The sequence below is a fragment of the Nothobranchius furzeri genome, chromosome 14, assembly GCF_043380555.1.
Source record: "Nothobranchius furzeri strain GRZ-AD chromosome 14, NfurGRZ-RIMD1, whole genome shotgun sequence".
NCBI classification, from domain to species: Eukaryota; Metazoa; Chordata; class Actinopteri; order Cyprinodontiformes; family Nothobranchiidae; genus Nothobranchius; species Nothobranchius furzeri.
The window spans coordinates 485,915-630,093 of record NC_091754.1 but is presented as its reverse complement, the minus strand read 5'-3'; the positions used below and the strand labels follow the sequence as shown (position 1 = coordinate 630,093).

Sequence of the window (144,179 nt, the reverse complement as noted above, 5' to 3'; positions counted from 1 at the left end):
AGCTTGAACACATGAATTTTCAGCAACGACCAGTGTGCAAATTATTAAAAACTCAGATTGAGTTAAAAGACCATGCTGCACCATCTTGCCTCATGTCCCAAACATCTAATTTAGCGTTTTCTGTTGTAGGAGACCTGACTCTCGGGAATGTCTCAGACATCCTTGGTTTAAGGTAAGCAAAAGCCAGCGATTACCTAATGATTTCTACTTGACTAGACAAAGCAGGTACCAGTCTTCATTGTTCCCATTTGAATGCCTTTCATTGTATAGGTGCTAAGCAAAGGAAAGTCTCTACCTACAGACGCCCTGAAGAAGTTTGTTTCTCGCAGAAAATGGCAGGTGAGGGATGTGATACTTGTTTTTTGTTTTATAACACAAAATACATTTAGAGATTTAATATTTATGTTGCTTAATTTATTTCAGCGTTCCATAATCAGCTACAAATCAAAAATGGTCATGAGATCAATACCGGAGTTGCTGGATGACTCCTCCAGTCACACTTCTATCGCTGTTCCAAGGCACATGAAAGAAGGTTCACCTTTGCCATCATCATCCTCTGATTCTGATGAAGACATTGATGAACTGCCTTTTATTCCTATGCCACTTAATATGGACTTCTCTGGATCAAGAATGTCCCTGAATGAAATACAGACCAATGAGCAGGAGGAAGGAAAGCAGAATGAAAAGCAAAAATGGTGTGGGTCACCTGTTGAAGCCCAGGAGGCAATGGAGTGTGACCCTAAAGAACTTAATAAGGAAGGAGGTGAAGGAGCAGGTAAAGGCCGGCTTCAGAAAAGGTCATCGGAAGATAACGACAAGGGTTTTTCAGAAGAATCATCTGCTGAATTGCCCCAAAAGTCAGAGATGTCAAGAAAACCACTTAAAAGGGGATCAAGCATGGATTCAGACAGAGTAGAAGGGGGACGGCGTAGGGGAGAATTAAGACGTGGCGGTTCAGCCGACAGCGCTTTGCTGCTTCGGATCACACCTGAGGAAGGAACTGCAGAGGAAAACAATGAGGATGGTCGAAGGGTTCTGAAGAAAGCGGTCTCTATGGAATTACCTAGGAGGAGTACTAGCCCAGGAACTGCCAAGATGAGTCAAGAAGATTATGGTCTTAAACTGGAGCTGATGAGACAGCGACTGCTTCGCGGTGGTTCTGTAGACAACAAGATGAGTGGACTGAGAGGACCGCTTTTAGAAACATTAGGAATGGGAGATGAAAAACGAGCAATACCCTCGGATCGCTACTCTCGCACCACTCGTCTGGGCCCACCTCCACTCACAAGAGCTGCATCCAGTGATTTCCCGAGAGACGAAGTACCTAAACCTAAAGTTTTACGTAAAAGTACTTCTTTCAGTCAGGGAGATTCAGAGCCAATCACTTTACATCGACGGTCAGGAGCACCGCTGGAGATTCCTGTGGCAAAGATTGAAGAAAGAAGACTCAAAGAGGCTATATCTATGTCAGCTCTTGCAGAGCCAAACAAATTAGATTCCCGCCCTGAAACCCCCAGGGAACCTTCTCCAAAACCCCCGACTCCAGAAAGTGCTGTACAGGAATGTGTAACCAAGACAGAGAGTCAGGATTCACTAATGGAAAAGGAGATAAAACCGGAAGAGTCTGTAAACGAAAAGATGGAAGTGTTGACTGCCGATAGTAATTTTGATGAAAGATCAAGCACAAGTGGATTCTCAGAGAAGGACATGAGTATTTCAGAGGAACCATTAACTGAATTGGATAATGTGGGTCAGAGAATTCCTACACCTTCTCATTTGACCCAAAGATCTAATCAAGAGGAGAAAATGGAAGAGGAGCAAGAAAGAGGACATTTGCAAGAAGAAAGTGATACGTTTAGAAAAGAAGAGGAACGTGTCAGTCATGAAGTTGAACCATATGTTAGAGAAGACATTGAAAAACATGCAGAAGAGAAAACAAGTTTCCCCATCAAGCCATCTGAGATGACCATAACCACAAGTTCAGTTATGGTGAAGCCATCACAAGACCATCTCTCACCCTCTGGTAATGTTGCTTCACCTCCTGCTCGAGTTGTTCTTCCAGATGGAAGAATGTCTGCATATGCCAGTATAATGCAGACCATCATGGTCCCTTCAGTCCAGCCTGGAAGTGAACAACCCATTGGTCCCTCCACACCCATAGTGGTAGCAGTTACATCTCCTTCAATGAGCACACCATCTGATTCACCAAGTTCATCAAAGCCTGATGCGCCAACCACGGAGCACCCTGCTGTTTACTCCAGAGTAGCATCACCAGAAATGGTGATTAAAGAACCCAGTCCACCAAAGACATTTACTCCGTCCTCATCCCAACAAGAGGTATCTGCAGGACCCGACTTAGAAGATATCTCTTCTGAAGAAGTATTTGAGTCCCGCTTCAAAAAGCGTGAATCTTCCCTAACAAGAGGTCTGAAATTTCTGTCATGGTCGAAGACTGATGACAGATCACAAGCTTCTTTATCAAGCTCTATGGAGAAATTGGAAGAAATATACAGGCCTGGGCCAATTGGTGCTCCATTGGAACTAGCATCAAAAAGGCTTGAGGAAAAGTCCAAGTCAGTCCAAGACCTCCGTGAAGCTCAAAAAGATCAAGGCTTCATGAGAAGGCTTTCCATGAGGTTAAAGAGAGCACCATCAACAGAGCGAAAGGATGAAATACCAAAAGAAGGGGACTCAGCTGGTAGACGTAGACTCTCTTGGACTCTTGGCAGAAGAGGTTCCCAGGAAAATAAAGATGTGGAGATGAGAGTGGCTGGAGAAGGTGACAGGATGGCGGAATCAGATGAAAAGGAGCTAAAGAAATTGAATGAATCACCTGTACTGGCAATGCGAAGGAAGATTGAATCAACTGTGGCTGGGATATCCACAAGAATCCGTAGTTACTCAGAGGAGAGGAGAACATCAGAAGAGAAGGAACAAAAAAGAACACCCATTCTCTCACTGCTTCGTCGTTCAACATCAGAGACAAGACCCACAAGGATTCCCAATATTCCCCAGAACCAGCTGGCATCTCAGGCCAGTAATGGGGCCTCATCGGAATCTCTAGACTCAATGTCAAGTCTAAAATCAGACACATCAAAGGGTATGAGGCAGTACTGTGTTTTTTATCCATATTTGATCACCTTGTTTTATGTATCAATGTAACTTAATGAACTGGTCTCTACTTCTTTTTATGGAAAGGAGTGGAGGTTGAACGTAGATCTCGTTGGGATCGATGGGGCCTTACAAGAGGGAAACGAGATAAGACGGTATCACAACCTGACTTACCAACAGCAATCTCAAGAGATAATAGTTCCTCACGCTCACGCCAGTACTGCATATTGGCTTCAGGTAACCTATGATTGATACCATCTCAAAGAGTACTTTATCATCAGTCATTGAAAGAACAATTTTGCAAGTAGCCTGTGAAACTGCTGTTTTACTTCTCGATAAACCCACATTCATTGTCCCAATCTTTACTGAATATATGCAAAGCAATGGCAGATTATTATTTAAACTGTATCGCTGTTTTTAAATTGGAATCATTTCTTTGAATTGTCAGATTTTCCTCCAGTATTTCATATCAAGTTAAGAGATCACGTTCTTCTGGAGGGTGATCCTGTCACACTTAGCTGTCTGCCTGCAGGAAGTCCCCATCCACACATCAACTGGGTGAAAGGTATGTTTTACTGTAGTTGTAGGGTGTAGATGTGGGGTTGGTAAGTTAAAAACTGACAAAATCAGAAAATAGTCATTTTAGAAAAAGTTCTTATATTGTTCGAATAGCAAATCTGCAAAACAAGCTAGCTTAAAACATGTTTAACAATGTTCAAACATAGTATGGCTTTATTATAGACTGGAAACAAAACAAAAAATAATGAATTGGTTTTCTCACATTTGTCTAAAATCCTCAGACAACAACACAGCTCAGACGGAAAGCAACTATTGAACCATCTGGTTGTCGGTCTCACTGAACTGCCACACTTCCCTAGGTCCTCCACTCATTACACACTAGTGAATTTAGCAACAGAACACCACTGGTGTGACAGGTTCTCTGCTCAATAATATCAGAAAAGGACAAACCACCAGAGTCCCGAAAAGGAAACACCATTTGAATTTACAGACAATAAAAAGCGTTTGGACCTAGAAAACGGTGACTGATATTTAGCACTTTCTCGTTTCCTCTGGCGTTCCGGGTTAGGGTTAGGGTTCCAGTTTTGTCGGATGCAGATTCAGGGATGATACCAGGCAAAAGGGGTGAGTTTTCCTTGACCGTGTTTGCGATTAAAAGCTAGCTTGTTCTTTAGATTTGCTGTTGCAACTATAATAATTAAACTGTAAGTGGTTCCTGAGCCTTTAAATGGTATCACAGTCTAAACTAAAATAAATAGAATTTTGCACCATTTTAAGATTTTTTGAGTTTTATATGCATTCACATTTTCCTTGTCAGACAAGAAGCCCCTGGAGATTGATGCCAGAATGAATATGATTTCCTGTCCTGACGGCCGGCAGCTGTTGATGATAATGCACACCACTAAGAAAGATGCTGGGGTCTACGAATGTGTAGCAACAAATCCACTGGCCTCTGTGTCCAGCTCTTGCACAATATCACTCGCCCGTATGCACAAGGACATTTTCTTTAAATAGATGAAATTGAGATAAGGAAAAAAAAAAAGACAAAGCAATAGCAAAGTGGGTTTTATTTGTTTTGCAGGCCTGCCCAATCGTCCCGGTACCCCAGAGATTCCTAAGAAATACAATACCACAGCTTTGGTGGTGTGGAGGCCCTCAGATACCTTGGCCCCTTGTACATACTCATTGGAGAGAAAAGCAGAAGGTTTCTTCAGTATTCTTAAAATTTTTTCCATGTATTCAAACATATGAATGTAATGAAAGAGTGTACCATCTATATACATACGTATAGTAAGACTTTACAACAAATGAGATCTTTGAGCTACCATACTCCTGTTTCATTTAAAATACATTAATCGGGTACGCTGTGTCCTGTTTTTTGTAGGTGAAAGTAACTGGCTAATTGTAGCCACTGGAGTTGCAGATTGCTACTACAATGTCGCTGACTTACCAGCAGGGGGAGCCTTCAGGTTCAGAGTGGCCTGTGTCAACAAAGCAGGCCAGGGTCCCTACAGCAACCTGTCAGAGGTTGTAAAACTTGATTCCACGGGTATGAGTGTTTTCAACACACTGATTTACAAAGGTTCATTTGAGAGTGACCATTTTCACAGCATTTGTTCACATTCATGTTTAACTAAATAGCGGCGCCAGTGTTCAGCAGTCTCACTTTCGTCAATGTGATCAACGTTTCTTATGTGCATCCTTCTTATCTTTGACTTCTAACAGAACCAGTTAAATCCAGTGCTGCTGTGGTGGTCAAGACTGTTTCCTCTCCTCCTCCACCTGTAGTTTTGATGTCATCCATGAAAGTGCCCCCCATCAAACCAGTTGCTAGCAAATCTATAACAATTACCCAACCTGCCCCTCCATCAATTTCAGTTCCTGCTGCCAGTGTGGCTAAATCTTCCTCTCCATTAACCATTAAGCCACTCAGTGCCAGCCATCCTGCAGTAGCTGTGTCCATTACCCCGACCTCCACTGAACAACCTCCTGTCCAGACAACTAGTGCTACCTCTGTCACTACATCAAAAGCAAAGACCACAATTAACATCAGTATGAGCAAACCTCAAACAAAGTTGGCACCCCCGCCTGTTGTGCCACCCAAACTGCAGAGTCCTGTGCATACATTCCCATCCATGACAAACAAGCCCCCATCTCCGGTATCCACATCTGCTTCAGTCATTGGAAAACCTATTTCCTCAGTGCCAATGTATGTTCCAACTCCGACGGCTCAAGCTACCCCACCTTCTCAAGTTGCTTCAGCTCCAGCTGCCACAACACCCTCAGTGACCCTTTCTCCCCCCGTCGTTGTGGTGCAGAGCTTGACCCCGGTTCTACAGGGAGGAGACAGCCGCAGTACTCCATCTGGACGAGTCACCCCATCTGGACGACTCACGCCTTCAGGACGCAGGACACCACTGGGAAAGCCTGGGGAGGGATCACTGCGGCAAGGAGTTCCACAGAAACCTTACACTTTTATGGATGAGAAAGCTAGGTAACAATTATTAGTAGAAAGTGTTTAAGACCTGCAACGTCTAAAACTTTTTTTTTATCTCTTTCCCCGCTAAGACTATTTCTCTCTCTCACACAGGGGTCGGTTTGGTGTGATCCGAGAGTGCCGTGAGAATTCCACAGGCAACCTCTTCATGGCTAAGATTGTTCCATATGAGGCAGACAACAAGCAGTTGGTGCTTCAGGAGTATGACATCCTTAAGTCTCTCCATCATGACAGGATCATGGCTCTACATGAGGCCTACGTCACACCACGCTACTTGGTGCTCATCTCTGAGTACTGCAGTGGGAAGGAGCTGCTCCATAGCCTCATAGAGAGGTGAGTTGCTGGTTAGAGTCAATAAATAATTTCTTAAACACTAAAGTGAACAAATGTTTTACAACATATTACCTGGAGTGATTTACCTAATTGTTTTCTGGCATGCCTCAGGTTCCGTTACTCCGAGGATGACGTGGTGACTTATATCGTGCAGATACTCCAGGGTCTGGACTACCTCCATGCTCGCCGCATCCTGCACCTGGACATCAAGCCAGAAAATGTCATCGTAACCCACATGAACCTCATCAAGATAATTGACTTAGGAAGCGCTCAGACATACAACCCTCTTTTCCTCAAGCAGTTCAGCCCCCCTATTGGAACACTGGAGTACATGTGTAAGGGTTATTGTTGACGTTTCATCTGCCTACACACCCTCTGAAATCCAGTCGACTAGTACAGTATACATGTGGTATTCACTACAAAAATATAGTACACAATGTAAAGCAAAGTACATTGTATGTTTTATTGATAGGAGACCTTGGTGATCTTTGGTTTTCCCTGAAAAATAAAGATGTTTCTTAATAAAGCAATCCATTTTCTTCTCATAGCTCCAGAGATGTTGAAAGGGGATGTTGTAGGTCCTCCAGCTGATATCTGGAGTGTGGGTGTTCTGACTTTCGTCACGTGAGTATTGCTTTCAGAGCCTCTTACCAGGAAGTTTTCTTTCATTTTGATTTCCAATTTCTATTTTTATATATATATATTTTTACCACTAATTAACTTGTTTATGTTGTGTTGACCTAATTCACAGTAAAAATCATAAATAAAGCAAGGTTTATGTATTTTTTTTTACCTTAAATAAGACTTGTCGTTCCTGGTTTTCTAGGCTCAGTGGCAGATCACCTTTCATGGAAAATGATCCTGAGGAGACTGAATCCAGGATACTGGCAGCAAAGTTTGACCTCTCTAAACTTTACCAGAATGTGTCCCAAAGTGCCTCGTTATTCTTGAAAAAAATCCTCTGCAGCTACCCTTGGTAAGTTGAGCTATAGAATCATTGTCTAGGTACAAAGCCTTAAGCATTCCTTTACAATTTTTCAAAACAAGACTGTTCTTACAATAGTTTTTATTCAAAAAGTCATCAAAGACATTTCATGGACGATGGCATCGGACGTGTTCATTACTGGGAGACATTTTGAATGGTCCTCTTCAAGGACTCGGCTCTCGTAGTTTACTTTAAAGATACATTCAAAAGATTTGCTTCGTCCATGAACATCACATCACTACCCAGAAGCGGCGTGATGAGCTACTTCTGGAATGCGCCTGAAATGTTCCATGCCACGGGCAGTTTTGGATCAACTCTACAGACCAGTGTAACCCAACCCCGGTCCTTGGGACCCCGTGTCCTGCATGTTTTCCATGTTGCCCTTTCAAACACCAGTGTTTTCCTCCTGCCACACACCTGACTTGAATTAATGAGTGATTACCAGCATCTGCAACACTTGATGTCTTCCTCAGGAAGCAATGCAAATGTGTACATGAGGTGCGCTGAAGCAGAGACATGGAAAACATGCAGGACAGTGGTCTCGAGGACCACGTTTGGGAAACCCTGCTATGGATTCTATTTTAAGTAGCGACTTTCCGCGACTCTGATGCCCTCAGTGTGGACCCAGCTTTACTCTTCCATAGGAGTTTATTCCTGATTCTCCAAATTGAGATCACTCTGACTGCTTTCTACCATGTACAAGATATTCCCCGCTTAGCAAAACTAAGGTATCTATTTAGGTGACCTGGAGATCAAATATGTGAGCCTTTGTTTATTTTGTTTACCAGGGCTCGTCCCTCCATCAAGGACTGTTTCAGCAATGCCTGGCTACAGGATGCATACCTGATGCGCCTTCGTAGGCAGACTCTTACCTTTACAACCACCCGTCTCAAGGAATTCTTGGCCGACCAGCAGCGCAGGCGAGAGGAGGGGGCCACCAAGCACAAAGTCATACTTCGATCCTACCAGAGTTCACCACAGACTCCTACCAGTCCCACCACACCAACTGTGCCAATGTCACCTTCCACACCTGTGAGCCAGTGAAGACATTCTTCCAGAAGTCAGTTGGCAGGACTATGGGTGAGGCAGGGGGACATGCTCGGAGAAAGAGAAGATTTTTGACACGATGATGGTCAGTTGTAGAACTTTGTCAAATGAACTCTACTCACAAAACCAGCAGTGACTGTAATCAGCAGGAGCTTCATTTATTTAGTTCCAACTAAAGTCTAAGATATTACCTTCAGACATAAAGGGACTTTTGAGAAGGGCACGGTTTCGTTTTCTAAACTACGAACTCTCTGGGAGAATTTTGTCTTCAAGTTTGTACCTCAATGTTTGCAACCCTGCCTTTATTTTGGATTATCAATTATCTCTTTTCGCACAAAAAAAGAACATTATAGTTTCCCGCTATATTAAATTGATGTATTGTGTCATGTAAATAACACGGTTAGTGGGTGAACTCACCACAATCCCAGACTGTAGCAGTCCTAGGAAGGATTTTGTTTCACTTTTGATTTTAAAAGTTATAAAATGGCTTGTTTATAAGGGCTTCTACAAGACAGCAATGCAAATTTAGACATTAAATGAAACAGTAATTATTGTTCAATTCCCAGAGCAGAAGCATTTTAAAAACAAGGTTAGCTCATTTCATCAATTCATTTGGGTCTCTAGTAGAAATGAATGCCTTGTAAGTTGTACTCGGGGTGGGGGATCTCAGACGCACCTGTTTCAGGTGCTACAAGTCAGCTGGAGGAGAAAGTGGCTTCAGAGGGCAGGACATGGTGTTTTATTTCCTGATATTTGCTCTGCAGCGTTAATGATTTATCTCCACAAGTAACTCAATTCTGGAGGAGCTCTGTCATGTGGTGGAGTTGCTAAAGCTAACAGTTCTACTGCTGTTTGCTGGACGCTAAACCAACAACAGCCTTCTCTGTCACAAGTCAAGATGGGCCAGTCCATGAACGTCGAGTGACAGTGTGACATAGCTCTGTCAGGATTTTCTAATCCTAGAGCTTCATCGTCTATTATATATTGGCGGCTAATGCAGGAGATAGGTGTTGGAGACCATTTTCATGCTGAGCCTGCATGAAAAACTCTGTTTACAATTATAATTAGAAATAATAATTGGAAAATGTTTTTTAGTGTTCCACACCTTGAAGCTATGTGATTAGATCCCCATCTTTGAGCTTCCATAAAACTTTTCCTTCCAATCGTAATCATAAGGGCTCTCAGATTCTGAATCCTCCAGTAGAAATCCGATAGCAAGCAGCAAAGCTCTTCCACTCTTATCAATGTGAGATAAAGCCGCACAGACGTTTTAACTCTTTCAGAGAAAGAGATTTATGATTTCAGGCATGCATAAATGGGGTTTTATTAAATGCAATGAGTTAAATTATTCAGGCATTTAGTAAATGGCTTTATAAATCCGCTGGTGACACCGAGGGCACCAATAAGTGCCCTTAAGGAGCCATAAAAAAGGAAAGTCTAGAATGAATGGTGTTGAGTGTATTAGTTCCTAATTTTGCTGTTATTTTCAACTGAAGTTGGTTTTTATATATTTTTTGTAAAGACTTTAAATTTGTTTAGCAAGGATGTTTTTATGTTGACTGAGTTAAAGGGTTATGGCTGCACGCTGTAACAACCGAACCACAAGTAGGAAGATTAAAGAGAGAAAACACTACTAATTAATGCTTACATCAATAAAAATAAAATAAAAAAAATGGAAAGCATGCCTTCTTCAACAACACTCAAATTTACCAGGACATTTACTCCCAACATCTAATTGATCCCAGTTACTCCTTTATATTTTCATGTGGTTTAGAAATGGCCAAGTTACTTTATTATATTCTGCCATGGTTACTCATCAGAGCAGCATGTGAGATGTCAGATATTTGATGTTGCCTTCAGATGCATTGATAACGAGCACATATTTGCACATTTTAAATAATTTATTTAAGAAAGAAAACAACCAGTTTAAAAAATCAAATGTATCATTCTGTTATGTTGTTTTATTTCATGCAAAAACTGCATCTTACCTTAAATTATGACTTGTTTTATTATGTGTATTGGTCGACAAAGATTGATGGTTTATCTGCTAAAACATCACTCTCTCTATTTATTAAAACTAATATTATTATCTTGCTTTTGCTAGAGTAATATTGCCCTTTATCTCCTGCTCTTTTTATTTTCGACCAGTCCTATGCAGACTAACTTGTTACAGTAAGAGTGAAATTCAACCTGATTGGAAACATGCAGAATAAGCATGCAAAGTTGCATTAAATCCTAAATGTATGTGCAGAACATGAGCTGTATTCTTCACTGATACAAAATGTCCTGACAGATATTGGTAAACAGGGTTCATCCACATTTTGTATTAAAATCAGACGTTTTGTGAATGTATTGCAGTGCCTCATGGTGGTAATTTGTGAGAAAAAAATGTGTTAAATGATCGACAGCTTTGTGTGCGCATGTTTTTGCTAAAATTGTTCATTTATTGAGTGACTGTGTTTGTTACAGCTTTGGCTTTTCTTTGTGAAATTGCTGAGTCTGGCATGGAAATGGCATGACAGATGCTGAAGTTATGAAAAATAAAGCAAACATGACAAAATGTGTCATGAACATGTGGTTTTGTTAGCGGGACATTAGGTCCACATTGCTGCTAGGGATTATAAAAGGACCCGAAAAATCTGAATCTTATTGAAATTCTGGTTTTATTTTTAACAAAATATGATCATTTCAGAGTTCACATTTTAAAAGGAGAGCAGGGGGACTTCTATCAGACAGTGACAGAGTTTTAGGCTGGAAATCTAGACCAACTGTAGCAACAACATTAAGATTTTGCTCTGCAGGTCGTTTGATTTTACATTTATGGGATGCTAACAGATTTGTACAGTTCAAAGTTGAATAAAACTTCCATTTATCACACTAATCAATACTGACTACAACTGAATTGCCTACTTAAGAAAATGTATTAAAGAAATGCTTCCAAAGATTCCATTTTTATATTTCTATAATAAACCAGCTGCTATAAAAGCAGAGAAGAGTCACTATTGAAGCCATACAGGAAATCATTGCACTTAAACATGTTATTTTTGTCCAAGCAAAAAACCTAAAAACTGGAACCCCCCCCCCCCCCCCCCCAATTTTTTGGGAATATTAAATGTCACCCCATAAAATCAACTAAAATGTTTTTTTTAAAGGGTGGATTTAAGCTGTGTTAGGCAGCAAAGAAATAGGACTTATTGGTTGCATTTACTTGTGGTACCAGAGACAACTCAGAGTCAAGTTGGACCCCAAAACCAGTGGCAGGATTTGAGACTGAAGGAGAAAGAAGAAGAAGAAATGGACAGCTGTGTGAAGCTGGTAGTTTTAGTTAGCTGGGATGTAGGCCTATAGACAAACTTAAGGTTGAGGTTAACGAGCAAGTCACCCCCAAATCAATTTATTTTTGCTGATAAACTATATAAATGAGTGTCCAATCATGCTGTAGACATGTGCAGTCAGTAATTTGGCACTTTAGTGAATTTTAGTCAAAATTAAAAATTTCTGCCCAAAACTGTCAGTGCTGTGCCTTCTTCAGGTAAAAACGTTGCATTGCATTTGAATTTAATTCTGCCATTACTATTGGCTAAGTGGTACCCTATGATGTAAACTGGTACCATATGATGTCACAATGATGTTGTGAGCCTGTGAGTGTGTGTGTGTGTGTGTGTTAGTGCCTCCACCCAGTTGGTCTGCCAGGCAACAGCGTTTGTTGCATTTTTCAAACAGGAAGTGGGAGTGGAATAAGACTCTGGTAGGGGTGATTTGCTCTTTAATTATCTAGAGCAGACATATTGAATCGATTTGACTCCAAAATCTAACCAGCTGTAGAAGTCCATCCAATGATTCAATCCCGGAAGTTTAATTAAAGTCGGCCTAATGGTTGCTGCCTTACCTTTGCCAACAGCAGGTGATAATGAGCGTTTACCCAAAAAGTACATCTTCATATTACTTTTAAAGCAGAGTCTACTTTTTTTGAAAAGATGAAAAACGTGCTATATAAGGTTTCATATAAGCAGTAGACACCATTGGTTTATGTTTTATTTGGCTCAAAACAAACTTTAGTTCACAGTAGAAAAATACATTTCAGCAAGGTTTTGTATCTCCAAGAGGATCTAAACTCGCATCTAAAAAAGGCTGTTTGGATAGTCTGGGGATGAGAGAGGAGAAACTAAAGCAACACTAAGCATGAAACACCCCATTCCGGAACTGTGCTGCTCTGGGTGGCTGCATGTTGGAGTAGCTCTGTTGACTATATTTAAGTTTTGCCTTTTCTTAGACATTTTTTCTTCTAGTTTCTCAAGAAAAATAGTATTTTTGGGACATTTTACTTTTCTGTTTCTGGTGCTGTGAAGCTTGGAGGATTTTTACTGCTACTTTTTCACTTTTTGAGCTTTTGTTATGATGCATAACCATGGCAACAAGCTGGTTTACAATCGGGAGCAGCTGATTAACATTGGAAAGGCTGAAATAATACCTCAACTGTAATCACAAATCCTAAATGAACTAAAACGCAAGAAGCGTGGGTGCAGAGCGGGAGCAAAACGGAGACAGAGAAAGAGGAAATTCAAACCATCTCTTCCATCTATGATAATGGGCAATGCGAGATCACTGGCCAACAAGATGGATGAACTCCAAGCCCTATCAAGGACTCAGCCAGAGTATCAGCAGTGCAGTGTTATGTGTTTCACTGAGACGTGGCTGCAGGACCATATCCCCGATTCGAGCATCTCTCTGCCAGGATTCCTGACTGTACGAGCAGACAGAGATCTGAAGAGGAGAGGGAAAAGAAAAGGAGGTGGAGTGGCAGTGCTTATCAACAACAGATGGTGCCATCCAGGTCATGTTTCAGTGAAATGTGGTCTCTGCAGCCCAGATGTTGAACACTTGGCAGTAAATTGTCGCCCATATTATTTGACAAGAGAGTTCACCAGTGTTGTCTTGGCAACCGTTTATACTCCACCTTCAGCCATTGCTGAAAATGCATGTGATGCCATCAGTTCCGTTGTCACTAAGCTACAAACCCAGCACCCCAATGCATTTGTGGCTATGTCTGCTATCTACTCTGGATTGGTTTCCTCCAATGAAGGCAACTCCAGGACTCTGTTCTCAATAATGCGTAATATTTTTCATCACCCGGACTCTCTACCCCCCCCCCCCACCGGTATTCTGCTGACTCATGTAACTCTTTAATAACCTTCTTCACTCAGAAAATTGCTTCCATACACCAGCAATTAATTCCAAGTTCTTCCCCTCCCCCTGAGATTTTTTCACCAGTCCAGTCATTTTGTTCCTTTCTTCTTCCCACCTCATCCGAAATATCTGACCTTATCTGTAAATCCAAGCCCACCACCTGCTCTCTCGACCCCCCCCCCCCCCCCCCCTACAGTTTTGGTTAAAACATGTCCCACCTCCCTTCTCCCTCTCATAACCGCCATAATCCACTCCTCCCTCTCTACCGGTATTGTTCCCTCACTTTTCAAAACTGCATCCATTACTCCAATATTAAAGAAACCCGGCACCGATCCCAATAATTTCAATAATCTTCGTCCCATCTCAAATCTTCCCTTTCTTTCAAAAATCCTTGAAAAAATAATCTCTGCTCAACTCCATGCTCATCTCACCCTCAATAGCCTCTATGAGCCCTTCCAGTCTGGTTTTCGTCCTGGCCACAATACAGAAACTGCACTCATAAAAATCACTAACAATCTCCTCACTGCTGCTGATACTGGACTGCTCTCCATTCTCATCCTCCTCGACTTGAGTTCAGCCTTCGATACCATCTCTCACACCATCCTCCTCCATAGATTGTCTTCCCTGGGCATTTCTCATACCCCACTTGATTGGTTCCGTTCATATCTCTCTGGCCGTACTCGGTTTATTCAACTAAAATCCTTCACTTCCCGTCCCTTCCCTGTCACTACTGGCGTCCCCCAAGGCTCTGTTCTCAGTCCACTCCTTTTCATCATACCTTCTTCCCCTGGGAAATATTTTCCGTAAATTTGGCATTCATTTTCATTGTTCCGCGGATGACACTCAGCTCTATGTATCCTCCAAACCCTCCTCTTCACTTCCTCCTTCCTCCCTCACCAATTGTTTATCTGAAATCAAAGACTGGTTCACATCAAACTTTCTCAAACTCAACAGTGATAAAACAGAAATGTTACTTGTCGGCACTAAATCTTTAGTATCCAAAATCCACTGCTTTACAGTTCCTGTCGACAACTCCTTAGTTTCCCCCTCCCCTTAGGTCAAGAGTCTGGGTGTCATCCTCGACTCCTCACTATCCTTCCAGTCCCACATAAACAATATTACCCGGTCTGCCTACTTCCATCTACGTAGCGTTAACCGCCTACGCCCCTCCCTCACTACTCACTCGGTGGCCATCCTTGTCCACAGCCTCATCACTTCCCGTAATTACTACTGCAACGCTCTTCTCTTCGGTCTTCCTCACAAATCCCTCCATAAACTCCAACTTCTCCAGAACTCGGCAGCCCGCATCATTTCCAGAACTCCCTCCTTCCACCACATCACCCCTGTTCTTCAGCAGCTCCACTGGCTCCCAGTCACTTCCAGAATCCAATTCAAAATTCTGCTATATACATTCAAAGCCATCCATAACCTTGCTCCCCCGTACCTCTCAGACCTCCTTCATCCTTCAACCTCCACCCGTTCCCTCAGGTCCTCCATCCACCTCTCTGTCCCACCTTTCCGTCTGGTCACTATGGGGAGCAGGGCCTTCAGTCGCTCTGCTCCCCATCTCTGGAACTCCCTCCCTCCTGACCTCCATAACATTGATTCCCTCACTCTCTTTAAAACCAGACTCAAAACCCACCTGTTCCGTCTAGCATTCCAATAGTTACTCTCTTTGCTCCAATCTGTCTGTTTGTTTTATGCTGTTTTATCTTTTATTGTTGGGTATTTTATCTCTGTAAAGTGTCCTTGAGTGTTCAGAAAGGTGCTGTTGAAATAAAATGTATTATTATTATTATTATTATTATTATTATTATTATTATCTAGTGATTTTAATCATGCCTCGCTCTCTGCTACACTTCCAACCTTCTAACAGTTTGTTAGCTGCTCCACCAGAGAAAACAAGACATTGGCTTTGTGTTATGCAAATGTAAAGAATGCATACATGTCCTAAACAAGACCTCCTCTGGGACAATCAGAACACAATCTTGTTTTTCATTTCTCAAAATACAAACCACTTGTTCAGAGGCAACTTGTGACAAGATGAACTGTGAGAAATTGGTCACAGGATGCTGAAGAAGATGCCCCGCAGGGTTGTTTTGAGACCACAGATTGGATGACTCTCTGCCAAGGATATGAAGAGGGCATCAATGCCATGACTTGATGTGTCACTGACTATATAAACTTCTGTGTGGACAACATCATACCCACCAGAAGAGTGAGATGCTTCGCTAATAACAAACCCTGCATCACCAGTGAACTGAAGAATCTGCTAAATGAGAAAAAAAGAGCCTTCAAGGAAGGAGACAGGGTATTACTGAGGAGTATACAGAAGCAACTGAAGATCAAGATCAAAGACAGTGAGGAGGCATACAGGAAGTAGCTGGAGAACAAACTACAGAGGAACAATATCATAGATGTCTGGTCAGGGATGAAGAAGATCACAGGCTTCAAGCAGAGGAAGGATTGCACAGCCTGGACACAGCCAATGAACTGAACAAGTTCTTCAATAAGTTCAGTTCAGGAACAAACCCAGCATCCTCCTCGCCTGTCCCCAGCCAATCAGACATCCCATCCTCCTCTGATCCAACATTTTCCTGTTACACGCCAGCTCTATTGTCCTCTAATGCAGTCATGGACTCTTCTGGTTCTATGAATCTGTCTTCAACCAAGTCAGGAGATGCTGCTACCCATTTACCTCCCCCTCCCACCTATCTGTCTCTAGAAGTCAGGTGAAGAGGCAGCTGGAGAGACTGAACAGGAACAAGGCTGTAGGTCCAGATGGTGTCAGCCCCAGGGTACTGAAGGTCTGTGCAGAGCAGCTCTGTGGGATTCTGCAGCACCTCTTCGACCTCAGCCTGGCCCAGGAGAAGGTTCCAGTCCTGTGGAAGACAACCTGCCTTGTTCCAGTTCCAAAGAAAACTCGCCCATCAGTCAATGACGACTACAGACCGGTTGCCCTGACATCCCACATCATGAAGGTCCTGGAGAGACTCCTGTTGGTCCACCTGAATATGCAAACTAGGACATATCAGGACCCACTGCAGTTTGCTTATCGCCATGAAGTTGGAGTTGAAGATGCCATCATCCAGCTGCTTCAACCAACCCACTGTCATCTGGACAAAGTAGGCAGCACTGTGAGGGTCATGTTCTTTGATGTCTCCAGTGCATTTAACACAATCCAGCCTGATGTACTTTGCCAGAAACTCCAGAAGACACAGGTGGGGGCCTCAACTATCGCCTGGATTAAAGACTACCTGACAAACAGACCACAGTTTGTGAGGCTGAAGAACTGCACATCAAACCAGGCGATCAGTAACATTGGAGCACCACAGGGGACTGTACTCTCACCATTCCTTTTCACCCTGTACACCTCAGACTTCCAGTACAAATCAGAGACCTGTCATCTACAGAAATACTCAGATGACTCTGCAGTTGTCGGGTGTATCAGAGATGAACAGGAAGCTGAGTACAGAGAGCTGGTGGAGCGCTTTGTGGCATGGTGTGGAAACAATCATCTGACCTTGAACGTGAACAAAACAAAGGAGATGATTTTAGACTTCAGAAGAAACAGGGTGGAGTCAAACACTGTTTCCATCATGGGAGAAGAAGTGGAGGTGGTTGAGGAATATAAATACCTTGGAGTTCACCTGGACAACAGACTGGACTGGAGAAAGAACAGCGAAGCCGTTTACAAGAAGGGACACAGCAGACTGCACTTCTTGAGGACGCTTAGGTCCTTCAATGTCTGTAGCAAGATGCTGCAGATCTTCTACAAGTCTGTTGTTGAGAGTGTAATCTCTTCAGCCATCGTCTGTTGGGGTAGCAGCATCAGAAGCAGGGACCTGAAAAGGCTCAACAGCCTAATAACAAAGGCTGGTTCTGTTCTGGGGACAACTGTGGAACCACTGGAGGAGATCATGCAAAGAAGGATTCTCCAGAGAATCAAGAACATGATGGACAACCCTGAGCATTCTCTTCACAAGACTGTCCGACAACGGAAGAGTGTCTTCAGTCAGAGGCTTCTTCAGTTTGGCTGCAACACTGACCGCTACTGGAGATCCTTCCTGCCAACAGCCATTGTAATATACAACAACTCTTTGATGACTTGATTATTATTATTATTCTGAGCTACTACAGCAATCAGTTTCCCTCTGGGATTAATAAAGTATTTTTGAATTGAATTGAATTGAATTGAAATACTAATTCTTACTGCTAATTCAAAGTGCCGCAGAAAACATACGGCCATATTTAGAAAACAAGCAAGCTTCTGGGGAAATGCACATAAGAAGGCGTTGGTTCCAGTAGTATAGAAATAGATGGGTGTAAAACTTCCTCTAGACACATGGTGGCAGCGCCATCAAGCCCTCCGGGCAAGAATAAATCTCAGCTTACACTCTTACAGACAAGAACCCATGAGCTCAAAAGGTGGCTGCGATCCAGAAGTGAGGGGCCACAGAAAAGGAAAAGGAAAGCGGGGGCTTAGTTTTACAAGCTGCTTCAACTGTTAAGGACATCAAATGTCTGGTTTTCCAAAAAGACTTGCACATTTTTTTAGGTTTCGGCCTCAATGCCACTTTTGTTCAGGAAACTTAACTGCTACTTCAGCCGTTGTTTTCATAATTCACAATCCTTTCAACAGCAAGACAGTTGTTGAATCTTGTTCTGAACCTTGACCTAAGTGCAGCATTGCCTCTATGAGAGAACCGTACCATAATCTCTGGGGAGGTGTGAGGAGAGTTGTTAGATTCTAACAGATATCAGGTGTCAGAGTGGCAGAAAGTCGGTCATGGGGTCTTCGTTCTCTCTGAATCTGGATAGGAATAGAAGCCTCCAGGCACATGCTGGCCTTTCTTCTGGTGCTGCTCTGAAAAGGGCCCAGTTAAGAGTGGTTACAACTGTGTGTTCCAAAACATGCTGATGTGGTGAAAGGTCGTTGCTGCCTGTGGAAATGCTGTGACCTCATTATCGGTCTTGGACAGGAATGTGTGAGGATTGTTTTGTGAAAGTTTGCTTCTTACCTTTCAGCTATCTAGTTACGGTTCGCATGTGGCTGAGTAAGAGATGAGTGAATGTGGTGCAACGTGGTGAAATTTGAAAAAAAAAAAAAAAGAAAACACACAGCTGGGAGTTCAACAACTTCTTACTGGTCTTTACAATCCCATTCCAGGAGCTGGCACACATGGCAAGTGTCAGACAAGTGTGAAAAGGTTGTCTCTAGTTGGACATGCTTAGCCGATGACTCTCCTGCAGATCATGATACCATCTACACATGTGACATGAAGCTGATCTGACAAAATGTTACTCTGCGTTTTCTCCAAGACCTTAAACGACTGTGTGTTTCTTCTTTTTCTCACTGAATTCTGTAAAGTGTAGGTGCCTCTGCGTGAAACTGAGTAAGCTGAACATTTTAGACCCGAGCAGCGAAAGCGCTGTGAAGGCTTATGGTATCTGCTTATTATTTCTTTCTGTGATTAATACACACAACATGAGGGGAGAAACTGCCTAACAGGCCAAGGGGACCGTGTGTCTTGTTTAGTGAAACCATATTTCATTGCTTTTTAGTGTTGCCAACTCCAGCTCTCCAGTGTATCGAGGAAGTGAATAGACCAGGGTCATGTTACTCCACTATATTTAAACATGCTAGTGAAATTAGGAACATGCAGTGACTGTTTTGAGCTGCTACATTTAAGTCAAGCTAAATTTATTGGTTGTTATTTCTTTTACTTTTTACCAGCAATTGTTTTCAAACTGTGGTACAAGTCCTAAAATCATCAGACCAAGCAGAATCTCTGCACGAGTTATTAAAGACACGAAAGAATTTGTGAAATTAGAACAAGAATCATTGTGTTTGAGGTGTTCCTCAGGGGTCAATTCTGGGTCCCAAACTGCTTCTTTTCTATATGATTGACATCTGAAAGTATCTCGTATGAATAACCTAGGGCTGTTTGCTGATGACACGTCTCTTTTTTTAATCAGTGAAAGATTTACTGTTGCAACCAAACAAATAGAATCATATCAATTAAAAAACGGTTTAATGACAATACATCAACTCTAAATTTAAATAAAACTAATGTGGCAATACAAGAGGGGGCTAGATATGGCATGCTCCAAACACACTGTAGCCTTTTACTTTGTTCAGAGAGCAGCCAACAGTTGTCAACAACGCCACCTTGGGAATTTCACCCAAGGAAGTAAGTATCAGAAAGCACATGGGTTCATTCCACTAAATGTGCAGCAGCTGACGCCAGAGTGCAGCAGTTTCCTTAGCATGCCAACAGTAGCCTGGCCTGCCAGACTCGTCCTCTGTTTAATTCTGCACAGAGAGAGAGTCTGGTAACTCACAGGCAGAGAGGCACTTGAGGGGCGGGACTAGGCAGCTCAAAAATGACCAATCAGAAAAAGACAGAAATCCCGACTACCGCACGACGCGGTAGATTTCTAGTTGTAGTAAAAAAATTGCGTCTGGCAATGGCGCAAACATCTTTTTTTTTTTAGAAGAAGAAATGCTTTTAGCACTTCTGCTTGTGGTTTTAAAGACATTTGAGTCATTTAGAACAGCGGACAGAGTCGCAGCGAACTCCGCCGCTGTCTTCATTGTTTATGAGAAACTGAGCGTCGCTGTGTGTGACGTCCGCGATGCTGTAGTTTTTTTAGCTGTAGTAAAAATGGAGTCTGGTGACAATGCTTTTAGCGATTCTACTTGTCGTGGTTTTAAAGACATGTTCAAATCATTTAGAACAAAGGAAAGAGCCGCAGCGAACTCCGATTCAGTCACCATGTTTATGACAAACTCGGCGTTGGGGTGTGTGACGTACGATACTCAGCGCTGATTGGCTCGGTTAGAATTCTCAGGGGGTGGGGTTATTTGAATAGGAGAGTTCCCAGACCCTTTCTCTGTGCAGAATTAAACGGAGGAGGAGTCTGGCAGGCCAGGCTACTCCAACAGTGAGCAGAGCTCCCTTTTATACTCACAGCGCCCTCATGTGTGTGGAAGCTGGAATGCGCCAACCCACTTAATTTGGAGCAGGCTTATTTCATCCTGCTGCATTCCACCCCTCCAAAAGGAATCGTTGTCCCAACAGTTAGTAATCCCAAGGACTCCAATCACTCCAAGGTAAAAAATGCTGCTGCCAAATTTAACCCAGTTCTAGAGGGTGCCACCACCTGCAACTCAGAACTACCCACCGGCCTAGGAAGATGGTGCACAGTAGAGTGCTGACCTGCAGTGGATCGCTGTGTCCGCCGTATGGCCACACTACTTGGGGCGGTAGATTGCACTGTTGGTACAGCAGAGGGCGCCAAAGGTGGCATATTCACACTGGGGCCTGCACGACATCAGGGCCAGGTCTCTGCTGATCAAGTTGAGATCTAAGTTGTGATGACTCAGCGGGATGAGGGGCCACAGCCACCCCTGTAGGACTCAGCTGATGAAAGTCGGTTCTCTCAATCACCACATCACCTTCCTCCAAGGATTCTTCAGTTCTTTGCCCGTACAAAGATGAGCAAGAAGGACCCACTGCCACTGGTGCTCCAGTACACGCCACAGGTTAGTTCCTTTGGTGTACACACCATTTGTCAGATCCTCTCTTTGCATGCTTCAGCTCCCTGTCAGATCATCTTAGAACCCATTCTCCTGTGGAGTCTTTGTTTTTAATAAGTGGAAGTATTTTTCAGTTAAGGTGCCTGTCTCCGGACCCTTCTCCTGCACCCTAAGTCATACACCAACCAAAATGTGACACATTCACAGACTTTTATCCCCGGTTCCAGTTTATTATGTACTTTTTTAATGTTAAAGTGACGGTGTGTAGTTTCCCTGGCGATAGGGGGCAGTGCATACCCAAATCACTGCAAGCAAGCATTATTTTTGTGTTCAATTAAGACCATACCAACAGATGACCATTAGGGTCAAAAATCCCTGGGAGTTCAACCCCCAGCAAAATAACCAGAACATCAGATTCCCTTTCATCACTGGCAACGACTGAAGAGGTTAAATGTGTAAAGCAACAATGTTTATTAATGGTGAAAATTTTGTAACCAATTGTTACAAATCATTGGGGCAGCAGTAGCTCAGGTGGTAGAGCGGGTTGCCTCATGATCGGAGGGTCATGGGTTCGATTCCAGCTCCCGCCAGGGGTATCCTGCTGTTGTGTCCTTGGGCAAGACACTTCACCCAACTTGCCTGTGTTAGTGGTGGTCAGAGGGGCCGACGGCGCCAAATGGCAGCCTCGCCTCTGTCAGACCTCCCCAGGGCGGCTGTGGCTACAAGTAGCTTACCATCACTAGCAGTGTGTGAATGTGAGAGCGTGTGAAAGCGTCTTTGGGTGTCTAGAAAAGCGCTATATAAGTTCAATCATTATTATTATTATTATTATTATTATTATTATTATTATTATTATTATTATTATTATTATTATTATTAAATGCATTTTGTCCTCACAGACTTCCGTAGAAGGAAACATGGCGTCCAATATGGTGTCACCCAGAGACTTAGGATGTTTCTCAATGCCAAGTACCCTCGCCTTGACGTCTTGGCCCCGCCCCGGTTGCCTAGGAGATACATCATCAGGAGCCACCAAGAAGCGTTCCAATGTTATGATAATATTAACAACCGATATTTTTTTCCATCTCGTCTCCATTTGTTTACCTTTTTCAGAGGGTGAGGGGGGTGATGTGTATTTGTTTAGTCATGTCATAGTGATTGTAATCATCTCAGAAGCATTAATGTGTGTGGCATGTTTACATAATATGGTAAATTCTGCTTTAATGATTTTCATTCTATACAAAATCTGCTGATTTTAGAAGTATTAATGTCAACATATCCGTATAGGCAATTATCGGTTATCGGCCTTAACAGTGATCTTAATATCGGTATCGGCCGAAAAATTCATATCGGTGCATCACTAGTAATACATTATGAAACTGCCAATATTTGGCATCTTTTAATTGATTTACTCCGACAGTTCGATTGATATTTCCAGAGATTAATTGTAAAATCTACACATTGTTACTTTAAAATATTAGACCTCAAGCTAAAGTACACAAAAGTAAATAAGTACATATATGTATGAGAATGGAATACTTATTTGATAATTTTTACTGTTTTAGTGATATTTAATTGAAGCCAAGTGTTAAATTTAACTCTATTTTGTTTATATTCTATTGGTAATTTCTTTTGAAACATCATCCTATTAGAGTGTAGCTAGTAAATAAAACAAGTTTTGTTTCTGTATTCATGGGCTGATGACACCTTGCTACACCACATGTATATAATATAGAATCTGATCATTCACCTCTTTGAGGAGCTCCTCTTGCAGACTATTTTGAGCACTGATGTGTTATATGAGAATAAGCATTGCTCTGAGCATCGAGATGTTTTTTAATGAGCCTGCCTTGTTTCTTCACACACATTAACCACACAAACGTCTTTCATCTCACGTCCACGACAGTCATGCCCCAACTAGCATGCCCTGTCCGTAATGGCTGCTCTTTATTGTCGCACATCACTTTAGCCCTAAGGTGACTGAAATGGTCAAAAGGACAAAACTACAGGGGACATCACTGAGAAAGCAGGTCAAACTAAGAATAGGAGGGATTACAAATGTTCTCTTGTAAGATATTTTTACTGTTTTGTTTGTTTACAGACATTTATAGACCGAGACGTCTTGTTCGCACAAACATTTACATGCATTTCTTGTTTGCCCAAGAAGGCAGCCTATCATCCACCCGCACACTCCTCACATTTGCGTCTAAAACAAGATTGAGACACCCCGTGGAGGTTGTGCCCATGAAACACATTTAGAGCAGCGAGTGCCACACTAATGCTTTAGCTGACAGCTCTGACTGGCCATCAGAGGTCACCTAATTTGTCAGAGTTTTTTCTTTCTTTGTAAACACTGGCTTTCATCACTCGGACACCAGCTGATGGGATGTTTTCTGCTGCGTGCCAGTAGCTGTTCCGACTAGTGTTTGAGATGTTGGCAAACGCAGGACAAAATGTAACATAGTAGGTAATAAATTTCATCTTTGACATTGGGCATATCTTCTATCTGCAACCAGAGCAGACAACATTTTCCAATAGAACTCTGTGGCGTCTGAAAAGTCTTGCTTTGGAGTCAAATGCTGGTATTAATGTTTATCAATTAACAGGACAAACGATCTTTGTTCATAAATACAAAACCCTAACTCCAAAAAGATATTTTGGTCCTTGATCAGCCGGGACGTGCCAGTTTGCCGTTATTTTCGCAATTTTCCAGAAATTCAGTAAACATTTGAATTTGGCTTCAAAATTAAAGATGGTACAGGTCTGTGTTTTCTCAACCTGGAACGTTTCAGCCCATCAGGAGTGATGCAGCAGCAGCACACTTAAACTAGCGTAATAGGGGTGAGATGCAATTTCAATACAATTTCAGAGGTCTCTAGTATACAAGAATGACCTGTGAGTCGATCACTGTGGGAAAACGGACTCTGGTGCTCTTGTTTCCGAGCAGAAGTTAGCCAGAGGGGTAGGGAACAGAAGAAGGCAGGATTAGTCTTGTTCATCACTTCCAGATATTTGGACATCTTGCCTCTGATTGGCTAACAGTAACACATCTCTACCACTGACTCCACTTGCTTTGCAACGTTGATGTTTTATCTCCACAAATAACAAAAGCCTGAAGGAGTTCTGCTGTGTGGTGGAGCTGCTAATGCTAATGGTTAGCTTCTACTAGCCGAGACGTGCTATGATCTTTCGTAGATGCTAAATCATCAAAAGCCAAGATGGATGAGTCCATGAATACTAATTATAAAAGTGACTTGTTCTGACTTGAGCGTTTCCCCGAGCAGGAAATAGGGGTTGAAGACTATTGTGATGAGTAATGCATAACCCCTTCTTTCTACCGATGTGAAAGTGTCGCAAAATGGCCGTGAATGCACTATGCGCTAATTAGTTCTAAGGCAGGGGTGTCAAACTCATTTTAGCTCAGGGGCCATATTGAGGGAAATCGAGTCCCAAGTGGGCCGGACCGGTAAATAAAAAACAACTTCAGATTGTTTCCTTTGTTTTAATACAATCAATATGAAACAAGGCTGGAGTCTGAGGACAGTGTATCCAAAATGGTACAAGTACACCACCTGAAGTGTACTTGAAAATTTGAAATAAATAAAAAATCAATAAATAAAACATTCCTTAGTGATTCAAAGAGCTTACATGTCACATGGCTAGATCAGTTTCGTGCAGCACTTAAAGTATATTTGACTCATTTTACTTTACATCTTTTAGCTTTCACCAGCACATCGATATCAGAAGTCACATCCTGAGTGGCGGCCAACTTCAGGATGAGATTCAAGTTCTTGGGTGAGCCTTGAGCGCAGCTTTGTTTTATTTATACTCAAGAGAAACTTGTTCACAAATATACGTTTATTTTCACTCTACATTGTAAAGTATGAAAATAAAGTTTACACAACCATCTCGCGGGCCGGATCCGGCCCGCAAGTGGGTTAAATCTCCAGCGGTCAACGGGCAATTGGGCGGGGTACACCCTGGACAGAGAGCCAAAGGACAATTTATGGGCCATTCCCATCTGTACCGGGTCGGCCCGGGCCGGGTAGCGTAGGTTGTTTACATATCTGGGTGGCCTGGTATTTTTCCGGGCCAACCAAGGCTCATTCTCAGCCCTCTTCTCGAGGGGGTCTGCTTCAGGCCGACCAGGGCCAACACACCCACTGCTGACAGCAAATGCACACCTTCCATTAGAGCAAGCCTCTGATTGGTGGGTAGAATCAGCCCACATGGGCTTAAGGCAAGGATGTGTGGAATCAACCGGGCCGACTGGGGCTACCCGGCCCGGGCCGACCCGGTACAGATGGGAATGGCTCATTAGACAGACCAATCAACCTAACAGTCATGTTTTTGGACTGTGGGAGGAAGCCGGAGTACCTGGAGAGAACCCACGCATGCACAGGGAGAACATGCACACTCCATGCAGAAAGATCCCAGGCTGGGAAGCGAACCCAGGACCTTCTTGCTGAAAGGCAACAGCTCTAACCACTGCGCCACTGCGCAGCCATGGTTCCTTTCCCCCGGCATCAAAGTGAAATATTTTGGAGGCGTTCCAGAAGCAAAGGGACACTATATTTACATTTCAATTATTTTTTAACACACTATGCTTCCATAACATATCAAACTCTGCCGTTCAGATCAGGTCAGACAGGCAGTTAAAGACAAAAGCAGTGTAAAACACATCTGGAAACATTTAAAATAAAAGTCACATGCAGGTAAACGTATGTGATTTTCTGTTTAAACTCCCGTAGCCGATGTCAGTGGGACAAAAAATAAACCACAGACCTCTTTGGATACATGCTCCTTACTTCTTATTTTGTGGACTTCTGAAATCACTTGTGTTGCAATTCTCCAGTGATTTTGTGACTTTGCGAGACCAGCGGCGTGGAACGCTTTCGCTCCTGTTTCACGTCCGAAACACTCCTGGTTGGAAGGGAGGTTGCTGGTAAAACATCTATTTTGTTTCTGAGAAATTGGTCACTCATTTTTTATCATCGGGGGGGGGGCACTGGTGCCTATCTCCATCAGTCAACGGGCAATTAGGCGGGGGACACCCTGGACAGAGAGCCAGTCCATCGCAGGGCATAATATAATCCTATGACCACTCGTAACTTTTTAACCACAAAGAACCTAATGACAAGCTGGAAAACAAACCTGTTGCAAGCTCCACCTGACGCAACGCTCCTTCAGAGTAAAAGCTCAACTCACTGACCCTTCAGGGTCCCGTTGACGCTGTCAACCAACTGCCGCTTACCTGGGAGCGTTCCAAGACTAGTCTGTCGTACCGTACGCTGTTTCATCGGCTTCGGTACCAAGAGGGTTCGAGAACCTGGCATTCTGGATCTACAAGGAGGTCTCCGCAAGGGTATGTAGACGGCAAGATAGCGTCTGAATGTGGTTTTTGAAACTCCGACTAGTTTAGAGCAAAACATTCGCTCCCACACAGAACTAAGGCTTCTCCGGAAACGAGAGTTCTGATAACAACATTCCACATTTACACCATCCATCTTGCCTCTTTCACAACCTAGATCCATTCATCACACAGTGTTTAGTTAAAGTTAGAGTTAGCCTTGTGTTAAATTGTTTAGAAATAAATCTTCTTAAACTTTTAAACTTCTTTCTCTCTCTCTCTCTTTTTGACTCTGGGTTATTATGAAGTGTTACCTAATCCCTGCAATAAAAAGTTCAGATCTTCTGATTAAAGGTAGTATTCAAAGATACATCAAGTTGATTTCATATTTTCTATGGAATCTCACCTTTGATGGTTTCCTATAGGGCTGGGCGATATGATGATTTTAGACCGTTTTACGATCCACACATCTGACGGTCTGTCATTTTTGAGAGACCTTTTTATCACGATTCACAGCTCTGCTGTTGAAATTCTGTCTCTGAATGAAAAGGGAACTTACCCCAGGCGAATGACACGCCTTTGTTTGACCCTTAACCAATCAGAGTGAGTCACGGTAATATATTAGTGCCCCGCTTGTTTTCACCTGTGTGTGAACAAACATGGCTTCCGCCGCGGCTGAGAGCGACAACGGAAGTTACGGTGTAACTATGGTTCTGTGAGTTCCTGACCCTAACCCTGACTGCCAGTCACAGGGGTCACTCGGAACTTCTCGGGCAAGAAGATTCCGGGAGACCCGAACGTTGCTATCGGCGCGTAATTTATAGACTCGCGACCAGGTGCGCTACGTGTCACGTGCGTGACTTTGTTTACATTAGTACTCGACCTGCGCAGAGCGCGAGGAGATACATCCACTCTGTTTACTCCACTGGCAGTCAGGAGGGAACGAAACAGAACGAGGTTTTCGCTCCGAAGAGGAACGCCTCGTCCAACTGGTTTGGTTTTTCACCAGATGACAAAGAGCAGCGAAACGTCATTTGCAAAGTTTGCAAGCAGAGCGTCAAGGCAAGTGATGCAACACCACAAACTTGTTTAATCACTTGAAAAGAAGGCATCCCAAACAATACAATGAGAGCCAGCTGGCAGCTAAAGCTAGAAAGCCTGCGGCTGCAGCGGCAGCGGCTAGTGCTTCTTCCAGGCAGCAAACGCTAACAGACACTCACAAAACTCACTCCCTACGACAGAGACAGCGGACGATGGAACAGCGTGACCGATGCAGTGACGTACCACTTGGTTAAAGATTTGTGTCCCGTGCCAACAGTAGGAGTGGGATTTAAGAACATGATAAAAACATTGGATCCGCGCTACGAGTTTTCCAGCCTCAAGTATTTTTCGAACTCCGCCATTCCACGCATGTACGCTGAATGCAAAGTGAGAGTTGCAGAAAATATTCAGAATACGCAGTTTTTTGCTACCACAAGCGATCTCTGGTCCAGCCGCACGTCAGAGCCGTATTTGAGCTTAACTATCCACTACATGAGCAACTGGGAGCTACATAGTATTTTGAACAAGTGAATGTTTGTACAATACGTTTGCAATTGACATGTTTGCACTTTAAATATGTTTACGATTTTAATTTATGTTAAGTTACTTGAAAAACGAGAAAAACTGATTTTTGTAATTGTTTCTCTCAGGGCTTTTATCATCTCTGGTGTGGGTTTAAAATATAAGTGTGTTAGCACTGTGCTGATTATCCCTAATATGAATAAATGTTTATTTATTCAATGTTTCTCTCCTTTAATAAGCAATTGAAGTTATGCTATTTATGGATAAAAAATCGTGATAAAATCAAAATTGTGATAAAATATTGGAAAAATCGTGATATTCTATTTTTGCCACATCGCCCAGCCCTAGTTTCCTACGTAAGATGTAGCTATTGATACTCTACACCTGCGAGCTAATACGGCAGCGCCGACAATCGAAACTGGACGACGGTCGGCAAAAAGCTCCAGAGTTGTTTAAAGTGGTTGCAGTAAAAATAGTTTACCACATGACGTAATTATTACTTCATTTCCACATAATGCACCTTTAACAATAGCCAGTTTTGCTCTAGAGACTTTGCTTGCTTCGGGTGACATCACCTGCCGGTAGGTTCTTTGCAATAAATTAATAGCTCAAACCAAATTACCTCTCTTATGGCATACTGTGGCAGTAGTGATGAAGAATATTTTTTTTAATAATTTGTCTTGGAACTATTAAATACTTCCCATGTTGGCCTTTTGGTAAATGAATGAATATGGTTGTCCAAGTCAATTCTCAGGATTTAAAACAACAAATTCTGCACGTGAAACGAAACTGATCCTGTCTGACTTCATCTGTCTGACTATTTTAGGACTGAAATGTCCTGCTGTGTTTTGCAATGCAATTCTTTTGAAATGTTTATAGTGTCCAAAACATTCAAGTGAATCAGAAAATAAATCAAATCCAAAACGGTAAGTAAAAATGTATGTGACCCTCAATTTTTCTAAATTTAGTGACATTTTCTGGCCTAAAGAAGCTTTGCAGCAGAGGCATTCTCAGCGGTCTCCCGTGCTGTCTCAGTCACAGACTCAGAGACTCCTTTGGTCAAAAATAACCTCCTGGTTGAAGAAAATGGTCTTTGTCAAATGCAAGTCCATCTCTGTTTTCCGTGTCCTATCGGTTGCTTCTCCTGCCCCTCCCTACCAATCGTCATGTCTGTACAGCTCGTGGTCAGCATGATTGTCAGTCTTCTGATTCATGAAACACATGTTTCAGTGGCTCAGAGCTTTTCATGTTTCCTCAAGCATCCCCCCCCCCCCCCCCCCCCCCGGCCCTTGACGTACAGCCGTGGTGAAAAGTACTCCATGTTCAGTCATCAATCAGGGAGTTACCAGAAGGATGTAAATGGTACAAATGCTTCAGAACTGCGTATCCGATCTGGAGACGGCTGTGTTGGCCTCTAAGAACTGTAGAAAATAACTTACCTAACAGTAAGTAGTTTGTGGTGGGGAAACTGTTTCCTGAAAGAAAGAAAGTGTTTAAATAAAAGGAAAGTTAAGATATCCCTGGAATTGGCTTGTTGTGAGAATGTTCGGAACGTTGGGCAGATGTTGAGCGTAAAACCAGAGACAGCTCATTTATCCACTACTGCACTGCAGTTTTAGGACGTTGGCACACGCTTTTCTGCTTAAACACAGCGTAATCTGGGAAACGACATGCCTGTGAGCTGCTATGGTGCTCAAGAGCTTCACAGGTATCAGTTTCAGATTTTTGCCTGAGTTCAGCCTTTTATAGAGATTTGATATTCCAGAAGTTATTTGTCACGTCTTTCCAAGCCCCCAAAATAAATTACTTGGTGTCTGGCAAAGGGTGGGTCGAGTCAAGTGCTGGTCTCAGTTTTGGTTGTGACGACCTGTCATGTCAACGTGTGTGCTGCTCCTGCTGCACTTACTCTCTCCAGTGGGCTCCGTGAAGTCTTCACTCCTGATGGACCACACAGCTGCCCGCCTGCTTGGACTCTGCGTGAACCGATGCACAGAGGAAAAGTTTTAAAGATCTGTGGTCCAGATTGAGAAGTTACTTCTGAGATGCATCTGGAGAACTCAGAGCAAGGGAAAGGCTCTGGAGAGGGGGTGCTGTCAACCGAAGCTATTCTTGCTGAACAATGCGTCGTCTCTAAAGTGGCAGAAGCTGCAGATTTGAGCAGCCCTCCGAAGGGAAGTGCTGAACTGGGCATAAAGGTCCTTGTGGAATACACGGAGCAGAGGGTCGGCGCAGAAATGGATCCTCCTCTTCTTTGTGTGGAGCCTGACAAGCCGAGCACCGATGAAACTGGACTCTACACAGAATGCAATGGACTTACCGAGCACTTTAGGGAATATCCTGCTTCTGATGGGCTTACTGAGTCTGATGATGATGATGATGATGATGCTACGAGGTTAAGCCAGCTATTTGATGAATGTACTCAGCCCTGTGAGTGTTTTAAACTTTGCAAGTCCTCTGGGCACTGTGCTGATCACAGCTTAGCCTCTAGAAGTATTCTTTGCAGTGAGCACTGTCCAGAACCCCTCCTATTATTTCCTCAATGTAAGCTCTCCAATCAACACTTGGAGTCTGAGGAATTTGAGCCACATGAACCGGAGGTGAACTGCAATAGTTCAAGGGAGACTGGAATGTCTGATTTCACGCCGGCGTGCACAGATCACCTGGAGCTGCTGCAACAGTACGAGCCATCGGATCAGGAATGTGACTCGTTTGACTCCGAGCAGGACGAGTCAACAGAGGACTCGGAGCAAAGTTTCTCACGTAACATCTCTGACTCAATGGAGTCACTGGACTGTTCTGCTGAACTGTGTGGGTGTGACGAAAGTCAGATGCAGCCTGAATACACGGATGATGAGGATGAGTCCTACGAAGCTGAAGAAAACAAGATGGCACTCACTGATGATGAATCCTTAATGTTATCGAAGGATGTGACTAATTTCACTGATGTTCCCTTTGAGAACGATGAAGAAGAAGAAGAAGAAGAAGAAGAAACTTCTCAGGAAAGTTCTGAAGCAGATGTATTCACAGATGCTGGCGAGTCATGTGGAAATGACGAGGATGAAGCAACTCAAAGGTGCCACTCTGGGAACAGTATAGAGTTCTGCAATGAGGAAGACAGTTTTTCAGAAAACTCTTCCCTAGACACCAAATCCTTTAAGTCTTGCCTTGATGACAGTTTTCCTTCTGATTCATCGGAGGAATCTGATAAAGCAGCTCAGGAGGATTCAAGCGACGAGCAGATGCGATGGGACTCTCTGAACGAGGACAGCGAAAGTAAACTGAAAAGCAACGAGAGCAATGGTGAACAGCAGAAAACACAAACTGTCGGTGCTGTCATTCAGGATTTCTTTGATTTCTTTGACAGAGCAGAGAGCTGTGGACACATGTTTGCACAAAAGCGACGTTACATCTCCTGCTTCGAAGGAGGAGATATTCACGCCCATCTTCATCTTCAAGAGGAGGGGCAGACGCCTACGGTCGAAACTGGGTCTGAACCCGAAGACGTGAAGGAGGAACTTGTTCCAAATGAAAATGTTCATTGTGACGATGAAACTGAAATCAGTACGCATGACATTGACACGAGTTCTGAAGATGCAGCTGAATATACAGTTAGGAAGTCATCACAGAAAGAAGCATATTGTGATTCAGAACATCAGTCAGATGACTGGACCATGAAATCTGAGTCAAGTTCAACAAAAGAGGAAGCTGAAGAAAATAAATCTGAGATCTTATCAGACATAGAGAAGAGTGAGGAGATGGAGGACAATGATCTAGAGAACAAGGAGGACACAGAAGACAATGACCGACAGAACTTTGAGGGGATGGAGGACAACGACTCCGAGAACAGGGAGGAGACAGAGGATAACAACATCTCTCTCCATGGTGAAGCTGCAGTGTTTGATGGCCACAGTTCTGACGTCTATGATGAGAAGGTCTCTCTGTGCTCTGGTGCTGGTAGTATGTTTGCACCGTGTGCCAACGAAATCTCAGTTGAGGGTGATGCTTATGAAGACAAGGTCTCTGCTACTGAGGACCACGAGTCTGTTGTTGATGCTTCTCCGACAGATCGTTTGGAAACGAGTGTCGATCTCAGAGATGACAGGAGAGAAAAGCCGGATCCGGAACACAACGACTTTCTTTCTTGTGCGGAAATGGAGCCTTACTGGGCGCTCATAGATCACGAAAACATTGTAGAGCTTTGTGAGTCATGTGTTGAGGATTACTATGCATATGAAATTAAAAGCATTCAGTTTTCTTGGCAACAAGCTTTAAATGGATTTATAATCAAAATCAGTCCAAATAAAGATGAAAAAGACGATGAAGATGTTTTCAGAGACGAGAAAGAAGATGCTCTTTCCTCTCTGAGAGAGAGTGAGTTGCAGGACGTTAAGGTCTGCCAAGAGGAGGACAAGTTGGCTGGATCTGGAACTACTGTTGTGGAAAACATGGAACAAGCCAACAGTGGGAGCTCAACAGAAATAAGTGCCCCTCTGGATGTAATACACAGCGTTGTGTCAAAGCACACCAGCGAAGCCACACAATCCAGGGATTCAGACGAGGAGCAGAGTGACGACGAGTCCATCGATTGCTGTGAATGCGACTACTGCATCCCACCAACGCAACAGGTACCACACACCTCTGTGTCAAAACAACAATACTGTCACTTCACAGATGCAGAAGTGCGTCTAACGGAGACTTAAAAACCCGATCCAATACTTGATGAAATTATTTCAAAAGGAGTTGACCCAACAACAGCTGATTGTATTTCCAGGCTCTTTGCCAGAACAGAACTTGAATTCAGCGATGTGGATGACTCATCTAGCTCCAAGTCGCATTTTAACTCCATATCTGTAAATTCAACTGAATCAGAGCAGTTTGTGTACTGGTAGCCATCTTGAATCTTCTCTTCCATCTTTCAACAACAAGTGATAATGAGCCTGCAGGACAAATCCCGAGTTCTATTTTTACATGACAGGCAATGTTTAATGTATCCGTGTGGGAGCAGCAACACGGACACCGAGCGCAGGCCCGCTGGGTCATGCTGGCTTGTTTTTAGAAGCAGAATCACATTAACAAGCTGTGATTGCTGCACACTTGCTGAAGCACACACGTGGAGGCGGAGCTTACACGCTCCATCAGCATGGCAGCAGCTGCATCCAGGGCTTACTGTAACCACTCAGAAACAAAATCAGTCACTTAAACAGGTTATCCCATAGGGATAACTGTTAAAGTTCATGGTATACTTCATTATGATTACATTATTCAGCCCTCTTCTGTGTATCTCCAGGTTCCTGCTACACCTCTTCTCTCACAAGTGACAACAGGTCAAGAGAAGATCTGCGTGGTCATAGATTTGGATGAAACTCTCGTGCACAGTTCATTCAAGGTGAGTCAGAGTTTTACTTGATGTTGATGTAGTATTTAGAGGACATACAATGAGGGAAGTCCCATATTATCGGCCAATATTGGCATTAGAATGTAATGTCAGAAATGATCAGCATCTTTGGCGACACCGCTTCCACAGCACATCAAACTGTTCTGCTACTTCTCCCACTCAAAACATAAACTACAAGTCACGTTAGGAGGAAGCTGGACCCAATGTGCAGACACCCAAAACGACACAGGGAGCAAGCAGTTGAGAAATGAATAATCCTTTATTTACAAGCATCAAAACCAAAATCCAGAAGGCTCGAAACACCAGGGAGGTAACTTAAACACAGAAATCACAGGAGGCTACGAAACACACTGACAGGAGACCATGAACAGACAAACACAGAAGACAAGACCGGGGCTTAGGCCTAGTCCACACGTAGCCGGGTTTTTTTTTAAAACGAATATCCGCCCCTCCAAAAACTTGCATCCACACCACCTCGTTTTAAAAACAAACTCTGTCCACACGTACCCGGATAAATACGTTGTTAAGGACATGCCAGACCTGTAGGTGGCAGTACTTCCCCCGTTCTTAACCTCGTCCTACGTCTGTGGTCTTCCGCAAGGAGCAGTAATTCTGCTTGCAAAAACAAACAAGCAGAAAGCGCTTGGACGATTGATAAAGCGAGAGCAGCTCTGAGGGCATCCATGCTGTCGGCTAGTGTAAACACAGGTCGCACACGTGATGTCAGCATTTTTCTGTCGCGGAAAGTGACGTTGCGGACCTTAAAACTCCGGTTTTGTCCGTCCACACGCAGACACCCAAAACGGAGAAAACGCGGATCTTCACTTTGGCCGGAGTTTTTAAAAAGATCCGTTTTCGTGTGAAAAAACTCCGTTTTCGTGTGGATGACAGGCCAAAACGTAGAAAAATATCTACGTTTTGGCAGATCCCCGGCTACGTGTGGACAGGGCCTAAATCAAACAGGGCTGAGGGGTTAAGGGAACTGGGAACAGGTGGGACTGATGAACTGAGAGGAGAAGCAGAACCAAGCAGGGAGGAAACCAGACCTCAAACCTGTAAAACAAAAGTTACTCAACCTAAACATTAGAGGAATAAGGACACATGGGGGCACTAAAGATAAATAAACCAATGACCTAAAGTGTTATAGAACAAAATACACTGAAAGGCTGGGGGATATTAATACCTGATCAAAGTAAATGACACAACAGGGAGGGGACGTCTGAGGGGACACAGGAGACGAGGACACGGAACGCGACACTAAGACGGATCTGAGGTCTAGTTTACGAGCCACTGGTGTTTGTTTGGCACCACTTGTGCCCTGTGAAGTGAGAGACTGTTAGGAATGTCTGAGGAAAATGTGATTCAGCTGCTGTTGGAGATTAAATAACTACAGCACGTTTTTTCTGTTGCCTAACTTAAATAGAAATAATTGCCACGTTTTAAGTTTAAAGCAGCAATCAGGAGATTTTAGTAGAAATCTGTTAAAGTGATTGTCTTGGCGTGTACAGTGATACAGTATATAATGGAGGCAATACATACATTTATGTATGTTCCCTGTTCCATATATGTGGACCATATATGGTCGTGTTATTTTATGTGCAATTTAATGCAGTATTTTTCAACCTTGGTCTGCAAGGCAGCGTGCCAATAGTCACACACACCTGGATTAATCAGTTTGTCCAATGATGTAAGACAGGAAATAAAAGAGCTGTGCTTAATTCAGGAAATAGTGAAGTTGTGCACAAAGCTCAGAAAGCACAAGTTTGTTTAAAAAAAAATAGCACAGCCCCACCAAAAATATTTTTCACCAGCCGCCACTGCAACTAATATTATTCAGTTTTCCTGTTTTATTTTGGTATTGTTGCAAATCAGTATGGGAATTTTAGCCCTTCCCTCCACCGGCTGTGAATGTGGTTGCGTAACGTAAAAGCAACATTTTACCCGCAAGCTCATTCCCAACCAGAAGCAACTCTGATGTGAAATGGGAGCGAAGGCGTTCTACCGATAGCTTATTATGATGATGTCACAAAATCACGTGAGAATTGCAACACCACGTGTGATTTCAGAAGTCCACACAATAACAAGCAAGGAGAAAAACAGCTGCATGTATCAAAACAGGTATGTGGTTTATTTTGTGTGCTGTTTGCGTCGGCTACGGGGGTTTAAACAGAAAATCACGTACGTTTACCTTCATGTGACTTTTATTTTGAATGTTTCCAGATGTGTTTTAAACTGATTTTGTGTTTCACTTCCTGTCTGACCTGATCTAAACTGCGGAGTGTAATATTTTTTGGAAGCTGGCATGTCAAAAATTGTCTTGCCAGGTAATGATAGCGTCCCCTTGCTTCCTGTATACTTTGCTGCCGGTGGACAGGAACTCATCCACACAGCTAATTGGAAACGTCCAGTATGGAGCATCGTTATGTAAACTGTGTTTATTATTAATAAAAAAAACAGTACCTTCTAATATATATATATATATATATATATATATATATATATATATATATATATATAAATATAAAAGAGGCGGTTCACCGTAAAATTATGTTTTAATGAATATTTCTGATTATTTTAATTGGTCATTTTTAGTTGTTCATGCAGGCTGAACATTAAAATAGTCTCCTACACCTACATTACTCCTGCATTAGCTTCTGATAGAATAGTTGGTGAAACTCTAGGATCTGAGCGTTGCTCTTGTTAACCATGAAGGCCAGATGTTTAAATATGAGGAATTAAGACTCCAAATCCTAACGTGAAACTGGTGCACTACTGTTTTTCTCTATACCCAGGGTACGACTTACAAGACATTCAGATAGCTGTTATTTGTTTTAAAGCTTTCTAATTAGAAACCTTAAATTCATCCATCCATCCTTTCATCAGTCCATTCTCTTCCACTTACACGGGGTCGGGTCGGGGGGGCAGCTGCCTAAACAGAGAGACCCAGACTTCCCTCTCCCGTCACTTGGCCCTGCTCCTCCGGAGGATCCCAAGGTGTTCCCTGGCCAGCCGTGAGACATAGTCCCTCCAACGTGTCCTGGGTCTTCCTTTAGGTTTACTCCCGGTTGGACGTGCCCAGAAAACCTCACCAGGGAGGCGTCCTGACCAGATCCCCTAGCCACCGCAACTGGCTCCTCTCGATGTGGAGGAGCAGCGGGTCTACTCCGAGCCCCTCCCCGATGACCGAGCTTCTCACCCTATCTCTAAGGGAGAGCCCAGACACCCTTCAGAGAAAACTCATTTCGGCCGCTTGTATCCGCGATCTCGTTCTTTCGGTCTCTACCCAAAGCTCGTGACCATAGGTGAGGGTAGGAACATAGATCGACCGGTAAATCGAGAGCTTCGCCTTCTGACTCAGCTCTCTCTTCACCACGACAGACCGGTACAACGCCCGCATCACTGCAGACGCAGCACCAATCCATCTATCGATCTCACGCTCCAGCTTTCCCTCACTCGTGAACAAGACCCCGAGATCTCCTCCACTTGGGGCAGGACCTCATCCCTGACCTGGAGAAGGAATTTTATCCTTTTCTGACTAAAAATAATCCCTGAATTGAAACAGGAAAATCTGAACAACACACCTGCATCTAAAGTCATCCACATTCTGCTGAAAGGGCCAAAAGCACAAAAGCTCTTCCCACATATTCTGCCCCGTTATTTAACTAAAACCCAAATGTTTGTGTTTGATTTTTAAACATATATGATGCTCAAAACATATCTCAAATATAATATATAAATATGTAGAAGTGCATGTGGACAACTATGATAAGTTAATTTAAAAATGCTTAAGTCAAATTCCAACACTGCGGTGTTCAACCACTCTGAAGTCACAGGCTGTCCTGCAGCGTGCCACAGGATCGCGCTGTTAGCGGAGTGTAAAGAAGGCCAGCATGTATAGAGTCCACATCCGTCACCAGGGAGCTTAAAAAGTCATTATTACTTTGACACGTCAACTAAGATTAGCATTAGGCAGCACAGTCTGGAGGTCGGGAGCAGACAGTGCATCTCCAATAAGACATCATTTATTTATTGATTTAAAGATAAAGTTATTAAATATCTGTAGGAACAAATGTATTTTAGATGTTTGTATGGTTGAGTACTAAAGGTTCAATGTTTAAATGTGAAACAGAGATACGAGTTTGATGAGTCAGGAGAAAACGCACATCTGAGACACATAGGACTCTCATAAACAGTAAAGCTAAAGGGGTGATCCATAGATATTTCCATCCATGCAGATGTGTCACACAGGCAAGCTAAGGTCACTTAGAGGTCATGGCATTCAATCAGCAATGAAAAGGCTTTTTTATATGTGCATATAATGGAAACAATCACCGTTGGCCAAAGTTTCCAAGACAGAATAAGGAACAAATCACTGCAAAGCACAAAATACCAGGAGACAAGAAAAAAAGGTAAAATGTCAACCAACAAACCAAAACGTGTGTGTGTGTGTGTGTGTGTGTGTGTGTGTGTGTCCACGCTGTCTTCTCAAAGCCCAGAAGACGGCTGCTCACACTGATCCAGGTTCTGTTGGAGGTTTCTTCCTGTTTAAGACATGTTTTCCTCTCCACTGTCGCCATGCTTGCTCAGTATGAAGCCTGCTGTAAAGTTTCTGACACAAGTCAGTGACTTGATGCGATCTGCTGGATTTCCTGAAGCCCGGACCTCACTGTGTGTTATTCGGCTATCGCACAGGCCTGTTAACGTCACCCTGTGAGAGCTGTAGCGATGTGGCACGTGGTACGGTCCAAGATGTTAGTGAGCCAAACTGCACCACGTCTCGCTCTGGTAGGACGCGCTAAAGTCACAAGTCCACCCGTCGAAAAGCTCGCGTCACTAACAGCCGACAGATAACCAAAGAATAGTGCTGAAAAGAGAAAAAAGGGCTGTCGTTAACGCTTCTCTCCAACAGGTCCACATGTTCCTGAGTGCAGCTTCCCTTGTTGCTGATGTTTCTAATTTTGCTCTCATCACTAATTGTTCGCATCACTCCCCGGGTGTTTTTTCATTGGTCGGTTGCAGACGGGGTTTCGAGCAGTGCTTGAAGACTGTGGGAGGCTGACTTTGATTGTGAGCGTGCTCAATAAGCGGTCGCTGAGCTGAACTGGACGGCCACAGACTTTCAAATAATCCTCACATTCACCGTTTTCTATCTCGATTCTGTTCACGACGAGGGATTTGTCCAGGATGAGTGGAAAGTGCACAGTGTGGTCCGGCTTTCATAGTGAACTGAACTCAACTGGAATGTTTACTTGGATATTTGTTTTGAGACGACTCGTGAATCTGTAAATAAACTGAACTGAACTGAACTGAATCTGCACCCCATCAGACCTTAGCAGCCAAATTAAACTCACAGGTCCAAACTATCAGTACATTTTTACACGTTTCTCTGAACTCTGGACTCACCGGAGCTCCAGACCCAAGACTCGATAAGCGTCCTGTATGTACGCCCTGGCGGGCTGTGTCGAGGGACAATGGTTTCCCAAATTTTGGCCAAGCTTACGTGACTATTTTGACCTCCGAGCCTTGAGAGGGTTTGAAGCAGAGCTGCCTGGAAGTTCGAACACCGATCTACAGGTGGTGTTAGAGTTCGGGGAAACGCCTCATTTTTCTGTACAGTCTCACTAAATTGAGTGTATTTAATCTCTCGCGTCCTCGTCCTCCCTCAGTGCATCTTTCAGATCAAATCGTAGATGTGGTAAAAGAATTATTTCTTGCATTACCTCATGGAGTCACACTTCAGCTCACAGGCCCTACTTAGCTCCCACTTCCAGTGAAACCAATGTTCGAGAAGCTTATTTCAAATAATAAAAGTTGTCTCAGTAAATCGAGTACGTTTGGGGACTTAGCACTTCCTTCAGCGCCTGTTTCACTGTTTTTGTGATTAGTGGCCTAGTTTTTAAACACATAGAACAAATGGTTTTATCACCATTTAACTGAAAATGTGTTCTTATTTTAAAACTAATTTGCTTACCGCCCAACAGCCTCTGAACAATGCAGACTTTATCATTCCAGTGGAAATTGAAGGAACGCTGCACCAGGTGAGCAATGCATGCATTTTAAACTATAGATAGCAGGTTTACTGCTGGACTCTTCATGCTCGCTCACATATTCACAGCTAGCTTGATCAGATCTATACATCATTTACAAGCGCTATAAACCCTCTAGCTTATATATTAAAACGATTTGAGTGAATTTGTTGTTCCATCAGCCTGACAGAGTTGTGCTCCTCTCTGTTGATGGCTCCAAGCAGCAGGTGCCTATTTCAGTGTCCTGACAAAATAAGAAGAGCCTGGCAGGCTTCTCAGAAATACTGCTCATCAATCTCGACCTGTATCTCATATTAGACCCAGCTCCATCAGCGCCCGCTGGCAGGCCTGCAGGATTCAAACGCTGACCGCAGTCGGTTGTGTTTGAGTTTCCAGAAGGTGGAAGAGCGTTGTTCCTCAGAAGGGCCTGGGTCTGCTTCAAGTAATCCAGGATGGGCTTGTAAAAGTGGGGAAAGCCTTTTCTGGAGGACTTGGTTCAGAAACAAGGCTGCAGACATCTCCACATTAGCCGGAATCTCTTTTCCTCCTGACTGAGTTCACGCTGTTGATCTTGTTTTCTCTTGCAGGTGTACGTCCTAAAGAGACCCCATGTTGATGAATTCCTAAAGAGAATGGGGGAACTATTTGAGTGTGTTTTGTTCACTGCGAGCTTATCCAAGGTTAGTTTTTGGTTGCTTTTACTTTAAAGTTTTTCTGCAAACCATGTGCGATTATGTTTTTTATGCATCAAATTCAGAACCCATAAAACGATTGTGCATGGGATAGAACACCTGCATACTGATACTACCTGTGTTTTTCACACAAAGTGTTGACATGTTGGTGGTGGTCAGAGGGGCCGACGGCGCAAACGGCAGCCTGTCAGACCGCCCCAGGGCGGCTGTGGCTACAAAGTAGCTTACCATCACTGACAGTGTGTGAATGTGAGCGTGCATGAAAGCATCATTGAGTGTCCTAAAAAGCGCCATATAAGTTCAATGTATTATTATTATTATTATCCACCTTATCTTAGCACATGTTTTCTATAAGAACATCCATCCATTGTCTGAACCCGCTTGTCCATGCAGGGTCGCGGGGGGCTGGTGCCCATCTCCAGCAGTCAGTGGGCAATCAGGCGGGGTACACCCTGGACAGAGAGCCAGTCCATCGCAGGGCAACACAGAGACACACAGGACAAACAACCATGCACACACACACACACACACACCTAAGGACAATTTAGACCAGTCAACCTAACAGTCATGTTTTTGGACTGTGGGAGGAAGCCGGAGAACCCGGAGAGAGCCCACACATGCACAGGGAGAACATGCTAACTCCATGCAGAAAGATCCCAGGCCGGGAAGCGAACCCAGGACCTTCTTGCTGCAGGGCAACCACTCTAACCACTGCGCCACTGTGCAGCCTCTATAAGAACCGTTTTTCTGATTAGTATTTTTTCCAGCTTCAGAAATGAAACCTACGATTGTCCCTCACGTCCTAAACCGCAGAACGGACTTCAATGTTCCAAGTTACAGTTTCATAGAAATTTACTTTTCCATTATTTTAAGGAAATCAAAATTAGCACAGAAAATATGTCTGACGGTGCATTTTCTCTTCATATTATTCTTTTTTTTTTACATTTAAAGATCTGAAAAAAAAAGTGGGAGCTGCTTAGACTACAGTTAAACTTTCTAATTAATTTGGTTCCTGTTGCTTCTTTTTCTTGTTTGTATCTTATATCTAAGCATGAAAACAGCACATTTTGCTTTAGATAAATGTGTTTCTCACCGAGTGGGAGTAACTCGGCCATTGGATCCTGTGTGCTGGAGCAGGGGAACATCTAAAATGTTCAGAAACATCACGGTGTAGGATTAGACACCAGTGATCTGGTTGGTATTGTGTTTTTACCAGTTTTACTTCCTGTCCCTGCAGTATGCCGACCCTGTGTCGGACCTGTTGGATAAATGTGGGGCTTTCCAGAGCCGACTGTTCAGGGAAGCATGTGTCTTCCACAAAGGGAACTACGTCAAAGACCTGAGCCGTTTGGGAAGAGACCTCAACAAGGTTATAATCATCGACAACTCTCCAGCCTCCTACGTCTTCCATCCAGACAACGCGGTACGTTGTTTATGTTTTCTACTATCACTGATGTTAGTACAACGAGACATTCTGGATGTAAACAGCCCCCTGTTTTGAACCTGCAGGTTCCCGTAGTTTCCTGGTTTGATGACACATCGGACACCGAGCTCCTTGATCTTATCCCCTTCTTCGAGAGACTCAGCAAAGTGGACGACATCCGTGATGTTCTCAAAGAGCAGAAGACTTTAAATTCACAGGATGTTTGAGTTAAAAATCACCAGCGACTGTTGTCACGGGGCCATGGAGGCTGGTGAGCTGAAGGCTCCGTAGCGCTTCCCACTACAAGGACCATGCTTTAAAACAAGACGCTCATAATCTTACATCATGTTGGATAAATTCATCCGTTACTTTTGTAAGCGAGACAGAGACTGAAGAGACTCCACAGCTTCTGCAGACACGTGTAGCGGTGCAGCGAGTGTGTTGTTGTTGTTATGTGACAGCTCTGACCTTTGTAAGTGTGCTGCGCAGTTAGATTGTGCGAACAGTTGCTCTGCCATCCACACATACCCCGTCTACAAATGAACCACCATTAGTCTGGTGAGTGTTCCTAAAGCATTTGTGTTGTAGAGCTGTTAACACTTCCACGCAGAAAATCACACATCATCAGGGGCGTCTCTTTAATCCTGCTAACTCCCAAAAATCTGCAAAAGATGCATTTTAAATATACTGGAAAGAATTGTTCCGCAGAGTAGCTTGAGAGACTCCTCCCGTCGTGTAGTTAATGCACACATGCATTATTCCCTCTGTGTGTGAGGTCATCATTTGTTGATGCATATGGTAAACGCACAGAGCAAGGATAGATTTACAAAAATAAATGCTAAATCTCCACATTCAGTGTCTTACCCTGGCTTTCTACTGGAAACGTGAGCAGGGTGCGATGTTAAAGAGGCATTTTACCCACAAGCTCCCCTCCCACTGGGAGTGTTTCAAATGTGAGAGAGTCCCATGCAGCTGGTCCCGAAGGGTCATGAAATGACCAAAAAATAGCAAGACCACACGTGATTCTGGCAGTTCATGCAATAAAAAGCAAGCAGAAAGATGGCAGCATGTATCCAAAACGTTTAGTGGTTTTGTTAACCTTGGAGGTTTCACAGGTAAGGACATGTGTTTGTTACCTGTTAAGTAACTGGAAATCTGCATGCGACTTTTATTTTGAAAGTTTCCATATGGGTTACACTGCTCTCATGTTTGACTTCCTGTCTGCCCTGATCTGATCTGCTGAGCTTGATGCTTTCTGGAAGCGTAGCGCTTAAAAAAAAGACTAGAAGCATAAGCAAAGTGTCCCAACTCTGCTTCCAGAACAACGGTGGAAACACGCCGATGCGCTGTAACCGTAAAGCCTAATTTATGCTTCAGCTGCGTCGGTACGGAGACAAGCAACGCCATTAATCCGTCTTAATCCGTCATTGCGTGGGCTCTCCAGCAAGCAGGCCCGCAAGGATAGACGGAGTTGAGCCCACTTTTCTAAACATCTGTTGAATGAGACTGAGAACGCAAGCCTGTGATTGGTCAGGACACCGCTTCCTTAAAATTTGTCAACAGCACAGTCATTTCCCCCTCAAAGATAATAAAGAGATCTGAAGATACAGAGCAGCTTGAACAACGCCTGGCAGAAAAACCCATGACTGAAGGAGTAATGAGATATGCAGCAAGTGTTTTATTCGTGCCTGGAAATGACAGGAAACGCGGGTTTAAAGGTGGCGAGCGCATCAAGAAGTGAAGGAGAATGAGGGACAAGTGTGTCTGTTAAAAGTCTCTGAAATACAAAAAACACAATCTTGGATCGGATACGTGACTGTTATGGTGGCAGGATGTCCCAGGAAAGCATTGCACCCTCTGGTGTCCTGGAGGGGAATTGCTTTCCAATACCCCCCCCCCCCCCCCCCCCCCCCCCCAGGTGATGGAGAAGTCTGATGGTAAAAAGGGTCTGCCAAACCGTGCGCGTCTCTCCCTCACAAAGCTGATGAAGTACAAATCAGGCCTAAATAACTGCTGCAAACCATGTTTTACAGACATTATGCAATGTGCATCATAAGGCTGGGTAAGTTTAGCTCCTTTTTCCTACAAGAAACTCTTTCATGTGGACTTGAAGTGAGTGAAAAGGAATGCACTTGGAACGGGACGAGTCATCGATTTCTTACATGGTTGTTTGTACGGAATTCTTTGGCCATTCACAAACAAAATACAGCATGTTTGGTCCCTCCGGTGGTTTTGGCTAGCCAAGAATGTTGCCGAAAGTGATGCTGGTGTAAATGTTTAAAAAATAACTTGCAACAACTACCATGAAATGTGGGAGACATGTGAAGACTAGCCGTTAGCTCATCAATCAGCTAAATAATGATATAATAAATCTGCAGTGTGAGAAACAACGTAAACCCGTTAAAGTTCAGGAATTATTGTAATTATAAAGTTTTAAGTTTAAAGAAATCATTTTGATCTTTTCTCAGATCTACCTTTTGTTTTTGATGCTTTTTTTGTTTATAGTTGCAGCTCCGCTTCCTAGTTTGGTTTTAATGCGCACAAGGACTCCTCCTTTTGGCAAAGCTCTGTATATTAATTCTCTACGGGTACATGTGATCCTCGAGTGTGGATATTTGAGTGGATTTGGATGTGATTGTGATACTAAGAGCGTTTGTAATTTATTTTAGTTTGAAGGAAAAAAAACCTACATGTGAAAAAGCATTAAGTGTTTTGAAAACTGAATTAACTTTTTTTTCAAGACAAATTGTGATTTGAGAAAAGAAAAAAAGGTAAACTAACAACTCACAAAAGTCAAAAAAAGAACATTTCTTGAGAATAAATAAAGCATGATTTATTGAAGTGGGACATTTTGTCTCCACGGCGCTCGAGCTGATCAGAAATCTTACAACACAACTGGAAACATGAAAAAATGGAAAACATTTGCATTTCCATGCACATCAAGCCCAATAAAGGATTTAATGAAGTACTTAATTAAAATCAAGCAACCTTTGATTAATTATCAAGGTGATCAAGTATTTTTAACCTATCGCTGAACTAAACTCAGTTTTGGCCCAACGTATTTACATTACAAGCCCCATGCTGACAGATAGAAACATGTCAGAAACATCACAGATTCTTTACAAGACGATAAAAACACACATTAACTGTTGGAGTTGGATTTTCTTTGCTTCAATGACCAATAGTTTAATGATTCATTCAAACACAACAATGTAAGCCAAGGTTTACTAGACTACATTTATTTAAAAAAGGTCCAATGCAGCCCCCCCCCCCCCAAAAAAAAAACTTTTACCAGAAAAAAAATTTAAAATAGCAGAAAGCCTGAAAAACATCATATTAGTGACTCAAATGGCAAATTTAGCCATATTGTTATTCTACATGTAGATTATGTTGACTTAAATGGACATTTTTATTTATTTACTGATACTATTCATGCTAAGTCATGCTTACAGTAAAATCACACCAACGGGCTGTCGTTCACACTGAAACAGCCCCGTTTAAGCCACATCTATAGACACGGTTTAAAGTAAATGAGCATAAGAACAATACTAACAGTCGACCAGGTGGTGGCGCTACATGGATGCATCTCAGTGATCACCTGCGACAGGAAGAAAAGTTAGAGAAGGTTTAAGAAATGTAAGTGTATTTTCGTAAAAACACATTTGCAGTGAGCTCTGGTATAAATGAATGCCGTGTGAGTCGATCTGTGGGGGGGGGAGCCCTGGCGCTCCTGTTTTAGGAACTAGAAGTGAGCCAGTGGAGTGGTGAGCAGAATTTAGCAGGATTTTGGGACTTACTTCCTGATATTCACACATCCCTCCTCTAATTGGCTAACAGCAACACGACTACACCACTGACTCTGCTCACTCTGTGGAGCCTGGGGGACCACTTTGTAAAGCTGCTGATGCTAACGGTTAGCTTCTACTAGCCCAGACTGGTCCGTATGTATTGTAAACGAGGTAGGATGGAAGTTGTTTTTGTTTTTAATAAAATGAATCCAAACGAATCAAATGTTCTGTTAAATAAATGAAATTTGTGCAACCAGAGCATTTTACTTTTGTATAACTTGTGTCACGACTTCATCAGAGAAATAAAGAGCAGCTCAAAGCGTTGCTGCGTGACATCTCCAGATTACAAGCCCCTGCAATGACGAGCGGTTCACTATCTGGGTCAGATGATCGAAATAAACCCCTGTTCAGTTCAAAGCCAACATCATAAATCTAAAGATAGGTCACTATCCTGCACAGAGGGTTCTGGGGTTGTTGCCTAACCTGACTCATGGAGCAGAACTATAAACACCATATGATATTTACAGAATGTAGCTCCCCTGGTGTGTTAACCATTGAATGGATTATTGGTCTATGTGCCACATGTGCAGCGCCGAGCCAGAGGACATTCTTCAGCCTATTATCGCTGCTTGTTTCCTGATTTCTTGGACACATTTGTTTAATTTCTGCTTGTTTTTATGTCCAGTTCTAGTTAATGCACTTTTGAAATTGGTACAACTCCTAAAACTTGATTCCAGTCAAGAGGCAAACTCAGGACTTTGCTAATATCGCCACCTAGTGGTTACAATTGTCCTTACAACAGAAACCTGAATCTTTCCAACTTTAAATTCACAGCAAATTATTTAATAAAGGTTTTACTGAGTGTAAAAAATAAAAGGTGAACATAGTTATATCTTACTTAATTTTGGGGACGTCTGTTTTAAAGCTGATCGCTATTCAAGTTTAATAACAGAACATTTTTGGATAATTAAAAAAATAATGAAATAAAATGTCATCTCACTGGTTACTCGAAGCTGAGCTCTACTCGTTGCTTTCCCAGACGTGAACGCCACCTCGCCGCTCATGTTCGGGCTGGTTTGCCGCAGGGTCAGCCTGTGGACCGTACCCGTCTTCTCCAGTCGGACCCGGGGACCTGACTGCAGGGGCTCCCCGTTCAGACTCCACACCGGGGATCTCAGGACGAGGTCTGAGACCTCACATTCGAAGCAGGCGTCATCAGGGGCAACGACTTCCACATCTCTGAGCTCTCGCAACATCAAAACCGACTGGGCTGGGGAAGCACAGAGAAAAGTACAAGTCAACCTGTGCAACCTGGCCATCTTTATTGGTTTTGTGTCACACAGTGTTTCTCTTGGAATCTGTGCATCTCTTTGGTTAAAAAGATGAAGCAACAGGTTGGCAGAGGAAAGCAAACGCCATTAGAACACATTTGAACATCCTCGTTTGCTAACATGAAGTTGATGAAATAAAACTACATGCTGCTAAAATCCTAAACATTCTTACCCTCCACTGTGAGTTTTGCAGAGCATGTGTACTCTCCAACCTGCACACTGTATGTGCCCTCGTCCTCCAGCGCCACCTGCTGAATGATCAGTTTACGGTAACAGCCCTCACTGCTGATCTCAAAGCGTTCAGAGGGCAGGATGACATTGCAGCCTTTGTACCAGCGGATGCTACACCTGGGATTAGACACCGTGCAGTCCAGGATGACGCGGCTCCTCTCAAGGGCTGCCTTATCCTGCAGAGGCTTCACTATGTTCATAGGAAGTTCTGAAAGAACATTTGAGGGTGTGAGTCAGGTGGTGCTGAAATAGGAGCTTCACCAGGATGACGATGTGCAGATTTGTCCAGAATAAATAGAAACTGCTTTAAAGAAACATTCAGTCTAAAGGAGAACTAACACAGTTAAGATCATGTTTGTATAATTCTTGTCCAATCTCTATAAATGAGTTATTTTTGATACCTTCCACATCCAAATAAGCAGCAGACTCAACATTTCTGGCCACAAACTTGACCTCTCCGGAGTCCTCTGCATGCACGTTGCACATGAGAAGAAAATGTTTTTTGCCTGAAATAAGAAAAGGAAAAATTCTGAAATAGGGAACTGTATCAGTCAATAATTTTGTACACAACAATTTAATAAAAAATGTGGTTAACTTAATTGAAAAATTACAAAAAAACATAACAGAAACATAAAAATCTGACAAATGTATGTCCATCCATCCATTTTCTTCCGCTTCTCTGAAGTCGGGTCACAGAGGCAGCAACCTAATGGGCCATTCCCATCAGTACCGGGTCGGCCCGGGCCGGGTAGCCCCAGTCGGCCCCAGCCTGGCCCGGTTGATTCCACACAACCTTGCCTTAAGCCCATGTGGGCTGATTCTACCCACCAATCAGAGGCTTGCTCTAATGGAAGGTGTGAATTTGCTGTCAGCAGTGGGTGTGTTGGCCCTGGTCGGCCTGAAGCAGACCCCCTCGAGAAGAGGGCTGAGAATGAGCCTTGGTTGGCCCGGAAAAGTACCAGGCCACCCAGATATGTAAACAACCTACGCTACCCGGCCCGGGCCGACCCGGTACAGATGGGAATGGCCCATAAGTCAAGAGGATGAGACTTCCCTCTCCCCAGCCACTTGGGCCAGCTCTTCCCATCCTAAAGCGTTCCCTGGCCAGGTGAGAGTCCCTCCAACGTGTCCTGGGTCTCGCTTTAGGTCTCCTCCCGGTTGTACATGCCCGGAAAACTTCACCAGGGCATCCAGGAGGCATCCTGGCCAGATGCCCGAGCCACCTCAACTGGCTCCTCTCGATGTGGAGGAGCAGCGAATCTACTCTGAGCCCCTCCCGGATGACTAAGCTTCTCACCCTATCTCTAAGGGAGAGCCCAGCCACCCTGCAGAGAAAACTCATTTCAGCCGCTTGTATCCGTGATCTCGTTCTTTCGGTCACTACCCAAAGCTCATGACCATAGGTGAGGGTAGGAACGTAGATCCACCGGTAAATCGAGATCTTCGCCTTCTGACTCAGCTCTCTCTTCACCACGACAGACCGGTACAACGCCCGCATCACTGCAGACGCAGCACCAATCCATCTATCGATCTCACGCTCCAGTTTTCCCTCACTCGTGAACACGACCCCGAGATCTCCTCCACTTGGGGCAGGATCTCATCTCTGACCTGGAGAAGGTATTCTACCCTTTACCGAATCGGAAGTGTAAGTCTAAATGAAAAGTAACACATTTATTATTATTATTATTATTATTATTATTAAGTACCTTATTTCCAAAAATTAACAAAAAAATGCTAATAGGGTACATTTAGTTTCTCGGCGTGGACATCAGTCATCATTATTTATTTGGAAAATAATTTGACAAATATAAATACTCAGGATTTTTTAAAACTTGCCTTCCTGGCGGATCTTGACAGTGCTGGTGGGTTGTATCCGCTGCCCGTTTTTGTACCATTCCCCTGGAATGTCCTCTACAGAGACCTCACAGACAAAAACAGCGTTCTGATCTTCCTGGATGTCCAGGTCTTCGAGTCCCTGAAGGACCAGCAGTTCACGTTCTACACAGAAACATCAATAAATACGATTAACCCGTTTCTGAGATCTATCAGGATTTGGAGAACAGCGATTTCTTCACTTCTGTAAAAAAAGAAAATGTTGGTGCAGGTGCTAATTTGTTTTATTGTAGTACTTCCTGATAGACACTGGGTGGCAGTGTTGCATGCATCCACAGTTTTCCTAAAGGATATCATGTTTTATTAAAGGTTTGCAGCAACTTTAAAAAATCCCATTGCTTTTTAACTTTTGATTGGAAGTTAGAGTCATTTGTCCTTGTAAGAAAAAGCACTGGGGTGATTTTGCATGTTTTGTTTTTAGCCTCTACTGTTGTAATCTGCTGGGAATCTGTGACCACTCGGAGATTTGACCTTTGACTCTTTTCATTTCATCTCATATTTTCCACCTTTAACTGAAACTCACCATAAACCTCCACCGTGCAGGTCGTGGAGGCATCTCCTGCATCACAGGTGTACGTGCCTGAGTCGGTGACGCGGCATTTCATTATCTGAAGGAATCGTTTCCTCCCCATCGCATGAATACGCAAGTCTCTGCTTGGTTTCAGCTCAAATCCATCCTAAGAAAAAAGAAAAATGTTATTTAAAAACAGTGTATTTTGTGTTCTTCTGAAAAGTTGTAGTTTTGTATTTGAAAGACTCGCCTTCATCCATCTCACATCCACGTTGTGCCTCGACAGTTCACACTCTAGGGAGATTATTGACACATCGGGAACTTTCTGGCTTTCCAATTTTCGAAAAATAGTCACCGGAGGTTCTGTTGAAGAAAGGAAAAAGCACCTCTAACATTCCAGCAGCTCATATGCTGCAGACTAAAGCGATGACATTTTTATCCAAACGTCATCCTCTGCACGTCATTCCTGGCTCAAAGAGATGATGCATACTGAGTGACACGGCGTGGTGAGGATTATTCCATAAGATGAGGTTAAAACTAGCACCGGACTGAGTCTAGCCACTGCTTTTCACTCTAGGCTATTTCGTGTCTGTAACGTGAGCCTGGAGCTGTCACCCTATTCTATTATCATGCCAGCAGTGACAAGACTGAGAGCACCACTTTAGCTACCAGTCTGGGGTCAAGGCAAAACTATTATAGTGAGATTTTCATGATACTGGAGCTACCGTAGGGCAGGACTTTGGGTTTGTCTTTGTAATAGGATCATTCGACATCTGAATTGCCTACCTTTAACAACAAGCCTTGCAGATGTTTTCAGGTTCTCCACACTGAAAACAAAGGTCCCAGTGTCTTCCACGGATAAGTTAGAGATGGTGAGGCTGTGAACTTGTCCTTTGGCGCTCATACGGAAGTGATTCGTCGGCTTAAGCTGGATTCCATTTCTGTTCCAGGTGCCAGGAACGTTGGGATGGGAGAGCTCCACTTCAAAGGAGGCAGTTTCTCTCTCTGTGGTTTTAATGTCACTAAGCCCTTTCCTGATGGTGATTCTTCGAGCTGCAGCGGGAGCAACAAAGTGCATGGAAAAAGAGCCACATTTGCCAGAAAAGATCCACCGTAATGCCAAACAGATATGGAGCCCTTCTTTCACACAACAGGCTTGGAGTTTGTTCCGTACCCGTAGTTAAACAACACACGCTGGCAAACACCGACAAGCCATGTTTAGCCGTTTGAGCGCTGGGCTTTACTCAAAAACCAGCTTCGAAACTGCCAAGATTTTTCACTTATTCTAACGTAGACGAGCATTCCAGATGGAAAAAACAAAGGATTGTTTATTTTGGAGACTCGATGACAACAACCTTAGTTTTGAAGGCCATGGTGTAAATTTAAATGCAACGAGAGGAGACCCAAATTCATAGGAGGTGCCAACAGCAGCCTAAGGTCCCAGCTTTCCCCTTCCCACCCACACGGGTGTTGAAAGAGCAGCCTTTAATCCACCCACTCGCATGTGGATCACAGGACTACCAAACATAAACACAGAAAACAGAAAAACACGGATCTGAGATGGTCTGGCAAGCGTTCTGTCTTTTGAGATCTACAAGTTGTGTTAATTTGCACATTTTACTTTGCTTCAAAAACTAATTTGACTTCTCACTAATGCAAAAACATCCATAAGTTGGTTTAGGAACGTCGCCTGTTGGTTAAGATCATTTTCCAGACCAAGTGCCGCCTTCATCCCCTGTAACTCATAACGCCCCCACTCAGTTTATCTGGATTTGCCTTCGCAAGAAGCGGCACTGGTGGGAGGAGTTGTTGGTAACGGTGGTGAACAAACAACAACGAGGCATGGTGAGAAGACTTGAGTACTCACGTTCCACTGAGAGCTGGGCCTGCGTCCGGTCATGGAGGGTCTCGCAGCTGTAGGTACCCCGGTCAGACGTGACCAGCTTGTGGATGGTGAGACTGTGCTTTTGACCCTTGTGCTTCAGGGTGTACTTGGCACCCGGGTGGATCAGCACCCCCTGTCTCATCCACTGCACCTCCTCTGCCTCTCGACTCACCTCCACCTCAAGAGTTGCCTCGCTGTACTCTTCAGCTACAACTGGTACCATTTTCTTGGTGAACAGCACCTGTTGCTCTAGAATAGGAACGTTGAAGATTACAATTATCCTATATGCATGAGTGTTTTAGTTGTTTTTATAATCAGGCAACTCAAAGTGAATGCTAAATGACAGCGAATTTATGATGGGTCGAGATTAAACTCGAAAAGGCAAGAAAAAAGTTAAAAGCTACAAAGAAAGTAATGAGATTAAAATGTTTGCCCTAAGAGGAGTTCTGCTTGACTAGAAATCTAGACAGAACATAGCAGAAGCATAAGGATTCAGCTCTGCAGGTAGGCTTGGCCATGCTCCATAGGAGCACTCTCTGCAGCTTCACTGGCTGCCAGTCAACTTCAGGGTTCGTTTCAAGATCCTGGTTCTGGGGCCTCATTTATCAAGCTTGCTTACGCACAAAACCTTGTTGGAAAACTGCGTAAGCAACTTTCCATGAAAACTTTGGGATTTATGAAAGAAAGCTTAGCGGAAAAATGTTTGCAACTTAAAGTTCACTAGGGACCTGGCTTACACACATGCTGGACATGGAGAGCACCTGCAGTGCTGCTGCTGAGAAGGATAAAGTTATGAAATCCTGCAGCATCATCACTTGTACCGCTTCGTTTTCACACAGAACAAGACAACCCACACGCACACACGTGTGCACACTCAAACACACACGCGTGTGCGCGCGCATACACACACACACAGCCTGAAGCGCAGAATGCAGATTGCAGAATATCAGCAGGGGGACAGATTGAGACAGAACATCATGCGTCTGTGACAGTGTGTGTCCTGTCACTGTGACCCGATTGATGATGCGCCCTGGCTACTTGTACAGGGGAGATCTCTGCTTGGGTGACTGGTTAGCGTGCGTGACTTTAACCTGGGAGTCTTGGGATTGAATCCCGATTGGACCATTTTTTTATATCCGCCACAGATCTCTCTGAAGAATTCACAACATTGACGGCTTCAGCAACGCTGTGCCACTCCGTGGATTTTCTCTTATTTGTTTTGCAAAAGCACTTCCTTTCATTTTTCCACCTCACCCACAGGTACCTCAACTTGTGCTTCTGTGAAATAGCGCTTCCTTGATCTGCCTTGATCTACGGTCGCCATGTCATTGGAGGAGCGCTGCAACAGCCGTCTTATGTATATGCATGAGATCCACAAGGCACTTTGCATTGACTATTCATGGCAGTAAGTGGGCGTGGTGAGGGTGGCGTGTGACTAAAAAGCAGCTGAGAACCTTTCTAGATAGTTTCTGATAAATGAAGCAGAAATTGCGTGCAGCTGTGCGTCCTCCATGATTGATAGATCACAAACCTACTTGCCGTAAGTAATTTTTTTTTGCTCAGCTCAAGTACGGTTCTAGTAAGGATTCTACACAACGTTTGATAAATGAGACCCTAGGTCGATAGGGCCTTACATGGACAAGCACCATCTTACATTGGTGATCTTCTTAGTCCCTACACCTCCAGCAGGTCCCTGAGGTCCAGTGATCAAAGCCTACTGGTTGTGCAGCACCAGGCTAAAGGTCAAAGGTGACAGATCATCTGCTGCTGTGGCCCCCAGACTCTGGACCTCTCCCCCCCTGAGCCTGAGATCAGTGGACTCAGTGGTCTCCTTTAAAAAGCAGCTGAAGACTCACTTGTTCAAGCAGGTTTTTGCGTGACCTTCATCACCACCCTCTCCTTGTTCCACATTTCGCCGAGATCCTCGGATTTCCCTCTTTCCTATTTATTTTCTCTCCTTTTCCTTACATTTTTTCTTTTCTCCTGTTAACCCTCCCACTGTGGCAGGGGTGAGGAGTGAGCACCACTCACCCCTGCCACATGGACCTCAAGGGATAAACCATCAATCCTGCTCAATGTTCAACTTTCCTCGCGGGGTCACCCATAAAGGCAGTGGGAGGGTTAAACATATTTTTTATATTTATAAATTATTTTTATATTTTACATTTCTTTAGCTCTTCTTCTGGGTACCTACCTCAGCTTGTCTACCACTGGCACGAGCAGTTTTGTGTTAAGCCAATCACTGCGCTCTATCGCTTTGGTGTGTGGGATGATGCGATGGGGCGGAACAACAAAAATGGTGGTGGCTCATTTTAAACTGCATCAGCTTTGGACGATTTAGGCTTAGGCTTTGATTTGAGTCAAGAGCAGACAGATACTTAAGCTACAATCGCAATTTTGGTAAACAAATTAACTTAAACTTTTTCTTCCCTCCTCTTAAAGTGGCAGTGTGTAGTTTTCTGATGAGAGGGGGCAGTACATACATACATTTCAGGGATTTTTACACCACATCACCATGACTGTCGCTAGTTTAAAAAAACATTACAGCAAATGTTACCTGTGGAGCAGAAAGCATTCAACCTCGGTGCGACTCCTCAGACTTTGAGGGTTCTTTAGTTAATAACATCAAGAGAATGCAATGCCGATGCTAGTATTCTGGCGCTGCAGTTTCTGGATCTTCTTGGGGTCCTGCACCTGCCGATGACGTCATCATACTTCTGCAACACCGCTCAGCTAAAATATATTGCATCTCCTTTTCAGTTAAGTTCCTTCCCATCGGTTTTGGAATGAGTCAGCAGTTTTATCATTATATTCATGTTTCTTGCCTGAATGTTTTTGAATGCGGTAACATAACTTCTATAAGTCGTACACCCTGCCATCATCTAGTGTGACATCATTGACAGGCACAGGACCCCAAGCTGGCCAAAAGGAAACATGGCGTCTAATATGGCGTCGCCCAAAGACGCTAGACCCGCGCCCTATGTAGTTTAGACCCGATTTTAATCATTTTATCATATAACTATTACAATGCAAGCGCAAATGCGTGCTGCAGCTTTTTTTCAGGTGTGTATTGTTTATTTTGACAGCGCATGCGCACCTGCGGACCACTTATGTACACACCTGGTTATATGGTACAAAGCCACCAATATTTCAATGACTATTTCCAGAGATTAAAGGTAAAAACTACACATAGTGGAATACATTCTAACATAGTTTAGTTATAAATATATAGTGGAGATAAAAAATAACATATCGAAGTGGTTCTCTTGCATTTGTCTAAAAACCTCCACCAATAGCACGTTTTGATCCGACAGCAACTATTGGACCATTTGATTGTTGGTCTCGCCGAATCACTGGACATCCCTGTGTCCTCCACTCATCACACACTCACATATTCAGCAACAGAACACCACTGGTGTGTGAGGTTCTCAGCTCAATAACATCAGAGAAGGAGAAACAGCCGGCTGTTACCACTTCAACTTTAAGACAAACTACCAGAATCCCAAAAAGAAAAACGCCATTTGAAGTCACAAACAACAAACGACTCTTCGGCCTGAAAAACTCTAATTTCCTCCAGTTTTGCAGGTTTTCAGTTCCAGCAGAAGCGTCTCAGGGAAGATACCTGAGGGGAGGGGTGAGCGTTCCATAACCGTGTTTGTGTTCAGAACCTAGCTTGTTTGCAGATTTGCTATAGCGGCTTTAAGTCATTTATTTTAAAAATGGACGAATTTGCATCTTCTTTGTATGGTGGACAGCCCCACTGACTGACATCCATAGCAGTGAGTGAGTCATGTCACTCGTTGTCAGGGGCGTAGCACCAAATTCTGGGCCCTGGGTACAAGTCTTCTAGGTGGGCCCCCATGCTCAATTACTTAATATCACTCTTACACATTTTTGTCATGCTATAAGACAAGTCAAGATAATAAATATGATCTTAGTTTAACCTCTATATTGAGCAAATACAAATGCCAGCATAATAAAAGTGAAATGCCCAGACTTCACATATAATTATTTTTATTTACCAACAATGTGTTCAAACAAAAATCCTGGAATTTATTTTCCAGTAAATGCCCACTGACGGGTCTTCATGTTAGCAAAATCACTTATGAGATCTTTAAAGTCCAATCCTTTGGCTAATTGGCTTTCAACAGAAAGAAGAGCTAGGCTGTTCAGTCTATACTGGGACATTGTTGATCTCAAATAATTTTTCACCAGTTTCAGTTTGCTAAAAGCCCGTTCACCCCCAGCAACAGTCACAGGTAGTGTGCAAAATATCCTCAGTCCAATACAAACTTCTCCAAAAATGCTCTGTAATTGCATCCTGTAGATGGCATTAAGCAGCTCAAGAGGAGACCGGATGTGTGGAAATGTGGCACCATATATTGTTCTCAGGTGTAGCATCTCATTCTCAAATTCAGCTGTGAGATCCTTGTAACATTTTCTCATCAGTGCCTGGCATGATATCTTCATCTGCTCTTCAGTCATGTCTGTCATGGTTCATGATGTTAAGCTTTGCTACTACTGATATATATTGATATATTAAATACATATGACATGAAATAAACCAGGTTCTCTCTGTGAATGTAATGTACTCTAAATTTTATAATCCCTGCATTATCAGCCAAATTATAAGATTGTCCGTTTTCAAGATCAAATATAAAGAAATTTAAAATAGGCTTAAAATATCTAACCAAGTCAATAACAATCCTCTAACACCAGTGTCATCATGCTATACGAAAAGCAGTGGCAGCTTCTCATTCCTGAGATTACCACGAATCCATCGATACCAAGTTTGTCCTGGTCCATGACTGGGAAGGAGCTGAAATATCCACACAGAGTGAAACTGTTTTTACTGCGAGGTCCGCAAATTAATTGGCGGCGGCCGCCCGCGATAATAATTCTGATTAATATATATATATATATATATATATATATATATATATATATATATGTATATATATATATATATATATATATATAGCTCCTCCTTGAACCGTCACCTTATCGTGGTGGAGGAGTTTGAGTGCCCTAATGATCCTAGGAGCTATGTTGTCTGGGGCACTTAGTGCCCCTGGTAGGGTCTCCCATGACAAATTGGTCTTAGGTGAAGGGTGAGACAAAGAACGGTTCGAAGGATCTTTCATGGCGGTTAAAACGAAGAGTCGGAGTACCCGGCCCGGAGGGTTACCGGGGTCCCACCCTGGAGCCAGGCCTGGGGTTGGGGCCCGTGAGCGAGCGCCTGGTGGCCGGGCTTTCGCCCATGGGGCCCGGCTGGGCCCAGCCCGAACCGGATACATGGGCTCGTCCAACTGTGGACCCATCACCCGCAGGAGGAACATGAAGGCTCCGGTGCAATGCGAATCGGGTGGCAGACCAAGGTGGGAGCCTTGGCGGTCCAATCCCCGGACAAGAAAACTAGTTTTTGGGACATGGAACGTCACCTTGCTGGCGGGGAAGGAGCCGGAGCTTGTGGCAGAGGTTGAGCGGTACCGGCTAGATATAGTCGGACTCACCTCGACACATTGCATTGGCTCTGGAACCCGAGACCTGGAGAGGGGTTGGACACTCTACTTTGCTGGAGTTGCTCCAGGTGAGAGGCGGAGGGCTGGGGTTGGCTTTTTGTTAGCCCCGAGACTCTCTGCCTGTGTGTTGGGGTTTACCCCGGGGGACAAGAGGGTAGCTTCCTTGCGCCTTCGGGTCGGGGAATGGGTCCTGACTGTTGCTTGTGCTTATGTGCCAAATATCAGTTCAGAGTACCCACCCTTTTTGGAGTCCCTGGGACGAGTGCTAGATAGTGCTCCATCAGGGGACTCCATTGTCCTGCTGGGGGACTTCAATGCTCACATGGGCAATGACAGCTTGACCTGGAGGGGTGTGATTGGGAGGAACGGCCCACCTAATCTGAACTCGAGCTGTGTTTTGTTATTGGACTTCTGTGCAAGCCGCAGTTTGGCCATAACGAACACCATGTTCGAACATAAGGATGCCCACCGGTACACTTGGTACCAGGGCAGCCTAGGTCACAGGTCGATGATAGATTTTGTAGTCGTATCATCTGACCTGCGGCCGTATGTTTTGGACACCCGAGTGAAGAGAGGGGCGGAGCTGTCAACTGATCACCACCTGGTGGTGAGTTGGATCAGATGGCAAGGGAACATGCCGCGTAGACCTGGCAGACCCAAACGCATAGTGAAGGTCTGCTGGGAACGCCTGGCAGAAGAACCTGTCAAGACGGTCTTCAACTCCCACCTCCGGCAGAGCTTTGACCACGTCCCGAGAGCAGTGGGGGACATTGAGTCCGAGTGGGCCTTGTTCCACTCTGCGATTGTCGAGGCGGCTGTTGCTAGCTGTGGTCGTAAGGTGGCCGGTGCCAGTCGTGGTGGCAACCCCCGTACCCGCTGGTGGACACCAGAGGTTCGGGGAGCCGTCAAGCTGAAGAAGGAGGCCTACAGGGCGTGGCAGGTCAGTGGGTCTCCGGAGGCAGCAGACAGGTACCGGATAGCCAAGCGGGGTGCAGCAGTGGCAGTTGCCGAGGCAAAATCTCGGGCGTGGGAGGAGTTTGGTGAGGCCATGGAGAAAGACTATCGATCGGCTCCAAAGAGGTTCTGGCAAACTGTCCGGCGCCTCAGGAGAGGAAGGCAGCAACTCGCTCACACTGTTTACAGTGGGGATGGGGAGCTGCTTACGTCAACTGAGGCTATAGTTGGACGGTGGAAGGAATACTTTGAGGAGCTCCTCAATCCCACCAATGCGCATTCCGAGGAGGAACCAGAGCTGGGAGGCCTGGGGATGGACTGTCCGATCTCGGGGGCAGAAGTTGCTGAGGTAGTCAAACAACTACACAGCGGCGGAGCCCCGGGGGCGGATGAGGTTCGTCCTGGGTATCTCAAGGCTATGGATGTTGTAGGGCTGTCATGGTTGACACGTCTCTACAACATTGCGTGGTCATCGGGGCAGTTCCTAGGGAGTGGCAGACCGGGGTGGTGGTCCCCATCTTTAAGAAGGGTGACCTGAGGGTGTGTTCCAACTATAGGGGGATCACACTCCTCAGCCTCCCTGGAAAGGTCTACGCCAAGGTACTGGAGAGGAGGGTCCGATCGATAGTTGAATCTCAGATAGAGGAGGAGCAATGTGGTTTTCGTCCTGGCCGTGGAACTGTGGACCAGCTCTATACCCTTGCAAGGGTGATGGAGGGGGCATGGGAGTTTGCCCAACCAATCCACATGTGCTTTGTGGATTTGGAGAAGGCTTATGACCGTGTCCCCAGGGGCACCCTGTGGGGGACGCTCCAGGAGTATGGGGTGGGTGGCTTTCTGTTAAGGGCCATTCAGTCCCTTTACCAGAGGAGCGTGAGTTTGGTCCGCATAGCCGGTAGTAAGTCGGACCTGTTCCCAGTGAGGGTTGGACTCCGCCAGGGCTGCCCTTTGTCACCGGTTCTGTTCATCACTTTTATGGACAGAATTTCTAGACGCAGCCGTGGTGTGGAGTGTGTCGAGTTTGGTGGCAGGAGAATCTCGTCTCTGCTTTTTGCGGATGATGTGGTCCTCCTAGCTTCATCCAGCTCTGACCTTCAGCTCTTGCTGGGTAGGTTCGCGCACGAATGTGAAGCGGCTGGGATGAGGATCAGCACCTCCAAATCTGAGACCATGGTTCTCGACCGGAAAAGGGTGGCTTGCCACCTCCGGGTCGGGGGAGAGGTCCTACCTCAAGTGGAGGAGTTTAAGTATCTCGGGGTCTTGTTCACGAGTGAGGGTAGGAGGGATCGGGAGATCGACAGGCGGATTGGTTCGGCGTCTGCAGTGATGCGGACGCTGAGCCGATCTGTCGTGGGGAAGAGGGAGCTGAGCCAGAAAGCCAGGCTCTCGATTTACCGGTCGATCTACGTCCCAATCCTCACCTATGGTCATGAGCTTTGGGTAATGACCGAAAGAACGAGATCGCGGATACAAGCGGCCGAAATGAGTTTCCTCCGTAGGGTGGCCGGGCTCAGCCTTAGACATAGGGTGAGGAGCTCGGACATTCGGGAGGGACTCGGAGTAGAACCGCTGCTCCTCCGGATCGAAAGGAGCCAGTTGAGGTGGTTTGGGCATCTGGTCAGGATGCCTCCTGGACGCCTCCCCGGGGAGGTGTTTCGGGCATGTCCTGCCGGCAGGAGGCCCCCGGGTCGACCCAGGACACGTTGGAGAGGTTACATCTCCAATCTGGTCCGGGAACGCCTTGGGGTCCTGCCGGAGGAGCTGGTGGACAAGGCCGGGGAGAGGACGGCCTGGAGCTCCCTAGTTGGGATGCTGCCCCCACGACCCGGACCCGGATAAGCGGAGGAAGACGACGACGACGATATATATATATATATATATATATATATATATATATATATATATATTAATTAGTGTTTTCACTGATAACACTAATTAATTTATATTTGATCTTGATGGTGAAACTAAAGGCGTTTAACACTGAACACCTAACATGAATGCAGCTTCTGAAAGCTAGCTAATATCAGCTAAAACTGTGTTCTGCTGCTGCTGCTCATCGTCTTTCTACTTGCTTCTGTTCAATTAACTTTTCCTCCTTCTTTTCTTTTCTTTTCTTTTCTTTTCTTTTCTTTTCTTTTCTGGAAGCCAGATTTCCCTTTCTTGGGAAAAGACATGCCTGACTCTCCTGCCTCCAGCTCTGGCTGTCGGCATCTGCGATGTCTTATAGCTGTACATGCAGCAGTGCAGCCCTGGCCGCTGGTGTGGACTAAACCACTTCGCACATTTTTAAGGGGTGATAGATGCCTCAGAGATTATTCAGTTATTATTTTTAAGGCGAAATTCTGTTTCTTAACCTCTTCATCCAGGTAAAGGGAAGTTTATTAAGACATTAAGTAAGTTGGGGGGAAAAAACAACAACAATAAAACATTTTTATTCAAAGCTGTCTCAGGGCCCCTCCCTGCAGTGGGCCCTGGGTAAACGGTTCCCCCCCCCCCCCCCCCCCCCAGTCCGACGCCCCTGCTTGTTGTCCAACATCATGTGGAGACTGTTTGAAAGACAATTATTTCACCCCATGACTGAGCTCTTTCTGTGGGTTGTGTACATTTATAGTCTGGCTTGTCAGCCTAGATTTTTACAGCAATGCCTACAAATATTCAACCAGGCAAATACTGTGTCAGGATTTATGGGGCATCGATGACTCACCTTGAACCTGGAGCTCTGCCTCTGATATCAACCCCTCCGCATCAGCTGTTACCCTGCCGCCATCCGAAACCAAGCAGTTGTTGATGCAGAGCATATGGCACAGCCCGTGGTTGGAAGTGACAGAGCGCTCTTTTAGACCAACTTGCTTGTCATTCAAGCGCCAAACCAACTTAACATCTGCTGGTGATACAACGCACTTAAAAACGGCATCTTCCCCTTCACAGACGGTGATATTACGGAGCTCCGCTATGAACTCGACAACACGGGGGGCTGAAAAACAGTTCAATTAGAGTTTTTGTGATCTAAAGCTCACGATGACATCATTTAAGAGGTCACTTTTATCACCAATCTTACTCTTGAGTTAGTTGTGTAAAAGTTATAGAGAATCACTATATTATATTTTAATAACCAAAGAGTGATGCTGCTTCTCAAAACAGCTGTTTCTTCAATTTGCATCACACAGATATTTTGGACAAATAAATAATTTCCTGATTGGTTTCACTCTTGGATGGCAACCACCAATTTTGGTTTTGGGTGTCAACTTCAGTCTAAACATGATCTTCAAGATTTAAAATAATAAAAAAAGGTTGTTCAGGAACAACTAAAGGGATACTTTGCAACTTTTTCATATTTTTAAATCATTTTCTTGAGCCAGTATGTGCTAAAATGACCCTTTATAGCACAGGTGTCAAACTCTGGTCCTCTGGGATCACTACATGTTTCAGTGTTTTCCTTGTTTGAACACACCTAATTTCAACCAGCAGGTGATTAACAGGCTTCTGGAGAGCTTGATGAGATGCTGCACAGGTGATTCAACTGTTTTGGAACAGGGAAACAACAAAAAGAGTATACTGGCCCTCGAGGACTGGAGTTTGACACCCTTGCCTTACAGGGTCAATGAAAGGCCACCCAACCTATATCGCCCCCTGTGGCCAGAATATTCCACTTGTAACTTCAGACTTGCCAGAGCTGACATGCCAGCGTTTCAGTCAGTTTCCAGGCGTCTCCTGCATGTTTTATATCATGAACACAGCTGATTTGTTCAATTTAGTGATGAATCACTCCTCTAGATACTAATGAAGGCTGGGGAGACATTTCAGCTGTTGGATTAAGATGTTAAAAAGACAAAAATACAGTGAGGAGATTTTGGTTTTGGTTCTACAAACGGACACTAGGGGTACTAAAAGCAAGCCAAAACAGCTTAGATCCCCTTTAATGGTGATTATTTATAACTTCTACACATCTGAAAATGGCCCCAAATCTCTTTAAATTAGAAAAATCAGACTGACTTACTTTCCACAGTGACAGTGGCTGAGGTCCTGTCATCTGTAGATTCACAGGCATAATCTCCAGCATCTTCATCTGTTAGTTGGTGGACGGTAAAGCTTCTCTCTCTGCCTTGTGCTCGTATTGTGCACCAATGACCTGGCATTATCTCTTTGCCATCTTTTAACCACTGGACGTCTCCTTTTGGCTTGTTGACCTCACACTGTAATGTTAGGCTTTTGCCCTTCAGAGATGCCACGTTCTCCAGACGTCTAATGAATTTGATTTTCATTTCTGGTAAAGAATCATGATAAAGATGTTACTTTTATGAAGGAGCCATCATCGTGAAAGATCAAACGAGCTAAATTCTTACCTTTTACTAAAAGGCTGAAAAACATTTCATCCGTGCCTATGTCACAGACATATTCGCCAGAATCTGACAGCTGCAGAGGATTAATGGTGAGCTTATGGGTTTCAGCCTCACTGGAGATATGAATGTTGTCCCTATCCAACAGCTGGCCGTCTTTCAGCCACCGAACGTTAGCTCTTTCATGGGTTACTGTGGCACACAATGTGACACTCTCATTTTCATAGGCTGAGATGTTATTTTGGGAATGTTTATTGATGAACTTGGCTGGTGAGTCTGTGGATAAAACAAAATACAAACATGAACCAGACCATAAATAATCCAAAAGGAGTTTACTCTTGAATAAGTCTCAGTTTTGTCCCTGCCTCTTGGCTAGATTGTCGTTGTCAATGAGAATAAGTTCTCAATCGACTCACCTGCTTAATTAAAGGTCAAATAAAAATAAAGTAAAGGTTTATTCTTACCTTGCACTTTCACAATTGTAATCAACTTGTCATCAGACGCATCACACATGTATTCTCCTGAATCTGAAGGCCGAAGTCCAGAGAGAACAAACTTCCTCATTACATCATGACTTTCGATTTTTATCCGGGGATCTGATGTGAGTAACTCGCCATTCCGTAGCCACTTAACCGTTGCATTTGGTTGAGAAACTTCACATTCCAGAATGAGGTCATCTCCTGCTGCTAGTACATGATGTTCTGGATTGCCTGAATTTCCAATGATTTTCACAAGAGGCTCTGAAGATTGAACATGTTAATATGAAAAAAAGCTGTAGAGAGATTATGATCTGTTTTATTGCTTCTATAAATGCTTTTATGATTACCTTTGACGGTAATGTGAAAAACCAACTTGTCGTCAACAGCATCGCAGGTATACACCCCTGAGTCTTCAAATCCAGCATTTAGAACAACCAGTGATCGGAAAACGCCTTGTTCCTCACAACAGTACTGCTTAGTGTCATCAATAAGCTGATTGTCTTTGTACCAGTTGACTGAGGCGTTGGATCTTGAGAGTTCACACACTAAAATGATATCATCTGACACAAAAAAATGCCTTTCTGTTTTTGCCTCAGTTTTCCCAAGAATTTTTACCGGCAACTCTGTAAATGTATATAACAATAGAAAATAATAGTTATTTTGGCAAAATCATCTGTTTGTGTTCATTGTAAAAAATAAAGAAATAAATAAATAAAACTTTTGGTTAAACTCCATGGTAATGCCTCATATGATGGAGGTCCGTTTAAATACTTGGTGAGCCTACTTAAGGATTCATGTGAAGCGAATCAAAAAGCAATAGTTTAGTTAATGCAATGAACAAATCATACTGTATTGTTATGAATAAACAATAAGAAATTGGTTGAGTCAACAATTAAAGGGTACAGCAACAACTATACTCAAGATGACACCAAAAACAACAATGTAAGAACTCCCGTTATGAAACTGTCCATGCAAGATATCAGCAAACGACTGTATTTTTGTCTTGCTGGTTGTTGCTTCTGTTTTGGTTCCTTTATAGATTACATCCCACAACTATTGCAACATTCTGCAGCAGTATCAAATTTGGACTTGTTGTATTTGAAAAGCATGGGTCAAATATTAGGGAATGAGAAGTAGTCTACTCATTCCCATGGAATAAACCACAAAGCCTGGATGCAGGGGCTAAGTGCATTGAATATGAAATATATGCATTCTTTCATGTCTAACATCCAAATGGACCGAGAAGCAGCTGCTTTCCAAGAGGAATTTGCCCGTCAGAACTAGAGGTATACCAGATATGTCCATCGCCATAATGTGGGTGTAGGTGCCAAGCCTCAGTAACTAGTCGCGATTGGTTTGTTTATGAGATTTAAGATCCCACTGAGGTAGGATATCAATGGCCTGCACCCTTTGTGGGGGCCAAGTGCAAAAATACTTTCTAGACGTCTGAAACAAGATGCAAATGCAGCATCGTATGCTGGAAAATTTGCCGCAGAAACAGTGGTCCTTCCCTTCTGGTAGGAAGCCAATTGTAAGCATATTTCATGGCTTTTGGACATTATGGCACAACAAATAAAACATAAGTGATTCTTTGTAAAATGTTGACATAAAAAAACCTACCTTGTACTTTCACGTTGAAATGCATTACATCATCTTTCGCATCACAGATGTATTGCCCGCTGTCCTCCACTGTTAAAGAGTGAATGGTTAACTGACGCATGATTCCATCCTCAAGGAAAGTGGTATTTCTAGAGTCTTCCACTTCTTCTCCATTTTTCTTCCAGGTGATTTCAGCATTAGGTCTTGAAACTTCACAGTCTAGAACCAGAGTCTCACCAACCACTTTCTCTATACAACTAGCCACTTTCCGTGGACGTATAAATCGAACAGGAGGTTCTGTGCATTAAAAGAAAATGGTAGTGATATTAAAACATTAGGACATCTAAATAATGTAATCAATTTTTTTTTAGTTCTTTACCTGCTATGTTCACAAAAAAGGTGACAGAATCGTCCCCTGTGTCACATACATATTCTGCGGAATCTTTGACGGTTGTTTCAGGTATAATGAGTCGTCTGTAGACGCCATCCCCCTCAAGAATAAGGGTGTCATTCTCTTCCACCTCAAGCCCATCTCGGTACCACCGAACCACTGCATTAGGCCGTGAGATCTCACAACTCAGCACCATTCTTTCAGAGGTCTGCTGGCACAGTTCCATTTGAGACTGACTCGGGGAAATAATCTGCACCGGAGGTTCTGGAAGTACAGATTAGGCCAGAGATGAAGCATTGTTTCTTTGTTAAAAGGAATATAAAATAAATTGGTGGCCTTCGCATTTAAGACACTACTCAAGATGTTTTGTTAATCCACACAAAATTCAACAGGCTTACCTGTGATACTGAGGTGAAAGAATATAGAATCGTCAGCCGAGTCACAGACGTATTCTCCGGAGTCCTCAACTCTACTTGAAAGAATCTTAAGCCGCCGATAAGGGCCTTCAATCTTGAGCTTGATGTTTTCACACTCTTGAAGCTTCTGGCCATCTTTGAACCAGCTGACAACACCATTAGCACGAGATAATTCACAGCTCAAAATAATTTCCTCTGGAACGTGGCGGTCGAGGTGGACGTCCTCTTTGGGGTGGACTATCGTCACAGGGGGCTCTATGGAGATACACAGTGAAACATCATCCATGACGTCTAATTCAAACCATCAGAGAGTGTGTCATTATAATGCATTGGCGAGTGTAATTTGGAAGGTTTACTTTACCTCTTATGTTAACCTTGAAGATTAAAATGTTGTCTCCAGCACGGCACGTGTATGTGCCTGTATCAGACAGCTGGGATGAATGTATAGTCAGAGTTCTTTCAGTTCCTGTTGCTTGTATTGTAACCTTATTGTTCGATTGTATTTCGGCTCCGTCTTTGTACCACAGGACAACACCATCAGGCCTCGAGACTTCACATGACAAAACAAGCTGCTCTTGTTCCACAGCGCTGTGAAAAAGATCTTTTTCTGGGACTTCAGCAAATATCACCGGTGGAGCTGTGGAAAACACAACACAAAAGACCTAAGTTGTGGCCTGAAAGTGAAACTCAATATTTCATCTCATGCATGTAGCAGCTGTAAGGTCAGATGAACATGCCGATCTCAAGACTTGCTATTTACGTAACGCCTCATCACAGACACTAATAATCTTTGATTGTTAATCCACCTTTGAAGCAAATGAAAACATTGAACGAAGCAGTGCATGGATTTAATACTATGTAAGTTGTTAACGGTGAAGGAAAATATGGTCACAAAAAGCGGCTTTAATTCAACCACAACGTTTAGAAATGAATCGACTGTGACGAATAAAGGGATGATCAGGATTTGCTTTCTTTGGTATTAGAGGCCATGGAGGCGGACACGACTGGAGGGTAAGAACAGCTCAACAAGGAAAACATTTAGCGTGTCACCTTTCTCTTCCTGAAAGAAATCGCTGAAATCTGAATCACCATCAGCTTTACAGTCAAACACTCCAGAGTATGAAGTTGACTCCTCGACCCGTGTCTTCATAATTCTGTCTGATGTGACCTGCATTGATTCTGGCACAAGTTTTATCCCATCATCACACCGGCAGGATCGGGTTGTGGTGTCTGAGTTCTCACACTGCGGTTTGGTCATGCTGTTTGCTTCGACAGAGCAGTTCCTCTCAGATGCTGGAACAGCTGAGAATCAAACCCATGCTAAAGGACTTTTGTTTCATTGGGCAGTAATTAGGTAGTAATTTAGAATTAATGTTATGTAAGACTTAGTAGCTTGAGTTTGGTTGGTCTAAAGGTTAAATAAAACACACACACAAAAAAATGTATTGTCTGTGCTAGCTAAAGCCAGGTTCATTGTCTGCTATGTATGGCCATTGTGGACAACATCTTTTGCTCTGAGAGATTTGTAAGATTTGTCTTTGGTCTTGAGTAAGCAGCCTGTGGTCTTTCAGGATGTTTGGGTCAACAACAGCTGGTTTGGCAGTTTCAAAACTAATGCTGAAGCCAATACCTTTGCTAGGCCTTTTCCCTCAACGTCATCCCATTTTTTTCTGAACCAAAATCTGACGCAGGTTATTGTGAAGATTTTGATTAGCACACTTTTGTAGCTTAATGTTGTGCAAGCCTCAGAGAGAAATCATTATGAATGCCCCTTTAAAAGTGTTAAAAACATGTTAGGTTGTCATTTTCTATCGACAAACTGCTACACAGAGCAACACTTGCATTCGTTTTTGGTAGAGTTGGATGATTTTAACAGTATGTACACTGCTTGGAACCACCAAGTAAACATCACAATCTAACTTTTTACTTGATGTTTATGGCATTTTTTTTCCCAAATTAATACAATTTCAAATAAATGTACTTTTCTGCAGCCCACAGTGGGTTCAACACCCTCCAGTTAGATTCTTTACCAAAGCTAAGAAGGGCAAAAACATCATCCCCATTTCTTGGCTCCCTAAAATGGCTCTGAGAAACTTTGTATTGATTGCCTCCAATTAATTTTAGACTCACTGACTCAGTTTACATCCTGACTAAGACCAACCAAGCAGTTTAAATGAACATGGAACCCTTCATTGAAACTTAGGAACACCACATCTCTGTTCACCCACAAATCCAAGTTTGCTCTTGGATGGATATCCATACAATTATTATGAACGTGACTAAATATTATTAGAAAATTAACTACATTTGAGGATAAAATAAAACTCCAAGCATGAGCTAAAAAGGGGTACTTGTTCATCTAAAATGAACCCAAACCAGTCCAATTTTTAATTTGTTTCAACTAAACAAGCAGAATGCAATTTCATACTAAAATGAACTGTTTCATTGTAGGTTTTCTGTTAGGATGTATACCAATAATCATTAGTGGCTGTTAAAATGTACATTTGAAGCATTCATTTAGAGTTAGTGATTCAGACAGAACTCAAAATACCTCCAACATCCACCTTGAATTGTATACGGTCGTCTGCGCTCTCACAGCAGTACAACCCAGAGTGCCTGACTTCTGCTGATGTAACAACCAGCGCCCTCAGCTTTTCATTTGTGTGGATTTCATATTCGCTTGCCAGTAACAACTGTTCTCCATCTTTACGCCAACAGACTTGTGCATTTGTCTCTGAGACTTCGCACTGCAGCTTAATCGGGGAGCCTGATTCCACAAATTTGTTTCTTGCGACTTCTGGTAGAACTGAGAACCTCACAGGAGTAGCTGTGGATTGCAAGGGATTTCAGTTCTGTTAAGCTAACATAGACAAGTATGTATATGGTTCACTAAATTCTTGCTGAAAGTTTTGTTTTGAAAATTACGTTAAATAATTCACCTTCAACGTAGACTTGAAAGGCCACAACTTCCTCTGCAAGGCTACAGCAGTAAAGGCCAGAATCAGAAACCTTAGCCGACTGAATTAGTAACTTTCTGAGGTGGCCATCTCTTTTCATATCAAGGCCCGTTTTTGAAAAAAGTTCAATTTTATCTTTAACCCAGGAAACCTGGGCAGCAGGGTCTGAGACCTGACACTGCAGGATTACTGGAAAACCAGTCCTAACAATCTTGTATGTTCCTGAGCGTGGGTCTGCTGTGATCTTTGGTGATTGGCCTAAGAAGGGAGATAGATAAAATAAAAGATACATTCACTGACCATGAAATATTAGTCACCCCACTTTGCCAAACTCGTTCAAAAGAGATACAGAGAGACACTTTTAGATTACGCAAAGGATATGAATGAATCACCTTTTATGTCCACCTTAAAAGTGATGGTGTCATCTGATGTCGAACATTCGTAGATACCAGAATGTTTGCTCCCAGTCAAGGGGATGATCAAGGTCCTCATCAGGCCATCTGACTGTATCTCCAAGTTGTTCTGAGGCAGGAGTTTGGCTCCATCCTTATACCAATCAACATGAGTTGAAAGATCATGAGAGAGCTCACAGCTGAGGACAAGAGGAGTCCCTTCCTGAATGGACTTGTTCCTGTCATTCTCTTGAAGCTCCGAGAACTTCACAGGCAGTTCTAAAGGTTTTGGACATTGTAAAAAAAATAAAATAAAAAAAAGAGTGAAAAGAATAACTTAAATGAAGAAGTAAATTGTAACTTCAGAGCTTCAGAAAGTGAATGAAGATAGACGCATGAGATCAGCACATTGGACAGAATACACAATTCCAAAAGCAAAGCAACAGAAAAAATAAACAAAAACAATGTTTAGAAGAGGAATACTGGTGAGTGACATGTAACACCGTCAAGTCAAAATGTGTAATTATTTAAGATAAACAAGAAATATGCAATGAAAGATGGGTGAAAGGTCAGCTTTGGGTGCACAATGTGTTTGATAGGTTATATTTTTTTAATTTAGATTAATCAATTAGAAGACCAACAAAAGGAGCTCATCTTATGTATAATATTAAAGAAGCTAAGGGTTAATAACTGACCATTCTGAGACAAAAACACAGTCAACATAATCACTCGCCGTTAGTAACATGTAAGACAATTAGATCACATAGAAAAGCCTTTGAGCATCACCTTTGACTTCCACTGAGAATTGGATGTCATCATCCTTTGACTCACACCTGTACACACCAGTGTGAGTTTGCTTGGCTGAAGGCACGACCAAACTTCTCAGACTCCCCTGTGACTGGATGGCTACTCCATTTTCTGGCAGAAGCTTTGTTCCATCTTTGAACCAACTGACTTGTCCACTGGGGTCTGACAGCTCACACCGCAGAGCTATGGGAGAGCCAGCTATCACTGTCTTTCTCTGGTCAGCCTCAGATACTGCTGAAAATGTCAGAGGAGCTACACAATTGAATATGAATAAGAGAAAATCCATAATTAAAATGCATTTTTAGTCCATTTTTAAAAAGTGTAATCCTTTAAAGAAAATTAAACATTTGGTGTCATTTGAAGCCAGTCAAAATTCCACGGTACATCTTAGTGATGAAATGGCCAGAGGTCAGCTTTTTTCCATCATGGAACAATTATAAGAAGATGCCACCTCATAGATAGAAAAGGCAAGAATTAGATGCACAAGTTTTAATTTAATGTGGTTTAAAATATAGAAACTGGGAAAATATTCCATCAAAATAATTAGTAAGCATTACTGAATGTTCTAGAATGTCTTATTAACTTTTTGTCAGTTATATTGTTTGGCTAGAGTTGGTAATTCCTGTTTTCCAGCATTAGGGCTGTTTCCACTTTTGGAACGTTTGAGTAATTTTACCAGACCTTCATGTCTCCATCTCATGGGGCCAGTCCGGAAGGACAACTTTCCAGATCAACTGAGTGCCTGCATTGGAGTAGAAATGGCCCAGTAGAGTTACTGGGTGGGACTTGTGGGTTCCTCATGCCGAGTTTACTCAGTGGGAAATAATGTCAGCAGACATTGAATTCTCATGTAATCATCAGCTAGATTGCTAAAACTAGGACAGAGTTGGGTGTCCCAACAGGACAATGACCCCAAACACACACCAGAGCTGGTCTTTGATTGGATAAACCTAGCAAAAATATATTAAAAAAATTAATAAACACTGAGCTTCTCAAATGATCGTTCCACAGCCCCAGCCTATATCCAATAAAAAATCCATGGACTGTGCTCACAAGCACATCCTGTGTCAGAAAACCAGCCAATTTGAATGAACTCTGTTCCACTAATACTCGTCAAATATTGAGTTAGAATTATGTCGGAGCTTTGCTCAAAAATCTACAAAAGTTTCTAGTTGACAGGCTACTTCTAAAGGCCGGCGTACATATGCCGTGTGGCTTTTTGTCCATTTGAGCCGATTTCCCTATCATGCGAGAATCTTTGAGGTCAGGTTGAGTTTTGCATCTTGCATCATGTATTATAGGAGGTAATGAGAAGCGACGAACACCTTACAACTAGCTTTCAATAGGCAATAGTGTGGCCACACAAAAATAAAAAAAATTGAAATTCTGCTCATCCCTCGTTAGGTTCACACTGTTGAATCACCGCTACAACCCACATGTACCAGAAATAAAACTAACACTGCCCAGCATTTTTTTGTGTCGATACAGGTCGTCTCCTTTTATTTTTACACTTTTCCCCGCTTACAATGGAAAGGATTGTCAAGAACACTTGTTGTACTTATGTCAAATGAAACAGATCCAATGTTTTGGTTTGCTTCTTTTTGTTCGTCTTCCTCCTCCAACCCCCATAAACCCCTATGTGTCCAACAGCTATGGCAAGCCTCAAGGACAACAGACATGAATAGCAGTGTTATGGTCGACAGTTGTACCAGAAAGTGGCACAAGTAGGCATGAATTTATTTTTCAAGCTTTATTAGAACCTGCGTCACATTTTGCAGAATCAGGCATCCATCTTAACTTTCTCATACTCTTCCTCTTATCTTCTAGCCACATTCTCCTCTCCTATTAAATGAGGTTCTTTTAGCTTCGGACATGAAGGTGTTTCAAGTTACCTTTACACCAGAAGGAATGCGAGAAGGAAACAACAGAGACTCACAAGGACAACAAAGAAAAAAGCAGAGGAGCAAATCCTCAAGTCAGCCATCTCAAATCATTGCAAACAAAATAATCACATCATGGACTGGGATCAAGGGAAAATTACCAACACGGAGAACAACCGGTTTAAAAGTTGGGTCAGGGAGGCAAAAGAAATAAGGAAACAGGAACAGTGGAACATGAACAGAGACGAGGGGGCCTATCAGCTGTCTCGCACCTGGGATTCCCTTCTCCAAAGACCAGCCAGCGGAGGTGGGCGTGACTGACCCAGCGGCTATGACAAATCCGGGTTGGTCACGCCCACCTGAAGAACAGCTGATAAAGACGCGTCACACAAACATCTGTGACACTTCAGAAGAAGACCGCAGACAACGGTCGAAACATGTAAAGTTAACTCGAAACACCTTCATGTCCAAAGCTAAAAGAACCTCGATTAATATTTGAAAAGAGGACATAGTGAACATTGTAAAGGGTTCTCCTCTCCTATACTGCCCCATAGTGGTGAACACAACAAACAGCACAACGATCTGCGGGTCTCCTGTGGTTTCGGACTCCAAGGTTCGACATGCTACTACTTTTAGTATAATTTTAGGTCTGATTTTAGTTCTACTAAACTACAGTGTGACCAATCAGGTTGCATCTGAGCATTGGTTCATACAGATTTAGACTCTTGAGTTGCGCCCTGCAAGGAAGTCGTACAGTTTGAGATAGAGCAGACTAAAATGGTTGCACAGTGTATGCCTGGCTTTAGGAGACTTTCAACCAAATATTAGAAGGAGTTTATGCATGCATTAATGTGTTTAATTTTGACCTTGCAAACATCAAAGAAAATCCTCATTAATGCGAATCTTGTGCACTAAATTCTTGTTTTTGCAAATCACTGAAGGTTTTTGTACATCCATTCCGTCCTGGAGAAATGGTTAAAATTGGGCCACTCAGTTATTTGACAGTCATGGTCATGATGACTGCTGGGAATAAACTGAGTGTATTAAATAAACACATATTAAATAAAATATCAATATTTGGAGAAAAATAAAAAAGTGGATTTGGTCACCTTTGACATCAAGATGAAACTGCACTGCGTCGTCTGTTGTCCTACAGCTGTACGTCCCTGCGTGAGCCAGCATCACTGACTGGAATGCGAGCATCCTTACAGGGCCTTCTGCCAGCACATTTAGCCCAGACGCTTCAAGAAGTTTAATTCCATCCTTGAGCCAGGTTGCTTGAGCATTTGGGTCTGATAGCTCACATTGCAGAACTAAGGGTCCACCAACTTCAACTGACTTGTTCCTCTCATGAAGAGCTGTAATTCTCACAGGTGGAGTTGGGGATGCTTGAGGTAACATTAAGAGAGAGTTTCATCACTGTTACTGTCTACACCAAACGTGTTGCTTTGAGAAACAGAAAAAGAGCAAAACCTCAAAACAAGATTAGTCGTGCCGAAAATAAATAAATAAATAAAATGTCTTTGAAATTAGTAGTTTTAACACAATATCCATGGTTAGGCTTGATAAAACTATGCATTCAAATTAGGCCTAATAATAAAATATATATGAATCTAAAATGCTCCTTCCAGAATAATAAAGCTCTGTTTTGCCTCTAAAGCTCGATGTGGTTTAGTATACACAAAACCTAGTGAACAAATTAACATTACTACATAAAAGGATAGTAAACCTTTTTGTTTAGCACAATGTAATTATTGTGCCCATCTAAAGTTTTGTTTGATAATGCTAACCATTGAAATCACCTTCAACAGCCACCTTATCTGCAGCGACACAGTCACTCCAGTGACTGTCACGTGTACTTGACAGATTTATCTCATCTGCTTGCATGCTGGGTATCTTCTTGGTGTAATAAAGGTCTGCAAAGTTAGAGGATGCTCTTTGCCCACAATAATCGGTATGGTCCCCTTGGTCTTGTGCAGCCTCTGTGGTGTGATGACATGTTTCTTGCCCAGTTACTTCCTGACTCTTTTGAGCCATGAGTTCTGAATAATTCAATCTTTTTGTCCTGCATGATAAACATCACCCCATTTGACACTCATCGACAAGTTAAGAGGTCCAGTTTGGGAAGATTCTATCTCCTTAGTCTTGGACCAGGAACCACCAAAGTCCATAAACTTTTTGGACAGAATACACGATGATGGTAATGGTGCATTTAAGTTCCATGATTGGTCTCTTTCAGTCCTTGAAGAGTCGCTTGTCCTCACTGAAAGGACACTACTAGACTGTGAGCAATCTAGAAGCTTCTCTGAAACAGCTTCTGACATCGTATTTGACTCACAATGACCTTCTGATAGTACTGTGCTAGTCTGTAAGCATTCAAAGTGCTTGTCTGATGTACAACTCTTATTTCGTCCAACTGGTGTAATCTGCTCCAACACAGCATCAGACGTCTGTAGGAGGTTGTCCGGCTTAAGGTGCACAGCTGGTATCTTTACTGAGTAATGCATGTGCTCTGATTGGGCAGTTATGTTGGAGATTGATTCGTTTGATTCAGATACAGTTTGTAATGAAAGACAGCAGTCATCGGTTGGTCCAGCTGTTTTCAGGGATTCGTGACGTTCTTCAGATGGGACTTCTCCATGCTGTACAAAATAGACAAAATCCTCACCTTGTGACTTTGTGGTCTGTTTAATGTGACGCTGTGTGTCAGAAAGGATTGCAGTTGACCTAACAGGCTGGCTGGCCAGTGGAGTGTGGGCCTTTGTTATTTGTTTGTTACCACAGAGCTCTGTAGTTTGATTGTTTGCAGTACAATCAGGTGAAAAGCGATAAGCTGACTGAGAAGTTATGATATCCTCCTCAGAGTCTGTGAAAGATTCTCCTCCTTTGTCAGTAAGAATGCCAGAATTGCATTTTGAAGACTTCTGGATGACTTGCTCCAGAATAGCCTCTTCAGTGGACTCGTTCCTTTCTTGATCAGGGCAGAGCCATGGCGATGCAGCTATAAGCATTGTGATGTACACAGAGAAAGGTTTTCAGTTCTTGGTGTTCTCAATACTTCGTCCACAATATATGTTCACAGCAGTGGGAGTTAGCATGAAGTTATGGGATAATCCATTGCAAAGACAAACAAGAAGGTCGACCAGGATTGGTCTGAAAGTAAACCTCAGTGCGTCTCTTAAATTGACACCTTCTGGCATACCACCAATCTGTGCTCTAACGCCTTAAAAGCCTTGCATGTAAATTGCATCTATTTGATGAGACTTCGTTGTCATTGCAACGGGGAAACGCTCAGGGCAGCAATGTGAATGAGACGATCTGGAGATGAATAGGACATAAGATGGACTTTAAGAGTTGCACGTTTTAAGCAAAGATGATGGTTAAAGTGAAGAATGGATTGACAAACAACATGTAGGTTAGTCTGAGCAGCTGCTACACATCTAGCAAACACACGTTTGATTAAGCAGCAAAATGACCCAAACCAATGATGACAGAGTGATACAAATCAGTTTTCTAAAGGAAACAAAAACAATTACAGATGGTTCAGATGATTGAGCTAACAGTGGGTCACACCACTTGTTAGTGGCATTTATGGTCAATATGGATGGCTGATTTAGAAATATTAAATCACCTTTGACATCCACAGTGTATTGGGCAGATGCATCAGCTACCGCATCAATCTCATGACGACAGTGACACTGTCCGGCTGTTTGGACAAAGCCAAAAAAAAAAAGACAATGAGCTGGGTGATTGATCTATGCTTGTATCTGCAATCTTGAATAATAATTGTGCAGGTGCAATGAAGGGCAACACCTTTTACATCCACAGGTAATGGTGTATCGTTCAGTGCATCACAGCTAAACCTGCCATCACCAGATAAGACTTCTGGCTGGAGGGGCACGATTTGGTTCTGCTCTATGCTGTCACCTTCCAATTCGGGATATATTGGAGTTCCGTCTTTGTACCAGCAAGCTTTTGCAATAGGATCTGAAATCTCAAACTGCTGAACAATTTGGCAGTTTGCTTCAGCTGACTTGTTCTTCTCATCGGGTTCAAGCTTGTGTGTTGGTGGGGTTACTAAAACAGTAATCGTGGGATCATTTCAGTGCAAATCACATTTAAATTTTAGAGGTAAAAATAACAACAATCACAGACATGTACACAGAGCTAGAATCTAAAGCAACAGACAAAGACATAACCATAACAAAACATACATTTGCAAATAAGAAAAAATCACCTTGATTTTCTACTATTAATTTGGCAACATCATCTGCTGTTGCACAATAGTATGCGCCAGAGTTTGAAGGATGCGTTGGTTCAACGACAAGGGTCTTGTTGATGTCTTCCATTTCAAAATCAAATTCTTTGCTTGAACATGATTCAGATTCTTTCGGCTGTGACGCTTGGAAAACAGGGTCTGAGGTTTCACTGGCTGGTTCGGATAGGCCGGTTTCTCCGAGTGACCGCATCTCCACAACTTCTGCTGAGGGCGACGTTGTTGAAGCTAAAAATAATGATTCAAAACATAACTGAACAGACGCAGAAATGTCAAACCCTGAAGAATGGTTTAGAGTCGTCCCCCCCCCCCCCCCTCCCAAAAAAAGGGTTGCAATTATCTATATATTTCAAAATCATTGAAAAATAAATGACCATGTTAAATTTTACTCATGTCTTCTTTCTTAGGTAGAGGTTAATTTGCAGTACTTGGTTATGCCCTTTCACAAAAAGCCCGCTGGAACACAACAACAGTCTGAATGAAAACATCACCTTTCTTTGTCTCAGAGACGTGGATATTGTCATCAGAGCTCTCACAGCTGTATTGCTCTGGCTGCAAGAGCTCCGCAGATGGAATAATGAGTCTCGCTGATGTGCCGTCACTCTTTATATCCCAACCCTTTTGTGGGCAGAGCTGTTTACCATCGTTATACCAGCTGACAGGCACAGCAGAGTCTGCAACCTTACATTCCAGCTTCAAAGCTTTGCCAACTTCAAGTGACTTGGCTCTCTCATCATCAAAAATAGTAGAGCATGTCACTGGTAGAGCTAGCATTGGGAATTAAGGACAACTAAATAAACCCAAGGCTGTGGAAATGGATACCTTTGAAAGATATGACTGCTGAGCAGAAGATAAGTGGTTCTTTGAAGACGTGCAGTTCAGAAAGAGCCACTGCAGTCGCAAAGCAAGTGAAAGTATCGCCTAGTGCATCGTGAATTTTAAAGGTTATAAAGCAGCCCATCAAACCGCTTCAGCAGAGATTGTTAGTGGCACCTGCAAAGAGGGAGTTATAACGTAAAGGCTTAAGAAAGGAAAGGTAAAGTCACCTTTGATCGTCACTTGAAATTCCACTGTATCATCCCGTGTGGCGCATCTGTACAAACCAGAGTGGCACGGTTCTGCAGACTCAATAATTAAAGTCCTGGTGTTGCCCTCTGAGTGGAGTTCTAATTCAGTGTTAGATATGAGCCGCACGTCATCCTTGTACCAGCAAACCTGGCCTTCAGGGTCACACACCACACACTGAAGTACTACAGGGCAGCCGGCTTCAATCAACTTCATCTTCATATCTTCAGGAATAAGTGAGAACTTCATAGGTGGAGCTACGGATATGTTTAGAATGTATATCAGCCACGAGTAAACCTCATGTTTGCAGTTTAGGTTATTCACCACAAGTTATCGACTTGCATGCTGTAACATAGTGAAAGATAAAAACATAGCTGCAGATCTAAGAAGCACCAAGAAAAAAAGATGGCAGCGCATCAGAAAACAGAGAAGAGATCAAAAGAGTAGGTTAGTTGCGAGTAGGAGCTTGTTAATGATTCACATCACTTCAAGGTAAGTAAATCACCTTTGACATCCACACTGAATGTGATGGAGTCACCCTTTGTCTTGCAGCAATACAAGCCAGAGTGGGCAACTTCTGCTGAATGGACATTCAGTTTCCTCTCATAGCCGTCAGTTATGATATCTACTCCACCTTGAGGATGGAGCTTTGACCCGTCTTTGTACCAGTGCACCTGGGCAAAGGGGTCTGACAGCTCACATTGTAAAACAATTGGGCAGCCAGTTAGGATGGTTTTGTTCCTTTCTGCATCTGGAAGTGTTGAAAACCTCACTGGTGGGGCTATGGATATGTAGACATTGCAATCATTTGTAAAGGCATAAAATTATTTTTTTGCACAAGTTCATCTGTAATACACGGCAACATACACATACTGCACATAGAAATACATTCATGAAGATGAAATAAAGGAGGGAAATTTGGCATAAAGATGACCACAGACAACGATATGGTAAAGAATTCAGGCTACTCACCTTCTACCTCCACATTGAACCTGATGACATCATCAATAGCATCGCAGCAGTACACTCCTGAATGTGAGAAGTCTGCTGATTGGATGACAATTCGTCTCATTGTACCCTCTGCCTGGATATGAAGACCATCCATTGTTTGTAGTTCTACCCCATTCTTGTACCAATGCACTGGAGTTGCAGGGTCAGAGATCTCACAGTAGAGTACAATTGGGTTCCCAACTTCTACAAACTTGTTTCGATCCATTTCAGACAGTGGTAGAAACTTCACAAGTGGAGCTGAAATTTTAGATAGGGAATACTTTTGTTTAGCCTGGCGAGCCATGCTAAAGCTTCCTTATGGCAAGCAAAGGGCCTGGTAACGCTTCCAATCAAATAACCTCACCCTCTGAGAATTCTGACGAAGACAATCAGCACTGAACCGTGTACGTCACACCGCAACGCTCAGTTTCTCATGAACGATGATTTTGTCTGAAGCTGAGTCCGCTGTGGCTCTTTCCTCTGTTCTAAATGACTTTGACATGACTTTAAAACCACAACAGGAAGAAGCGCTAAAATGCTTTCTTTTAAAGAAAGATGTTTGCGCTGTCACCAGACGCCATCTTTGACTACAGCTAAAAAATGACAGTGTTGCATGGTACAATTGTCATCTCTGCCTTTTTTTCTGACTGGTTATATTTGATCTGGCTAGCCCCACCCCTCATGTTGCTGTGTGGTGAGTATCCAGACTCATCCTCTGTGTAAAATAGACAGAGGATGAGTCTGGCAGGCCAGGCCATGTTTTGATAGTTTTGTCTCACCATTATCTAAACACAGTACAAAAACATGCATTATGTATTCCTCATTCTACCCACTTTTCCCTTTTTGAATCAGAGGCGTCTAGAAACCAAATCCTTCTCACCCCTGCTGCACATTGGAAGCATCAGCAGTGCAGAACGGCACTGCTTCAAATAGAATCCATTATAGTCTACGGAGTGTTTCAAACCAGCTGCAATGTGACGATTTTCAGTTGCGCCCCAAAAGCAGCACGCCACATCGCTAAAGTTAGCATCGGGTTCTATTTTTTTCCACAATCCGTTTCTGGGATGCTTCAATTTCCAGAGTTAACATAGGGCTAGACAGGAAATCACACACTGTTTCAGTGTAAAATTCACAGTAATTTTCAAAATAAAAGTATTGCAGCAATGCAATTTCATGTATATATGAAGCTTACGGGTGACCCAACGGTTTATATACTCCCAGTATTTATTTATTTATTATTTATTTAACTTATGTTTTTCAGGAGGATAAACTGCTTGAGATGTAACATCTCGTTTTCGAGCAGGTCCTCCTACAACACAACTGATAACAAATAAGGTGGCAGAGTTAGAAAGTTATAACAGACTTAAAAAAGAGAAAAGAAAGAAAGTAAATAAATAATAATAGTAAAAATAATGATATGTGTAAAGTATATATACACACGTAAATGAGTATACACACACAAATATATACGCGAGGAGGTTGGCAGAAGTTTGGAGGGAATTTGTGATCTCGCGAGTCAAGCGAGAAGCGCGGCTGAGGAGCTGCTTCGCTGCTGAGACTCTCCCAGTGTGCACTCGAGTGCAGTGATTGTTGTGAGTAAACCGTTCTGCACCGCTGATGCTTCCAGTGTGCAGTGGGGGAAAGACATAACCCAAACTTAACTTTCCCATTCTGGATTCCCACTCAGAGGGTTATAATAAATTCATACCTGCAACACTTCCTCCTAATCCTATACCTTCATCTCACAATCAGTTCTTACCCACCGTTAACAGTCTCCTATGAATCGCTTGAACCATGACAAAATAGTCAATGTAGTGAAAAGACATTCATCCAGTTGACCCAGACGTACCTTGAATGTACAGTGCTGCAGAATCCCGAATGCCATATGCAATAAATGTAATCTCAGCTCCGTTATCCGTGTCCCGTACTCCTCTAATGCGAAGAGACTGGTGGGTTCTTGACCGACGCATGGAATAATGCTCATCCTCTTGAAGCTGAGTCCCATTCAAGAACCACGTACCAATAACTGAAGCAGAAAGTTCAATTGAGAATAGTGCATCTTGCCCTTCTGGCACCAAGGCATCTTGTAATGGAGCTTGTATTCTAGCCACAGGAACTGCAAAGAAAAAAACATGTTCAAGATGTACCAAGGGAAGCTGTCCTAATCTGTGAATCATGTGTTCATAGATTAGGATGAACTGTTTATCTGCTGGTAAATCAAAGGTTACCTAGGTGAACAGTTCTTGGAAATTCAACATTGTTGCTTTTTCCGTATTTGTTCACACTGCAAATGCGAAAGCGATAATCTGCCTCACACGGGACACTGTCACCGAGGATCTCAACCGAAGTGGCAGAGTCTGTGGTCAGGCACTGCAGCCACTCCTGAGAACCAGTGCCCACTTCTTGTCGTTCAAGCACATATCCAGATGGAGGGTTCTTTCGTGAGTCCGGTGCCGGAGTCCATGAGAGCAGAGCAGCATTAGCGTGCTCTGTGTTGATCTGCACTCCCAGCGGACAACTGGGAGGACAATGTCTGGCCGCTAAAATGGGAAAACATCAGTTAGAATACAAAGAACAGAAAAAAATGCACTGTGACGAATGATTTGCTGGTGGTGGAACCCACATTTCACTCTTAACTGGGAGGAGGTCTTGGATCTGCCCACCAGAAAAGTCACAAGGCCGGAGTCTTGGGGCATTGTATTGACGAACACCAAAATGTGAGTTCGACCAAAAGACTTCAGGATCGTCTGGTGGGTTTCGCGCAACTCTGTGCCATCCTTGTACCAATGTATGTCCATTTCTTCTTTTTCCACTTCAACACAAAATGCAGCATTTTCACCTTCCAAGACATCCACCTTCCGTGGAAGTTTTCGCAAAATTGTACCTGCAAGGAAAAACAAAGTTTTGACAAGCATCAAATCTAAAAATGATTATATTATATTATTTAAGTTATATTTTTAAAGAAACATATAAAGATTACTGATGGATTTTCATGATTTAATTATTAAATTGTCCAAAAATCTAAGTGTCACATATTGAAGCAACACTAAGTGTCAGTTGCTTAACCCAAAATTTAAGAAAATGATTAAAATCACCTTTTACAGCTACCTCTGCTATGCTTCTACCCCCATCGGGCATCTCACAGAGGTAAATTCCATCATCATCAACCCCAATGTCACGGATCGTTAGCCGCCGTTTTGTTCCCCATTCCTCCATTCCATATTTGGCCCCTGGCTGCAGTCGTCTATCCTCCAGATACCATGTAATTGGAACAGAGTCTTCAGGAACTTCACATTCAAGGACAGCTAAGTCTCGTTCCCAAACTTCTAGATCATAGAGAGGCTGCTTAAATCGTACAGGTGGCTCTGAGATCGGAAGATGAAAAAGATGTCACTCAAAAATAGAGAAATATTCATATTTGATTATCATGTAAAATTAGTATTACTTTAATCGTATGAATACTGAAAGGAAGCTGACCCTGAGGAAACTCATGCATGCCCTATTAACACAGTCAAATGAAATATGTTTTACAACTAATTCCACTTGAGCAAACAAGATGTGCAAAATCAAGAGACAAGAAACACATTTAGTCAAGGAACAAGAAGGCTGTAAACACACTGAGGTGTTAGATAGGGAATATACTGTTTGTAACGGACACCATCAGACATTACCAGACAGTTGTAAACTACAGAATGTGGGTCACATTTAGTTATCTGTGTTAAGCTCCATATCTTGTTATGGATCACTTCCCTTCAAATCTCCCCACTAGTTATGATAAACCAATAATTTCACCTCAGCGTTTTATTTCAACCTCTTACTGACACAGTGAAAGGATGTTTTTGTGATACTTAAATGGTGCAATGAGTTTGGACTTCTCTGGGCCACGTGCAACACACGATATCCCACTGAAAGGCTTCTTTCGCATGGGCAAACTCCCGTAGACCTTTCATAAGCTAAATGACTTTGCAGACATCACTGTAAGGTTGAACTCTATCTCAAACTGAAGAATTTCATCCATTTGGACATTGCCAAGCTCAAATGTCCTGCATTATTGCATTTTATTGATCTCCCAAGAGTTTATAAACCGACTATAATTTCACGTCTGATGAATTGATCTAACCCTAATCCTAATCCCAATTTAATCTAGTAATGTAAATAGTGACACAAAGCAAATTTATTGATTTAGGTTGTAAAAAGTTGGGTGTACCGACTGCTAGTGCATACACCGCTTTTCCCCTAATCATAGTTGCAACATATAAGAAAATCTTATTTCATGCCCATATACATCCGATTCATTGACCCCCTACTAGAAAAAACAAAAAGAATGGGAGTCTATGGGCCAATAAAAGTTATTATCTGATCCCATTTGATGGTTTTAACATATAATTTCTGTGAGACACATTCCGATGCCAAGTAAATGTTGGGGGTGGGGGGTTGGAGTCAAAAAACATCAAATGTGAACTTAATAAACCTCTTTTTATCACCCTGTAGACTGACTTTATATCTGTTGGCTCTGTTGGGGTTATCTTATTACTTCATTATTAGGCTATCCTGCTTCAATAGGTTAAGGCTGTTTACAAGTTAGAGCACATCTCTCATCATCAGATTAAATGTGTATCATTTAATCAAAAATTAAGTTAAAGCTGATTACGATTTAGACCTATTTTTCACCAGTTTTCATTATTCTGGAGAAGAAGCAGACCTGATGCACACAGCTTGGCAGAATAGGGCAGTTTTATTCAATTCAAGTTTATTTATAAAGCGCCAAATCACGACAAGAGTCGTCTCAAGGCACTTCACATAATAAACATTCCAATTCAGGTCAGTTCATTAAGAAAACAGTTTTATTAAATGTCATACCCAGGTAAGGCACATATGTACTCTAATGCTTCAGAGCCAAGATATATAAAGTAAGTCCAACAGTTTGATAAATGCAACAAGATTTAAATTCATATTTTACATTTTTCAGTTTTTTAATGAAACATAAAATACTGTGCAAACCAGGACAGAATGTTTATTATAGCGCTAAGTTCACATTTTCTTTACTAAACTCCCCAAACCAAGTTTCTGCTGATGGCAGAAGGACACAGTCAGTACTTAGCGAGGACAGTCAGTTTGCTGTTTAATGAAATAGCCAATCGTAGTAGAGCCTTTCTAGCCAATCAGAGACGAGAAAGGCAGGATCCTCCTTGGACATCCTAGAATTCCAAATTATGCTAACCGCGACAGTGCCAGAATGCCAGAGAGGCTAGTCCACCCCAGGGCAAATGCCCGCCAACCACTGGTGGCTTCAGTTAGCTCATTTAGCTCACAGCTACATTGGCTCAGAGTTTGGTGGGTGTCGATCATCTGCCCCCACCCTCCCAGCTACATTTTTGTATTTTGCGGGAGTGAACAGAAGTGTGACATGGCGGTGGTTGGAACCGCCCGCTCGGATTCAATGGTGGGGCTGGATGGCGTGAGTTCGGTCTCGAAAGGGCGATGTAGTGTTCACTTAAAAATCCGAGGGACTTCTCAGGAAGGAGGAAATCCTCAAGCCTGCGGGCGGCGTTTAATACGTGTGGGAAAGTCCGCGGTGTCCTCCACAATAAGGTAAACAAAGGCAGGCATGAGCTGTGCTGCTTTTGGAGACTCTGAAACACATTATTCTGTTAACTGGCGGTGTGTGTCCTCATAATCTTGTGCCACACACACTGCTTTCTCCCCTGAGCAGCTGTCTGCTCGCCGGGGTGAGAGCTCCGATGCAGAGGACAGGCACACACACACACACACACACACACACACACACACACACACACACACACACACACACACACACACACACACACACACACACACACTCACTCTCTTATCCCGTTCCCACTGAGAGGCAGCTCCGTGCTACAGACAGAAGTTTACTCAACAGCAGCCAGCATGAAAATGATTTGCGCATGCAGGAAACCCCGCTGGCTCATTCTGCTCGCAGATCGGAGACGGTAGGCATAATTTCAGCCGGCCATTCAGTCCGAAGTGTCGTCTCGGTCCCAGTCCGACCGCCGGGGAGAAGGTCTGAGAAAAAGAGTTGCCTCGGAACAGAAAATGCAAATCTGACCTGTGTGTGAAACCAAATTCCAGTTCTGGAAGAAACCAGTAGGGACCGAACTGAAGCTAATGTGTAAGTGCCATTAGACTCTTCAGAACCGTACAAGTCACATCATATATACAGGTATTGGTGAAACCCCATAGAGGACTCCCAACTACTCGTCTCACCACGTTTAGGCCATCAAACCGGAAATGAAGTACACAAAGGTGAAAATAGGCTTTCGTCCTTCTTCCTGGACAAAAGGTGGAGCATTAAGAGTAAACCACTATTTCATTTCATTTCATTAAAGCCCCTTCTGCGACCAATGCAGACGCCCAAGGTGCTGAACACAACACAATAAAAACATAAAACCATCAGAATGAAATCTAACAATCGTAAAACCAATGTACAATCAATTAAAAGAGGAGAATAAAAGCAAAAAATAAAATCCTGACAATGATTAAGAGGCCGGGGCATCGAAACCGGGTAAAATGAGCTAATCCTGGAATGCCTCGAAAACAAAATGTGTCTTAAGGCGAGTCTTAAAAACCCCCAACGAGGGTGACTGGCGCACTACCAAAGGCAACTGGTTCCAAAGTGCAGGTGCCAACACACGAACGCACGGTCCCCCCGTGACCTGCACTTGGTGCGTGGAATGATCAACAGCTCTCTGCCGGCTGAGCAAAGGGCCCGCGAGGGGGCGTGTCTATGCAAAAGGTTGCCAAGATATGCTGGAGCAGTTCCTTGTAAGGCCTTGTATGCCAGTACCAAGACCTTGAATTTTGCCCTGTATTGCACAGGCAGCCAATGAGGGGATGCCAACACAGGGGTGATATGTTCCCTGCGCTAGTGCCCGTCACGAACCTAGCGGCTGAGTTTTGTGCTAACTGCAAGCGCAGTAGTCGAGCCTTGAAAGAACAAAAACATGTGTGACAGTCTCTAAATGTACTCTGGACAGCAGGGGCTTAATTCTGGCTAGTCGGCATAAGTTTAAAAAACACAATTGCACATCCTGTTTGATTTGCGTGTCGAGTTTAAGGGCTGAGTCCATTTGCACTCCCAAATTTCGGATGATGGTCTTCATGTTAGATGCTAAAGTGCCCAGATTCACAGCATCGCATGGGTGTGTGGACATGCCAGGGCTAAGTACAATTACTCCAGTCTTAGCGTCATTCAGATGTAAAAAGTTTGTAGCCATCCAGGAGCGCACATCCTCTAAGGCATCTACAAGCTTTGATATTGACCTATCGACCCCCCGCTGAAGGGGGAGGTAGATCTGACAGTCGTCAGCATAAAAATGAGAACACATGCCGAACCGCCTAAGAAGATTCCCCAACGGTAGTAAGCAGATGGCAAAAAGAAGCGGACCCAGTACAGACCCTATAAATCTGGACATGTGATAAGCAGCAGCTACACTAGGGGAGATGTGATTCTGTTGTGGTATCATATATGTGACTTCTTATATCCCAGAAAATGACCTCAGTGTACCTTTTTTTATCTCACTGACATCATCTGAGCATCAAATGGACAGAAATTTGATACAATCATTCATAACTCCCTTCTCAGTCCTTCTACTCCATGCAAAAGGTATTACAGGCTTGGACTGTGTTCACATAACTCTTTTCTTGATTTCATTTCACTTCAGTCAGATTCAGTCAGTCAGAAGCTACTGAAAAAATATTTCACTTACCCTTGACGGAAAGGTGCACAGCGCTAAGGGTTTGCCCTGCAGTGTTTGATGCAGCACAGACATAAACTCCATTATCCTTTTGCTTACAATACAGGACCTTTAGTGTGAAGTACCCCTCTCTGTCCTCGTATAACAAGTAACGCCTTCCAGACAGTATGAGTCTCCCATCTTTCCTCCAGATTATTTCTGGTTTTGGTTTACCAGTCACAAAGCAGCGGAATTTGGCATGTTTGCCTTCAGTAACAGCAAATATTTTTACTTTAGTTGACTTGGTCATGCTCTCGTCTTTGAGTCGATTTGGCGCTTGTCTACCAGTCCTCGGTTTACCCTGCTGGATTTTCCAGTGACCATTTGTGTAGCCGTTGCGATTTCCTTCTTCTTCATGTCCTGGACCTGCATCAACTAGCAACACAGCTCCTGCCAGCGCTTCCCCAAACTCATTCCTAGCTTTGCATGTATATACACCCCCGTCTGGAGCTCGGGTCTTGAAGATTTTGAGCTGAAACCATCCACCATCCTGGTAGCCCACATTAAAATGTGTACTCTCAAATATTTCGTTGAGTTTTCTACCATCTTTTTCCCAGACAACCTCCGGTCTTGGGCTTCCCCAAAGCTTACAGGAGAAGGCAGCATCTTCCCCACGACCGACTCGAGTAGAAAGGGGCTTGATCAGGAATCGTGGCTTTTTTTCCTCCCTTAGCTCCATTTCTTGTGCCTCACCTTCAACCTTCAGAGTGGCTGCTGCATATGTTTCCCCGATACTGTTCTTTGCTTTGCATATGTATTGTCCACTATCTTCAATAGTTACTGCAGAAATGATAAGATTGTAAACATTTCCATCTTCAAAGACCCTATATCGTCCTTGAGGGTCAATCTTTTCATTGTTTTGCTCCCAGATGACGGCTGGCCTTGGGTCTCCTCCTATTTGACACTTTAGGACGGCCTCAGTCCCACTTTGCACTATGACAGGTCTTGGATAAGCTAAGAAACGTGGAGCACCACCAAACACATCCATTTCTGCTTCTTGGACAGCTTCCTTGCACCTCTGGTAGTCTAGGAGAGTTATGAGCCGCTATGGACTGATGCAAGAACATCCAACTTCTTCAATGTAACTTCCTAAAGAAAGAAATAACAAACTGATTATTTTGTTAAAACATTTCAGGCCTTTTGGACCATATGAACAAACGTTAAAATCAGCATTGTATTTTCAAAACTATGAAACTAATCTGTCAAACATGATGTTAAACATTATTTCCACAAAGAATTAAACCTTTATCTTTTGGAATGGAAAGAAAATCCGCTATCATTCCAACACTCACCCTTTGCCCCCATGAAGTGCATGTCTTTCAGCACAAACAGATGGTATGATTATTAGGGATAATTGAATAAGGTCTGCCTGTGTGGGAGAAAAATATAGTGGAGCAGTGAGAGGAGGGACAGCCCAGTCCGGTTGCAACAGCAGCCACAACACATAGCCAGCACAGCTGGTGCTGTATTTCACTGGGAAAGTGCTTAATATAGGAACCCCTAAATAAAGACCTGCGAGGGCGTGTGTGTCAGGTATCACAAAGACGGCTCAGAAATCTGCACGCTCACTCGGGCACAAAACCACCGTCAAAGGGACCATCCTGCTCCAATATATCCATATAATAATATATACATATAATATATATAATATATACATATAATAATGCCATAAGGAATTCAAGAAATGCATATTTTTCCAAAATCCTCTCAGACAATAAAAATAACCCTAAAATTATTTTCTCCACAATCAATAATATTCTCAACTCCAACCAAAACTCAGCTCAGAAAACCCCTGAAACACTCTTTGTGAGAAGTTTGCAGCCCACTTTAGAGGGAAGGGAGACACCATCAGATGTAACATTTTATCCTCCCAACGTAACACAGTCTTAGACACGTCTGAGAGTCTAACTGAGGAAACACTGGACAGTTTTGTCTTGGTTGAAGCTGAGACTCTTGATAAAGTTTTCCCCTCAGTGAGACCCACCACATGTGTCCTGGACCCTGTTCCCACTAGGTTTTTAAAACAATTTTATGATTCTTTTAGAGATGAGGTTTTAACTATGATGAATTGCTCCCTTCAGACAGGGGTCTTTCCTGCCGCTTTTAAACGGGCGGTGGTGAGGCCCCTGCTGAAGAAGAGCATTTTAGATTTTAATGATTGAAACAATTATCCACCGGTATCCAACTTACCATTTTTAAGCAAAATTTTAGAAAAGCTTGTTTTAATCCAACTCAATGATTTTATCAACACCCATAATGCTTTTGAAAAATTTCAGTCTGGTTTTAGGGTGAACCACAGCACAGAGACAGCCCTTCTGAAGACTTTAAATGATTTTAGAGTAAATTATGACAAACGTAAGGTGACTGTGTTGGTTCTACTGTAGACCACACTGTTCTTTTAACTTGTTTGAAACGGATCGGCCTCTGTGGTGCTGTTCACCAATGGTTCACATCCTACCTCACAGACAGGACTTTTATGGTGAGTTTGGATACCTGTTCCTCTAGGGTCCATGCGATTACATGTGGTGTGCCCCAGGGTTCAATTTTAGGCCCAGTGCTTTTTAACCTTTATATGCTCCCTCTTGGCAGTGTCATCAGGAGACACGGGGTGAGTTTCCACCTTTACGCCGGGGACACACCGGCCGCGGAAGCGCCGCAAAAATGGGACCGCCTTCATTCGGCGCCCTTGTTAAGCTATTCTATAGACCACATGGGCCGCCGAAGCGCTGCGAATCGCCGCGCACCGGCGCGCGCCGGCACTCCAGCCCGCGCTATGCAGCGATCATTTCGGCATCGTCTCTATTTTTCCGCGAGCCGCGGGTGAATCGCGTCAATTCTGGCAAGATGTCAAACCTAGAGATAAGAGGCAGGCCGGTAAAGTTAACAAAATAAAGCATTTCAAAATAAAATTCCGCAATAGTCAAATGTGTTCGTAATCAGACACTGCAGAAAAACCACACGAACGCGCACACACATCGAACATGTGTGCGTGTGTGACCACGTGAAGGGGGGTGTGGTTTTGGGTGTCTTTTCACTGGAGCAAACAGGACAGAGAGGCAGAAAGTCTGAGGCAAGCAGTTAAGATGGATGACTTTAAATTAATTATGGAAGTTGAGAAACACAAGGAGCTGTACGACCCCCGAAAAACATGATTATTTACGTTCCCATTTAGGAAGAAACTGCTAGGATACAGCTGCAGAATTGGAGCGGGTTCCAAGAGATTCAACTGGCAGAAACACACACACACACACACACACACACACACACACACACACACACACTCAAACGTATAGGAAAAGAGCTGAGAAAAGGCTGAGAGGAAATGGAGGACACCAAGTGTTTAAAAGAAAAACTACAGCTGGGCCGAGGCGCGCCTCGACTGGGGCGCGTCTGATCTGAACTGAGGAGCGGCGAGCAGCGGCCGAATTTTGTGAGCGATTCGCTTCTCGGCGCTTCTGCGGCCGGTGCGTCCCCAGCGTTACGCTGATGATACACAGCTGTACATCTCTGTGTCTCCTGATGACACACGGCCAATGGACACACTTTTTAATTGCATTTTTGATATCAAATCCTGGACGGCAGAGAACTTTCTCCAGCTCAACCAGGACAAAACGGAAGTTTTAGTCATCAGTCCTGAGGCCCAGAGAGAGAAGCTTTTACCAAAATGACAATCACTGTCTCTTAATCCATCTTCACAAGTGAAGAACCTGGGTGTCATCTTTGACTCTGAGCTGGCTTTTATCCATCATATTAAAAATATCACCAAAATAGGTTTTTATCATCTAAAGAACCTCGCCAGAGTCCGCCCCATTCTCTCTCAGGCCAATACGGAGACGCTGATGCACGCTTTTATCACCAGTAGGATAGACTACTGCATTGCCCTGCTTTCTGGTCTTCCTAAAAAGAGGATTTCAGGTTTACAACTATTACAAAACTCAGCAGCACGTGTCCTGACGAAGACCAGGAGGCGGGAGCACATTACTCCAGTTTTAGAATCACTGCATTGGCTCCCCGTATGTTTTCAGGATCCATTTCAAAATACTTTTAACAGTTTTTAAGTGTCTTAATGGTCTTGGGCCTTCTTATCTTTCAGAACTGCTTTTACCGTATGAACCCACGCGGTCTCTGCGCTCCTCTGGCAGCCGTCTCCTTGTCATCCCTAAAGTCAGGACGCATATTCACGGCGAGGCGTCTTTCCAGGACTACGGTCCTCGCCTCTGGAACGAGCTGCCAGGGGACCTCAGGGCTGCTGAGAACGTTCGTGTTTTTAGAAACAGACTCAAGACTCATCTTTTTAGCTTAGCTTTTAACGGAATACTCTCACTTTTTAAATTAATTAATTACTTTGTTTATTTATATGATCTATTTATTTTATTTATTTAATGTATTCTTTCTTTATACGTGCATTTTAAACAGTTTTTTTTACCTTGATTTATGATCAACATTATTTTAATATCTATGTAACTTTTTATATTACAATTCTCATTTTAGCTCTTTGGATCTTATATTTTAACCTTAATTTAACCTTTTTCCAGTGCTTCCTCTGTGGGAGCCCTCTGCCCCGGCGGTGGTGGTCGGCTGTGGCGGCCTGGGTGTTTTCCATGTGTGCCTGGGTGGTGGTGGTGGGGGTCTCTGCCCTCCCTGCCCTGGGCGCCCGGTGTCAGTGCCTCGGCTGCTGCTGTGGACCTGCTGCTGTCAGGGCGGAGGGCTCCCCTGATGGTGTTTCCTTATCCTCATCTTAGCTGGTCTGGCTCATCTGATCTCAGACAATCGTGCTTTTTTACCATGGGGAAGGGGGCATGTATGTATGTGTGTGTGTGTGTGTGTGTGTGTGTGTGTGTGTGTGTGTGTGTGTGTGTGTGTGTGTGTGTGTGTGTGTGTGTGTGTGTGAGCGTGCAGCGGTGGAGGAGTGTTGTGAAGGGGTTGTTATTGTCAGACTGTTTTTAAAATTCTGGGGATGGGAGGGAATGTGGGTATGTGGGGCCTTTTAATTTGTTAAGCACTTTGAGTTGCATGTATTAAGTGCTATATAAATAAGGTTGATTGATTGATTGATTGAATATCGTAAAATCTTTCTTGACAATGATGTTGGAGGATAATTTATTGAAATTGTGAAGTATTGTATTTAATAATCCCCAATGCTTTTAAAAATCAGTCCTGGAAATAACACATTTTATCCATTTGCCTCCCCCTTGTTAGTAGCTATTATTATTATTTAGAAAATATGTTTAGAATATTTTTTTCTTGTTTTTATTCTTGTTTTTTAATTTAATGCACCATAGGAAATGGCACTACTTTTTAATTTTGTTCTATTTGTACAATGACAATAATGACATTCCATTTCATTCTATTCTATTCTATTCTATTAATATTATTATTTCTGCAATCTCATCTGTCAAATTCATTAATGATCACTTTCTAGGTCTTATACAATGGGATGCTCGATAAAGGGCTTGTGATCACACGTGATTATGTATTGCATTCTGGAACATGGTGGACATGTTGGTGTAAACAAACAGTAAATCACAGAGAAGAAGCAGATTTGGGAGAAAGAAAATGTTGGACATCAGGGATACGTTAAATAGGGAAGCCAGGGACCAGCATATGGACCAGCATTCTAAATGGTTTGGATCCATGTGAAAGACCTACGACTGGAGCGTCGACGACAACTTGTTGCTGCCACAGTTCTGCTTAACAAACATTCTCGGTTTTCTTGTTTGTGGTGTGAGCGAAAGTAAATATCCGGACGAGAGGTATACATTTGGTTTGTTGGTTTTTCTAGGAAAACAATCAAAACTGTTATCCCATAGAAGTGTAGCAGAAGAAGCTGTGTTGTGAGTCAGTGTGCTCGAATTAGCCTACCAGATTGTGTGTGTGTGTGTGTGTGTGTGTGTGTGTGTGTGTGTGTGTGTGTGTGTGTGTGTGTGTGTGTGTGAGTCATACATGATTTCTGAAAGGCGAAAACTCCAGAAAGATACTTTAAACCACCAAATAGTTCCTGAGTGCAGCCATTGCTGCAGCTCCGCGCTCCCCACGGGGATGGGTCAAATGTGGAGGTTAAATTTCACCAGTGTGTGATGATGACTAATGGGACTTTACTAACATCACACATCTCCTATCATTCATGCTTACATTTTAAATATTTTCTGTACAAAATGACAACTACTTCAATTTAAGGTAGTAACAGTAAAAGTACCATATTTATTTTGTTTCCCACAGCACTTGAATCTCATTGTCCCTGCACGATGATAAGATGTGTGTATTAGTTAGTAATGTATTTTATTGTTGCATTACGGTGTTAAAACATTTGTATAGATCTTCCGGGTTTTTTTAACCGTTTGATAGCTGACTAGCTACACGTAGCTACGTGCTGTGAGGACAACGTGTGTTCGCTACACACGGCAAATTTGTACTTCACACGTTGGGCCAAATAAACTAAAATATCTCTAAAACGTTACCTCACATGTATCATATGAGAGAAAGAGAGAAGTAGCTGAAGAGTTTGATGTATAATCAGGGTAGCTGCAGATTTAAGGGAGCCAAATTTAAGACTTTTTAAGACCTTTTAAGGACCCGCGGATACCCTGATAATACGTGTGTGGTGTGTAAAATTGGTCTTTAAAAGACGGAAAACCGATACAGATGTTTACAAATTTTAAATTTGAATGCTGATTTCAGCCAATATTAATGGTAGACATCCATAAATGTTATAAATAATATGTAAACATTTAGGGTTTATTATATTTTTCATGGTGCATTTTCGTTTGGCGGGCAGCTTTACACACAATGGCCCCTCCGCTCACAACAACGGTTCAAAGGCGTGCAACACTCCTCAGATATTTTAACTATGATAGATATGATGCAAATATTCAAGTCATAAAATCATCTGAAACACAATTAGCACTAAGTATGAGACGCAAGCGGAAGCATGAAAATTAGAGTAATTCTTCATGCATCAGAAGAGCAAACCTGCCAACAGATCATTCCCATGGCACACCACTCACAGAGATGAGGACGTGGGATGTTATTAACAAGGATCGGTTTTATCCCAAGTTGATGAAAATGTCACGATTGTTGTCAGATTAATGTATAATCAGCTGCTAATCACAAAAATTAATGGTGCATGAAGAAGAAATGGGTAGACTATTAATTCTGACCTAAACAGCTTGAGTTATAAAAAGTCACATGTAGATGGACTCAGTTGTTCTGTTGGATATTTTACATCAGGGACTGATCAACCACATTAACATGTGCATGAAAATATCCTGACTGAGTGAAAGACAAACCGAAGCAGGGTTCCTTCAACCCTTTATGTTACAGATCAGGATTACACCGTGTGGTTGCAGCCCGAGGTTTAAGAACCTTCCCAAATAGTCTCCAAGAACTTGACCTTAAAATAATCTAAAGTCAACAACAGCAACAAATCCATCTAAAGAGCATCCAGGAAGCTGATGTTTCTGCTTCAGCAAAACTCTGATCAACAAATCGACAAACTCCTTGGATGGAGGGGACACTTGTTTACATTTAAATACATCTGTTCATTTTAGTACCTTAGAAGTCTGCATGTTTTTCAATATTTATCCAATGAAACTTTAATAATTTGACAAATTGTGTATGTGCATGTATACAGTCTTAAAATTCCTGCAAGATCATTTTAACCGACCTCGCAAGGTACTTGATTCACACAATTTAGACATTGGCCTTTAAGAATCTTCAAGACTCCCATAGGACAGTTAAAGAGAGTGGATGAACTCTGTGTTTACTTGTCTTATTTAATTGGAATGACCTCTGCCCCCGGTGAAGCGGTGCACCCCAACATGCCCTACCTCGCTTCAGTCGCCAGCAATGGTCATCAACATACATTCCGCTCTTGCAATCACAGTCCGAGTTAAAAAGCAATGCCCCTCGTTTCCAGAAGGCTGAGTGGCGTGCACAGTTGTCGCCACACTCGCATACATGCTATCCGTAATGTCCAAACTCGGTTACATCCTTTCCGGCATTTTTGTCCAGCATAAAGAATCAAAAACGGCACTTCCTGTTGAACAAGTTCAGAGCAGTCCTTGAATCTCAGCGTCGTTCAGGCTTCAGACACTCCAACTGTCATTGTTCAGAGAATACTGTTAAATGCTTTTGCAGCTGCTGCCGTCCCCAAAAATACTGTGTGCCTTGATGACAGCAGTGAGGATAAGCTAGGCACTTCCATCCACTTGCCAGCAGGGGCTAAAGATAGTTCAGCTGGCCAGTGCAGAGCAGAGCACTTAGCTTACTTCAAACCTTGCCCATAAAATATAAAAAATCACCAAAATCATATTCAATAAATTGATTAGTTAATTTTTATTTTTACCAAAAATTAAGCTTGAATGTGCAAAAAGTTTTTAAATGAGTGTTTTTTTTATGTATATATTTAATAAAAGTCTAATGATTCAGCAGAGTTGGACCAGCATGTTTGTGTGAAAGTAAGTCTTCATAGTAGCAAAACTTTTATTTTGGAAATTATAAATCATTACAAGGCCTTTTGTCACCAAGAAAAAAAAATATATATATATATATGTATGTATATATATATATATATATATATATATATATATATATATATATACATACATATATATATATATATATATATACATATATATATATATATATATATATACATATATATATATATATATATATATATATATATATATATGTATGTATGTATGTATGTATATATATATATATATATATATATATATATATATATATATATATATATATATATATGTATGTATATATATATATATATATACATACATACATATATATATATATACATACATACATACATATATATATGTATGTATATATATATATATATATATATATATATATGTATGTATGTATGTATATATATATATATATATATATATATATATATATATATATATATATATATATATATATATATATATATATGTATGTATAAATCAATTTTCTGCCGCTTATCCAGAGTCGGGTCACGGGTGCAGCAGCCTAAGCCAGGAGGCCCAGACTTCCCTCCCCCCAGCACCTCCGGAGGAATCCTAAGGCGTTCCCTGTCCAGCTGAGAGACACGGTTCCTCCAGTGTGTCCTTGGTCTTCCCTTAGGTCTCCTCCCTGTTGGACTACCTGAAAAACTTCACCAGGGAGGCATCCAGGAAGCATCTTAACCTGATGCCTGAGCCACCAACTGGCTCCTCTCGATGTGGAGGAGCAACAAATCTACTCCGAGCCCCTCCCGGATGACATGAAGATCGGCCAGTAAATCAAGAGCTTTGCCTTCTGGCTCAGCTCTCTCTTCACTACGACCGACCAGCACAACGCTCACAGCACCAATACGCCTATCGATCTCACTCTCCATTTTCCCCTCACTTGTGAACAAGATCCCGATATATTTAATCTCCTCCACTTGAGGCAGGACCTCATCCCTGACCTGGAGAAGGCGTTCTACCCTTTTCCGATTCAAGACCATGGTCTCAGATTTAGAGGAGCTGATTCTCATCTCAACAGCTTCTCACTCAGCTGTGAATCGATCCAGCAAAAGCTGGAGATCACTGTCTGATGAAACCAACAGGACCACATCATCTGCAAAAAGCAAAGTGGTTTTCCTAACAAATCCATTCAAGCCCATGTCACAAAAATGAGTACAGCCCAGTTATAGTCAGTCTTAGGAGAACAGCCACACTTAAAACTACAAATTTTGAATTGACAGGCATTCAACCACAGGTGAGTCTAACGATTCATTTAAGAGATGTCCAGCAGACAGGTGACAATAAAAGTGCATTAGTTAACAACGAAAAGCCCTTCCCATTTCATGCTGTCAGCAATGGCTCCACGTGGAAGAGAAATGTCACACAATCTGAGAAAGGAAATAATTTATTTACACAAAAAAGGTGAAGCTTAACATATCAGTAAGTACACGGCAGCAAAAGGGATCCAAAACTGGAAGTGCAACCATCTTACGGAGCCATCCAGGCCATCCGGAGCATCTTCTGATGAAACAGAACATGTTGTAGAAAATGACCATGCAAGTTCACTGCAGTTAGCTAAAGCAGTAGAAAGCCAAACTGGAGTGACCGTTTCCCGTGACACCATACGGCACATACTGCAGAGGAATGGCATGCACGAGTATCGTCCATGAGGGAAGCCTCTCCTAAAGGCCATGCATGAAAAAGCATGCCTAGAATTTGCTAGGGCCCATGCTGAAAGAGATGAAGACTACTGGGACTCTTTACTCTGGAGTGATGACTGTTGAGACAAAGATCACTGTTTTTGGAACTAATGGTTTTAGAGCTGTATGGCGTCGTAAAGGTGAGGATTTCAAAGAGAAATGCATGTTGCCTACAGTGAAACACGGTGGTGGCAGTGTCCTCATGTGGAGCTGCGTGAGTGCTGCTGGTGTTGGGGAGCTGCATTTCATTGATGGTATCATGAACTCAACAATGTACTGCTCTACACATAAGGAGGAGATACTGCCATCACTCCGTGCGCATGGTCGTCGTGCACTTTTCCAACATGACGATGATCCAAAACACACATCTAAAGCTACTGTTGCATTTCTGAAGAAGAACAGGGTGAAGGTCTTCAGTATGTCTCCTGATCTGAACCCAATCCAACACCTGTGGGGAACTCTAAAGTGAGCATCGCTCTCCATCCAGCATCCAGGCTCTAAAAGAGGTTGTTCTTGAAGAACGGAGAAAGATAGATGTTGCAATATGCCGCCAACTTTTTCATTCCATGCCTAGAAGACTTGGTGCTATCCCTGAAAATCATGGTGGTCACACATGTAGTAGTTTTTGTTGTGGGGTGTATTCATTTTTCTTCATCCACTTTTAGTAAAACTGAAGATTTATTGATCTAGGTGATATTATTACCTAATTTCATGTTATAGAGTTAAACGCATGTTCAATAAAACCAGCTTTGTGAAAATTGAGCTGCTGATTAAATTTGTACTTTTAAAGGGGGTGTACTCTTTTATTTTATTTTATTTTATTTAGGCATAACCTGTGTACACATTTATTTACTCACAATTAGACAATTTCTTCAGATAAGGCAAAAATGTCTTAAATACAGCTGAAACTATGCCTAATATCCGATAAACTGATATAGTCTAACCCCGGCTTTCAACTGGAAGTGAAAGCATTGTGAAACGGCTGCGAAACATACTTCTCAGCAATGTTATAGTGAACGGTTTCCTTTGCACCAGTAGCAAAGTGTTGAGATGGCTCTGGCATCATGTCAGGATGCCTCTTGGACACCTCCCTGGTGAGGTTTTCCGGGCACATCCTACCGGGAGGAGGCCTAAAGGGAGACCCAGGACACGTCGGAGGGACTATGTCTCTCGGCTGGCCAGGGAACTCCTTGGGGAGAGGGAAGTCTGGGCCTCTCAACTTAGGCTACTGCCTGACTCCGACCCGACTCCGGATAAGGTGGAAATGGATGGAAGGACGGATGGATGGATGGTTTCCTTTGCATCAGTAACAAAGGAATGTTCTGGATGCGTCCCAGAAGCGAAGGGACGCTATCATTACATTTCAAGTCTATTTTTTATGTGCTACGCTTCCAAAACATGTACAAATTCGCAGTTTAGATCGGACCACACAGGAAATTAAACAGAAAGCAGTGTAAAACATCTGGAAACTTTCAAAACAAAAGTCACGTGCAGATAAACGTACATAATTTCACATCTGAAATGCTCCCAGTAGGAAGGGAGCTTTCGGGGAAAAAGCTGCTATTCCGTTACTCGCCGCTTTCATGTCTGGTGGAAAGAAGGGCTTAAACTTTTAAACCGATGACACTATGTGTGGGGTTCCCCCCAAAAAGGAAGAGCAATAAAAAAAACAGCCACATTTTGTTGTTACAGTAAGTAAGTAACATCATGCATACTTAAACACTATCAGTGCAAACTGACTTCTTCAGTTTAAGTTAGGCCAGTTGTGGCAAATAAACAAAAGTATTTAAAAAATTGATACTTGGGACCTGTCATATTTTGACATTTTGAATGAAAGGAGAAGTAAGAGTTTGATGTATAGAATGTACATTATGTGTGAAGGCTGTGTCATTTAAGAAGGTAAACAAATACCGATATTTTCCGTCAGTACTGGACGATATGGTAGCCCAAGTGGTAACCTTATATTCAAGAGAAAGTTTAAAATGTAAAGTCAGTAAACAAAAATTAAAACATCAATATAAAGTATTTGTTTTCTAATTTGTACTGCTTATACTGATTCTTTGGGTATTTTTATAAAAACATTTTTCAAACCGTGTCTCTACTGTAATTTTTGTGTCTATTTAGCATGCTTCACTTTTTATACAAGCAGTGTTAGAAAATCTAACTGTAGCAGGATGATAGATTGTGGCTGCATTTTCCACGCAGGACAGGTTTTATTTTTATTTTTCGCCTATGACATGGGTGCGTGGTGAAAAGCCGTTGTGTGATTCTCAGACTCATCCTTAACGTTGGCTGCAGTCTTTCTTCAGCTGTTTAGTGTCCCAACACTCGACACTCCCACCTCACCGATTTCAGCTGTTGGAGGTAACTCGATCCGCCTAAGGCCCTGTTAGATGCTTAGGAAAGGTTTTGTGCTGAGGCACAAACTAAAGAGCCGCTTTGGAAATATAGTGAGAACCAAAAAATCTCAACTGCATGAAGTTTTCAAATGTTACTCATGTTGAAGAATTATATATTTTTTCATTTATTTATACAACTCTAAATTTAATTCATTATTACTATCAACTTTGATTATTATTATTATTATTATTGTAATATAAATATTTTTCTAATTAACATTATGCTGCAAACTGAAAAACATATTAGTTTGATTTTCCATTTTTTACCATATGTTCACAGATAAGCATCCACATTGAAGAAAGGTCAGTTAAAATTGTAATAGTAAAACATTTGATAAGTTAAAGGGATACTTCTCAACTTTTCCGTACTTTTGAATCGTTTCCCTCAGCCAGTACGTACCAAAATGACCCTTTACAGGGTTAATGAAATGCCACCCAGCCCCTGTCGGCCCCGTGGCCATAACATTCCACTTGCAACATCACAATAAAAATTGAGCTGACGTACCTGGCGCTGCAGTCTGGCTCCAACACGTTTCCTGCATGTTTTAGGCCATGAACACTGCTGATGTGTTCAGTTTAGTGATGATTCACCCCTGTAGTCACTGAGGAAGTCTGGGAGACGTTTCAGCTGTGAGATTAAGGTGTTAAAAAACGAACGCACAGCGACAGGTTTTGGTTTCGATTCTACAAATAGACACTAGAGGGTGTTAAAACCAAGCTAAAACTGCCTTTAAAGGTACAATATGCAAGAATTTTACAGTGAAAAAAAAATCACAAAACTTTCTAAAGTATCACAGAAGGGATGTAGTTTCTGTTTACAATCTGTGAGATTGCTGAGTCTGTGGCAGCATTTGTAATTTGACATCAGATGTAAAGATACTATACCAGTTAACAGGAGTAACCCGGAAGTTATTTATTGTAGCATTAAAACGCCTTGTTAGCTTTATGTTTTTCTCAGAGTAAAGAAGGCTGGCGTTGAGCTAACAATGCTAACAGTGAATTAGGAACAAATAGTTGACTGTAAACAAATCTCAAGCTTTTTTTAATTACCAACTCTATTAGAATTCAATGTATTTATCCACCTATTAACCTTTCTGTGTATGACTTAATTGCTCATCATCTAGAATCTTCTGGCGGTGATCCATACATGGCAACAGCCATTAAACTCACAGAACGATAGTGCAAAAGTCTTTGTTTGGAAAATGGGCTGCAGTAACCAAATTTGACCACATGATGTTAGTTTTACATAATGCACCTAAGGGAGTCAGAGATTTATTCTAAATAAGATTCCCAAAGTGATCTCTCCTTTGAAATTATTTTTTGGGGTTGGATAATATGCTAGATTAGGAAAATTATAAGACAAATGTGTAACTAACTTTTTATCTTAAAGGGACTTTACGGAGTTTTGAATTTTTATGCTTGCAATTGCCCCCTCTGGCCAAAAGCGTAACGGCAGCTTCAATAGGAGGCTAGTGCACGAGGCACACATGCTGAACGTGCACACTCCTTAACGAAAATAACAGCTGAGACGAAGCTCTGTGAAGCTGACCCCCGTCAGCTTCACAGAGCTCTGAGAGCTGACAGTCCCTTGTGTGTGTGTGTGTGTGTGTGTGTGTGTGTGTGTGTGGCCCGGAGGACAGGAGAACGCGCAGCTAATTAATTAAATAATGTGGTTCTGTAGCTTTCTCTTCAGCACAGCCGACAAAGGTTTATGATGGGTTAGTCCTCCTGCATGCTCAGATCATTCCCTTCCCTTGCTTGAAAAATTGTTCCAAAATGAAAGTTGAACCCACATCTTTTTTATCTGTGAATTCAATGCCGTTCGGCGAGTCTCAAATAAAAATTTGGGCATCTTACTGTAAAAAAATATACCGTTAATGTAAAAAAGAAACTCTAAAAAATCTATGTTCACATCCAGAATCAAACCCAGGTCTTCTGCATGGGAGTCTGACGTCTTACTAGATGAGCTAAAGCGCCAGTGATGATTTTAGTATCTGTAACATTTATACCCTTGATGACAGCTGAAACAACGTCCAAAGAACGGTTCGGAGTGAAAATGCCTATTTTGTTGCTAATTAGCAGGAAATATCTAGAAGAAAGTTCTACAGAAAGTAGCTAAGGGTCCTCAGAAATGTAGCTAGCTTTGTCACTAGGCGTTAGGAACAGCGACAAAGTGGCACTGCCTCTCTCTCTGCTGCTAAAGCTACGGATAGCAAATGCTACGGGCGATGCCTGAGCGTGAACGCGCATGAAGCAGCCTGCTCGACCCGAGCATCTCTCTTTTTCTATGATTTTACAGAAAAACAGGCAATCACAGTAAAAATGCCAGGGCTCATTCTACAGGACCAGGGCATTGCAGGAGAACGTATGAAGAAGACATTTATTATTTCTATACATGTTTTGGCTGTCACACTTCCATAATGCCCCTTTAAATTATAGCTCTGTGGTTGATGCAAAATATGTGCATGAAGATTGAATCTATTTTATTTCAGACAGTTTCAGTACTTTCCAGAATGAGCTGTTTCAAGGCCCCTTCACTTTAAGGCAGGGATTCCCAAAGTGTGGTGCGCGCACCCCTGGGGGTGCGCGAGCTGCCGCTAGGGGGTGCGCGAGGTGAAAAGTGTAATGGCTGCGGAGCTCAGAGAAGTCTGTCATATGTCACCATTAGCGTAGAAACTCATGTGTGGGTGGGCCTAAGAAAAAGTAAGTGAGCACAATAAATGTAACTGAAAATAAGTATATTTTTGCGCGCGTGTCCTCCACATGTGCCCTAGCTTCATAATAACAATGCGCCGAGCTTCAGCGCTCTGGCCTGCACACGCCGATATGTTCCGTATTTGATCATTTTAAACGGTGTTGGAGGAATCTGAAGGTGGCGAGTCATTCTGGCAGATTGTAATTAACACCTGTCTCATGCAGGTGTTCTGACGTTGTAAACCTCACACACAGAACATTGTGGATGTAACTAAATAAATCAAGAAATGATTCCCATTCAGGCTATTAACAGCGCGCTGAAGATCTGAAGTTCAGAGTGCGTCTGTCAGAGGTCAGACGCGTTCCAGCGGAACCACGGCTCACGGGTGCACAAGTGAGCACATCTGGGCTGGGCAGAAGTCATTTTACAACATTGGTTTAAACAGCGCCGATAACGAGACGCGGCGACTTGAGCGGCTGTGCCGCGCGCACACACACACACACACAGATTCAATAAGCGCGCACGCTGCTTTAACTCCGGCGCGCCGTCAGACTGAAGGCAGAAATGAACGCTGCCTCCACCGTGATAAAAACTTTTAAGAGGTTATTTTTCATTCAAGGTCAAATTAAGATATTAGCTTCTGGGATGAGTCGGGTCCGCTCCAGCCAGTGACTCCTCATGAACCTGACTACAACTCCTGCTACTGCAGCATTTGTTGTTCCAGTCCGCGTGGCAGCGGATCGCAGATTCAGCCACACCATAAAACAGCAATAAGTCGGTCTGAGGTAAAAGTGAACCTCATGGCTATATCTTGTCCCCTATAGACATTTGATTACGCACAAGTAGGTGATCAGCTCAGGTTTACGCAGAGCAGAAGGAAGGAGAGCGCTCTGGCCGCACAGGTTAAACGTTCCTGCTTTAAGAAAACCATTAAATTAGATTGTTGATGTGCTACCTGGGCACTCTAAATATTTATTCAAAATGAAATCAAAGGAAATTGTAATGGTATCGAATGTTTATTAATTACTATTTAAAAAATGAAAGTGATGGGGAATTTTTTTAACCCTGTCTGTTTAGCTTGACATCTGATATATATATGTATATATATATATATATATATATATATATATATATATATATATATATATATATATATATAGCCATGCCCCGATGTGGGGGCTGGGGTGGGGGGGGGTGGGGTGCGTCGACATGGTCGGGACATAGAAGGGGGTGCGCGGCTAAATAAGTTTGGGAACCACTGCTTTAAGGAAACAAGCTGGAGTTGGCTGTGCCCACTTTTAAAATTTTTTAGAAGTAAAACAAGTTTGTTAAATCAGTAAAGATTTATTTAATCTCAAAAGTGTCTAAAATGATCAGGTTTAAGGTTAATTTTTAAATTTCCACAAAAACAACATTCAGTTTTACTCTAACTTTCTGAGACCCCTCTAAAAAGACCTTTTAGACCCAATGGATCAAGGACCTTTGACCCCCTGTAGGAAGCTTGGCATTGTTTGCAGTAAAAATTGAGACCCCACTACCAGCACCATTGTGACATCATTACTCCTGTGAAGTGATTAGTGTAGTTATGTGCTCATTTTAGAGATGAAGCATGCTCTCTACATATGAGTCTTTGCTGAAAGAGTTGCAACCTGCCATGCGTAAGATTATACAGCAACATTTAACAGGCTGTTTAGTCCTTCTTTTTCCCGACGCTGGAATGTGAGTGGAGCAGACATTCACAGAGCCGGGTGCATGTTCAGACAGGACCCCGGAAGCCCGCAGATTCTTATTAATCAAAAGAGAACTGGACCCAGCTCCCACTGAAACAAAAAATGTCCTATAATAATTAAGTTCACATAGTTATGTGATGAATCAGTTAAAGATCATCTGAAAGTGTTCCTCCGATTGTTTGCTCTACTGAGCTTGAAGACAAAATCTGAGATTTATGTGTTCTGTAGGGATATTTGCAAGCTGACAAAGCACATTACACATTATCATGAATAATCAAATTCTGCTGTGTGTACTTCAGGACACTAGTCGAACTGGATCACATTTACAAGTCTTAAAAATAAGCCCAACTCCTCCCTCTGCTGGTCATCCTGAGTAGGTGCAACATGCTGAAACAGGACTACATGAGCAGATGTGCATTGTGGGCAATGGTGCTTGTTCTAGTTGTGGTACAGGCTTGAGGTTTCAGATGACCTTAAATTATGTACCAATAAATTAGAAGTATGTTTCCCAAGACTGTAGAAATACACATTTTTATTTTACGGGAGGAGAAAGAGAATGCCCCCCCCCCCCCTCCCAACAGCAATAATATGAGTCTTATCATCCATAATCAAATGTGTAATGGATGGACTTGTGGACTTCAGTTTTCATACTTTTATTAGAGTGCATTCTTCTTCCTCTTACTCTTACTGTCGTCATCAGTGTCATTACGCTCCCATATACTGAAGTGTTTTGGTAATGAAGATAAAGATTTAGCCAAAGTTAGTTTTTCTCCAATGGTTTCTGTAAAAAACTGTTTCTCTGTCCAGCTGTGGTTTTTCCTAAGTACTGGGGTACCACAAGGTTCCATATTTGGTCCCTTTCGTTTTTCATCCAATATGTTTTTGGCTCAATTTTAGAAAAAAATAAATAAATTTCTTCTTCTCTTTTGGATCTTCAGATCTATCTCTGTATTCCAGTAAACAGTTGTGAATCTTTCAGATCTCGCTGAAAGATAGGGATAAACCTTTCTTCTATTAAACAAAAACAACATATTTATAAGTGTTCCATTCTCTTAAATGATTATGCTAGCACAATAGTCTCGTTGTAATAATCTTAATGTGTGACCTTGGTTTAATTTGTGACTTCACTTTAACCCTTCCACTGTTCTAATGGGTGGGACCCCGCAAGGAAAGTTGACCATTGAGCAGGGTTGATGGTTTATCCCTTGGGTCCATGTGGCAGGGGTGAGGAGTGAGCACCACCTCACCCCAGCCACGTGGACCTCAAGGGATAAACCATCAACCCTGCTCAATGGTCAACGTTCCTCGTGGGGTCATCCATAAAGACAGTGGGAGGGTTATAAGGTGCATAATAAATTGCAGCCAATTTTCCAAACGACTGAGTAAATTTCTCACTCCCGTTCTCGTGAGTTTCGTGGCTGTTGCCAGCTATGGCTGAGCACCTGAAGATTTTAGATGACAAGCTAAACGAGTCATACGATGCCAAGTAGATAAATACATTTCACTGTTGCATTGAGTTGTTGTTAATAAAAAAAAGCTGCTAGAGAAAATTGTAAATAAAAAAAAAGTTGCTTGAGGGTAATTTTTTTAGCTGAGTTTTTTTCTCTAATTTACCATTAGTATTAACTTTAGCATCTAGCATTCATTTTTCAGGTATTCGTAGGGATACAAGAACTTTTGTGTCGCTCCTGTTTACTGGCTTGGGTTCTTTAAACAACTCTGGAGCCTTTTGCCACTCTGTGTTGGATTACAAATGCCGGCGCAGCAGCGTTTGTCGGTGCAAACGTGGGAACCCTGCAGGCCCATACAATGTAAACAGCAACTATGTGCCTTTCTGGAAGAATCCATCAAAATGTTGCTCAAAGTGAATGAAGTGATGAAAAAATATTGGTGGCTTCATAACACATAACCATAAAAATAGGGTCTAAAATACATGGGAGTGGGTCTAAGTCATGCCATGTTTCCTTCTATGGGAGCTCGTGAGGACAAAACACATTTACTCATTTGTAACAAGTGGTTACAAACTTTTTGTCATGTGTAAACATTGTTGTTTTACACATTTACCTCTCTGCTCGTTGTCAGTGATGAAAGGGAGTCTGATGTACTTGTCGTTTTGCTGGACGTTGAACGATCTGACAAAGTACATGCTCAAAACTGAGCACCACGGGATTTTTTACCTTAATGGCCATTTGTTGTTAAGGCCTTACTCAAATGAAAACATGCAAATTGCTTACGATGATTTACTGCCCTCTATCATCAGGGAAAATATACACAGCCACTTTAAAGTATCCAGATGGAATATCAGGACTAGTACCTTCATCAGAAACCTGCCAAACCCGGTCCTATGCATGTATACTGCCCTCTGGTGGAGAATATAAATGTGGCAATGGGTAATTTTATTTATTTATCATTGTTAAGTAATTGTCATATCTTATAACATTTATAGTCATTGCATCATTATTAGACAATATTAGTTACGTTTTAGAAACATTATTATTATTATTATTGTTGTTGTTGTTATTAACGTCTGGAGTCAGCGTGGTGGTGGTCTAATCCCTGAGAACCTGAGGGTTCCTTCTAGGACCTGGCGGAAGCCCCTGACGGGAACCCCTGCAGGTCATTTCTCCTCTGCGCGGCGTCCTCATCAGCTGTTCCGGGCGGTGCAGCAGCGGCGGAGCCACCGGCACCAAAACTCTTTCCACCCGTCCTCTCCCTGCGCAAAAGTCCATGTAGCCTTCCCATTCGACACCACTGAGACCAAAAGAGATGAACATGAGGTACTTTTCATGAAACTTTGATTTTGATCTTCCCCGTTTTCCCTGTGAAACTCACAGCGGCGTGAATGTGCCTGCAGGTGTTCTTCGTGGCTGGAGCGTCTCGTCTGCTGCGTCCTTCTCCTCATCCCAGCTGCGACGCAGCGGGGTAAGAAAGGATGATGATTTTCTGTCATTAACGACCGACGCTTTTAGTTTACTCACCTGTTGTATGAATGCAGCCAAACTGCCCCGAAAGGCTACTACAACCTGGAAATATATAGTTTTATTGTATGTTTTACCTTGCTGCTGAACATGTGTGGAGATGGTGAATGCACGAGACAAGTTTGACATGTTGGGTAAAGAAAACGATGCACTTTGGTCTGATCCAGGTTGGCTCATCGTTTCAGCTTTTTGTGTAACTTCCCACATTTATTTGCTGCTTTGCTACAGTGTTTTGATGGGATTCAGTCACTAAATGTATCTGTTTAGTCTAAACATGCAGGAAATGTGTTGGGAATGTTTATAGATTTTCTAAAGTGTTGCGGGTTTGGGAATGTTTCCTGAACACATTTTCTTTGTTTGTTCTTGCTCTGCATCTGACCCGGATCATTGCTCTGAGCCTCTCCCTTTCTCTCCAGCTCTAAGTGTGTTTGCAGCTATTAGGGAACACTTTCAGCTCCTGGGACCTCACTAAATATCCCGTATGTGAAGGTTTTCATTGAAAAACTGAATCTGAGAGATGACAGCGGGAAAAACGGAGACAATGATAATAATTGGTATTTGATTAGTTGTGCTCACTGATGCAACAGTAGGATAGGGAAGATTTAGTTATCAGAATCAAACTTTAATGAATTCTGTTTCCTGTTCTGGCCATTAACCACCAATTTTTGTTGTCTTAAATCATCTGCGAGGTTTCAGAGCTCCATCAGAAGGGTGAAAAGTGTGCGTAACAACATGAAACGCTCCCAGGAATGCTGTCCTGTCTGTGTAGGTCATTCTGTCTCAAGAGCAGAGCTGCAGCCGCCTGCGACATGCTTGAATTAGTTCTGATTCGTTCCCATTCCCTTGCTGGGTTAAGAATCCCTATTGTCATGTGATCTTTGACATGCACTCAGCATGGGCTTATTTTTTATTTTTTTGGCCCAAGGGGGAGGGGAAAGTCTTTTAGGGGACACCACCAACTGCTCACCCCACTCCCCCACTGTGCCATTTAATGGCTGAATTAGATGGAACATTAAAAATGCTGGTTTGGTGTCTTCTCCTTTCTGAAGCAGAGACATGATGGCAGATGGAAACATTTCAGACATCTGAGAAAGTGCATCAGATATATTTAAATGTTCATGCTGACATGAACTGTTTTGATAACCGATACTCCAGTTTGACATGATGCATCTTTTTTTATCCAGTTGAACACGAATCGTATCCATTTGCATAACGAAGTGTGTAATTTGGATTGAATAAGCAGGTTTCCGTGTAAAACTAACATTGTTGCAGAACTGAAAACGACTCAGACTTCCTGTGGCGGCGTCCCTGTTAGGATCATTGTAGCTGCTGAATGAAATAAATGGGCCAACTGTGCACAGATTCTGTTAACTCACTGAACCTTGTGATGTCTAATTCCCAGATTTACTAGTTAGTAAACCTGCTTGCACATAATCGTCACTCCTGGAAGTGTGTCAAGTCCCATCGAGCTTTTGTTTGGTTGGATTCCATCAGCTGCCATTTAGAAAGTTAATTAGACTTTTGCTAAGTAGATGGTTTAGATAAATCTGACGTGGAGGAATGGATTTGGTGTAATCATGCGTTTCTGTGGGACTGCGTGGGTGGGAGTCTTCTAAAATGGTCATTTTTCTGCAGCTTTAAGTAGTGAACACTGATAAATGAAAGACCATTTTCTGCAGAAAAAGTACTATTTTGTTTGCATTTCAGTGCAAACCTTTGCACAACCAGTCAAATTAAAGTGTGATTACTTTTCCTTTAACTGGTTTAAAGACGTAAACCAGGACTCAGCCTACTCGTGGTTGTAATCCATAGTTGTTTCTTAAACTGGAAACAGGCATACTGGAAAAATACCATCTGCACCTAAGGAGTAAACAGAGACTGCCTAATTTTTAGGAATTACTGGAGTTTTCTGGGGTTTTGTGTCATATCTGGGAGGAAGCCACACACATTTACTGGTTCCAGCTCTGGTGCAAGTCTGGTGCTAGAGGCAGCTTGAAACTGATTCCAGATAGTTCTTGTTTGTTTTCCCACAGCCAGACAAGAAACATCATTACCTCACATTAAAAAGCTTCTTCCAACATGACATATTATTTTCTCTCTGGTGTATTCTGGGTTTGTGTGAAGAGACAGCTTATATAGAGCTCCGGACCCCACGTGACTCTCAGTTAGTAGACGCCATATTGGCAGGTAAAAGAAGCTAAACAAACACGGATCTTAACCATGAACGTGAACGGGATCAGCTTGGATTTTACTTCGTCGGCGTTTACTTCACACTTTAAAACCGAAGAAATCGTTTTATATAGTCAGAAATTAAATAGACTAAACATCTCCGACCCTTACCGTGCCCCTGGGATACTTTTTAAAAACGGCAGAAGCTGTCGGAGCGGACTTCTTACCGGACCTAGCCGGGGAACCCCTTGGGATTCCCCCGGAGGAGCTGGCTCAGGCGACTGGGGAGAGGGAATTCTGGGCCTCTCGACGCTACTGCCCCCGCAACCCGACTCTGGATAAGCGGATGAAAATGGATGGATGGATGGACAAATAACAGATTTACACGTAAGTAGTTTAAATAGAGCGCTGTGCTGTTTGAATGTATAAACTGAACGCCAAGAGAAATCACTAGTCTGATTGTTTTCCGTGAATAAAATAAAAATGTCAGGCAGGAGCGTCTCAGGATCTGTCTGAGATCTGTCTCAGTGAGACAGATAATAGCAATCCAAAGTGCTTTTTATGTGTGATCTGACAATTGATCAACCATTGCTTAAAAATGAAACACAGCTTAGCCGGTTAATTGCTGTGATCATAAAACACGTAAACGGCAGCACGCAGAACTCACGAGGCAACGTTTTACGTGATGTTTACTTGTTGCTATGAGTAATAAGACAGAAAAAGCCCCGCCAAAATAAGTTTAGGAAGCCCACTAAGAATCATAATAAAAGCATTTAAAATAAATACCATACACAGTTGAGGAAACGTTGGTTTAAGTACCTGATATGAAGCGGTCGCTGCATAAGTGAAAACCTTTACTCTCGGGATCCCACAGCTTCATTTTAGCCCGGTCACTAGCGCGTTTTATTACAATGATCCAATGTTTGCTGCACTCTGGATCTTGGGGAATCCTGTAGATGGCTCATTCCTTATGTCGTCCGCGTCTGTTCTGCATCCTGGGGCACAACAGGAATCTACCATATTTCCTGTCTGATTGAGTTTTCTGACAATAACAAATAGTCCAGCTGCCGGCTTCTGCCTGCCAATATGGCGCCGTTTCGATTTGAACTGTTGCATGCCGGGAGAAGTGACGTCAACTCCCGGAGCTCTATAAATAGATTACAGCACTTGTCTGACTCCCCATGTAAAGTGATGTCTAGTTAATAGCATTGATGCATTATAAAATGCAAGTTTCTGTGCCTAATGCTTTTAAAGTAAATAAATACATGTTAAATCAGGAATAGAGTACTATGACCTTTGGTGTCATCATCACATGTAGCCTTGTCTGGGGCATTAGCCGTATTTCCACTATAGGAGTTCCATTTTGGCAGGATGTGATGTCACTGATCAGTGCCAAAAAGTGTCCACAGACATTAATAAGTTTTAATCTGTAAAGTGCTAGGTGTTATATTGATATTTTAAGACATCGATATAACTTTTAAACAAGAAACAAGATGTCTTTATATCTTTACATTGATATAACTGGTCAAACTGCTATGCTAGCGATTAGCCGCTATGCTAGCGACACGTTGCTCCATCTCTAAGCAGCTATTACGTGTATTCTCACCAGTTTGCTCTATCTGAGAGCCTCTGGGTAAACGTGCTGCTCTAAACTTTGCATTTGGCCTCCTGGTTTTTAATTATTTGGGGACGTTCAATGCCAACGGAGTTCTGTTTATCCACCCTGCTTGTGCGGAGAGACGAGCCAAACCCCTCCCTCCCGTGTAATCAGGAAACATCTACGGATAGCTGGAGTGGCCAAATGACCTCAAACATGGGGTGTTTCTCAATGTCAAAGCACCTGGCCTTGCGAGACGACGTCTTGCGAGGCCAGGCTCCTTACTTACGAGGACACTGTCCTTCCTTGGTCAAAGAAAATGGTTAAATGGAACAGACTTGCATCACGTGACCGTGGCTTCCACGTCGGTCACGTGACACGGGAGACAACGTTATATTTTATATGTATTAGTTTCAATATAAATATATAACTAGGCTTTTACTTTTTAAATTGTGTATATATTTGTTAAATTAAATATATTTGTGAGTTACTACCCGCTTGCCACTGAAGCTGCAACTACTAAGCAACTAACCAACAATAGATAACTTCTTTGGATCATAAAAAAAAATATTTTAAATTAGTTGACTTACTTTTAAATTTGAAAATTGTCCCCGAAGTAGCTGCCGGCTTCTGATCTGCCATCCTTTTGAAAATACTGCAGTGTATTCAGGGTAACTTTTGACCAAGACTAGGCTAAGACACCTTCCATGTATCCTCGCTCAGCTAGCTAAACGGCTAACAAACGAAGAACACACGCCTCGGTAGAACATGAACATTGGAACACGTCTTGGCGGCTCCCGATGACGTATCTCCTAGGCAACCGCGGCAGGGCCAAGACATCCAGTCAAGGTTCCCTGGCTTTGAGAAACACCCATATTGTAAGGGTTTGAATAGTAAACTAGATGCTTAACGTTTTATTTTGAAGGCGAGCTCAATGGGTGAGAAATGTTGTTCTGATTTTTTTCCCCTGTGGTTTGCTATGCTAGTAAATACTCCGTTACGAGCAATTGTGTTGAAAAAGTTAAGAGTTTGTAAGGCTTGGGTTACAGCAACAGTAGCCCGAAGATAATACTCATAAAAGAGCAACCAGAGACTCTGTCATTACAGTATAATCGCTGATTTGAGCCAGTACTGCATTTTTGGTTCTTTTTAAAACACAGAAAAGGTATTTTTTTTTACCTTGCTGACAGTTTCGTTGACCGACTGCAACTTCCTCAGAGCTAACGCTGATGGTGGCGTCACTTCCTTCTCCATTTATTCGCGGGCAGCGGAGGACGGGCAGCGGAGGATGTTGTCGCCCTCCGCTGCCCGCTTTCTGTGTTTTAAAAAGAACCAAAAATGCAGTTAGTAACCAGACACAGCAAGAACATACCAAAGATGAGCCAATACTGTTAGATTCCAGCCATGTTTGCCCTGATAACTAATAACTCCACGGTGCATGACCCATGTGATCTTCAGTAGATGCAATTACATCAACAGAAATTTCACTTAACATAATATTTTTTTTTCCCCTCTGGACAAGAAATATACGATATGGCCCACCTCTAGATGAAATTTAAATAAGATTACATTAATTATCCTTTCATCCATCCATCCATTTTCATCAGCTTATCCGGAGTCGGGTCGCAGGGGCAGCAGCCTAAGGTGAGAGGCCCAGACTTCCCTCTCCCCAGCCACCTGGGCCAGCTCCTCCGGGGGAATCCCAAGGCGTTCCCTGGCCAGGTGAGAGACATAGTCCCTCCACCGTGTCCTGGGTCTACCTTTAGGTCTCCTCCCTATTAGGTAATTGGTTGAACGTGCCTGGAAAACCTCACCAGGGAGGCGTCCAGGAGGCATCCTGACCAGATGCCCGAGCCACCTCAACTGGCTCCTCTCGATGTGGAGGTGCAGCGGGTCTACTCCGAGCCCCTCCCGGATGACCGAGCTTCTCACCCTATCTCTAAGGAAGAGCCCAGCCACTCTTTGGAGAAAACTCATTTTGGCCGCTTGTATCCGCGATCTCGTTCTTTCGGTCACTACCCAAAGCTCGTGACCATAGGTGAGGGTAGGAACGTAGATGGACCGGTAAATCGAGAGCTTCGCCTTCTGACTCAGCTCTCTCTTCACCACGACAGACCGGTACAACGCCCACATCACTGCAGACGCAGCACCAATCCGCCTATCGATCTCACGCTCCAGTTTTCCCTCACTCATGAACAAGACCCCGAGATACTTAAACTCCTCCACTTGGGGCAGGACCTCATCCCTGACCCGGAGAAGGCATTCTACCCTTTTCCGAATCAAGACCATGGTCTCAGATTTAGAGGAGCTGATTCTCATCCCAGCTGCTTCACACTTGGCTGTGAACCACTCCAGTGAAAGCTGAAGATCACGTTCTGATGAAGCCAACAGGACCACATCATCTGCAAAAAGCAGAGACCTGATCCTAAGGCCACCAAAACGGATGCCCTCCACACCTTGGCTGCACCTAGAAATCCTGTCCATAAAGGTTATGAACAGAATCGGTGACAAAGGGCAGCCTTGGTGGAGTCCAACTCTCACTGGGAACGAGCCCGACTTACTGCCGGCAATGTGGACCAACCTCTGACGCCGGTCATACAGGGACCTAACAGCCCGTATCAGAGGGCCTGGTACCCCATACTCCCGGAGTACCCCCACAGGGCCCCCCGAGGGACTCGGTCAAACGCCTTCTCCAAATCCACAAAACACATGTAGACTGGTTGGGTAAATTCCCACGCACCCTCCAGGATCCCCCTAAGGGTATAGAGCTGGTCCAGTGTTCCACGGCCAGGACAAAAACCACATTGCTCCTCCTGAATCTGAGGTTCAACAATCCGACGGACCCTCCTCTCCAGAACCCCTGAATAGACCTTACCAGGAAGGCTCAGGAGTGTGATCCCCCTGTAGTTGGAACACACCCTGCGGTCCCCCTTTTTAAATAAGGGGATCACCACCCCAGTCTGCCAGTTCAGTGGGACTGCCCCCGATGTCCACGCGATATTGCAGAGCCGCATCAGCCAACGCAGCCCCACAACATCCAGAGCCTTAAGGAACTCTGGGCGGATCTCATCCACCCCTGGAGCCTTGCCACAGAGGAGCTTTTTAACCACCTCAGTGACCTCAGCACCAGAGATCTGAGAGGCCAACCCAAAGTCCCCAGACTGCTTCCTCACTGGAAGACGTGTCGGTGGGATTGAGGAGGTCTTCAAAGTATTCTGCCCACCGATCCACAACATCCTGAGTAGAAGTCAGCAGCACACAGTCCCCACTATAGATAGTGTTGGTAGCGCACTGCTTTCCCCCCCAAGGCACCGGATGGTGGACCAAGTCTCCTCAAAGCCGTATGGAAGTCTTGCTCCATGGTCTCACCGAACTCCTCCCATGCCGGGGTTTTTGCCTTGGCGACCACCCGAGCCGCGTTCTGCTTGGACTGCCAGTACCCTTCAGCTGCCTCTGGAGTCCCACAGGCCAATAAGACCTGATAGGACTCTTTCTTCAGCTTGACAGCATCCCTAACCGCTGGTTACAATAATTATAAATATGTAAATTAAAAAGTGCCTGTGGGACATTTGATACACCTCTAGCTCTCAACTGTGTGTGTGTGTGTGTGTGTGTGTGTGTGTGTGTGTGTGTGTGTGTGTGTTAGACAGCTGCACCAGTGTTTCTAAAGCTCAGACTGGTAGAGAATAGGCACTAAGGTTAAAGTTTGACAAGAATCAATTCATTTTCATGCATTAATCTACTGATTCATGTATATAATTTCTCAAGACAGCTTGAAGTGAGTCAACTTGTAAATATTTTACAAGAGGAAAAAATATCGAGATATATATCGTATATCGGAATTCAGCAAAAATATATCGAGACATACGTTTTGGTCCATATCTTCCAGCCCTAGTGCCATGTATTTCTAAGTCATTCGCTTCTTTTTCTACCTTGTGGGTTCCAGGTGAGGGCTCCCATTGTGGTAACAGATGTGGGTTTGCAGAGTGTATGGCTGAGCCACTGCCAGCATCATTGGAAGATCTCCTCCTGCGCTGGCTGCTGTTTTGTTGTTTCCATAGCTCTAGGTTGGTGATTTGTCTGGACAGCGGATCTGCAGTATCTCCGTTTGGTCTGAACTTTCTTCGTATTGTTGATGGTGGTCCTTCAGGTCTTGGCAACATACAATAGAACAGGCTTTACTATGGTGTAAAAATTCCTAATCTTGGGATTAATAGTCAAGTCCCTGGAGCTTAGACCCACTCCACCTTTGGTACAAAAACATTACAAGAAATAATCCCCATAGAAATCATTCGGATTATGGTGACAAAACCCTGTACTCCTTGGAGCGCTATAGCTCAGGTAGCCTTAATAAAAGAAACATCATTCAAGGCTTGAAGGGTTATGGAAAGTTGGATTATATATGAGTGAGCTGGTGTTTTGAACCCTAACTCTAACCCTAACCCTAATCTTCAGATGTGGCCAAAAAACAGCTGCCACCTCCTGGCATATGACTCATAATTTATGATTTACGATTTTTCCTACAATCAGCTGTTTGTTAGACCACCAAATATAGTGAACAAGAATGGAGTTCAAAAGGCAGAATTTACAGAATAATGCATAAAAGTACAAAAACAATTGCTAATCAAAAAAAATAATTAAATAAATAAAAGATGGAAGACTTTCCAGTGTAGTATCAAATCATGGACTGGGAATGAGACAAAGTTAGATCTTTGATTAGACAAATCTAGTGGCACCCTGTGGAGTTTCAACGGGTCTTCAGTGTTCAGAGCTTACTACACTTGTATATACTGTAGTGTCCTGTAATTTAACACCTTAAAATGACCGTACTTAGATTACCCGAGAAAGACAAGCAAATAAGTGAGGGTTTCACCTCAAACAGGAAAGGGGTGCTGAGTGGAGTGCTCAATGTACCATTAGTTCTGGAGATGGAAGGGAGTTCTGAGCAAGCGGTTCTGCAAGTCCTCTTCTCTTGGAGCACAAGTGGTAATTACCATGTCTCTGTATTTTGCTGCTGTCAACCCAACATTTTGACAACAGGAACAGCATGAGAGAACAGCTGAGTGCACCTGAAACACTAAGTTCAGGGAGCACATAAAATGCAAATAACAGCTGTCAGTAACTTTCAAAAGGATGCTCTAAAAACAGGATACAGAGAGGTGGTAAGGACAATGCAAATTAAAAAAATCTCCAGAGATGTAGAACCATGATGAACAGTATGGACACAAGTCCCGTTTGCTTTATGTTTCCCAGGTGTAGTCATAATCTAATGCAAACAGCGTCTCCTGTGACTGAGGAACGGCTCTTAAACTCAGACGTGCTTTTCCAACATCTATGTTGGATTTAGATGTACAACTCTGCATTTTCATTACAGGAACCAGATGGGTTGAATTAAGTCCTCAGAGCAGGATGTGACCATCGTGGTCCTCTTACAAAAACACATCCACTGTAATGTAAACTGCATCAGATCGAAATTCCCTTTTTAGGATTCTCAAACTCCTTTTCAGTCTCTGCTCTTCTCAGATGCAGACTGTTTCTTGCTTGTTCTTGTCTAAACTTCTGTGCTGATACAAGTTTCAGGAAACATGTCAAAGTGCAATTTACTGCCACATTTCTGGGAGTAAAGAGAGACTTGAAGAAAAATGATCAGATCCTTGTTAAAAAGTCTGGAATCTACAGGCTGGTTCATAGAGAAGTCTAAACATTTCTAAATACTTTGTGTAACAACAATAAATGATTCATGAAGCTGGACATTTTTAAGGAGTTGCATCCAAAAAGTTCCTTATGAAACAAGAAGTCCACTTGTCTTTCTATGATGGCCATATATTTGTCAAATATTTCTGACAACCCAGTCTCCTAATAAATCATAACAGGTACAGTGTGACACACTTTTTCTCTGCTTCTCAGTTCGTCAGCACTTTTCCGTGGTGAAAACTGGTTTCCATGCCTACCAGGTGCCGACTATTCCACCACAAAAGACGAATTGGCTGCAGTAAGGGAAACTGGATATACGTACCTGGCACTTTGTTCCAGTCTTCAGCTTTAGGTAGCATTCACTAGTCTTCACTGACAGCCTGCTGAACATAGAAACATGTAACAAGAGACCCCCCACCCCCACCCCAGCTTTAAGTTTTCGGTGTCTTGTCCTAAGAAATGTATACCATCAACTTTTCACTCTTGGTGAGCTACGGCTGAATATATAGGCTGCATATTTACCAGTGATGTGATCTTTTTACTTTATCTAAAACATAAAAACACTGTTAACCCAAGCACCGGCTAACCTCCCAATGGATTTTTTTCCTTTTCTTTTTTCGTTTTAATGAATGAATAGACCATTCAACATTTCATGAGGCCCCTCTTGGGAATGCCATTGTGCGTTTTGAACCTCACTTTGCTGTTATATCCCTCTTTTTGCGCTCCACGTCTGCTTATCTTCTGATTGACTCTCACGATGTGTGGACTGCTTTTCAAGGCATCCTTGAATTCCACTCATTCACCCGTCCTTCAGGAGCTGCCTTGTCTTTAGGCACTTTTTCTTTTAAACTCTCACAAATCTCACACCATGGGGGTGTGAATTGAGGAGAATCTTATGGGACAAGGAGATTCCCATTAAGACTAGAGCTGTGGTTACAAAAGAAGGATTTGCTGACTCCTGTGCCTCCTGCGCTATACGTTTGGTTCACCAGAAGAAGGAGTTTGGTGGAAATATGGAATTCCATGACTTTTTCTCACTGTATTTGTCAGAAAGGTGAATTTCCAGGTGGTCTTGGCTTTGGATTATAGACGTACGGGCCAAAGAACACAAATGCATTGGGCTGAACGGTTTGGGAAAAACAAATTGCGATTTTTTTTCTTCAATATTGCAATTGCAATTTAATTCACGATTATTTTCTCAAGGGGGCTTTTCTCATGTTTCAACTAAAGGCAGCAAAAGAAAAACTATGTAACATGTACTGAATATAAACAAGTTTATGTATTTACAGATTTATCTTGTATTTGATGGTGCAACGCTTTGCAGCCAGGAGCACATCCCTTGAAGGAGGATAGGTATTAGCATCAATTGTGAAAAATGTATTTGCAGGAAAGAAGTGTGTCCCATTTGTTGAAGTATTTTGTGTTTAGAGTTTTTGACGTCTTGTCCATGCAGAGCTTCCATAGTTCAGTTACGTTCATAGCTGCTAGCCAAAACTCAGTGGAGTTCAAGTCTCTTACAGTTTTCTAGCTTTACTAAAATATCTGTCTGTGCTTATTTGATTAATGGCAGTTTTTACTTTTTATTAGACTCCAAATGTAATCATTCAGCACTAATCCGTAATTTGTAAGAATGTAATCGGCGATATTGGCATTAGCATCCCTATGGGGTTTTCAGTGTATATTAGCATTGTGCTAACCACTCGCTGCCAGTCAAACCGCAGCCTTTGCGATTAGAAAATCTCCTTTTGTCACATCGCAATTTAATTGCATATGCAATTAATCATTCAGCCCTATGCTTTTGTTTATCTAATTTTTACTGTCCAGCATTAAAATGTATTGATTTGCTTAATGGTCTCAGAACCTACTTTTAAATACATTGGAGTTAATCCTGCTGTCATCCTGTTGGCATACACGTTTAACCGGTGGGATAGGCGAAAGTCTTTGGCTCACGTTTGATCATTTGCCAAGTCTTGTTCTTCACATAAAAGGATAATAACTCAGAAGCTTTGTTGCTGTCTAATCATGAGCTTGTAGACTATAAAGGGCACGTCACACCACCGGTTCTATGGTCCAGGTGGCTCGGTGCCACCCATTCAATTGCTTAGAGGGGAGAAACATCTGGACATCCATTGAGATGATAAATATTTAGTGGTCTCTTAAAAGATTTGCAGGGCGGTTTGCCTGTTGGGACTGTAGCGTTATTGGTCGGAGGAGAAAGGTTTGGAGATTCCTGTTTTCACTGACCACTTGGGTGGCTGAAACCTCCCGTGACAGTTATGTTCAAAGAACCCAGCTTTTTCACCTCAACAGTTTATAACCTCATTATTTGGGTTTGGAAACAGCCTGTTTGCTGTGGGAGAGTATTCGAGTTTCTGGTTGTGAAAGAAAGAAGAAAATCCAGCAAACTAGCAAGCAACCATCTCAATGCCCTTGCACTAACATGGATTATTTCCCATACTGGTACGCGCACTGTTTCTTTCTAAACTAAAGGAATGCATAACATTGTATTCCTTTAAACCCCAATATATTGTTTGGTGTTGTGGTTCAGTAGAATCAGGTTGGTGCACCAAATCACCAAACCCCAATCATGTAGATTATAACATGCCTTTACTTTACTTTGCTAATCTGAAACCGAGGAAGACCGTAGTGTCAGTGTTTTTTGTGCTAGAGTGGCCTGCTTGGGAACAATAAACGCTGGCACCCTGGACTCTAGTCTGGCCTGTGCTAATTGAGGGCACTGATATTGTCTTGCTGAAGAAAGCCTTCTTTGTGCTGCTCACTTCTCTTGATCTACTGTATCACCCGGCCCTCTGATGTAATGTCATTCCTCTCCAGTCATCGCCCACATTCTTTAAAACGAGATTCAAGAAGGTGAATTATAATCTGTTCATAACTGAGGGGTGTTTGATGATGTTGTGATTTAAGAAAAATGTCCCAATCCACACCCAAACAATGGGAGAATAGAATTACCCGGTACTCTAGAACTGACAGGGGTAATATGTTAGAAGCGTCAGGGTAAATAATCTGCAATAATCTATGAATTAGGAGTAACTATCACTGAGCTAAAACCATGAGATTAGAATAGCTCTTTACCATTTCTCTGAATATTTGGACATTAAGAACCGCTATTCTGTTGTTTTCTTTCAGCACCTTGTTCTCTTTGAATCCATCCATCCATTCATTTTCGTTCGCTTATCCAGGGTCGAGTCTCGGGGGCAGCAGCGTAAGAGGAGGCCCAGACTTCCCTCTCCCCAGCCACTTGGACCAGCTCTTTCTGGGGAAACCCAAGGCGTTCCCTGGACTGCTGTGATACATAGTCCCTCAGCATGTCCTGAGTCTTCCTTTGGATGTGCCTGAAAAACTCACCAGGGAGGCGTCAAGGAGGCATCCTAACTAGATGCCTGAGCCACCTCAACTGACTCCTCTTGATGCGGAGGAGCAGCGGATCTACTCCGAGCCTCTCACGAATGACGAGCTTCTCACCCTATCTCACCCTAAAAGGAAGAGCTCAGACATCGTGCGGATAAAATTAAGGTCAGCCACTTGTATCCGTGATCTCGTTCTGTTGGTCACCACCCAAAGCTCGTGACCCTGGGTGAACGTAGGAACGTAGATCGACCAGTAAATCGAGAGGTTCAGACTCTGACGACATTTCTCATCAACTCATAATGTATATATTATTTAGGCACTTCTATACAACTGGGATGTTGAACCTGAAAGAAGTATTTTTTTCCTTTGAGCTGGTCTCAGTGCACGTTTCTGAGAAGTTCTGTACAAAGTTGAACTCTGCACCTGAGCTCGTCATGTTCTTTTTTATGTTAACTTTTTTTCCCCAGAAAGAGCAAAGAGACTGCAACGGCTTACCCAATGATCCAACGTTCTGTTACTTACACAACCCAGTGCAGAAAAAAGATCTGTATGTACTTTCATTCCACTTGAAGCCCCAAATCCTCGGTTTTGTGTGCTATTTATGAATGCTGTCTGTAACAGCAACAGGAAAGGAATGGGATTTATCTTTGCATGTGCTGCCAAGACTTACTCCATATGCATGCACATCTGCTACCTTGCCAGCATTGGTAAACCAGAGGCTTGTTATGGCAGGTAGAATTTATGCAATACACCGGGGCATGATGGATTGTGGAACAACAAACCTTCTGGAAGTTGCTGATAGGGCACAGATTCATTAAAACCTCTTGTTTGAATAGTCAGAAACGCCAGTAAAGGATTTCAAATATTTAAAGCTAAGAAGGACATCTCAAAATATCAGATCTCTGCAGGTTTAGCTAATCTTTAGTTAAACTAGGGTTAAGGTTAGTTGGGGAGCCAGAATACATCAAGTCAAACATTAAGGAACATAGTTAAAAAACTGGCTTTGGATTTGTTGTGTCAACACTCAACTATTACATCATTATTAGTTCAGCTGATGAGTCTGGAAACTGTTTTTATAGATTTTGCTGCTGCTGATTAAAAATCACAATCAGCTAAAGCATGAAACCTATTTTAGATTTAGTTATTTTGAAGCAAACTCTGACGGTTAATTTTTTTTACAGACATCTTTTCGGGATGTAAAACTGAGTGTTTGCTGGTCGGGAAGATTAAAGCAGACTTTTACAAGCCAACACTGTTTTGTTTAACTTTGCTGTGCCCGTGTGTAATATAAGAGGCTACAAATCTTGGGCATCCTTTTATTATGTGTTGGATCAAGGTTGTTAGGCGGCCATCGTGTCCTGTGCGAGTGACATGAGAATCTTAAGAATGCTGATAGCCTCGAAAATTTGTCAGTGGATGCTAAAGAAGTGGGCCTCTGTTTTAATAAATAAAGGCCCCTCTTGGAATGTGACCATAATGTACCTTTTCATTCATAACTTAAGGCCCTTTGAGTTATTTACCATTTTAAACGGCTCTTTTAAAATGACCTGCATTACTCAATTTAAGGGAAAATTTGCTTCTTTTATTGACTAGTTGCTGGGTAATACTTTTATCTAAAAGCTCTTGCACTGACTCATCAATCAACACTTTGCACAGCTGCTCCATGAAACCCCTCAAGCGAACAAAACTATTTCATTCTGATTCAGAAGCAGATATTGAGGCAGTGAGATAATATCCAGAGTGTCACTAAAGTCAAATTTACACTCAGGGGCGTGCATTTTTAACTAAAACCTCAGTGAGTCAAATTGGTTTGAATCAGCTTTTATTGCTATTTTGTTCCTGTAATGTCTTATTTTCTAATTATCCTGAAGACTCATAATTCAGAAAATGCCTGGTAAACCTGCTTAAAGTGACGATGTCCTGACAATAGGGGACAGTATACCTAAAGCATTGCAAGCAAGCGGTATTTTTGTGTTTGTGCTTAACTACGGATGGCCATTATGGTCCGAAATCCCTGGGAGCTCAACCTCCAGCAAAATGCCAAGCGCACCAAACTCCCTTTCATCACTGGCTACTAGTGAAGAGGTAAATGTGTAAAACAACAACGTTTTTGAATGGTGAACGTTTTTTAACTGTTTGTTAAGAATCAGTAGATGCATTTTGTCCTCACGGGCTCCCGTAGAAGGAAACATGGCGTCTAATATGGCATTGCCCTGAGACCTGAACTGCTCCCATGTATTTTAGACCAGATTTTTGTGATTATAGTATATGTTACAAAGCCGCTGATATTTTTCAACAACTGGGCTTCATTTAATTCATTTTCAACAACATTTTGATGGATATTTCTAGAGATTAATTGTAAAAACTACAGATTGTCTCTTCAAACCAAACCAATCTCCAATATAGTGTCCAGATGTGCAACATGGGTATGGTTTGACCTCCAATGAATGTTTGTGTGCCACAACTAGTTCACTCTTCGTTGATCAACCTAGCCAAAACAAAACTCACTGACATACTAATAAGAATCTCAGTTTTATCTTACTGAAAGGATCCTGGATGTTTCAACAGGGAAAACTGCATTATTTCTGGTTGAATCAGGGCATAAAGTCCTAAAAATGAAGTAATTGAGGCTTTTAGCCCATTCGAAAGGCAAGAAACAAAACGTAAAATGTTTTTCTTGATAATGTTCATTTCTTTATGCTTTCAATTAAACTATGAGGAGTTAGGTTGAAGTTTGACTCTGTTTTCGATTTTAAAATGCCACTTTACTTTTAAAGCACAATTATTGCAGTTTGTCTGCTTCTGCTACAGCTTCCCTCCATTATTTTATTGGTAACAAACTGGATTGGACTTTTAATCTGGTTGTGATGAGCACCAGACCCCCTGTGGGAGACGTCCTGTGTTTGTTAAAGAGCTCCTCACATGTTGATTAAATTCACAAATGAACCAAAAATGAAGCCATGCACACTTATGGAGGTTTAAACTGAAGCAAATATCCAAGACAAGCTTTTTAATTAGGTGACTACAAACACACAGGAAAGAAACAAAAAAGAGAAAAATGTTTTAAATAAAAATCTGATCACTCCAGATATTTATAAAATTGGACAGATGTCACGTTACCTTCAAAAGTTAAACATAAAAAAGCACCTGGTAACGAACTGACCAATCACGGTTCTAACAGAGGGATCAGCAGGACTGTTTCTTTCTGCGATCTGTATTTGGAAGCTCCCATCCCCGCTGAGTCATTTGACAGGCTTCAACTTGCTCACAAAGCCTCTGAAAGACCACTGGATGTTGAACTACTTTGCTGTTTGAAGTTTTGCATCAGAAAACCAGCTGCAACAGCTGAACCGGCATAATAATCATGACCCAAATGAATGTATTAAGACACAGAATTAACTACTTGTTTGACAGAGAAGATACTTTAAAGCTGAAGTGCTGCAGAGTAGAAAATTCAAACACCGACAAACTTGAATTGATTGATGATTTTATAGATTTTTCTTCTTATCCTCCAACACCGCCCTTTTTAACCTGAACATAAGTCAAGTCTCGCTCGCCTCAGAGGGGGTTCCTCAGGTTAGGAGTGGAAAACCTCCAGAGGCTGGCCTCTCTCCAAGTGTTAGTATATCACTGGAAATTCACTTATGGGGTGAAAAGTGCACAGGCAACAAATTAGTTCTTGATGAACTCAGTGAAGCCGAGCTAACAGCTGACAGAACGGGAAGGTGGATCCACAGTGTTGGCTCGCATAAGGTGTGTATTGACCTTCACATCCGATCATATATATTTGTTTCCCATTTTAAAATCCCATTTGGACACATTCCAACCGTGCCTACCACCAGCGAACCCATAGGGCTCGTACTGGGCTACCCAATAGGTCTGATATAAGTAAAAAAAGAGCCACAGTTAGCAAATTAGAGTCTTATTAAGTATAGACAGAAAAAGGTTTTACTTTTGAAAAAACAAACACATGACTTTAGGTACCTTTAAATGAAGAGTTTGATCTGTTTTGTTCAGTCGTAATCACAGAGCTGGGTGACTTCACGCAGTGAAGAGCTCTCCCAGGGGCAGCGTCGGGATAAGAAATGCAGAAGAGACATAAAAAAACTCTCAAAATAGAAATTTGTGGTGTCGTTTATAGATATAATATTTGCACCCGCTGCATATTTTACCAGTCTCAGATGCAAAAGTGAAATTATGTACATGTACAAAATTTTGGACACACTTGTGTAATTTTTGTCTTAGCTTAGTTTCATAGGTCACCAACCCTGCCAAACTGGTCTCTGGTTAATTCAACTTTCTGACTCATAAAACCAAACTGGTCAGCATTCCAGGCATGCCCCCAGAGCCTATGATGACTGTGACTATTTTGGGAGAAAATCCATCTTAAATGCTCCTGTACTTTTTCATAAGCCTTGTAGATAATGTTACTTCCTCTATACAGACAGGGTGTGTTGTCTGGATTTTATTAATGTCATTTTTACGAAAACAATCTTTACAACCTCAGCACCGACACAATTATGGGGACCTTCTTTGGGGTCATAGACCCCAAGTTGATAACCACTGCTAAGCCCACCCAGCATTTCTTCACAAGCAGAGCGCTATGATTGGACAGACCTAAATATGTTTGGGCCAATGGCAGACCTGCTGAGGCTACAGTGGAGTGGCTAGAACAACCTGTAGAGCAAATTATGTTGCTACTACTGCTACAGTTTGTCTAAGTTTCCTGGCTAGTTACTTGCATGGCCTGACCTTGGAAAACCCCTAAAAAATGGATGGTAAAAAATTGCAATAAGGCCTTGAGACCCATGAGAAAGTTGAGCGCGTCACAAAGTATCTTGGAAAATCCCCCATCAGCAAGTGTGTCTATACACAAGGATATGAATTTACCAAAATGTTCTCTTTGCTTGAGTTTCCTCAACGTTTCTCACAAAGAGGCATGCATGGCACTTCACAAAGCTTTCTAGTCTGCGACTTCATAAAATTCAGCCTCTGACTGCCCTTCCTGCAACAATTTGTAGCTGCGGCGGCCTACTTTTGTACGTTTTGTTGTTGAATGATGCATTGTTTGTCAGAAAGAGGAAAGCAAGGCCACACACATCCTCCTCCTCCTAACTTGAGCTCAGCTTCCTCCGTTGCCAAAAACCTGGAGCTTCTCTGTCTGCTCTGTCGCGGGTTCATGTGAATTAAGGATTTTTGTGTCACTCACAATGAAACGGTCTCCTACCTTCCCTTCCAACACCTTGTCTGAGCCCTGAGAGTTTTCTTGTGCTCCCCCTCTGTGAGCCTAAATAGCCCTAAGCCTGGAGGCTAAAGTCGAAGTGACGGTCAGCGTGCCGGCTCTGACTGACACACACAGTGAAATCTCCCTGGTGAATAGTCCCAGCTTGGAGGGAATGCCTCGGTGCAGACAAAAGCAATGGATCCCATACTTAACTTTTCCACCCATGCAGCCGAAACACCACAGGGTTACGAGATCTCCAGTGTCCCTCTCTCACCTAGCAGGGATGTGTGAAGTTTTGAAATGAATGCCTTCATTATTGCAAAGTAAAGCAGTTGTGAAACTAAAGTATTTCTAGTAAAAGTCTATTACTGAAGATATCAGAGAAGAATAGGATACACAGCAGCCGTGAAGCTTTTCTCTAAAGTATCAGTAGTATTGTTATTGTAGTCCTCTGAAATATCTTCTTACTTTTAAACTTTGGATGATAAAATAAGTTTTTAGACAAACCTAAGGGACTTCAAACTTACAAATGGCAGGTCCAATGCCCACACACCATCTCCTGTTTAAACAACACATTCTCACTCCCAGCGCGTCAAAAACAAACGCGTGGTCAGCCACCCTCACGCCAAAAGTGCCCTTTTTCGTCACTTATGTGCGAAAAGTGGTTTTTCCCTTTTCTGACTGCAGATCCCAATGCAGCGTAAAACTGATGCGATGGGATGTCCACAGCCAGGGCACCAAACAAGCTCATTGTACCTCACCCTAACTTTATCCTCTTATTTAACCTTCCCCTCACCCCCATCCTAACCTCAACCATCTTGCAAGTGATGTGTCGATCGCTCTAAAAGCCGGCTCCATGAAGTGAACGGCGGAAGCCGCCTCGTCATTGGTCGGGTTCTGACCGAGGCAACGCGAGGGGGAGGTGTCAACTACCACGGTGGAGGTTAAAAGTAGAGGGTATGTGTAACCTCCCCCTCGCCAGATGGTACGTTCTAACGTTCCCCTTGGGCGGCAAATACGAACATTCACAGTCAGAATGCATGGGAAGCAAACGCTTGATCACAGTGAGAGTAACGTTTTAGGTAGCAAGAGGGTTAAGGTTAGGATGAGGGTGAGGTTATAAATAGCGAAACGTTAAGGTTTAGGTGTGGTTAAACGAGCAGGTTCGGTGCCGCATCAGCGCATATCCCATCGCGCCAGTTCTACGCTGCATTGGGATGCAACGGCACATTTGGCGTCAGGGGTCTGACGCGGAGGGTGGCTGACCAAGCGTTTGTTTTGGATGCGCTGGGAGTGAGAATGTGTTGGTTTAAACATGCAGTGGATTGCATCACAAACCATAACTCGGGCTTTTATCACCAATTAGATCACTGTCTTGATGCTTGTTTTGTAATCATAAGGAGTAGTGGTTAAAAATCCAAAGTAGAGATATTTTTGTTCTTTTTAAGTTTTGGGTTATAAAATGTTTTAGACTTTTAAGTGGAGTAGTTATTTTATTATCTGTAAACGTTCTACTGAAACCTTTGATTGAAGCAGGGGATACGATTCTGGGTTTTAAAGTGTTCTGAAAAGAATCAGTCAAGTTTTCAAAGCAGCTGTGTTGTCTTAACTTTGTCTCATTACATTCATTGAAATAGTTTGATATTTGAAACTGTAAAAAAATCATGCAAGTCAGTTTTTTTTCACATTAAAGCAGCAACAGAAGCAAATTCGTTTTTGAAAGATGCATCTTTTGTCGTCCTGTTGGAGCTAAATGACTCTAACACGGAAGTGGGCTTTGTCCTGAGTTCTGTCAGAACTTTGATCTCCAGGGATGAAAGGATGAAGCCTTTCAATCCTTGTAGAAGTCTGCAAGTCGCCCTTCGCCTTTTCTCTGTGGACAAGATCATTGAAGTTCCCGTGGACGGGACGGAAACAAGCGAGACATTCTTCCCCACCTAGGCAGCTTTTCTGCTACCTGTGTTTCTGTAATTTGGCTCTGCAGTCATTTATGGACATGGCTAATGCAACGCCATAATGGTGAAAATCCCTGTTCGACTGTTTCATAGATCAAGACCCACAGAATCCCAGTTGAAGGATGACAAACTCTGCCGGTCTCTTCCTTTCTCTTGCAGGCGCTCTCCTCCTACACCGCTTCATAAAAGTCTTACAGATGTTGAATAAATCACATGTGGATTGAAAACACCCACAGTTTTCTCCCAAATCCATTAGAAATCACTTAGGAGAGCGTTACTTGACACTGATACTTGGTTCTTTTCCTAAAAACTCCCACTTTCTAAGGATGTTTCTGTTAAGTTTTAGTGTTTAATGGTTTCAAGGAAGTGACTCTGTGAGTCAGATAAGTGAACTTCTAGCTCGCAGCCCTGGGGTAACTCGGACCTTCTTCTTCCACTTGTAGCATTTTGGTTTGGCAAACCTGAATCAACGTGACTGGAATGCACCCCCCCCCCCCCTTTTTCTTTTCTTTTTTCTTTTTCGTTTTTTGTAAAGAGGATTATTTTGTTCTAACGTGACCGTTTAACTTCAAATGCTTTGAGTTTGAGGCTTGACGTTGGGGTCAAGAGCTGTTTTGGGGTTTAAGCATTAAAAGTTGGATATTTGGAATAAATGTGGTATATACAGGTCCTTCTAAAAAATGCATATTGTGATGAAGTTCATTATTGTCTGTAATGTACTGATAAACATTAGACTTTCATATATATTAGATTCATTACACACAACTGAAGTAGTTCAAGCCTTTTATTGTTTCTAATATTGATGATTCTGGCGTACAGCTCATGAAAACCCAAAACTCCTATCTCAAATAATTAGCATATTTCAACCGACCAATAAAAAAAAGTGATTTTAATACAAAAAAGTCAACCTTCAAATAATTATGTTCAGTTATGCACCCAATACTTGGTCGGGAATCATTTAGCAGGAATGACTGCTTCAATGCGGCGTGGCATGGAGGCAACCAGCCTGTGGCACTGCTGAGGTGTTCTGGAGGCCCAGGATGCTTCGATAGCGGCTTTAAGCTCATCCAGAGTGTTGGGTCTGGCGTCTCTCAACTTTCTCTTCACAATATCCCACAGGTTCTCTACGGGGTTCAGGTCAGGAGAGTTGGCAGGAGCACAGTAATACCATGGTCAGTAAACCATTTAGCAGTGGTGTTGGCGCTGTGAGCAGGTGCCAGGTCGTGCTGAAAAATGAAATCTTCATCTCCATAAAGCTTTTCAGCAGATGGAAGCATGAAGTGCTCCAGAATCTCCTGATAGCTAGCTGCATTGACCCTGCCCTTGATAAAACACAGTGGACCAACACCAGCAGCTGACATGGCGCCCCAGACCATCACTGACTGTGGGTACTTGACACTGGACTTCAGGCATGTTGGCATTTCCCTCTGCCCAGTCTTCCTCCAGACTCTGGCACCTTGGTTTCCAAATGACGTGCAAAATTTGCTTTCATCTGAAAAAAGTACTTTGGACCACTGAGCAACAGTCCAGTGCTGCTTCTCTGTAGCCCAGGTCAGGCGCTTCTGCCGCTGTTTCTGGTTCAAAAGTGGCTTGACCTGGGGAATGCGGCACCTGTAGCCCATTTCCTGCACACACCTGTACACGGTGGCTCTGGATGTTCCTACTCCAGACTCAGTCCACTGCTTCCGCAGGTCCCCCAAGGTCTGGAATCGGTCCTTCTACACAATCTTCCTCAGGGTCCGGTCACCTCTTCTGGTTGTGCAGTGTTTTCAGCCACACTTGTTCCTTCCCACAGACTTCCCACTGAGGTGCCTTGATACAGCACTCTGGGAACAGCCTATTCGTTCAGAAATGTCTTTCTGTGTCTTACCCTCTTGCTTGAGGGTGTCAATGATGGCCTTCTGGACAGCAGTCAGGTCGACAGTCTTACCCATGATTGTGGTTTTGGGTAATGAACCAGGCTGGGAGTTTTTAAAAGCCTCAGGAATCTTTTGTTTAGAGTTAATTAGTTGATTCAGATGATTAGGTTAATAGCTCGATTAGAGAACCTTTTCATGATATGCAAATTTTTTGGGATAGGAGTTTTGGGTTTGCATGAGCTGTACGCCAAAATCATCAATATTAGAAACAATAAAAGGCTTGAACTACTTCAGTTGTGTGTAATGAATCTAATATATATGAAAGTCTAATGCTTATCTGTACATTACAGACAATAATGAACTTTATCACAATATGCTAATTTTTTTTAGAAGAACCAGTATGAACATGATTTTTTCTAGGGATGTGTATTGGTGAAATTATGGTGATACGATACATATCACAGTACAGGGGAGACGATACAATATATCACGATTTATGCGATACATTTGGCCAGACGATATTAGTGATTTTTTTTGGCTGAATTAATTGTAGGAAATTTGAATAAATAGTCCAAACTGATAGGCAACATGTTTAACATGAGGTATCTGAACCATGATAGAGGGATTTACATTTCAATGGAGGAAACACAACCCATAGCGCACACTGCTGCCAATTAGTGATCGGCATTTGAGTTGCACCAAAAGAAAAGAAAATCTTTGCATGTAAATTCTTCCAAAAATGCGATACACAGCTTTTTAATATCGATATAATATTGCAGGACAAAATATCAAGATATATTGCCATATTGGTATTTTCTTACATATACAAATTTTCTATACTTTTGTAATGTTTAGGTAAATTTTTTCCACGGAATATTAAAAAATCTGATTCTTTTTCCCTCAAACTTTTCCATGAATATAACTACGCCAAAATCAGATACATTCTGGGATTAGGAAGCAGTTAGGAACCCGGCCTTTCCACCAGACGTAAGATTTGCGCAACGTCCTCGACTCGTCATGCACAGCATTTAGCCTCTTTTATAGTGGATGGATGCGTTTCCATTGGCTGTGAAGTGTCACGTTTTAGATGTTTCCCAGAAGCGCAGTGAGTTGTTGCTCCACTGAATCTAAAGCTTTGAGTTTGCTTCGTATAGAATTCATCAATGCCAGCAGTTCACAAAGAACCAAACATGAATTCAGTGTAAACTGTGTAGAACCTTTCAAAATAAAAGGCAGATTTCCAGTTGATTAACTAGTAATACACTAATTTAAAAATTACTTTATAGATGGTTGCAGTTTAGAAAAGAGCCATTTGGCTAAATAAAAAAGTCAGATTTTCCTGTTAACCAACAAACCCTCACCCTAAACTGACAGTTATGTCCTGTGGGGGAAAGTCCCTAACAAAAGTTTGTAATTATGTCTTTTTCTCTTTGTTGGGGCAAAATAAATCTGCAAGGTAAGCAGTATTGAAAACCATCGCCCTTTTTTATTCCCCTGATTTTGCGCCTGAGGATAATGTGCTGTCTGCTAATGACTGCAGTAATAAAACATGTTATTGTGCTGCAGTAACGTCTCCATGCAGGTATCATCTCGTCTTGTATGAAGTACAAAGGTGTTCATGTAGTTTTTTTTTTTACTACTTAAGTGCCAGTTATATAGTTCAAGTTCCAATCATAAATCAGCATTTCACATTTGTCTTAATAGTTACTCTGTTACTAAAATGCTTAAGATAAAAAACAAAAATGTTTGAAATCACTAGCTTAAACTTTTCAAAACTCCTTAGATTCAATAAACACTTTAATAACATAAAGCAACTAAAATCATCTTGACCAAGTGGTTAGAAAGCCGGATTTATATTTCTCTGTCTGCGGCGGAGCGGAGACACGCAACATCATTATGCGTCTGCCCAAGGGATCTCCGATGGACTCACAGAGGTTGATGGAGACATGCCCAAATTTTTAAACATCCGTCGATGGTGACGGAGATCGCAAGCTTGTGGTTGGTCAGGATGCCACTTCCCTGTAAATTTGTCACCAGCATCGCTGTTTCCCCATTAAAAAGTAATGATATATTTAGTGGTAGACCAAGAACAGATTAAGGAACGCATCACGGAAAAAAGTCTGAAAATACGAACGTTTAGTCGCCCGTCACTGAAGGAGTACAAAATACGGAGCAAACATGGATGGAAACGATGGAAAACGTAGGTTGGTGACGGCATGAAGAGTCTCTGAAATAAATAATCACGTTAGTAACATGAGTGGTATCGTGGCATGATGCCACAGAAAATTGCTACGCCCTCTGTTGTCCTGGCGGGGAATGGCTTTGCAACACTCCCCAGGTGACGGACAAGTCAGAGATTAACGTTTCTGTCAATGCGTGTGCGCTTCTCCCTTGAGGAGAGCTATAAATCAGGCCTAACAGTTGGAGATTTTGTTTTGGACAATGTTGTACTTTTTTGAAAGTGTTGACATATTTGTTATGACCACTCTGGTTTTGCAGTGAAATCTCTTGAATACTTAGCATTAATAGCGTTTAATACTCGGTTACCTGCTTCAGCTGTCGTCACAGAGGACCACCATGTGTCTCGGGACCGTCTGATGTCTGAACACACACTTCTTTTATTTGGGGGATTAAGAGGCTGAAGGAAACGGTCCACCTGCAAAAGCTCAGATCACCCAATAATTTCTAAATCCCAACGCTTACATTCTAGCATTAAACGGATACAGTGAATGATTGTTAGTCAGTCGTGTTTCTTTTCTCCTCCTACACAGCTTCCTCTCTGTCTTTTCATGCATTAGGAGGGTTATCGGCTTTAAACATTTAGCTCTAATTTGTTTCTTATCTACAGTTTAAAGATCAACAACCATAACACACATTTAACGCCTCACTCACAGCATCCATGAAAATAAATGTTAGTAAAAATTATAACATTTGCAGCCTTATTTCTGCTCAAACAGCCAGTTTACGGTGTCCTGACTGTCTGGTAAAAAGCATCTGGATTTCCCCGTCCATCTGTTGGCAACTTGGATGAACTTCTGAAGTTCCTCTGCCTATCCTGACTCATGCTTGTAAACCTCACAGCGGCGTTTTCACTCGATATGGAGTGAGTCATGGAGCGGAAACGCAACACAGTCTCCCACAGCACCTTTGTTAAATCCAAACCGTGTTGTTTTGGTTGTCCTGATCCCTCACATGTAAATGAACTTTTAATTTAGATTTGTTAGACAGCAGATGAAAGACTTTATTCATCATGACAGACGACAACTAGGGTGCTTAGGAAAAGAGAAGCAACAGCCCTATACTTTCATGTCTAAGCACATCTCCGTCTAAGTCGGTTCCTGGCAAAGTTCTGTCTGCTCCACCTTTTTTATGGCACGGATTAAAAACAATAAAATAAACCCTCAGCCATGCTGTAGGAATTGTTTAACAAAATTACCAGAATAATAATCTTGTTAATCTCACTGGTTTCCTTTTGGTGTTTAAATCTTGTATAAATTCATTGTGTGGTGAAAGCATTGGTGGTCAATCAAAAAAAAAAAAGGTGGGACTTTAACGCAGGTACAGCACTTGAGCTGTGCACAAACCACCAAAACAAACAGAAATGAAAGAGAGAGCAGTATGGAGTACAGAGAACATGCTGGAGAAAATGCTGTAACAAGTTTTACTCGTGGGTTAAAGCTCTTCAGAGTGACTCTGAGAGAGTCTGTGATGTTCCTCACAGGTGTTTCTCTGTGTCACAACCATATATATAGATACTAGAAAAATAATGTCCATTGGCAAGTCCATATGGATTTGAAACAAAATGGGAGGTTCCCACCACCTCAATTTTGGCCATGTCACACGTCTCGCCACGCCCAGGCAATCCAAAAAGGGAAAAGGGGTGGGGCTGAGGGTGGGGCTGTTACAGCTGGAACCATCGACATATATACTGGACAATTCATTTCCATAGGCTCCAATAACACGTTTTTGTGCTAAAATGGGAGGTGACCACCACCGCCATTTTGACCGTGTCACAGGTTCCGTCAAGCCCAGACAATTCCATAAAAGGGAAGAGAGGAGGAGCTGAGGGTGGGGCTGTAAGGCTGGGATCAACTGACGACACCCGGTCGAACTAGCTACAAGCTAACCTGAAGCTAACCCAAAGCTAATGCGGAGGTGGGAGCTAAGCTAACGGAGGTAGCAACCTAGCTACAACCGGAGTTAACTGTGCACAACACCAGAGCGTCTGAGTCAGCGCCGGGCTGACCGCTGGGTAAAACCAGGTGGAACACAGAGGTCTCCCGAAAGCTGCTGAAAGCCGGCAGCCCGCACAGCAGACAGAAGCCGCGATCAGACAGATGTGCCGGGCTGCGGGGAGGGTAGAAACGGGTGGAAAACATCGGTCTCCCGAGAGCTCCACAAGCCGATAGTGGGAACCCAGCTCCACCAACATGTTATATTTCAACCCATTTTCTAAAGTGCAGCATTATGTTAAATGCACTGGGTTTTACCCTATTACATTTAAATTTCATGGTTAAACAGTACATGTTAAAATCTAAGCTCAGCTCGGCAGTGACCTAAAATACATAAATATAATTTTACTTACCGAAAAAATGAAGTGGAGACTCCTTGGATGCTCTATTAGTGCAATTAATGCCACAGCAAGTCATTTTGTCCAACAATTGCACAAAAAATATCCAAACAAGAATACACACACACAGAGACTCAAAATCCCGGAGCAGTTTCCAGGCCAGACCGAGGCTCTACTGAGGCCTTTCCCCGGAGCTAGCTCTGTGGTCACGTGGGTCTGATGCTCATTAATTATACAGAATTTTAGGCTTTTAATACACTTAAACAGAAGAGTGAGAAAACATTCACCCCCCTCAGAGTTGTCATGAGTGTAAACTAGATCATTTAAACCAAAAACATGTTCTGGTACCAGGCTGTAAACATGTTTATTTCTGCTGTGAAATTGGCATTTTTAACATGGGAGTCAATGAGGATTTGCTCGCTTCTGACACCAGCCCCTAGTGGATGAGGGTGGAACTGCAATTTTTGGTACTTCCGTGTTGGCCTCACTTTTTGAGCCGCATTGTGGGGGCTTGGCTGGAACAAATGAACCAATGTAGCTAATGTCTAACTTAGCTAACCCACAAAGCTAAGAAAGAACTCCGGGGTAACTGGAGATGTACAGATTTCACTCAAAGAGGTTTCTAGATATTTGTTCCTTGCCTCACATCCAGTTATGAATCCTAATCCTCGGAGTCAACACTACTAATTCCAGACTTCAGATCTCCACATTGTTTTATCTTTGTGGGACATGGGAAAGGCTGCCCGGTGTCATCACCAGCTGGACAATCTTTTCTTTTTTTATTGTTGAAAACTATTTTTCTGGCTCAATCTTCTTTTTTTGCTGCAAATGTTCATGTCTCTAATTGATTTTCTTAAAAATGCGTGGAATCTGACATTTTTTAATGAGACGACGATATATGGTTTAACATTTGGCCCCAAACTGGACCCTTTGGCCTTCTTTTGGGAGTCAGGTGTCTGAGGGAGATGCTCAGACTTGCTGCAACCAGTCCTAAAAAAAAACACTGCTATGTTCACCTCTGCACCCCCAACTCACCTCTACTGGTGTTTAGCAATTTGAGAACTATGTAAGTTAATATATTTGATGAGATTTGAAAGAAAAGTGGATCTGATCTGAAAAATAATAGTAGCCTACTGCAGAAGTCAACCTGCTAAGGGTCTGTTTCCCGGGGTAGTTCGCCATGTTTTCACATTCATTATCAGCGACGTCGTTAGCGGTAAATGTGTAGCCAAACAGAATGGGACATTTTGAACTCCGTGACCCTGAAACCCTGCCCATATTAGACAAGCACGGTGTGGATTCCTGCTGTGGGAGAGTCCCATCTCCATTTCTTTCAGGTCTGGAAGGCAGGTAAATGATTTGTCAGAGCGAGGTGACCCTTCGCTTCGTTTACACATGACTACCTAGGAACTTATTTTGTCTTCTCATAGATTTTTTTAAATCTTTTTTTTTTACAAATTTTACTGGTTTCTTTATCTATTAAATGGCAGATTATATTACAAAAAAACATAAATGAACTTCTACCTTGCATGATTATAATGTTTTTCTGTTCATTAGTTTTAAACTCGTGTGCAGCATGAACACACATCTGTGCACCATGCAACTCCCATGCATCTCCTTGAAAGTAATTTGCTGGTAAATGTCAGAAAGACAACTTATTTAAGTTCCATCAATCAGGAAGCAGAATCAGTGCGAGCGCGTGTTAGCGGTTTGTCTTTGTGCAGTCACATCAACACCACAGGTGTGTTGAGAGCTTCACTGCTGCTCTGCTGCAGATGAAAACAAACACCTTGTAATCACTGCATTATCTCGATAAGCATCTCCCGAAACACGATTTACGTGATACGTGCCGCCTCACCTTCCAGCGACGTTTTTTTCAAGCTTTTTTTTTCCTAATTTCAGTGTTTGCTTTTTTTTTATGTGGGTTTTATCTATGATAAGGTGCCGCCGGCTGTTGACAGGTTGTATTTTTGATTTTCCACAGCTGCTCTTTTTGTTGTGAGAGCACCACCTGTCGAGAGGTGTGCTTTTCATCAGTATCAGTTACATCCGTGAATCATTTTTAGACCTAATATTAAAAGAACGTCCTGATTTTTAGGAGAAACAATAAAGGTGGCAGCTCATAATTTTTACATTTTTGATTAAATTTCTTCGTCTTTAATAAAAATTGTAATCTTATTGTGATTACACCGCTGATGGACGACTTGTGGAAGTCAGAATGTTCTTGTTGTTTCGCCCATGAGACAGCAGAGGGAGCCTTTTCCCCATCTCAACTCTCAGGCAGGTGGACGAACACTGAGACTTCACACAACCAAAAGCAGAGGTGACATCTCTTTCCCCGTGACCCTAAACATTGTTAATAATGTGATCATACCTTCAAAACATCCATAAATCTGTCCCACACTCAGTCCAAATGTCGAAGTGATTTCTGTCTGAGTCAGCAGACATCTGGATGTCTCGGCTCTCTTCAGTCATCCGGTCACTGGTGGAAGAATCAATACTGCATCTCATTAGATCTGATAGCGTCTCACAGATTGTGTCAGCCAATTAGGGCTGAGACATCAGTGGATGATCTGAACTGACATCACACTAATTAATGAAGTCAGTAAAAGATGGTGACTTGTGCAGAATACTTCCAAAAAAATGCATGAATTCTGGCTTCTGATTAGTGGGAAAAACATTTACCAGCAACGTTACGTCTGGAAACCCTCCTGAGCTTTGATCTGTTGTGCATAAATGATTATAATGTACACATCGGAAATGACATTTTAGTATTGCAGTTAAACTTGGTAAAACACCTGTGTGTGCCTATGTCCCACATAAAGAACGCTCATGCACCATTTTCCAGTATTGTAACTGTTCTCCAGACGCTGCAGGCTACATATTCCCTGTTGTTAAGGAATGTGTCTCATTGAGAGTGACGGCCGAGCTGTTTCTGCTTGCCTGAGCAGGACGGAGAGGAACGCCGTGGGGCTCGATCTGCCCCGTCTGCCTCTTTCTGCTGGAGGTGCTCAGATCGGAGATGTAGCCTTTAGCTTTCATGAACTAACCGTTGCATTTAGCTGCTTGTTAGTGCAAAGTAACTAGAGTCTGCAGGGACTTCTGCACATTCAACTTTTAAAAGCTCCACCACAGATCAGATCAGTGATGTACGTATAAATTAAAAAATCCTTATATTTAATCAAAGCCTTAAAAACCCAAGATAAGATGCTAATTTGACTTATGCGTACATTTAAAATCTGCAGCACCCAAAAAAGGCAAACCACCTTTTTTTGCCTGAATTTTTAATCTAGGAGTATCTAATGCTGAGAAATGATGTGTTTGCTAATATGGCCGTGACAAGTATGTGTTATCCAGGTTCCTGAGCTATTGCTGCATGAAATAAATTTCTGTCAAATTAACCAAGTTGTTCAGCTAATTAGCTGTGGTGTCTACCTTGAATTTGATTGGCTCCAGTTGTAGATGTGCACCCAGGGATTCGTTTTCCATCAGTGTCATACAAATCCAGTGGCTCTTGAAATGATTTCCTAACAGACAGGGTTGACTCCAGCAATTAGTGACGAGTTTATTTAGGCAAATGTCTTGTGCCGTTAGTTGTCACTCAAATGTGACATGAATGACTCTCCGCCTCAGTCATATTGGCTCCTTCATAAATAACTTGTAGACGGGCATGTATAAAATACGGTATGGGTACCGATAATGTTGCCCAAAGTGCTTAACATAAAAAAGTGAAAAATACAATAAAATGACAACAAAAAACATCAAATAAACATAAAAATAAAAATCAGACACAAAGAGTCATAAAAACAGGACCACCCTGTCAGCCCAAGGTGTTAAAAGCTTTGGAGTAAAAATAAATCATATAACTTTCTTTCAAAATAACAACAGATGATGTCTGCCTTATGGTGATTGGCAACATCTTCCAAAGAGTAGGGGCCGCCACCGAGAAACACCTAACTCTGTAGCCACGCCCTAGGGACATTCATTAAAAACAAATAGCTTGAGCATAGGCCTGGGCGATGACACACGAAACAGCAACAGCAAGCGACTCTTTGGCCACCGGTGAGAGTGGGAATTTTGTTCCTAAGAAAGCAATAAAATCCTCCGATGTTTGGAACTGTCAGATATAGGGAACTGGACCCAAAAGCAAAGCTCGAAAATGAGGAGGTAAAAAGCAAATGTCCTTTTACAAAGGCAGAGGTCAAAGTAGGTAAAAAGTTCCAGCAAACAAATCCAAGTAAGCTGGCAAAAGGGCCAAGACGAAGGAACCAACACTAAGGCCTAGTCCACACGTAGCCGGGTTTTTTTTTTAACGAATATCCGCCCCTCCAAAAACTTGCATCCACACCGCCTCGTTTTAAAAACAAACTCTGTCCACACGTACCCGGATAAATACGTTGTTAAGGACATGCCAGACCTGTAGGCGGCAGTACTTCCCCCGTTCTTAACCTCGTCCTTCGTCTGTGGTCTTCCGTGAGGAGCAGTAATTCCTCTTGCAAAAACAAACAAGCAGAAAGCGCTTGGACTATTGATAAAGCGAGCGCAGCTCTGAGGGCATCCATGCTGTCGGCTAGTGTAAACACAGGTCGCACACGTGATGTCAGCATTTTATTGTCGCGGAAAGTGCCGTTGCGGACCTTAAAACTCCAGTTTTGTCCGTCCACACGCAGACACCCAAAACGGAGAAAACGCGGATCTTCACTTTGGCCGGAGTTTTTAAAAAGATCCGTTTCCGTGTGGATGGCAGGCCAGAACGTAGAAAAATATCTACGTTTTGGCAGATCCCCGGCTACGTGTGGACAGGGCCTGAGTCAAAGATACTGAGCCCAAACACTAATCACGGCTGGAACGAAAGGCTAGAAGACAACAACGAACTGGCAACTGAAAGGAGAACAGAGGGGTTAAATACAAGTGAACACAGCTGGGATGAATCTGGTTAACGAAGGACAGGAAGTGACACAAAGAACTGGGCTCTTGGCAGGGTGTGACAGGAACTGGTTTGGGTTTGCTGCGACGGACGAGGAGCATGGCACTTTTATTCCAAGAGGGTCATCATTTATTCATTATTCACCTCAGAAATGAGGGTTACATTTGTCTTGCTTGTGATTAAATAAAAAACAAAATTGGCTTTAAGGTGCCTTCCATTTGTACTTATTGCTTTTCTTAAGAATAGAGGGCGAGAGAGAATTGGAAAAAAATCGTAAATGGAATAAAAAATAAAATTGGCGATTTTATTTTTTAGGCCGTATTGCCCAGCCCTACTTGGGCACAAATTATCTTGAATGATTAAAATGCAATTAATTACAAATCCTCTAATTAGATATTTTTTTTAATCGAGTCCCACTATAGTTATTTACTTTTGAAAGTTGAGTCTGAATGTCTGGACGGGTGTATTTTTGTTCTCCATCAGTAGTTTTGTGTTTGTTTCTTCTAATGAATTAAAGAAACTTTGAACCATTTATGAGGTAATGTCCAAACGAGAGGCATTTGCCCCCGAGCCGAGTCACTCGCGCAGAACCTGCTCCTGCAGGCCTGATGGCTCTCCGTCTGTGGGAAACAGGAACCCTTTCCCTCCAAATGTGATAACTGTGACCCCATGACCTCCATTCTGTTAGCCAACCCCCCACCCTTCGCTCTCCAGCGTCTCACACTCTCAGTGACACACATTCACTGCTCAGAGATCTTAGAGCTGTAAGAGAAGATGTCACGTGAATTAGGGTTGCTCGGCGTGACGAGTGAAGCGGTGTAGTGTGGCAGAGGCCCGATGGACCATCTGCAGCGGTCTGGCGGGTTTCAGGTGTCGTTTGTATGTTTTAGCCACATGTTCACTAACATTTCTAAATGTTTGTGTCTTTTTGTTTACTCTGCTCTCAGCTATGGCAGCAGCAGAGTTTGTGTGTTTGCACATGCACGCTAACCAGGCGTAGTCTTCAGCACCGACTGAAGAAGTCATCAATGTCGTGTAATCCCAAAGCCTCAGAGCTCCATGCCTCTTTAACTCCTCAGACAGTCGCTACACAAAAACTCACAGAGGGAGCTTAAAACAACTCCACCTGCTGAAATAACATCGTGTGACGTGAGGGTGTCCGCCTTAAGGTCTCCTTGCTAGCTGCCCTCGGTAATCTGCAGCGGCTCAAGAGGAAATATTTACTTTTCTTGTTTTGCGATGTGTTTTCACTGTCCTGACTCTGTTGCAGTTACACCTCGGAGTAACAAACGTGCAGCCTTTCACTTCCCTTCTCAGCTGCAAACCGATTTGGATTGGTTGGAATTATTAGAAAGTTAAAAGCACACTTCCTCTCTTTGCCAGTTGTGTTGGATAACTAACTTTGACGCTAAATTTAGAAGGGATAAAATGGGAAGTCTGACACCCGAAAGGCACTCATCGTGTCATAAAGTTCCCCTGTGCAGAGAGAAATGACTGGATGCCGTCAGCCTCTTGTGGACTAGGTTGAGGAGGTTTTGTTGGTGTTATAATTAGTCACTCATTCACCTCCCATTGATGGTCTCAGCCTCACGGTGTAGGGTTTCATCCTTTTGTTCGGGTTTAGTGAGGACAGACACAAGGAGGCCTGGAATTTTTGTTCTTCTCCTTTTCAAACATCGTAGGACTTCACAGATGCTACTGAAATGTGTGAACATGCCATGGTCGTCTTTCTATTAAACTGTTTTTTTCTTCTGTCATTCTAATGAAACAAAAATAAAAACTCATCGGTTAGGGTTAGATGACCGTCTTTAAGTTTAAAGGAGATTGTCTGTTTAGAGGGTTAGGGTTAGGGTTAGATGACCGTCTTTAAGTTTAAAGGAGATTGTCTGTTTAGAGGGTGACACAACTGTATAAAGCAGAATTTGACTTGAAGGAACTAGAATGTGATCACAGCTAAAGGAAACATTTGAAATATGGATGTGAATTTATATTTACTGAGTCTTATTGTTTTTTGGCCCAAAAAGACCAATCAGAAGAAATGCATTAATTTTTCATTGTTCTTTTAGTCTTAACCATACACTAGAAACTTTTGCACCCCTTAAACCGTAATTAACCCTCCGACGCGGCTTTTTGAAACAGGCCGTGTTGATATTCTGCCTCGCTTCAGACGGTAGCAGGAGACACGATGAATCGCTGGAATTCCAACACATTTCATTTTGCTTGCATTATTTTATCACCTTAATATTAGAAGCACTAAAATGTTTTTTAATTTAATTTTTTTGTTAATACAGTCTTTTAGAGCAAATGATTCTCAAGGCATTCATGACGAGAGTGCATGCGCAGTGGACAGTCACCAGTAAATACAGACTAGTAGTTTGTCATCCGTGGAAAACTCCCTGTGATTCATCCTGGTTTTCCTCTGTTTCCAGTGTGATTCGAATCTCATTTGGGACGAGAACAAACACAGCTTTGTTACCAGCGGAAATCACACTGATTAGAGTTCACACATCAAAAAAGAAGAGCCTAGAACAGTTGAGTTTTTGTTTAAATCTGGGCTGATGACTTGGGTGGGAAAGTGTCACTAGAGTAAAAATTTCCTCATTAGACTTTATTAATCAAGTGAAATTGGCCTCAGCTGTTCAGTGCTGCTGCAAAGTCAGTTATCTTGTTACGTACTTGAACAAATCCACTGATTATCAGCTAAAATTTCCATAAATAGTTTATTTTTTATTTAGAATACAACATAGAAACAAGATGTTGGGGTATGTAGCTGATAAAATGCAGCCTTTAGTCATTTTCTGTGTATTTAGTTATTTCTGGTATGATGGATCCCCCTGAGACGAGCAATTTCAGTGCACCGGGTCGTAAAACCGCACGTTTCATCATCCCAGTTCAGCAAGCCAGATTAATATTAGTGAAATAGTTGAAATCCAGAGATGATCCGACTCAGGCTGGCCGCTTCAGCCAGCTGGCTCCAACCTGGTTAACGATTTTATCTTAACCAGCTCCGCCTGCTAAAATAGAAACAGTGCAGAACTTACAAATAATAAAATGCTGTTCCACCCTCATCCACTAGGGGATGGCTCCAGAAAGGAGCACGTTCCCACTGACTCCCATGTTAAAAATGCCAACTTCACAGCAGAAATAAACACGCTTACAGTCTGGTTCAAAAACCATTTTAGGTTTAATTGATCTAGTTTACATTCATGACCACTCTAAGAGGGGTGGATGTTTTTGTAACTCATCTGTTTTAATGTAATTAAAGCTTGATATTAAAAGTAATTAGAGGCATGTCCTATTGATCGACAGGTGTCAGATGAGCCGACAGCGCTAGCGGCTTGCTCCCCTGCTTGCTCCAGGGAAGGCCTCAGCCTCAGAGGGTAGCAGAGTCCCTCAACCACAGTGGTTAAAAGGGACAGCAGTAACTCAGGAGGTAGAGCGAGTTGTCAGAAGGTTGTGGGTTCAATCCCAGCTCCAACCAGAGAATGCTGCTGTTGTGTCCTTGGGTAAGACACTTAACCCTTCTTGTCTGCTGATGGTGTTTGGCATGCCTCGCCTCTGTCAGTGTCCCCCAGGGCATCTGTGGCTACAATGTAGCTCATCCCCACCAGCGTGTGAATGTGTGCGTGAATGGGTGAATGACTGATTGTGTTGTGAAACGCCTTGGGGAGTTGAGGAACCCTAAGGAAGGTGCTATACAAATACAGGTTATTTACCATTTTTACCAAAAGCCACCGCCAACCTCCTTTAGATTTGATTAGCTCAGTTAGCTCGTAGCTACATCAGAGTTTGATGGGTGTCAGTCATCTGCCCCCACCCTCACAGCCCCAGCCTCAACTCCATTTTTGTATTTTCCGGGAGTGATGTGACGCGGCCAAGATGGCGATGGTTGGAACCGCCCATTTGGCTTTAGCTCTTCAGAAACCTACAGCTGACGGCGCAGAGGTTTTGTCCATCTTTTATGTACAATCAATGACGTCAACACACACTCCAACATTATGTGAGAGTGTCCAAATAAACATTTCCAATTTTTGATAGAAATAGTTACTTTGACATTTCTGAACATTGTTCTTTTACAGATTTGTTAAAACCCTGAGAATGTTTTTTTTTACTCTAAATAACAAAATTACTTATTCTCTTTGTTAAAATGAAAATATCCATTTTTGGCAGTTTTAGAATGAGGAAGTGCGTGGTTGTGCGTTGCTTCCGTCGGTCTGGAGACGGGTCCACATGCAGATTTGTGCCTCTTGGCTAGCTGTGATTGTTGAATTGGCTTTCTTTGTGTTCTAGTTAAAGGTTGGTACCTCTTTAATGCTCCCTTATAAATGGCTAGTAGTGTATAGATAAATTATTAACTAAATTGTAATCCTTTATAACTCAATAATTAAGAGAAGAGAGAGAAAAGTCGCCTGTTTCTTGCCAAATAGTGAGCCTTTTCATACATTTATTTCGTGCGGAGTTGCTGTAATAAACATATCAGCCATTGCTTAAGGGGGTTCCTTCTTCTTTGGCCATCTGAGAAATATTAACAGATCCCTGAACAGTTCAAGTTTTCCCTTTAGCATTAAGCTTTCCTCCATCTCTGCATAAGCGCCTGAAAGCTTTGAAATCTTTCAAACACACAACTTTTCAGATCCCTTCTATCGCAAAGCGAGGTTACACACACAACACACGCCTTCCTTTTATTCTAAACCCCAATCCTACAAGAAAGACACAAGCCCTTTTTTCCTTTTATGCCTGAGCTCCCATTAGTAGCCAAAGGTGTCTACTCCACTAGAGGAAAGCCAGTCAGGACAAGAAACCGAGGTCTGGATTACAATTTAACCACAGGGTGCTGAAACAGCCCCTAAACCAGATTAAACAATGCATGTTGGGAATGTAGGATTTTCTTTTGTATAGTGACGAGCTTTTGTTTGACAACTCCTCTGTGGTATAATTGATTCTAATGTTTCCCTGAGGTCTTGCATAACAAAACAATAATAAAGTTGTTGTTAGTGTTTTGGACATTTCAGCACATTGCAGGTAAATTATTGCAGCAGAACCTTTGCACAGTTCTTTTTTTTAAAACTGTTTTCATGACATTTAATGTCTTTTTTGTTGAAAATGTAAATCTGCAAGAGCCTACAACTGTAGATTTCTAATGATCATAGTTTAACAAAGACGATTGGTCAAGGGGAGCAAATTGCCCCTCTCAAGCATCAGTGGTGCATTGAGAAGCAGGGCTGCTGTAATTCTGAGGTATCAGCAGCAGGAGAGATAGCTTTTCACTGCTGGAACAAAAGTAGGAGGAGTCAGGAGAATAAATATTGCCAGAGCAGCCAATACGAAGCCCACCCCTCCCGCTCCCCCCACCATCTTGCATCTTTTGAATGGAAGCACTCCTCTCCACTTCTCCCCTTTGGCTGCTGGAGTTTGTGTGGTGACACAGCAGAAGCAGAAAGAGTGTTGGGATTGTTTGGACATGTCATCGTTCACCCTGGGAGCCTGACCGAGTAGGTGGAAGTGGTTGCCAATAATGAGGATCCAGTTTGGAGTTTTGTTTTTGCTGGCCCAGTGGGTGGTCTGCTCGGACGCTTGGTTCTGGTACTGGACTGGTACAACAACGTTGCCACCAACTGTGGAGCACGAAGGGTCTGGTGGTCTGGTTGGCAGCGGAGAACCACCATTTGAGAGTGGTGCAGTCACTGGAGCTGAGATCATAGATGAACAACATGGAATCCAAAAGGTTGAGCAAACTTTGGAGGAGACCACCAAAGCTCCTGAGCTGACCACTTTGACTCCCGCAGTAGAACCAACAACTCAGTATGCATCAGAAACGGACACTCTGGAGATTTCTTCACACACAAGTAATCCTGGTAATGGTGAATCTTTCTTAAGGGGTTCTGGAGAATCTGACCGTTTAATGTTCGCAGGAGAAGAATCAAGACTTAGGACAAGGATTAAGTCTGGGTCTAACCATTTGTCAGGCCCTGAGTCCTTTTTAAAAACAGGAGTTGGTAGAAGCTTTGGATCTGAAGCAATGGAGGCCATTGGTCATGGAGGTGTAGATAGTGGAGATGGTGCAGAACCTCACAACAGTGAGCAACAACAGAAGTTTACCTGGGCTGATGAAGGTCTTAACATGGAAAACACAAAACCAGCTCAAAGTCCAAATTTTGCTCCTAAAACACCTTTTAGTCAGGTTTCAGTTCTTAACCAGAATCTTCTTACAACCAAAACTCAAACTCAGGCCCATAAAACATTTATTATACAACCAAAAACATGCACTACCAGACCAGACACTAAGCTGATACCCTTAAGAACTCAACCTACAAAATCCAATGATGTAGTATTAACAAGCCAGGGAACTTTAATTGGTCAAACAGCCGATAATATAGATACTGCTGTAGGTACACAGGCACCAGAACCAATCAATGACTCCTCAAAATGTGTGTTGCTTGATGCCCCTCTTAATTTCTGCTCCTCCATGATGGGGAAAATGTTTGCAGTACCAAATTTCTTCAACCAAAGCAGTGTGGAGGACGTCCAAGCACTCCTGAGTGATTGGACTTGGTTGCTAAAGTCTCAATGCCATCATAGTTTGGAGTGGTTTTTCTGCCTCCTCTTGGTGCCAAAGTGCAGCTCCGTGGTCCACCCACCGGCATTGCCTTGCCAGAGTTTCTGCGAAGTGTTGCGGGACAGTTGCTGGACACTTCTTGATGGGGGTCGCCTCCCTGTGGAGTGCCACACTCTACCGGATGAGGAGGATGACGGGTATCGGTGCTTGTCAGTTAGTAACCGGAAAGGTAATTACTGGTTCTAAAGGAATCCTAATTTGGGGTCGTTTTGAACCAGTCTGGACATTTTTAAAATGTTATACCCCATTAACCAATTAACATGTGTGTATGCATAAAGGATTAACTATTCTTTTTAAATATGTGTATTAATACAGCCTAACGAATATGGTGGCTGACACATTGCAAGCACACATGCAACCTGCTGCATGTATAGATTCCCCTTTTTCTTCCTGCATGCTTTTTTTTTTTTGCAGACATGATAATGCATAAATCCATCAATTCTCTATATTTTCTTTGGAGGTTACTGTCATTAGCTGAAAATTAATAATGCATGTATGCAATATTATTGGATTTCAAGGACATTTTAATAGAGTCTAAAATAAAAACCCATAATGTAAAATCTGTTTGTGCACGAGGCGTTGTCCTTACACTGCAAGGCTGATTTTTACGCATGTGTGTTTTCAGGAATGGACACACCAGGTTGCATGATCTGAAGTCATGTTTGCATCTTTGGTTCTTCAGTAAAAAGCTGATTTTTACAACTTAGCTGACAGCAGGACTCAAACTTTCTTGCAAGTGTCCATAATGCAAGCTGATGTAGATGGTAAACACACTGGTCTGTTCCAGTCAGTTTAAAGAGAATCAGTTTAACACCATTAATATCTTTACTTGCATTTCCATTGTGGATAAAAGTATACGTGCAACAGGTCCCTGGTGTCTATACAAACCATGGAGAGAGTGACCCAGTTGTTTAGTCCAGTCTGCGTTTGTTGATTCATGTGAGAGTCGTCCCGTTTCCCAGGTTTTGTGACAAACTCTTTGTGTGGGAAAATCTGTTTTTGTGGGTCTGCACTCGCTGCCAGCCCACAGCTCTTATCGCCAAACAGTTGAA

The 144,179-nt window shown here is 42.7% G+C and overlaps 4 protein-coding genes across 12 annotated transcripts in view; 3 read left to right on the top strand and 1 right to left on the bottom strand.

The window, feature by feature from the left end:
• spegb (striated muscle enriched protein kinase b) overlaps window positions 1-8,722 on the top strand; it is a 50,845-nt gene extending 42,123 nt beyond the window's left edge. For all 4 annotated transcript variants that reach the window (XM_070543887.1, XM_070543889.1, XM_070543888.1 and 1 more), the window contains 14 exons: window positions 130-172; window positions 271-339; window positions 424-3,100; window positions 3,199-3,348; window positions 3,560-3,676; window positions 4,448-4,615; window positions 4,712-4,834; window positions 5,015-5,179; window positions 5,356-6,124; window positions 6,221-6,460; window positions 6,572-6,795; window positions 7,009-7,084; window positions 7,287-7,436; window positions 8,234-8,722. In XM_070543887.1, the coding sequence (XP_070399988.1) occupies window positions 130-172; window positions 271-339; window positions 424-3,100; window positions 3,199-3,348; window positions 3,560-3,676; window positions 4,448-4,615; window positions 4,712-4,834; window positions 5,015-5,179; window positions 5,356-6,124; window positions 6,221-6,460; window positions 6,572-6,795; window positions 7,009-7,084; window positions 7,287-7,436; window positions 8,234-8,489 (5,227 nt within the window). In that variant the 3' untranslated portion in view covers window positions 8,490-8,722. The remainder of the gene's footprint in view (window positions 1-129; window positions 173-270; window positions 340-423; window positions 3,101-3,198; window positions 3,349-3,559; window positions 3,677-4,447; window positions 4,616-4,711; window positions 4,835-5,014; window positions 5,180-5,355; window positions 6,125-6,220; window positions 6,461-6,571; window positions 6,796-7,008; window positions 7,085-7,286; window positions 7,437-8,233) is intronic.
• Window positions 8,723-29,981: 21,259 nt separating this feature from the next.
• LOC107389369 (uncharacterized) lies at window positions 29,982-42,523 on the top strand. The gene is made up of 6 exons (XM_015965485.3): window positions 29,982-32,760; window positions 33,423-33,521; window positions 39,512-39,568; window positions 40,144-40,236; window positions 41,486-41,671; window positions 41,758-42,523. Exons 1-6 carry the CDS (start codon window positions 30,178-30,180, stop codon window positions 41,896-41,898), a joined length of 3,159 nt encoding a protein of 1,052 aa, XP_015820971.2. The 5' UTR covers window positions 29,982-30,177; the 3' UTR covers window positions 41,899-42,523.
• Window positions 42,524-44,836: 2,313 nt separating this feature from the next.
• Window positions 44,837-93,213, bottom strand: obsl1b (obscurin like cytoskeletal adaptor 1b). 6 transcript variants are annotated; one of them, XM_070543891.1, is made up of 36 exons: window positions 92,980-93,213; window positions 85,127-86,242; window positions 80,471-80,740; window positions 79,999-80,259; window positions 79,604-79,915; window positions 79,225-79,491; window positions 77,358-77,633; window positions 76,891-77,166; window positions 76,367-76,642; window positions 75,812-76,087; window positions 75,282-75,548; window positions 74,858-75,121; window positions 74,676-74,750; window positions 72,154-72,432; window positions 69,144-69,398; window positions 68,358-68,636; window positions 67,948-68,223; window positions 67,560-67,835; window positions 65,370-65,645; window positions 64,991-65,263; window positions 64,581-64,856; window positions 64,223-64,498; window positions 62,950-63,225; window positions 62,588-62,863; window positions 62,130-62,399; window positions 61,784-62,050; window positions 60,491-60,760; window positions 51,293-51,559; window positions 50,212-50,478; window positions 49,676-49,788; window positions 49,438-49,591; window positions 48,858-49,019; window positions 47,423-47,527; window positions 46,963-47,229; window positions 46,460-46,729; window positions 44,837-45,269 (listed from the first exon to the last, which is right to left on the bottom strand). In XM_070543891.1, the coding sequence occupies exons 2-36, from the start codon at window positions 86,139-86,141 to the stop codon at window positions 45,259-45,261; spliced, it is 9,276 nt and encodes a 3,091-aa protein (XP_070399992.1). In that variant the 5' UTR covers window positions 86,142-86,242; window positions 92,980-93,213; the 3' UTR covers window positions 44,837-45,258. The 6 variants fall into 6 exon arrangements, with proteins under 6 accessions (XP_070399992.1, XP_070399993.1, XP_070399994.1 ...); XM_070543892.1 differs by lacking the exon at window positions 75,812-76,087 and having other exon boundaries at window positions 69,144-69,416; XM_070543893.1 differs by lacking the exons at window positions 75,812-76,087; window positions 76,367-76,642 and having other exon boundaries at window positions 69,144-69,416.
• A 49,163-nt stretch (window positions 93,214-142,376) lies between these two features.
• Window positions 142,377-144,179, top strand: part of col18a1a (collagen type XVIII alpha 1 chain a) — a 34,843-nt gene continuing 33,040 nt past the window's right edge. The window contains exon 1 of the mRNA XM_054746454.2: window positions 142,377-143,296. Within this exon, the coding sequence (XP_054602429.2) occupies window positions 142,414-143,296 (883 nt within the window). The 5' untranslated portion in view covers window positions 142,377-142,413. The remainder of the gene's footprint in view (window positions 143,297-144,179) is intronic.

Coding starts and splice junctions, on each gene's coding strand:
- obsl1b (XM_070543891.1), bottom strand. CDS start 86,141: ATGGATGTGTTTGGTGGTGCTCCACGTTTCTTAGCTTATCCAAGACCT. Junction 79,916..79,998: donor CTCCCAGTTAAGAGTGAAAT/GTGGGTTCCACC, acceptor TTCCCATTTTAG/CGGCCAGACATTGTCCTCCC. Junction 65,264..65,369: donor CTTCAAGGTTAACATAAGAG/GTAAAGTAAACC, acceptor GTATCTCCATAG/AGCCCCCTGTGACGATAGTC.
- LOC107389369 (XM_015965485.3), top strand. CDS start 30,178: ATGCATCTGGAGAACTCAGAGCAAGGGAAAGGCTCTGGAGAGGGGGTG. Junction 32,761..33,422: donor GCATCCCACCAACGCAACAG/GTACCACACACC, acceptor GTGTATCTCCAG/GTTCCTGCTACACCTCTTCT. Junction 40,237..41,485: donor TCACTGCGAGCTTATCCAAG/GTTAGTTTTTGG, acceptor CTGTCCCTGCAG/TATGCCGACCCTGTGTCGGA.